This window comes from Crocodylus siamensis, chromosome 5, assembly GCF_052110815.1.
Source record: "Crocodylus siamensis isolate JL-2025a chromosome 5, ASM5211081v1, whole genome shotgun sequence".
Lineage (NCBI taxonomy): Eukaryota > Metazoa > Chordata > Crocodylia > Crocodylidae > Crocodylus > Crocodylus siamensis.
Genome location: NC_143399.1, coordinates 3,506,498 through 3,644,709, shown reverse-complemented (window position 1 = coordinate 3,644,709; position 138,212 = coordinate 3,506,498). Strand labels below are relative to the sequence as shown.

General features: G+C 50.8%; 7 protein-coding genes across 18 annotated transcripts; 4 read left to right on the top strand and 3 right to left on the bottom strand.

Moving 5' to 3' along the window:
* Window positions 1–1,302: 1,302 nt before the first annotated feature.
* Window positions 1,303–25,776, top strand: LOC149863397 (vitamin D3 hydroxylase-associated protein-like). 2 transcript variants are annotated; one of them, XM_090048255.1, is made up of 15 exons: window positions 1,341–1,711; window positions 3,206–3,319; window positions 4,506–4,649; window positions 6,674–6,807; window positions 7,177–7,383; window positions 10,474–10,514; window positions 11,235–11,359; window positions 11,652–11,777; window positions 12,470–12,567; window positions 14,591–14,690; window positions 17,437–17,480; window positions 20,557–20,596; window positions 23,931–24,039; window positions 24,962–25,107; window positions 25,551–25,776. In XM_090048255.1, the coding sequence occupies exons 1-15, from the start codon at window positions 1,502–1,504 to the stop codon at window positions 25,692–25,694; spliced, it is 1,782 nt and encodes a 593-aa protein (XP_089904381.1). In that variant the 5' UTR covers window positions 1,341–1,501; the 3' UTR covers window positions 25,695–25,776. The 2 variants fall into 2 exon arrangements, 1 of the variants encoding a protein (XP_089904381.1); XR_016442469.1 differs by lacking the exon at window positions 20,557–20,596 and having other exon boundaries at window positions 1,303–1,711.
* A 5,819-nt stretch (window positions 25,777–31,595) lies between these two features.
* Window positions 31,596–49,667, top strand: LOC149863396 (vitamin D3 hydroxylase-associated protein-like). Its single transcript, XM_090048743.1, has 15 exons — window positions 31,596–31,882; window positions 34,524–34,637; window positions 36,328–36,471; window positions 38,309–38,442; window positions 38,919–39,125; window positions 40,060–40,100; window positions 40,481–40,605; window positions 42,108–42,233; window positions 42,617–42,709; window positions 43,059–43,193; window positions 44,016–44,059; window positions 46,457–46,496; window positions 47,217–47,325; window positions 48,173–48,318; window positions 49,459–49,667. The coding sequence occupies exons 1-15, from the start codon at window positions 31,673–31,675 to the stop codon at window positions 49,588–49,590; spliced, it is 1,800 nt and encodes a 599-aa protein (XP_089904869.1). The 5' UTR covers window positions 31,596–31,672; the 3' UTR covers window positions 49,591–49,667.
* Window positions 49,668–51,466: 1,799 nt separating this feature from the next.
* Window positions 51,467–66,729, top strand: LOC149863395 (vitamin D3 hydroxylase-associated protein-like). Of its 8 annotated transcripts, none has more exons than XR_016442467.1 (15): window positions 51,467–51,830; window positions 52,057–52,170; window positions 53,841–53,984; window positions 54,252–54,385; window positions 55,050–55,256; window positions 55,783–55,823; window positions 56,362–56,486; window positions 57,994–58,119; window positions 59,161–59,258; window positions 60,289–60,414; window positions 61,464–61,507; window positions 62,158–62,330; window positions 62,950–63,136; window positions 64,748–64,787; window positions 65,315–65,414. XR_016442467.1 is itself a non-coding variant. In XM_090048217.1 (15 exons), exons 1-15 carry the CDS (start codon window positions 51,621–51,623, stop codon window positions 66,659–66,661), a joined length of 1,767 nt encoding a protein of 588 aa, XP_089904343.1. In that variant the 5' UTR covers window positions 51,467–51,620; the 3' UTR covers window positions 66,662–66,729. The 8 variants fall into 8 exon arrangements, 5 of the variants coding, with proteins under 5 accessions (XP_089904343.1, XP_089904346.1, XP_089904345.1 ...); XM_090048217.1 differs by lacking the exons at window positions 62,158–62,330; window positions 62,950–63,136 and adding exons at window positions 66,246–66,391; window positions 66,533–66,729 and having other exon boundaries at window positions 60,289–60,388; window positions 65,315–65,423; XR_016442468.1 differs by lacking the exons at window positions 62,158–62,330; window positions 62,950–63,136 and adding an exon at window positions 66,246–66,263 and having other exon boundaries at window positions 60,289–60,388; window positions 64,748–65,026; window positions 65,315–65,423.
* A 7-nt stretch (window positions 66,730–66,736) lies between these two features.
* Window positions 66,737–73,126, bottom strand: NSUN4 (NOP2/Sun RNA methyltransferase 4). The gene is made up of 6 exons (XM_090048221.1): window positions 72,982–73,126; window positions 72,436–72,812; window positions 71,468–71,622; window positions 70,710–70,864; window positions 69,896–70,020; window positions 66,737–68,221 (listed from the first exon to the last, which is right to left on the bottom strand). The coding sequence occupies exons 1-6, from the start codon at window positions 73,078–73,080 to the stop codon at window positions 67,945–67,947; spliced, it is 1,188 nt and encodes a 395-aa protein (XP_089904347.1). The 5' UTR covers window positions 73,081–73,126; the 3' UTR covers window positions 66,737–67,944.
* Window positions 73,127–76,816: 3,690 nt separating this feature from the next.
* UQCRH (ubiquinol-cytochrome c reductase hinge protein) lies at window positions 76,817–79,143 on the bottom strand. The gene is made up of 4 exons (XM_090050201.1): window positions 79,022–79,143; window positions 78,525–78,560; window positions 77,584–77,745; window positions 76,817–77,086 (listed from the first exon to the last, which is right to left on the bottom strand). The coding sequence occupies exons 1-4, from the start codon at window positions 79,070–79,072 to the stop codon at window positions 77,054–77,056; spliced, it is 282 nt and encodes a 93-aa protein (XP_089906327.1). The 5' UTR covers window positions 79,073–79,143; the 3' UTR covers window positions 76,817–77,053.
* A 568-nt stretch (window positions 79,144–79,711) lies between these two features.
* On the top strand, window positions 79,712–105,189 carry LRRC41 (leucine rich repeat containing 41). Of its 4 annotated transcripts, XM_090050198.1 has the most exons (12): window positions 79,712–79,846; window positions 79,986–80,072; window positions 81,277–81,400; window positions 82,118–82,188; window positions 82,489–83,701; window positions 85,133–85,375; window positions 86,890–87,054; window positions 87,538–87,636; window positions 88,106–88,228; window positions 89,309–89,384; window positions 90,583–90,760; window positions 92,450–93,478. In XM_090050198.1, exons 4-12 carry the CDS (start codon window positions 82,162–82,164, stop codon window positions 92,507–92,509), a joined length of 2,184 nt encoding a protein of 727 aa, XP_089906324.1. In that variant the 5' UTR covers window positions 79,712–79,846; window positions 79,986–80,072; window positions 81,277–81,400; window positions 82,118–82,161; the 3' UTR covers window positions 92,510–93,478. The 4 variants fall into 4 exon arrangements, with proteins under 4 accessions (XP_089906324.1, XP_089906323.1, XP_089906321.1 ...); XM_090050197.1 differs by lacking the exons at window positions 81,277–81,400; window positions 92,450–93,478 and adding an exon at window positions 105,035–105,189 and having other exon boundaries at window positions 79,725–79,886; XM_090050195.1 differs by lacking the exon at window positions 81,277–81,400 and having other exon boundaries at window positions 79,725–79,886.
* On the bottom strand, window positions 91,405–112,666 carry RAD54L (RAD54 like). The gene is made up of 18 exons (XM_090050199.1): window positions 112,412–112,666; window positions 112,234–112,320; window positions 110,555–110,674; window positions 109,926–109,986; window positions 108,112–108,247; window positions 106,915–106,984; window positions 105,213–105,501; window positions 103,803–103,927; window positions 102,155–102,305; window positions 99,154–99,280; window positions 97,939–98,013; window positions 97,592–97,722; window positions 97,045–97,155; window positions 96,083–96,206; window positions 95,387–95,465; window positions 95,108–95,287; window positions 94,125–94,288; window positions 91,405–92,664 (listed from the first exon to the last, which is right to left on the bottom strand). The coding sequence occupies exons 1-18, from the start codon at window positions 112,412–112,414 to the stop codon at window positions 92,463–92,465; spliced, it is 2,235 nt and encodes a 744-aa protein (XP_089906325.1). The 5' UTR covers window positions 112,415–112,666; the 3' UTR covers window positions 91,405–92,462.
* Between the last annotated feature and the right edge of the window lie 25,546 nt (window positions 112,667–138,212).

The following is a 138,212-nucleotide window of genomic DNA, read 5'->3' as shown; positions in this document are numbered from 1 at the left end:
CCTCATGACCTGGCTGGGGGTGCACCGAGCCGTGTCATTGGTGCCCACGTGAATAAGGAGCATGGGGTAGTGGTCTATGGGCTGGAGGAGCTGCGGGATCCTCTCCGCAATGTCTCGGATGCGGGCCCCCGGGAAGCAGCAGACTTCCCGGGCTAAGAGGTCGGGGCGGCAGATTGCCCCTCAGTGCCCCGCAGGATGGAGTCTCCCACAACAAACACCTTTCGCTTTGTCTTGCGGAGAGCGGGGGCAGTAGCTGCGGTCGAGCCTGGGCTGCCTGCGGGAGCCGGCAACTGCGCAGGCTCTGCCGGGGCTGCAAGAGGTGCGAACCTGTTGCTAAGCTCCGGCGGGGCAGGGGCCTTGGTGCGGCGGGCCTTGGGGCCCTTGACCACCTCGGTCCATGCCCCTGACTGGGCAGAGCGGGAGGTCCCAGAGTCCTCCTTGGTCGTGGAGGGAGACGGAGCTCTCCCCTGCGGCTCCCGGGGGAGACGGGCCTGGCAGTAGGAGTCTATCTCCCGCTCACAGTCCCTGATGGCACGCAGTCTCTGGACTGTGGCCTGGAGCTCCTCCCGCTGGCGCGCCAGAGACCCCAGTAGGGAGCAGACCCCGCACGGGGAGGGGGCCGTGCTCCCGGGCCCCATTGCCTGGAAAAAGGACAGGGAGCCCCCGCAGCCGAGATCCAGGGGCTCCATCTGTGTGGAGCCCGGGACCGTGGGCTCCATCTGGGCAGCCGTCTCTGAGGTGCCCGGGGGGGGGGGGGCCGCAGAGCCCGAGGGGACCCTCGGGGTGGGGCGCGTGCCCATCCATGTCATGCCTCTGGTAGGCTGGCTACGGCTGGGGCTGGCTAAGGCTGGGGGGGTCGCAGGCAGGGTCTTGTGCCCTCCCCTGCACGAACTCCGCGCTAACTCAAGCACCTGTTTACACAGCCTGTTCACGCGGCTCCGGTGGCTGGGCTCCCTGGGGGGCTGGTCCAAGTGGGGGCCTGGGCGGGGGCTTGACCTGGCGGGCACCAGGCGGCAGCCTCCTCCCAGCAAGCGAGGAGTTAACCCCTTCCCACCACGAGCCCGCTCACCTCTGGCTGTGCTGGGGGTCGGCAGGGGGCTCAGCGGCTGCTGAGGGGGTGTCTGGGGGGTTTCGGGGGGTGGGGGAGTCCACCATGAAGAGGGAAACTCAGAGAGAAAGGGGCTGGGGACAGCCCCAGTCACTGTGATGCTGTCACTGTTCCCATTGATACTGAATCAGTTCAAACAAGATCAACCTAGAGAGGACAAAATAAGGCCCTTGTTTGCCTCTTGCCCAGCCGGGGAAAGTCCAGCACCTAGTTAGTCTAGTCTGGTTAAATTCAGAAAATCCAGTCTTGAATTGCTGTGCTCCGCTGTTTCAGAATGGCTCTGTCTCAGACTGCCCTCTGGAGATGATTAAATGGCACTCCCCTTAATCACCTGCTTTCTACCAGTGTGCGGATGTTCGGGACACTGCCGGGTCCCAGGGAGAGCGTCTCACCATGATCCAGGAGAAGCTGAGGCAGCTGCTGCCTGAGGTTGAGGTAGATCCCCATGCCATCTCAGCCTTGCTCTGTGGTTCAGCTGCAGCCGTCCTGGTGCTGAAATGGGTGGGGAGGAGACGGATCCAGGAAAAGATGGAAGAGGCGAGGAGGACACGGGATCTGGGCCTGGAACGAATGGAGCAAGTGGCTTGGAAGTTTAAACAGAAGGTAACGCTTTACTTTTAGAGGGTGGTGGCTTCTTGTCGCCTGGAGAACGTGTGGGGAGCTTGGCCTGATCTGATCCCAAAAAGCTCCCCACGGATCTGAAAACCGTCATTCCCTCATCACCAAATTCCTGTACCCGTGGGAAGCCCTGTGGGCTGGATGACATGGCTCCAAAGGCTGGATTCAGCCTGCAAGCTGGAGGCCGAACACCATAGGGTTAGTTGGACGTTTGTGGTGGTTCAGTTCTGTATTTGTTAGCAGGAGCTTTTATGTCAGCAAATCTCTTAGTTCTGCTAAATGGTCTTTTTTTTTTAAATACTCTTTGTTGAAGTTATCATGCATCTAGTTGAAACCCATTCTGCTAATGTAGAGCTCATCATCTATCGGGAAGATGATTTCACAGGGCAATTTAAAATCATTTCCCTTATTCCAGGGCCCAGATTGGTACCATTTCCCATTTCTTTCTTGAGCTTTGTTCCTTGCTAGATTTTTGATTGACAGGTAGTTGTTTGTTTGGATTTTTTTAGGAATAATATATTTTTAAATCATTTATTGTTTCTTTGTTTTTTCTACCACAGACTTCTTGTATTGAAAGCTTATGTTTTGGGAAACAAAAAAATCAGCAATGGTTTTGATGTAAAATAATACCTAAAAGATATTGCAAAATATCTATATTTTGCAAAGTGTACACACGCACACACATATGCATGCACATGGTTAGACCAGATGGTCCTTCAGGTTCCTTCCAGCCCTGTGATTCTGTGATACTAATGCAGCTACTCCTTGCTTAACCTCACAGTTATGTTCTTGAAAAATGCAACTTCAAGTGAAACAACGTTAAGCAAATCCAATTACATCACTGTAGTTACTAATTAGCAGGCAGCAGCCAAACAACGTTATAACAAACATTGCACAACTTTAAACAAGTATGTTCCCTAAAGATCAGCAAGGTAATAATGAAACAGCGTTAACAGCAACGACATGAGGCGTCCCTATGCTATACTAGCAGTTTCCCTATCTGTAAAGTGGGAGCAATGATACCGACCACCTTTTTTTACAGCAGGTTGAGGCTTATATCAAGGATATGCTTTGTCCAAGAAAGGGCGTTATTTCTAATCAGCTGGGTGGCTGTTCATCCCCCTGAGGGCTCTTGCTTACTCAAGTACAACCATGGTGTAGTTTTCCCAATGCCTTCCGGCCCGATCCCTGACTAAAATGCCTTCCTGGGGGTGAACCTATATGGGATCCAGGAGAAGGAGTCTTCCATGTCACCCTAGGAACACACAAAGCTATTTAGGAGGAAAAGTGCATGAACAAATCATTGGCAAGGGTTTCTGAATACTCCTGGGTGTTGATTGGAAGCTTATCCAAGGAGCCAAACCCATCCACGATGAAACTCCACGTTTCCTCACTTACGCCAGAGTCGTGTGGGTGCAATATGAACACAGCCCTTTACTCGAATCCTTCCCCACAAAGTGATGTTTCTACACCTTGCAGAATCCAGGAGTTCAGACCAGTTTCATCCTCTCCCTGCCGCTTGTGGAGCTGGCTGAGAAGCTAAAGGAAGGTTCCTTGTCTCCAGAAATCGTCCTCTACACATACATAGATAAGGTGAGTTCAACCCCCCCCGTTCAGGCAGGAAGGAGAAGCCCCCAGGTTTCTGCTCAGCCTGTTGGGCCTAGTAGACTTGGGTGGGGAGCAATGGGATTTCCTCAGTGATAGGCATGAAACCCCAAGATAATGCATGTCGAGGTCTAGAATTTGCAGCAGTGGAAAATGGATCCTGCACGTGTTTGCCCAGGTGGAGGTGTGCATGGAGGATGCACAGATAGGAAAGTGAGCAGGGATAAGGCTACACCCACGGACGGCTGGTGGGGCAACAGGGACCTATCCCAAGGCCTCTAGATCTAATAGCAAATGCTTGAGATAAAAAAACCCAGCTCATTTACCAAACCCAAAGCAAGGTTACCAACCTTTGTAAGTGGTTCAGTCAGAAATGGAAGACAGCGGGTCCCACAAAGAAGTACCAGTTACACCATCCAGCTACATGCTGGGGTGTGCTGCGGTATGTGGGGGTTGGTAAGGAGATACAGCCTGTGACCTCTACCTCTCCAAGGGGACTTCAGCCTGGAGCAACCAAAACCCAGTCTTGCCAATCCTTGACCATCAGAAATTGGGAGCAAGACTCTAAAAAACAAGTTTCTGAGAAAAAAAAAACAGGTTCTTTTTTTGTGTCTTCTAATGCCTTATTTCCATGTTTTTCTTGGCCTACAAGTGGCTATAAATGCATTGCTTGTTTAGAAATGAAAGCTGGAAGTTTTATGCCCATGTAACCAGGAGTGTAACTGGGTGGGGGGTGGCAAACGGGGCATCAGCCCTCTGCACCGATTTTAGAGGGGATCCAGAATGGTGGAGTACCAGCACATGTACCATTAATCTCCTTATGCTTCCCCCACCCCACCCTTGGGCATCTCTGCCCAGGGCACCAAAACTCCTAGTTTTGCCTCTGCACGTGACTCCAGGACTCGGGCTTTGAAAGAAATGAATATATTGAGGGACTGTATCAGCCCCAAGTCTTCACCCTCATAATGGCCTATGGAAAAGGAATAGAGTTGGTCTGGAGCACAAAACTGCCCTAAAAAGAGACCCCAGTCAGTATCTTTCTTCATGGTCTCTCCAGAAAGGCTATAAGGCTGACTATAAGGTCTGGCAGGAAGGAAGCCCAGAAGTTTGCAAATGTTTCAAGCTGAAATCTATCTTTATGCCCTGCTCCTGTTCTCCATGTGTCCACCCACAGGCCTTGGCAGTGACCCAGGAGGTGAACTGTGTGACGGATTTCATCCAGGGTTGTGAGGAGCAGCTGCGGGACCTCACAAAACGGAAGGAGAAGGGTTTGCTGTACGGTGTGCCCATCAGCATCAAGGATCACATCGGCTGCAAAGTACGTCTCCCCTTCAGATAGACTCTGTTTCTCTCTCTCTCCTTCCTATAGACTGTCGAATACTTTGTCATGAGCAAAGCTGCTGCGGTGCCCATTACAACCTGGAGTTTGAAGGCTTTTAAAAGGCAAGTTTTGTGCCCCAATGAATAATGGTTAAACTTTCGCACTCAAGAAACTAATAACCGTTAAAGCTGACCTTTGGGCAGCTTTCACTGAGAATTTTTAACCACTGGTTCGTAGACCTTTACCTCTTACCTCTGCAGAAAGGACAGATCTTCTGGGCCAAATACTTAGCTGGTATTAACAAGCTAGCAGAGCTTTACAGTTTGATATCAGCTCCGTGTTTGGACCCTTCTCTAACACAGAAAAGTTTGCTTTAATAGGGTGCATCTACAGGAGACGCTTAATGCCCATGGGACTAATTCTACTGTGCATTAGCGTGTCACATAAAAACCATGCTAATGCCCTAATGCACAGTGAATTAGTCCCATGGGCATTAAACATCACCTAAAAAGTGCTCGTCTGTGCTAACGTGCTCGAATTATGGTGCTATTGGCATTAATTATGATTAATACTTATTAAGTATTAATATTATTGATATTGAGTATTAGTAAGTATTATTAATGCTTGTTATTAAGTAACAATAGGTGCTAACTTAATGCACTATAATTACACCACCATTGTGCATCAATGAACATGTAGACGCACCCGTGGTCTATTAATCTTGCTGCTGTATAGTCCAATTCCCTGCAAGAGCCAGACTAGCTGTATGTTGTGTCTGCATTAGACAGGGGAAGTGGGGATTGAATCGGCTGCTTTTAGGAGATGGTTATGGAGGCCTCATCCTCCAGCCAGAGGAGCAGAGGCCATGGTGGGATTACAGCCTAGTTCACATGGGGAAAAAGAACTTCAGCAAGAAATGGAAACTTGTGAGTACAAGAAGCCACGGAGCTGAGACTCGCATGAAATGGATGAGCAGTATCATGAAATGGATTTCACCAAACTGAAGCAAGGGGCTTTGCTGTGTATGCAGAGACATACAACGACGGAAACATCAACTGGTTCCAAGATGAGGGTGTGGAGGCTCAGCTGTAAGCAAATGAAGCAAAATGTATATGGTGCTCGATATCTCTTGAAAGTCATCTGGGAGTCTGTAAGTCTAAAGAGGCTCTATACCAACCAGCCGAAAGGTGAAGCTACCAAAATTGAGGGAGACAATGTTGTACAGCTACAACTCCAGGCTGAGACACGCCGTGCCCACTCCGTGCACACTACCTCCCAAACAGGGAGTCACAGTGCCACATTAATGTGGTGCTGCACATGTGCTGACACACTTTCAGCCCAGTCCAATCCTGGCTGCTCTGCTGAGCATCAGGACCGGAGGTTGTCTACTTCCAGCCTGCTCAGGGGCTGCAAGAACAGGAAATTAGCCTGCAGCAATCCCACAAGTCCCTGTGCCTGACTTCCAGTCCTTCTGCACCCCACTTCCTGCCTCGTGCCCAGAGGAGAGACAAGTAGTGGGCCGGCTGATTCCCGCTCAGGAAGCAGCAAGTTTCTTCAAGTAGAGCCCTACTAGGAATCAGTCTGCCCACTGCTCAGCTCTCCTTCTGTGCTTCATGCTCAGGTACTACAAGGTGTACAGATGAGGGGCCAGCTCAGAGGCGCCAGGCTTTTGGGGGGCAACCTTCAAAGTCAATCCCAAATTGCTGTATGGATAGGCTCCTGTAGAAGAAGGCTGAGCAATTGATGGCAGACATGACCAGCAAAGAAGGTGGCAATATCCACCAGTTACTTTGCATGGCTGTTTTGTTGCTTGCTGGTCATGTGGCAAGGCCACGTTCCTGCAGTTGCCCTTTTTCAGGATTAGCTTTATGACAGAGCCTCAGACTTCAGGGGGAGTGTTGGCCTACTTCCTTTCTACCAACCTGGCTGAAAACTCACGTCCTAGCAGGAAAAAAGAATTGAAGAGTTCCAAGCAAGTTGCTCTGATGTGTCTCATGAGCTTTCTTTTCCATTCCCCAAAGGGACACATCTCTACTGGCGGCTTGGTGCAATTTCTCGGCAAAGTGGAGGAAGAGGACAGCGTGATTGTCAAGGTGTTGAAGAGGCAGGGGGCAATCCCATTTGTGAAAACCAACGTCCCACAGTCCATGATAAAGTAATCACTGGCTCTTACCATGTACCACTCCTCTTTCTCAATAACAACCACCTCCTTGTCTCAACTCACTGTGCAGATCAGACATTGGCTCTACCTCCTTTTCCCTCTTGATACGATTTCCAGATATGGCTTAGCCTACCTGGTCTGTGCATATAGTACAGAAAATGGAGATACAACTTGCCTTGATTCTTAACCCCAACCACTTTCACTCCCATCCTTTAATCTAGCTTCATCACCAAATCTTTCACAGGCTGATTTGCCCTCACCACTGTTGCTCACTCTCTTGAATCTTGAGCCCTTGCTCTGACTCTTATATTTGTGCACGTTTAAATGCAAACAGCCTTAAAACCTGCTTTGGACCTCTCCCAGCTATGACTGCAGCAATGTGATCTTCGGCCAGACACTGAATCCTCTGAACCATAAGAAAAGCCCCGGCGGCTCCTCCGGAGGGGAGGGGGCACTGATCGCAGGAGGAGGGTCCCTCCTGGGCTTTGGCACAGATGTTGCCGGGAGCATCCGCCTGCCCTCCAGCTTCTGCGGGCTTTGCGGGCTCAAGCCGACGGGCAACAGGCTGAGGTAAGTCTGTTTTAGTTGCAAACGGACATCTCATGATGTCTGTTGTTTCCTCAGCTAAGGAACAGGGCATCAAACACTCCCAGGGTCACAAAGCCCAGCTTTCTTGACCATGCTATTCCTGGGAGGCGTCCATTAGAAGCTGGTGGTGATGCTGGGTGGTTAACTCGGAAATAGCTAATGATGCATAATTACACTGTGAACAGCAGATTTGTGGGCTGCAGTTGCTAGGAACTGATTCAGGACCTCCTGCTCTCAGGGCATCTCTCCAGCTTCTACTCATCAGCAAGGAAGGCTTAGAGGGCTGCTTTGGTCCTCTGACCTGGAGTGCCATTGGTCTTGGTAACAGATGCAATTGCACCCATGAAATAGAGGAGCTAATACTGAAGTCTAGCTGCTCAGTGCCTCCCGCCTTTCCAGCAAAGTCATTCCCAAGCATTTCCCATCCCCAACTCCCGTTGTAATCGAGGTTCAACAGGACAAGCTGTACTCATTGCACCCAGGCATTGCACAGTTACCCTTCTTGCAGCGCTGGTGGAAGACATGGTCTGCGTGGACTTTGGCTGCTTCCCGGGCACACGTGGGGCATTGTGCTCTAGAAATCCATCTGCGTGTACTTGATTTGCTTTAGTTCTTGTGTCAAGAAAACCTAGTGTTAGTGGAATAGACTCCCCTCAAAAGCCCCTACTCTGGATACCTTTAAGAAACGCTTGCTGAGGTGACCTGACCCCAGCTGACTTCCTGCCCCTTGAGCAGGGGGCTGGACCCAATCTTGCAAGGTCTCTTCCAGCCCTAATGTCTATGAAATCAATTAAATCTACTGGAACGGAGAGAAGATGTCTAAGGTGGAGTCATGGAATCATTTCCTTCCACCCACAATGGCATTGAGTATGACCAAGGGAAAACAAGTAACTGAGTCATTGGGTTCAAGGACTCCTGATGCACCATCCTCCTAATGGAAGCTACTCATAATGTGTTCACTTTGGCCTCTCCCAGCTACAGACAGAAAGTACCCCTAACAAATGGAGGATCTTTAGTACAAAAACCCAAAAGCAGCAACAAAGCCCCCTACGATAAAGATAAAGAAAGAGCAGAGGGGGCAGGTGGAGTGAGAGGCAAGGGCACTGCCAATGCATTGGTTACTGCTAGGGTGAGGGATTGTTAGGTTGAAATATTATGATGGTCCTGGTTGCAGAGGGCTGTGCTCTTGGCTCCGGAAATAGGCAAAAATCCCTCAAGAGTCCTTGTCATCCTAAAGGGGGAGGAAGGGGAAATCCTTCCTGACCACAAATCTGCCGATTGGTTTAATCTCTTATTCTTAGAGCAAGATCTAACCTGAGAGGTGTCTGAGTACTGTATGGAGCACCATCACATTCAAGCCACTCTCCCATCTCTAGCCATAGCCAGTGTCTAGTGGTCCAGAGGACAGCAAAAAGACCTCAAAAGTACAGAGGGAGAGAGAAATGGAGTGATGGAGAAGTGCAAAAAGTATGAGCTTTTGAAAGGGGGTAGGATGGGAGCTTTGGGCCTTAGATTAGTGCCCTGGTATAGCTACAGAGCAGCCAGCACACCCATAAATGATGACCCTAATTGCCATAAGGGATCGTCCACTGCATTCTGGAGAACCCAGTGTGATCACTGCAGGCTTACTGAAACATGAGTCATGTTGAGAAGAAAAGATATGGGGCAGCTGAGGCTAGATCTCTCTTTGTACCTGCATACCTCAGCTCCAGTCTTATCCCTGCTTCAGTGAGAAATAGGTATGTAGGACATTAGGCCTGGAAGAATTTCTGGGGTCATCGATTCCCAGCACCTTAAAACTTGGCATTGCCTGGATACATGCCCCCCATAGCTCCTGTAGTCTCTTTCCGTGACCAGGTAGTATGCATCACAGGCAGGGGTGGATTTGGGGGCAGGGGTGCACTTGTGCACTCTCATCCCCCTTTGATTTCTGGTCTAGCCAAAGTTCAAAGCCAACTGCCTGGCAGCAGCAGCAGCATTTCTATTCAGGCAGCAGCAAGGGAGTCACTTGACTTCATGATTCCTTATAACTTTCTTGATTCCTTCTAAAACCTTCATTCCACAGGTGTGAAGGACCCCCTTTCCTTTCAAATGGTCTTTAATGGTCCCACTACTCCAGCTAGCCTTCCTTCTGCAACGCGGCTATCTGTTACCTGCTCTTGGGCATGTAGCTCCCATTTCACAGCCCTGCAGGCTTCTTATTTAATTCTAGCTAAAAACATTCACTCAGGTATGGAAATATTAACTCAGGTGAGCATTGGATGTACATTGTCCAGGTACTCAAGAAGGCTTTATTTTCTTTTTATGAACCTGAAAAAAGACATATATTTAACTACAATGACTCCAGGACAAATGAAACAACTTATTTGGGTTATTTTTGCCTAGTTTCTTGTGTTTTTATATATAATATATGATCTAGCCAATTCATGCACATTCCAATAACGTTTTTTTTCTTTTTCCTTCAATCTTAAATTGAATAACCTAGCTCTAGGCCCCTATTTCTTAGTGAAGCTTCTAGTTCCTTTTTAACTGGAGAAAAATGTGTATTGTGTTTTATGTGATGATATACCACACCCTTTGTTCCCCACTCTTCAAAATCCTAAATCCACCCATGATCTACGATCACCTGAAGGGGGAAGGGGGGTTATAAAGAGGAAGAGGGGTTAGAAACCTGAAGCAGGGTTTGAAAGAGGATGGAGCACTAAGCTATTCTCAGTGGGGGCAGATCACAGAAGGAGCGATGGTCTCAAGCTGCAGCAAGGGAAGTTGAGGTTGGATATTAGGAAAAACTTTCTCACTAGGAGGATGGTGAAGCACTGGAACAAGTTACCCAGGGAGGTGGTGGCAGCTTCATCCTTGGGGGTTTTCAAAACCCGGCTGGACAAAGCCTTGGCTGGGATGATGTAGTTGGGGCTGGTCCTGCTTTGAGCAGGGGGTTGGACTAGATGTGACCTCCTGAGGTCCTGCCAATCCTAATTTTCTATAATTCTATGATGATCACAGGCAGAAGGCCTTCCTATCCAAACAAGAAGCTGCTGCTAACTTTTTTCTCCCATTTTATGTATTTCTCAGCCACGCTGGTCTTGTTTCTCCTATAGTCGGCATGAAATCAGGTGAGTCTCTCCAGAGTCGAAAACAGAGCCATGGACCACTGTGATGCTGAGTTACCTGGAGAATAGCCTTGTGCTGTATGGGTGCTATTGAAAGGGTTGGTCCAACGTTATGTTTAGTGACCAGTTCAAAACAGTGGAAAATGGGTAGACATGGTGGGCCAGATCTTGGTTTATGCTCTGGTCAATTTGTGCCAGCTGTTTCTGTTCCAAGTGGTCATTGATACTCATTTCTTGGAGTGTTGCTTTAACAGCAGCTAGGCCATGGCAGCACAAAGTGTCCTGACCAGTCCCGGGATTGCCTGCTTACTTGGGTGGCTAAACACCATGTCCTGCTACGCCAAGGGAAGGACTAGAGCACTTTGGATCGGTCCTCAGTTGTATTCAGCTGGTTCATAGGAAGAGAGCTGAAACTGGTTGCACTGGAGCTCTGCCACTCCAGGGAATGACAAGTAGGGAAGCTAGAGGCTCCTTTGCTTTGCTGAGGTCCCCTCTCTGCTAGAGGTATGACTAGCATGGAGGTTATGACCACACCTTTCTCCTTTCCTACTGGCTGAGTAATGCAAAGGACGCAGAGATGTATCAAGGGCCTGGCCTCCAAGTCCTTAGAAACCCCACTACATGTTGTTGTAACTGGGGCCTGGAGATGGATAATGGAGTCTGAAGGAATGGGACTTTCTGCCCCAGCAGTAGTGACCGGGATCCTTGCCTTTCCCATTGCAGTGATGGCAACCATTGGGCCCATGGCGCGGGACGTGGACAGCCTAGTTCTGTGCATGAGGGCGCTCCTGTGCGAGGACCTGTTCCAGCTGGACCCCACCGTGCCGCCCATCCCCTTCAACGAAGAGGTAACAATGGAAACGGAGATGCAGCCCACGGGCTTTTGTGGATCTTCATCTTTTTGCATACCCCAGAAAGTGCAATCGAAGAAGTGCCATCACTGTGGCTCTGCTGTCTCAGAGCATGCTTTACTCTTGCCTGTCTAGACAAAATCCCCACTCAACCATAGAACATGCTGATACTAAGCTGTTTGGCATTTGCCAGTATCAGAGACAGGCTACACTGGTCTTAAGTGGACCTCCATTCGTATATGCTCCATCGAATCCCCTGTTTATAAGTAAAGGCTCCTTGTCCTTCCAGGTTTACTCCAGTTCAAAACCTCTTCGCATTGGGTTTTACGATGGAGATGGCTATTTCCAGCCCTCCCCCAGCATGAAACGAGCTGTCCAGGAAACCAAACAGCTTCTCCAGAGGGCAGGGCACACGGTACGTTTTGTGACCCGAGTACCAGCATGGGGGCAGGGCTTCTTGAAGCTACACTGCCCGCAGCAGTGTTCACTCTCCAGTGGCCTTGACCAAAGCTTTCTGCTGCCCCAGACTTATTTCCCAAGCTGTGGTGAATATTAAGAAAGAGCAAATTTATTAGGAGAGTCTCAATTCCCACCCAGTGCAATCCTACAGGCTGGGTCAACCCAGCTGCTTTGAGTACTTGAGGGAGCATCAGGCCACAATCCTTTCCATACCTTACATTACAGCTTCCTAAAGCAGGAGACCATGGTTTCTCTCTAATATTTATCAGATTTTCTGATTTCTTGGTCTCCCTTTGGGGAAGGAAGAAGCTGAGGAACTTCAGGTCGTGGTTGGGCTTCGTGTCACCAGTGTAACAATATGCACGATCTGAGCTTGGACCTGGGGCAGTACCTCTGTCATTTGAACTAAATCAGTAGTTTCGTTAGCTATTAGCAGTTAGGAGTTGTTATCCTCTCCAAATCAACCACTGCAACACAGGCTTTGCAGATGTGTGCATGTTCAAATTTGAGGGGACTGGATGGGGACACCCATAGGTCATCTGAGTTTTTGGAAAGACCTAGCAAATGCCTCAGAAGTGGTTTTCTACTTCCACTGGACTTGGCCTTCCTGTCTTTGCCAACCCTTGCACAATGGTGGTTTCTGTGCAGCTCATACCCTTTTCCCCGCCTCGGATCGATTATGTGGTGGACGAGCTCTTCACCAAAGGCCTCTTCTCTGATGGAGCTGCAAACTTGTTGGACAAACTGTGAGTAAAGCCTTTCCATTTTGCAGCAGGTTGGGGGTTGATCATTGAGAGAGAAATGCTTTTCAGGGTCCAATGTATTTTTGCCCATAAGAATGTAGAAACAACAAACATCCATGTCTTAGGTTGAAGGCAATCTCTGCTTTGGTCCACCCTGGAGAACAATTGTATCTGCCAGCTTTGTCCTCCCTCTTAAAGCTGATCCAGACAGGGCTACTAAGAAACTGAGTTTGGGACTTCTTGCTCTGTACTTGCTATAAAATCATAGAATCACAGACAACAAGGGTTGGTAGGGACCTCAAGGAGGTCTCTAGTCCAGTCCTTTGCTCAAAGCAGGACCATCCCCTACTAGATCATCCCAGCCAAGGCTTTGTCAAGTCAGACCTTAAAAACCTCCAAGGATGGCGCTTCCACCACCTCTTTGGGTAGCCTCTTCTAATGCTTTACTACCTTCCTGGAGAGAGAGTTTTTCCTAATATCCAGCCTCAACTTCCCTTGCTGCAGCTTGAACCCATTGCTCCTTGCCCTGTCATCTGCCCCCACTGAGAACAGCCCAGCTCCAGCCTCTTTGCAGCCCCCCTGCAGGGAGGTGAAGGCTGCTACTAAAACCCTCCTCAATCCTCTCTTCTGCAAACTAAATAATCCCAGTTCCCTCAGCCTGTCCTCATAAACCACATGCCTCAGCCCCCCAGCCATTCTCATTGCCCTAAACATGACATGCTTGGGGCAATCCATGTGACGCTAAAGATCAAACAGGCTGTACTATTCCTACTGTAGTTGTTCTCTTCAATTAAAGCTATTCTGTTGGACCGAGATCCCCAGCCTTTGTTTCCCCCATCATCATAAGCAGTGCATAAAGTACAGCAGGCAGCCTCATTCTCTGCCATCCTTTTCCAACCTGAAGAAACATGGATCCATGCAACGCAGCATTTCCTGCTGTCATGAGCAGTGTTGGCAGCTCTCACAGGCAACGTGTTGCCATCAAGCCATGGGTCGGGGACCACTGTTTAAGACTAACCAGACTGTTTGTCTGTCATACCTGGCAGAATGCACTAGCCTGAGTAGTTATCTGCATTTCCAAAATGCCTGATGATGTACCATCAAAGCGTCATGTAGACAATCAGGATTCTCATCATTTCTTTATGGAAGGACCATCTTCCCTACTTGGCTGGCACTCACAATACCCTCCAGGTGCATCTCCAAAGCTGTTCTGCTCTTGGCTGGTAGGAGGTTCTGTACTAGAGATAAATCCTTTGCTGAAGATGTACAACCTCCATGAGTTTCTTCCTGGGTTGTGTAAGCTTCAGCTTTCCTATTAGTTAACAATTGTCAAGATAAGGTGCAGAGATTGATGTCTACGGTCCTGGTTCTGCCATAAATTCTTGGTTGGGGTGATCTCTAGTTGGCGATGGTCCTGCTTTGAGCAGGACTGTGCACCAGAGGACTATAAACTAGGACTATGGAGCAGTCCATGGACTAGATGTGACCTCCTGAGGTCCCTTCCAACCCTCATTTTCTATGATTCTTTATGTGGCCTTAGATGAGTCTCTTAAGCTCTCAGTGCCTCCACTTGTAACATGCGGAAGAGACTGCTGGAATAACTGGGAATTAGGAAGTGGTGTTCAATAATCATTATAAGGTGCCCAAAAGCTCTAGCAACTGGGAACATGTAGGTAAATGATTAGCTGCCCACAAACTAATTCCCACATAAGCAAAGTCCATGGACAAGTACAATATTCCATTAAAAATGAAAAAATATTCCATTAAACTATGAAACTGTGAAAAAATGTTGATATGAATGTGGGAAATAAAGCCTTCCTGGCCTTATACCTTTTGCAGAGAATTATCCAGGCCACAGATACTCCAGAGTAATACTTGATGCTGTGCCCAGGGGCTTGCCTTAAGTCAGTGTATGCAGAAGCCGTCTTCTTATTATTTAAAGATGCTAACATTTTGGCCAGGAGAAAAGCCTGAGTTTGAAGCTGTTGGACTGGTCTGACAGCCTCCTCTCTTCATGACCTTCCAGAAAAGGGGATATCATGGATCCAAACCTGAAGTCTCAGGTTAACACTTACAGGCTCCCTGTTGTGGTGAAGAGGATCGGGGCTCTCCTTCTGAAGCCGGTGGTAAGTCCCTCCACATTTATCCTCTTCCAGTGCTCCTCACGATGCTCACACAGTTACAGGCAGGGGAAGGCATGGTCATCCATGAAGAAGGAAGATGCTCTATTTGGTGATGCTCTCCTGCTTTATGTTGTTGGTTTTGCTGATTTGCCCAGAGAGCTGAATTTCACCCATATCATGTGCCTCTTTCATACCCCTGTGGGCAACGAATATCAGGCAACCATGGGCTCTGTGGGCAAATACATGATATTGCCATTAGGGTATAAGCAGACATCATCTTTGGAGCAGGATCAACTGTGACCTGGGGCACGGCAGCCTGATACACTGCACTGCAGTGTATGTGCTTTCAGATGCATAGCCAGCTTCTCATCAAGCAGCACAGCCACTCCAGGGTAGTAAAGCAATGCTTGCAAGCCTCGCAGCACCAGCACTAGAGGTGTGCTTCATTCATGCTGAACACCAAGAGCTCAGCTACATTCAAAATTTAGTCGCAGAAGTCAAAAGCAAGTCTCAGTGTTTCACAAGGGGCTTCTTTTCTTTGCAACTCAAGATCAAAAGCAAATATACAATACCACATCTTGACCTCAGACATCCTAAGGCCTTGAGGACACTGGTCCATACCCATGGCTAACAAAAAGGCATAGTGTTTCATCCTGATGACAGTCGCATTTCTTTCTTTGTTGAAAGCTATTTAACTAGGTGGAGAAGCATCTTGATGGCTGCAGAATAGAATATAAATAGGACCTGGGATTTACAACATGCAGGGAAGTGGGTAGATGTGGCAGGAAAGAGTTGGAGAAATGGGTATTCCTCTTGTTTAAATGGGTACTATCCATGGCATGGAGTTGATACATAGAAATCAGCATTGCTTCAGTGACTTCAATCAGCTGAAGGTTGGCTGATGGTAAGACGGGTCACTAATCAGTGGAAGGAACACATTAGAGGCCTCCATCTTGTATACATCTTCCATTATATAACATTCGGAGCAAACTTTGGGTAACCTTGCACAGAGACAGGCTTGGAAGGCCAAATTCCATGTTTTTGCTGATGTGAACAAGAAAGCACTGACTCAAGTGTTTGCCAACAGTCACACAAGCCAAGCAATTGAAATGCACAACCCTAAGGAATAGCACACATTGTCAAGACCTGGAAACTCAACTGATGACACTTGCGGCCATCCTAGTTAGACAGTTGTTACGTGCTTATCATAAACTCTTCGCTTAGCTGGGGAGGGGGGTGGGCTTCATGATCAACCCCTTTCATTAACATATACCCAGTCGGGTTGTAGATACATGCATGGTACTAAGAAGTTTGTTTGGCTTACACAGAATGGGTGCGTCCAGACAAGTGTAGATGTGTGGTATGCAGCACCGCAGGCCCATCTGCAACACTGCACATGCAAATTAGTAGCATGGGGTTGTTTATTGGGACACTGGGAGATCACGGTGTCAAAAAAACCTGAGCCTTAAAAAAGCAGAGTGGCACATGTGGTGGCAGCACGTGCTGTTGGAAACCGGAGCCATGCTCCAGCTGCCGGCCAGGCTTTAAGCTGCCAGATTGCCATGGCTGCAGCCCCCGAAGGCCCTCAGGACCCAGGTAAAGCTGCCCAAATGCTGAGTACATTGCCTCCTACCCGGGGCAATGCACCACATGCCAGGGCGAGAGTGCACAGGCATTTCCCAGGGACATCTTGTGCCGCTGCTGTTTGTCCCCAAGGAAATGCACATTCCCAATAATGGGGATGCACCCAATGATTGTAAACCTGGGACAGTGGGGAATAATGGACCTGAGCTCAGAAAAAACGCAACAAGATCTCAGGCCTACGCCCATCCTCCCAGGTGTGAGTGTGTGTTTCCATTTCCATTGCCTGATCCGGATGCGACTTAAACTTACCTTCAGTTTTCCAATAAAGTGATTCTCTTGAGAGGAGCCTGGCGAGCTTGCGCTCTATATTCCGAGGCCCTGTCCAGAAAAGCAAGCTCCCTTTGTCCCAGTTTGGGGGTAGAGGGCTTCCCTTCAGTCCGATCTGGTCCCACTGGGCCTGGATGATAAGTTTACGGTCTTTCAGCGGTCCTCGTGAACACTGCTGCTTGGACTACACGGTGACGAGTTAATTAGTTCTCTTGGAGAAAGCGACCCTGAAACGCAGCCAAATACATGAGCAGAGCGGAAACTCTGGGCATCACAGGAGTCTGTTCTGCCGTTGCCAGGCAGTTGCCCTATTCATGTTGGCTCAGTGGAAGAGTACAGAGCGTGATACAAGAGTGTACGAGAGGACTTTTCTTTGACTTAGTGCTTCTTCAAATGGACAAACGGAAGCCGTGCCTTGCTCAGGTTTGCTCAGGCCATGTCCTGTCAGGGAGGCCAGGACTGATCGTGCCTGGTCAGCCCAGGTTTACTACGGTGCTCCAGAGTCTGAAGGTTGCGTGTGAACCCCTTGCTCTGAGACCCAACATGGGGGAACAAATCCAGAACAGCCTTATGCACTCCAGCGGGTGTGGGAGTCGCACTCCCATCCTCTCTGCGACATGCCCCTGGCATGGAATAGACCAGTCCTTGGACCACCCAAGACGAGCATCGTTGGGCCCCGTCCAGCCTTGAGTTTCCTTGGAGGGGTTTTCTCTCCTATTCAGGCTACGGTTTCTTTCACTCAAGCATGCTGTTGAATGAATACCCCTGCTTAGAGGACTTTGCAGGATCTTGGCTGTTCTGCTATCGACTAATCCCGAATTTTGTTTTCCTTTCTGAGTATCCACGAATCGCCAGAGATCTGAACGCGCTGTGTGGAGTTGGGTAAGTGGCTCTGTGCAAATCTCAGCAGCAGCATACAATAAAGTTTGCTCCATATTGGGAGGGTCCTTTTGGAGCTGTATGTGCTATGGAAGGAAGACCGGGCTCTCCCAGATGTGCGTTCGAGGAATTTGGTTATCAGATTTGTAGCCGTGCTGATGTGACCTCATGGGATTTAATGCTCCATGGTTTGCACCTGAGGTCAGCCTCTCCTGCACCAGGCTAGGGTTGCTATTATCTTAGCAATGTCTGCAGATATGTTCGTACCTGGATACGCCTTTCTGTGTCTCCCCATGGTCCCTGCAAGAGATAGGACTTTTCTGTACCACAGTGGGATGCCTGATTTTCATTTGTATCCCAGGTGCTTCACATCCACTTCTTAGCGGGTGTCTAAGCAGGACATTTAAGCACTCACGCATAGTCCTTAGGGTATTATATTTCACACTCCAGTGTGTAGATTCAAAGCCCATTGAAGCTAATTAAAAGACTCCACTTAAGGTCAGCGGGCTTTAGACCAGGCTCTGGAAATATAGGGCTTCACTATAATTAAGGCTTGACCCACCTCTCTTGAAGTCAGCAAAGGTCTTTCCAGTTGAATTAAGGGGATTTTAAATTGCTTTCATGCTTTTATTCTGGCTGAATGGAACGGCCATACCAGATATTTTACATAGAAATAGGTATTCTCACACCCCTATTTAGGGCTGACCTTCAGGGTCAACCTTAAACCAGCCTGAGCTATCTGAGCTGCCCTTCCTTGTCTCTGTATCTTCCACTATGCTTCATCCAGTAGCACCTTTCTACGAATCAGCTCACCCACTGCTCATCTCTCCTATGCTTGGCTCTAATTCCAAGCAATACAGATAAGAAGTGGGGTGCAGAAGGGCTGGAAGTCAGGAACGTGGAGTTGTGGGGTTGCTGCAGGCTGACTTAATGTGTTTGGGGCTAGGTGATTTCCAGACATGTTACAGGGAGGAGATAGTTGAGAAGCAGGCTTGACTTTAGCCCCAGAAGTTCAGCAGAGCTTCAGGGCAGCAAGCCTGGAGGTGTCCCATGTAGATAGTCAGCATGTATGAACCTGCATGCTAGCAGTGTGGACATGCCCATTGCTTCTCTCTTACTCCTATCCCAAAAGCATTGCACCCATCTCACTGTAATATTTATACCTGCCTCTTATAGAGTGTGTTTAATCAGCTGATTTCGAAGTACTTCATACGGAAAATCAGTTGGAGAAACTGAGGCAACGGGAAGTGAAGGAAGAGGCGCAGAATCCCCTAGCAGCGAGCCTGAGAATAGAATCGAGTTTCCTGATTCCCCACCAGGTCTTTTTTATCTTGTTGGGCACCCTTCATATTTCAGGAGCATAAACTATGTAAACTATAGACTTTTTTTTAACCCATTCTCTTATAAAGGATAAGGAAGTTTTTTAAGTGATGGTGCCATTGAGACACTCAGCAAGTGATCAAAGTCTTTGTTTGTGCTCAGGTGACTTCTTTTTTTGAGATTTCTTTTTAATATTCCTTTAAGATAATTGCAAACTGTAGCAGTTCACGGGGTGTGTGGAGGGGGGGCGGGGAATGAAGGAAGAGGTGGGATTTTAAAATAATAATATTGAAAGCCATTTATTAATCACATTAGTTGATCTGTGCTACAGAAAACTGAGGGAGAGACCCATAAAGATGCTTAGACCAAGAGGTGTTCTAGCACAGGAGAATTATTAGCTACATGATTTTTAATCATTGATCTAACGCATTGGATGATGGTTGACTGACCTTCAACCTGTCTCTCTGGGCTAAAGGTTACCTGTCTTTCATTTTGCGTTATTTTTTCTTTTTAATCATTCCAAACAATTTGAAGGTTCCTGAGTAGGCTGGGATGTGAGAATAAAGTCCAGGAGAGATGGATCTGATAGCAGGGGTGAGAAAGATGTACAAGGTTCAGGATAATGGAGGGCTTCATTAATGGCACTGTAGGTTTCACCACACCCTGTGCATGTATCCACGTGGATACTTTCCATGAGGTAAGTATGCTGCCAGTTGCAGCAGAACGTAGAGATGCCCTGTGCCAGCACTTAACCAGCTGCTAACTTAATGGAAATGATCTTGGCAAGCAGCATAGAGAGTCATGCAAGCTAATTACCCCTGCCAAGAAGCAGAGTAAAAGCAGGTCACCAGGGGCACCTGTACATGTGATGGGGTTTAATCCTCGTTTATAAAATTTAAATTGGTTTATTTTGGAGCGTTGCATCAGTGTTTGCATGTACTAGGTTTTTGAACTAATTAAGTCTGGTCCCCGGCCAGTGCTGCAGGAGAGGAAAACAGTCCCACACTGTCCCACACCCTGTGCCCTGCCACACAGCTGTGGGAGCAGGAAGCCAGCATGTGACACAAGAAAAAAAAAACAGCAGCAATTCGAAAGCAGAAGCAATTCAAGAGGGTGAACTACAAAAAAGTTACGCTGCCATCTGGTGGACAAAGTGGTGCATTACACATCTTTGAATGCCTTTGTATTTGCACACAATGAATCCATGGATGTGATGCTTTAATTCACCAAATTAAACTATGTCCGAGGAGTTTTACTTTAATGTGCCAGAAGAACTTTTAAAATGTCCAGAAAACCCACTTGTGCAAACAGTCACACTGTTGCAATGCAAGAAAGGTCAAAAAATATGGCATGTACAAATGCCCTATGACCTTTGTCCAGCTATCTTGGACTCCTTCCAGCACTTGCATGAGCTTGCTTTGAAGCCAGCTCTGTATCTCTCCTGCAGCACAGACCTACACCGTGTGTGTGCTTGCATATGATGGAATCTAAACCTGAGAGAATGAATTTGGGGGTAACCAGTAGGAATTTTACTTTCCATGTCCACCACCTAGACAATGCAATAATATATCTTCTAAGTACACTAAATACCAAAATGCACTTTAAATGTTTGCACAGGTTGCAGGAAGGCATGATCCATAACATGGATGTAGTCGCTTGGCCTGGAATCATCATAGTCCTTTTAATAGAGCTTGTATGTGCATTTAATTAGTTTCTAGGCTGCAATGGCATCAGCTAATTAAGTCCCTGAATTTTCCAGGACAGCCAAAAATCTGTGGAAACAGCATGCTGCAGTGGAGGTAATATGCTTTTTCTCACTTAGAAGTGGCAAGTGCTCATTGAGATTTTGTATGATCTCACATCAAGGTTTTTAAGCAGCATTTTTCAGTCCTGCACCAGGTTGTGTGGAAATAAAGTAGACATTGAGAAGGAAGCCTTCTGGAGGAAACCATGAGATTACAGAGATCTAATGCATGCACAAGCCTTCAATTCACTGCAGGAAAGGGAGACATTATGTACTGTTTGGACTTTGCCCAGGCAGAAAAACACTCTGTAACATGCTTTTCTTTTCTTGTTGAAGCAGTACATAGCTTCAAGCACTGGATCCTACTGTTAAATCACATGCATATGGGAATGAGGATCGAGTCCAGGACCCACACCTTCAAGCACATGGCTTTCACCACTTGGGTGCGGTCCGATTCTGCTGGCCTTGCTTAAAATTGGGAATCAAAGATAAAAGGTCCAGGCCCCTGCTATGGCAAGTGTGGCAAAGTGGGAACTCCCTGACTAGCCACAGTGCTTTTCTCGTCTGCCACACCTTGTTGTTCAAAAATTAAGGTCTTAATTGCCCTTCGTACGCCCTGTTCTCCTGGGTCTATGTATGCAGCTCCAACCACCCCTATACTGCATCCCAAGCCTCGCAGATGTTCCTAAGAGCCTGAGGCCGGCTCAGCTCATCCCAGTGTTAGGCCTCTCGCTTTCCGCCCTATTACAGGCCACACTCATACCTCCTCCCTCTCACTGAGAACTCTCTCACTGCACCACCTCTCACATGGTCACTCTCATACTGCCCCTCCTTTTCCCTGCCCTCACCTGGAGGGTCCTGGGGTTTCTTTCCCTGTGTGACCGCCGAGTTTCCAACACCCTGTCACATGCAGCCTTAGACCAACCAATAGGTGTCATACGTCTTCCCGGTTCCCATGATTGGCAGAGTTGCTGGTCACTCCAGGAGTCATCTTCCCCTATCTCACCTGCCATGACTTTGAGTGTTCCCAGTGCAGGGGCTGACTATCCTGGGTCCCTCTGCAGCCCACAGTTTGCCTGACAGTCACCTGCAGGGCTCCGCCACCCCTACACCCCGACCTCACACCACCTTGGTGGATCCCGCCATGTTCCCGGCCGCGTCCCCTCACTCCTACGAGTATGGCGCCTCTTGGGTTTCTTCCTATCAGCATGTGATTCTTGGAGCCTGCTCGGCTCACCCTCTTCGCGGGTCCTCTGTAACTGGAGGTCCTGCACGTGGAACCTGCCCTTGACCTGAGCACTCTGGCCCTCGGATTCAAATCATCCCCTGACACCCTGTGGGCTATGCTCCCTCACCGTCTCTCTCTCTCAACCCCTTCACCTGGGGAAACAAAAATGCAGCTTAACAGAAAACACAAGACACTGCCTCTGTCGCTACCCTAGGAATCAGGAACGCTCCCTTCCTTGCTTCCCCATGGCAGAGGTCACGGTAACTTTGTTCCCCTGTAATATTGCCAGGGAAAACTTCCTCCCTACTAGACCAATCCTAGTATACCCCTGTAAGGGTTGTCCACTTTGTCATCCTAGTTCCTTTTGTGAGCTTTGTCCACCCCACTTCTTTCCCTCCTGCAACGTCCTCCCCTCCAATTGATCTGTAGTGCCCCTATGTAGGGTTGGTCACCCCTTTTATGGGCGACGTACATGCTCTGCTTGCCCAGCGCCCTCCCTGGGCTCTTGCTGAGCTCTCTCCAAAGAGGTCACCTCCTCCTCTTCCCAGCCATGCCCAATACTCCCACCTGTTGTAACGTAGGTTCTGGCACACCTTTCTCTGGTGTTCCTGTTGTTGCTGATGCTGCAGCCTCCAGGGCTGTTTCTAGCCTGCTTTGCCCGCTGGTGGCTTGTCTGCTGCTGGGCTTAAGATCAGGAGTTTGTCCTGACTCCTCGTCCGACCCTTCTTTCCTCCTAAAGGGTTCCTGGAGTGAGTCCGGAGTCCACACACTGCTCCAGTCTATTCCCTCTTTTCCACTCCTCTGTGGCAAGCACCCCCAAAGGTGCTCCACCACAGCAAGAAAACCCATTCAACCTGATCATGCTTAATCCCCAAACTAGTTAGAATTCCCCTCCAATCCCACAACTGCTATGGGAAGGCTGTCTAAGGATCTCATTCATCTGAGGGCTAGGAAAGGCTTTGCCATTTCCAAACTAAAATGTATTCATACAATGCTTCAGCCCATCTGTCCTTTTGCCAGCATTGTCCATGAGCCTAGATAGCTCTACTGCTTCCCTGGTGTGTACCACCATCGTGTATGGATAGCGAGCAATTGTGTTACCTCTCAGCTTTTTAATCTCCTCTTGTAATGGATTTTTTTCACCCCTCTGCTCCTCCTGTTGGTCCTCTTTGTGCCTGGACTAGTCTGACTCTGTCTTTCCAATTAGAGCTTCAGCCATTAGCTCATGCAATGCTAGAAAAGCCAGGCAGGCAGGACCATCACAAGGCCATCTAGTCCAGGCCCCTGCTCGAGGCAGGACCAGTCTGGTATCTGTCCAACCTGATCTTAAAAACAGCCCAGGATGGAGATTCAACAACCTCTCCAGGCAGCCTGTTCCAATGTTTGACCACCCTCATCATGTGAAAGCTCCTCCTAATCTCCCACTTACATTTGGAAATGCAGTCATGCTTCAGCAGGTCCTGACAGTCCACCTAGTAGAGGGCAGTTGGGCAGAGGCAAGCCAGTGGACCAAACTAAAACCAAAATCATTGCAATGAGGATGTTTAAATAAAGGATAAGTCCCGCATTGCTTTTCTTCAAAGGACACTTTTTCTCCAATCAGCTGGAGTTCAGAAGTGGTCCCATGCAACTGTTTGATAGAGCTGTACATGGGTGATCCACAAGCCCTTATCTTAACCCTACTTAGCTCTTACCTGGATTCTTCCGCAGGGACAGAGCTGGGAAACTCTTGAACTGCGAAGTTTTTTCCAGGTTGAAACTCGACCTTTATCAAACTTGCATTAGGACTCAAAGGCTTGTTTTGTTCCTTCTCAATATTTTCATTGAAATGATTATCAAGTTTGGTGTTACTAGGAACCGGAGCTCTTCAGGAATTATTTTTTAAAGTATTTTTCTATCAAAAAAATCCAGTGTTTTTTTTAAACCATTTTTTAAAATAAAAAACTGCCGTTTGATTAAACTGCTGTTAAGGAGGATCCTCCAGCCAAGGATGGACTTTGTGGCTGGCATTAGAGAGACTCAGGGAATAGCCCAGAATTTAGATTTGTATCAAAATTCTGGGTTTTCTTTTCCCCCTTTCTCCTTTGATATCAGAACTACTGACTCTACCATCAACTAACATGCAACAGTTGTTCCTAATGCTGTCTCCCTTCCCCTCCAGGCTTATCGTAAAGAATTCATTGCAAAATGGAGGAAGTTGCAGCTGGATGTCATTTTGTGTCCTGCATTGGGCCCGGCCTTTAACGCTGGCTATCCTGGAAAGCTCTTTGGTAATTCCTCAATATCATAAAAAAAAAACCTAGAAAAGTAGGGCTGGAAGGGACCTCCATTGAGTCCAACCCCTGCCTGAGGATCAGCCCTGTCTGAACCATCCCACACAAAACCATCATCTAACTTCTTTGTAAAACTACTGTCAGCCCTAACATGACACCAGACATCACACCCAAACCTGCCGCAGATGAAGCAGGGGGACCACAGCAGCTAACAGCAAAAGAGGTTGTTAAAAGACACTCAATCAATCCAAGGTAGAGGCCATGCTTCTGTTAGTCTGACCATGGGGTAAACTTCCTTCCTGACCCCAAGTATGGCATTGGTCTGACCCCGAATGGAGGGGCAAGACCCTCTAACTAGGACCCTCCTTTAAGGCCCAGCAGGAGCACTGGCACAGCCCAGTCAAAATCCCCAGCCTTGACTACAGCCAACACCCAATGCCTCTGAGGAAGGCATAAAACCACCCTGACCCAGCAGAAAAGGGAGAAAGGGCAACTAGCAAAGCCCAGGAGCCTGGGAAATACCAATAGCAGAACAAAGGCATTGCTACACCTAAGTTATCTCCCACCAGTGGTTGTCCAGTGTCTTCTTGAACGCCTCCTGTGATGGAGAGTACACAGCTAACCTTGGCCTCTATTCCCCTGCCTCCCACATCTATCAATGAAGAAGTTTGTTCTAATATCCAGTCTGACCCTACTTTGCTGCAACTTCAAGCTACTGGTCTTGCTCTTAACATGAAGTTATCCCAGAGGTATTGGCAGGCATGCAAGCCTTCTTTGCAAGGTGGCCTAAACAGGTCCCCCGTCATCTGTTACCAGCAGGATCCTCTCTGTTCAGAGAGTTTGGTAAACCTAGGTGGTGCCTCTAAAGTAAGTGGAGCTACGCCTGATCCGTGATTAATCTCCGTGTCATCTCTTCCAGCTGCCACTTCCTACACCAATCTGTACAACGTCCTAAACTTCCCCGCTGGAGTCGTGCCAGTCACCACCGTCACCCACATGGATGACGAAGAGCTGAAGGATTACAGGGGGCATTATGGGGACCTTTGGGACAAGCGGCTGAAAGAGGTCAGTTTGCATTGGAGGGGACAACTGTGACTTGGTGAGAGGGGTCCTGCCATGTCAGAATGATGCCCTCAGGGGTTTGGAAGGGAAAGTGGGGGTTGAATTTCCCACTGCTGGGATTGCCTGCTATGAGGGCTACAAAACGAGGCAAAGAGCTATGGAAGGGAAGTGCCTGCATGAAAAGAGATGGCAATGAATATATAATATCTCTCCATTTTCTTGCTAGAAATGGAGCAAGAGCTCATAGTCAAGTCCCCAGGCTGGTGTGACTTGCATAACTCCGTTGACAGCTACACATTCAGACGTCCCCCAGATGAGCTCCGGGCTCCTGCACCCAGCACCTGCTGGCCGTGCCTTTGCGCTTCTCAGGAGGCCACATGGCTCACATCAGGCTAGTGGTGCCTCAGCCCCCGGGTAACCTTATGCCACTCGTGTCTCTGCTGCAGGCCGTGGAAGGAGCCGTGGGGCTGCCCGTGGCCGTGCAGTGCGTGGCCCTGCCGTGGCAAGAGGAGCTATGCCTCCGGTTCATGAAAGAGGTGGAGACGCTGGCCCACGGGACAAGGCAAAGCCCGACCTACCGAGACCCGTAGCACTAAGCACCTTCCTACTCATCCATGAAACATTCATGGCAGTTGCTGCCTCTCTTAATGGCCAATAAATGCCTTGAAAGCCCTTTGTCTTCCTCAACTGGTCAGACACATCCCAGTTCTGGTCAAACACTGCTGTTTGTCTGCATCAAACTTAAGCAAGGGGTAAGAAAGGACGGATACTTGGCTGAGAGGCTGATAGCTAGCTGGGAAGCAAGGGAGTCTTTTTTTTTTTTTAGAACTGATATTTGCTAAAGAAAAACAGTCCCCCGCATCCCACTGCCCTGAGCTGGCTTTTTAATCATTCTCATTATTTGCACCGTGCAGTGTAGCTCCATCTGTGGATCTAACCCTCGCAGTCAGCCTCTTGCCAAGAGGCAGGGAGCAGGGTGTGGACACCACAGAGGAGAAGGGTTTGGGTGAAAATGTCTGGGAAATGGTTGAAAGCATCCTCAGTAATGGTTTACTTCGCTGGAAGCCTTACCTACAGTGGAAATGCACCTTCCCTGCCCCAGCTAATGTATACAGAGGGCCATACGGCAGTGGCGATCCCTCAAGGTTGAGGACAGTCACTCCCATGGGCCAGGACCAGTGAGAGAAGCCTGCACATGACTTATTTTATGTGAGGAGATGGTTGTGCATCTTGGCAAAGGACAAACCTGTGTCCAGTGGCAAGGAGATCCAAGAAAACTGGGTTCATAGATGTGGGGTCGGAAGGGACCTGAGCAGATCATCAAGTCCGACCCCCTGCCCTGGGCAGGAATGGATACAGGGCGCATATGAGCCCTGGTAAATTCAAGCTCATATGACCCCAGCTAGGTAGATATCAAGCCTCCTTTGAAAGACCCTTAAGGTGGGAGCCTGCACCACTTCCCTTGGAAGTTTGTTCCAGATCCTAGCCGCCCTGACCGTGAAGTAGCACCTCCTGATGTCTAGCCTGAATCTACTTTCCATCAACTTATGGCCGTTATTCCTCGTTACACCGGGAGGTGCTCACCCGTTCCCCACTCGTCCCCCCTGGTAAGTTTGTAGATGGCCACTAGATCCCCCTCGGCCTTCTCTTGTGGAGGCTGAACAGGTTCAGGTCCCATCGGCTCTCCTCGTGGGGCCTTCCCTGCTGTCCCCGACCATGCGAGTGGCCTCCTCTGGACCCTCTCCATGCTGTCCACATCCCTCCTGAAGTGCGGCGCCCAGACCTGGACGCAGTCCTCCAGCTGCAGCCTGACCAGTGCCGCATAGAGGGGGTGGATCACCTCCCTGGACCTGCTCGAGATGCAGCTGCGGATGCAGGACAAGGTGCGGTTGGCCTTCCTGACCGCGTCCCCACACTGCCGGCCCATGTTCATCTTGGAGTCAATGATGACCCCCAGATACTTTTCCACCTCCTTGCTGACAAGAGGGGAGTTCCCTAACCTGTAGGTGTGGTGCCAGTTCTTCCTCCCAAGGTGCATCACCTTGCACTTGTCAGTGTTGAATCCCATCCTGTTCTCATCTGCCCACCCCTGTAACCTGTCTGGGTCCAGTTGTATCCTGTCCCTATCCTCTAGCATCCCCACCTCTCCCTACATTTTAGTGTCATTTGCAAATGTGAACAGGTGCTTTTTACCCCCTCATCCAAGTCGCTAATAAAGAAGTTGAACAGCGCAGGCCCGAGGACCGAGCCCTGGGGGACCCCACTGCCCACGTCCCTCCAGGTTGAACATGACCCATCCACCACCACTCTCTGGGTGCGGCCCTCCCTCCGGTTGGCGACACATCTGACTGTGTAGGTGTTGATGCCACAGTTTCCTAATTTTTTAACAAGAATGGGGTGAGAAACAGAGTCAAAGGCCTTCCTAAAATCCAGAAAGACGACGTCCACTGCAACACCTACATCCAAGGATTTGGTGACCCGGTTGTAGAAGGCCACCAGGTTGGTCTGACAGGACCTGCCCCTAATGAACACATGTTGGTTGCCCCTGAGCATCATCCCCGCTGCTGGCCCCTCACAGATGTGCACCAGGATAATTTTCTCAAAAAGCTTCCACAGGACCAAAGTAAGACTAACAAGCCTATAGTTTCCCAGGTCCTCCCTCCTCCCTTTTTTGAAGATGGGAACCACACTGGCCCTCTTCCAGTCCTCTGGCACCACACCAGAGCACCACGAGTGCTCGTACAGCCGTGCCAGGGGCCCTATGATGACCCTGCTAATTCCCTCAGCACTCGGGGGTGGAGAGTGTCTGGACCTGCTGATTTGAACACGTCCAGCCCCTCCAGAAGCCCCCTGACTCAGTCCTTTCTGACCTTAGGCCTGGCACAGTCTCTCCTGAGTCCATCCTGTATCCCGGTGGGGAGGATGTCCTGGTCCCTCTGCAAAAAAATGCAGGCAAAGGATGTGTTAAAGAGGTCAGCTTTACCACCTGGTACAACCACGAGATTGCCAAGCGTGTCTTGCAGAGGCCCCACATTGCCTGGTGCCTCTTTTTACCCACTATGTATTTAAAAAAAGGACTTTTTGTTGTCCTTGATCTTTGTTGCTAGCCCTAGTTCTGTCTCTGCTTGGCCCTCCTAACAGCCCGCTACAGACTCGAGCGATGGAGGTATAATCCTCTTTGGTGATAGCCCCCCCTTCCACTGGATACACACCTCCTTTTTGGCTTTCAGGTGTTCCTGAATGCCTTTGGTGATCCAAGGGGGCTTTTGAGCACTCTTGCCCCCTTTGACTCACGTTGGGTTATTCTTCCACTGCTGCCTTCATCTGCCTTTGCAGACATTGAGAAGTTTGCTTTCTGCCTCCCCCTACTCTACCACTAAAGTCGTTGCGTTGCATTGCGTTGCATTGGACTACTCTTCATCTGATACCTCTCCTTTGACCTTACCGTCATGGGTGACCCTACCAAGAGTACAAGACTCCCAACAGTGTCACTGTTAGGATCCTTGGTACATGCAAGCCTCTCTGCCCTGCCAAGGTGGCAGTACATGGAGAGGAAGGAGGAGGAGGGTACAAACAGTCAGTGAATGCCAGGATTGCATTGTATTAGTTGGGACTGCATTAGGAAAAGGGCTCTTTACAGTCCTAGTGCAAGGGACAATTTGTGCTTAAAAAGAGATCTGGTGCTGGTATGAGACCGGGAGCGAGGACCTTCCAGGTCAACATTCGCTCTCCCCGGACGGCACGCGCTGTTGTCATTTGTGAAGACGAGCATCCATGCAGGTCTTCAGTTTTATTAGAGATGGAGTTGGGGCAGCTGTAGTCTGAAGGAGGGTTCGGCTGCTGGGCACTGACTCCCACTAGACCATGTTTGCATCCAACAAGAGGTTTGCCTTGGAGCCCCTTGGAAACAACCTTGCTCAAACCTTGGCCCTGGGGTTGATGCAGACATTTCAGGCTCTGGGAAAGCTGGTCTGCTCACCCAGGGCTCAGTCATCCTGATGCCTGGGGTAGAAGGAAGATTAGGACCAAGGGCAGCATTTTCCTGGGCTAGGGGTCTGCAGCGGACCTCCAGCCTCAGAGCTGCCCCTGGTGGCATTGCTCCTTGTCTGCCCCGGGGGGTCTGTGCCCTTCCAGCCAAGTTCCTCTGAAGTCCTGTTTCTTCCTAGACGTGGGTGTCCCCAAGGCAGGGTGTCCAGTGTCCTCCGGGCAACGTCTCCCATCCTCCACCACTCCTCTTTGTCTCTACTCTTCTTTCAGAGTAGCAGCTCCTGGGGTGTCTCTGGGATCTCCCCAAACTAGACACAATGCTTGTCTTTGGCTTGATCCTAGCCCGTTTTCTCCTCCCCTTATTCCTCCGTGCTCCTACGGAGCCTACCCGCCAGAACGGCCTTCCTGGAGCCCTGGGCCTGTGTCTACAGCCAGATCCCACACATGCAAGCGTCACTTCTACCACATCGTGGTTCCTGTTCCCATAAAGAAAGAGCTTCAAGCTGATATAAAAATCACGGTTCGTTTCTTTGGAGGCTCACGAATAATAATCCTTCAGGCACACATTGTTAGTAACACAAAAGGTATATTTGCAAATAGGGTCAGAGCGAAGACAAAAGACTACACTCTGCCCGCGGGGACAACTTTTCAGCAGGCTTTATCCCCTCTCTCCTGAGCACGTGTGCAGAAGCAGGAACTCTTACAACTCATTTCCGGTTCATACAAACATATATGAAATGACGTCATGTCATCCGTTGCATGTGCATTATAATTAACTACTTAAGTATGCGGGGCGGATAGGCTTATATGCATTAGCTAATTACGCCTGCTCAGAAAGTACTTTAGGTTACCAAAAGTTCAAACCTTCTCTGCCCCAAGGACAGGACCATTAAAAATTGCAATTTACTCTTATCTGCATGAGAACTAAGGAGTATATGCTTTACTGTAACAAAGAGATAGTAAATTTGCAAAACAAAGAGAGAGTGATACCTTAATACAAAGAGCACTTAGTAGCTTCTCCTCCAACCTCCTCCTCCCACCAGGGACAGCTGGCAGCTGTGCTGTTCTAACAACACTATTGATAATGCATTTTCAATAATATTTCAAACAAAGCCAAGAGACCACATGTTTTGTGGCCTCCTCAGGTCCTCTCTGTCTACTTTCCAGACCATCCTCCTTTCTGAAAGCCACCCAAATCCTCTCCATCAGCATCTGGTTCTGAACCAAGCCTGATATTCAGGTGCAGCAAGATGAGGTTGAGCCCCGGACTGGAGTATAACCCCTGTCCTTCCCTCCATTCTGGGCACACAGGTTGGATGACCCTGAGCCCTTGTGCTAGCAGCTGTGGCTAGGCAATGGTGACCCCTGCTTTCCTGCTCTATTTTGTAATCCTAGCCCAGGATCAACAGGCTGCATGATAGCATGATCCATCTTCCTGTGTTGTCAGGAAGCTCTCCTACCCCCGACGTCCTTGCCATCGCTCTCCCTAGAAGGGCTGTTGCAATGGCAGGCCCAGGAGGTGTGGGGTTATGAAGCGAAGGGCTCGTGAGGAGGGAAGAAAACGACTCGTCTATGCTCTGAGAGGGCCTGGAGCTCCCCTCGGCCGCCCCTTGTTTTTGCAGCGATAAGCTCCTGCCGCCAATAGCAGCCATGGAGCAGCTGAAAAAACTGGGCTTATTTAATCTGGAGAAGAGGAGATCGAGAGGAGATTTGATAACAGCCTTCAGGTACCTAAAGGGTGATGGCAGAGAGGATGAAGATGGGTTTTTCTTTGTAGCTGCAGGGGACAGGACTAGGAGCAATGGCCTCAAGCTGCAGCAAGGGAAACTGAGGCTGGAGATGAGGAACTTTCTGACTCGGAGAGCAGTCCCGAATTGGAGCAGGCACCCAGAGAGGTGGGGGATCTCCATCCCGGGAAGTTTTCAAGAGCAGGGTGGACAGACACTCAGCTGGGATGGGTTAGTGAAGGATGCTCCTGCCTGGAGCGGGGGCTGGACTAGATGTGACCTCCTGAGGTCCCTTCCAGTCTTACTTTCCTATGCCCCTGGGTGGTTCATATTGTGTTGCACAGGGAGGAAGAGCTAGCCTCCTTTCTGGGTAGCGGTCCTACCCCTGTGTTTCTATTTAGGGCTGATTCACTGGGGCCTGGGACAGACATTGCATAAACCGGCTTGATCCAAATCACGTAAATCTGATCCTTCATTCAACCAGGTTTATCTCAAAGCAGCTTCTGCCATTTTCAAACCAGTTTATGTGCACTGAACATCTGTTCTGTTACAGGTTTAAACCTGTTTCTGATCCCTTAAACCGGTTTATGTGTCATGTCTCTCCCCAGCCTGGAAGGAAAGCCCCACTGGGGCAAGTGGACCTGTAGGGGCCTCTTGAACAGCAGGGATTTGGTTTCCCGGAGGTCCTTTCCCCTTGTGTAAACGTTTCTGTTTTCCCATTGCTCTTTGCTCATGAGTCCCAGGCGGGACTAGAGTATCCCTGCAAATCCCGCTCCGGCCTCCCGCTCGTCAGGAGCTCTCTGGAGCCTGCAGCAGTAGCAACAGCAGGTCCTGGGCGAAGGGAAGGGCTCACCATGATCCAGGGGAAACTGAGGCAGCTGCTGCCAGAGGTGGACGCGGACCCTCGCACCATCCCCGCCCTGCTCTGCGGCTCGGCTGCAGCCGTCCTGCTGCTGAACTGGGGGAGGAGGAGACGGATCCAGGAGAAGATCGAAGAGGCGAGGAGGTGGCGGGAGAGGGGCTTGGCTCAGATGGAGACGGCTGCTCGTCTCTTCAAGCAGCAGGTAAGTCTCCCCCGAGGGGCGGGGACGAGGTTGCCCTCAGGACGTGATGGGGCCAGGTTCTTGGTAGCAAAACAGAGCAATAAATCCATGGACCAGCTGATCCAGGGCTTCTGAGCATGGCAAGGAAAAGTCCCCGTTTGACGTGTGGGGTTTGCTGCGGGTTTCTTACCTTCCAGCTTGATGCAGGGACCCCGGGAAGGACGGGGCATCTGCTCCTCTTCAACCTCAGCCTCAGCATTGCACTAAATCTTTCCGCCTGCTCGTGTCTCACCCCTCCTCATCCACTTCACCCCCATCCATCAGCTCCGACTCCCTCTGTAAAAGGACCCTGCGCTGCCTCCTAGATCCGTTTGCAACTATTTGTCTCCAGCCGAGGAGCTAAGCGCTGATCTGCTCCTTGATGTAAAACCCAGTCTAGGCAGGATTATTAGGCCAAGATACAGAGCAGAAACCTGAGACTCCAAATTGTCACTACTGTGTCCCAAGCATAACCAAGGAGCCTCGCTCACTGTGCTCGGGGCTCCAGTATGTTGCCTTGAGGTTCAATTTTATCCCTCTTTCCCGGTGCAGGTGAGCACTGAAATCTGCATTTCTGTACCCCTGGATTTCAACTGGGGGGGCACAGACACTGAGCTGTCAGACGTCACACATGGCTTTATTATGAAGCCCTTGACTTTCCCAATTGTTGATTCCCCCCACCCCCATGTTATTCCAGTTGGCAAGCTAGACGTTTTCTAATTATAACATCAGGAACAAATAAAACTGACCGAGAGAACGGAGGCTAGCCGCCTTAGCATGAGTAATCCCGCACATTATCATGCTGCAGCGCTGGGAGCACATGAAGCAGCCCCGCTCGCTTGGTCCCCATGCAAGCGGGCACCTGGGGATTTCCATTTGTCTCTTGTAGAGGCTGGTTAAAGTCCAGAGAAGTGCACATGCACACACACACGGGCACACACGGGCACACATGCACACACATACATGGGCATACATGCACACATGTGTGGGCACGCATGCACAAGCACATACGTGGGCACACATGCACACACCCAGAAATACATGCACACACCTACACATGCACACACCCAGAAATACATGCACATACATACACATGCACACACACAGAGGCACAGATGCACGCGCATCCACACACACACACACACACACACACACACACACACACATGTGCATGATGTAAAAAGATCGGTATCAATGTCCAGCCTGCTAAAATGAGGAGGTGCAACTTTTCTTCGGCCCCCTTGTGCATATTGCATTCAGACAGGGTCCATAGGCCAAGCCCCGGTCTCTCCAGACTCCTGGCCCCAGCTGACACCCATCCATCACCCAGTCCATCTTCGATCCCCTCTACATCCAAGCCGATTTCCTCCCCGCCGTCAGGAGAAGGTCACTGACACGCAGGGGAGACGCTGCCTTCTCCCGGTCCCACGGCCTGGCTCGGTGCTGGGGAGCAGTCTTGATAAGGATCGTCCCTCTGAGCTCCACCCTGGAGCGCAAGGCTGTGGGAGGCTCTAGATCAGTGTTTCTCAACCCTCAGGTCATGGCCCAAAAGCGGGTCGCAAGAATATATGAAAGGGTCGTGAACAAACTTTAAAAATGAATTCTCCTTTAAAGGAGAAAATCATGGGAAGCGGTGGGGTTTCCCTTGCAGGCTGGCAGAGATCCTGCCTGAAAGAGGCTGCTTAGGGGCCCCCCATGCTCCACATACACCCACCCCCTGCCACACACACTGGGGGGCTGGTGCCTGGGGGCAGAGGGCAATGGGTTGGGAGTGAGGGGCATCAGCAGGGCCAGGGGCTGTTTTCTACTTAAACAATTTCCCAGGTCAGGACTGGCCATCAGTGTTTACAAATGGGTCCTGGTACAGAAAAGGTTGAGAACCACTGGTCTGGTCCAGCCCCCTGCTCAAAGCAGGACCAGCCCCAGCTAGGTCATCCCAGCCAAGTTTTTGTCTACCCAGGACTTAAAAACTTCCAAGGATGGAGAACCCACAACCCTCTGGGTAACCCATTCCAGTGCTTCACCACCCTCCCCATTAAAAGGTTTTTCCTAATATCCAACCTCAACTTCTCTTGCTGCAGCCCGAGCCCATTGCTCCTTGTCCTGTCGTCTGCCCCCACTGAGAACAGCCCAGCTCCATCCTCTTTGCAGCCCCCCTGCAGGGAGGTGAAGGCTGCTGTTCAATCCCATTGCCATTGGCCTGTTTGTTCCTTGAACAGGAGACGATGGGAGTGGTGAAGCCCCGTAGGCAGGAAGTACGGGCTGGAAGGTGCTTACAGCAGGTCATCTTCTGTAACCAGCAGCACACAAGGCCGTGAGACGGCTAGCACCGCTTCTGGCCACCACTGTCTGCTTCATCCAAGGGACCTGGTGCACATTTGTAGCTGGCCCCACTGCGGGTGGCCTCTGGCACAAGCCCAGATTGAGAGTTGAGCTGAATGTTGGTAGAGCAACAGCAAGATGCCTTATCTACCCTGCCACCTGCCCCTTCCAGACATTGGGATCCCTGTGGCATTCTCCTGACTGCAGCACGACTCCACCAGGGCTAAATTCACAACACGGCTTATAAACCCAATGTAGCACCGTCTTCCTTCTGCAGTGGTAATATTTATGCTCCATGCAGAACCCAGGGGTCCAGTCCAGTCGCATCCTCTCCCTGTCGCTGGTGGAGCTGGGTGAGAAACTGAAGGAAGGTTCCCTGTCTCCAGAAAGCATCCTCTACACCTACATGGACAAGGTCAGTGCTTCAAAACACCATAGCTATTGATGCATAATAAGAGCTGTTTGCCTCTCTGCACCTCCCATCCAGAGATCTCAAAGCCTGTAGTGCTTTAAGACCCTCTGTAGCAACTCAGAATTGTTATCCCCAATTCCCAGATGGGAAAGTCGAGGTCCAGGCCATCATGGCAAGGTGCTGGATGCTCCTGCACTAAATCATAGTACAAAAGGCATGAACAGCAGGTACCCACCTCTTATGTCTCTAAACTACAAATAGCACATGATCTCTGGGAGACAGGTCAATATGTTGAATCTACATTTGTGAATCTAGGTTGGGGGGTTTTTGTTGAATCAGCTAATGCCAATGCAAGTATAGTTTTACTTTATGTTCACCATACGTTCCATACCTGCCAAACATACAGTATTGCCAACTCTCATGATTTTTGGTGTTGTTCTTAAAATCTATGCTTTGAGAATGTGAAAAACTTAGCTCTTTCTTTTGTGTGTGCATACACACACACACACACACACATATTATATAGCTATATCTATTATATATCAATATATAGATATAGATATATATGTGACAGGGGTCCATTCCTAGGCCTGTCTAATGTAGGCCCGACCCTTTGTCTCTGGGCTGCCCACCCACCTTTCTCGCCTGCCACGCGTTGATGGAACAATAATTATGAAGTTACTCAGGTGGGAGACTGCTCATTTACTACCCCAATGCTAGGGGTAGTAAATCCACAGCTCCAAACCTCCCCTGCATGGTGGCCCATGCCTCATAGATGGTATATAGATGTTGACCTAAGCCCTAGGGCACTGGGTCTGCTCACTCCCTATCACCATGCCCCCAGTGCTGGGGTCTGCCCACCTCCTGTTGCTGTGCCCCTTGGCATTGGGGTCCTCCCCCGTCTCTGCACCCCCTGGTTCTGGGGTACGATTGCCCCCTGTCATAGCACCCCCTGGCACTGGGGCTCTGCACAGTAGTGTACCCCAATGAGGCCTCTTCCTCCCCCAATAGCCTCAGCCCAGTCCACCAGATAAAACAACATCAATATGAGCCCCCTGGGCCATAACATAATACAAGTCCTACACGCCATACTCTGGCTCCTTAAAAACCCCAAACTGCTCCTCAAGTATTGAGTACCTCCCAGCTCTGGGTACCTTGTCAACTCCTGGAGCCTCGCTAGCCATAGCAGCCATGTGGCCAGCAGCCACAGCACTTCTGCCGGGCAGGAGCTCCCTTCCCCTGGCAGCTTGGCAGAGGTCTTCCCCCACCAGCCTCAGCCCTGGGGTTTATATGGGCCCAGAGCCCTCTCTCCTTCCCGCCAGCTGACTGGCCTGGGTGGTTGGGCTTTTAACCCCTACCCTCCTAGTCTTTGATGTTCCTATAGACGCGGGTCTTAAAGGGGCAGCCCTGCCTCCTCGTAACAGGGCTACGGTTCCCTGTTACTAAATATATATATATTTTTATATATATATATTTTATGTATATATTTATACATATATATATACATATATATGTGTATATATATATATATTCCTAATTTTTAAAGTTTTTTTCACATTCCTGAAGTATAGACTTTAAGAACAATGCCAAAAATCATGAGAGTTGGCAACACTGAACACACCAATTTCAATAATAATGTGATTTTCCCTACCTAATTCCACTCACCCCTATCCTTTTCTATGTCCATGAGAAGGCCTTGGCAGTGACCCGGGAGGTGAACTGCGTGACCGATTTCATATCAGAGTGCGAGGAGCAGCTGCAGGAACTGAGACGGCAGAAGGAGAAGGGCTTGCTGTATGGCATTCCTGTCAGCATCAAGGACCACATCGGCTACAAGGTGCTTCCATCTTTCCAACCCATTTTTTGTAAATATTGGGATTCTAAATGACCCTCTGTTTTCTTGTTTTGAGGACGACAGGACACTTGTAGATGAACCAACGGTACCAACAAGTGAGTGACGGCCTTAAAACAACCACTGCCTGCTAACAGCTGGAGGTGCAAATCTTCCAGTAGAGTCCCAGTCAAATTAGTGTCATTCATGAGGGTATGTAATCAGGCCAGGGGTGCATGTGCTTCCATGGAGGATCCATGGCATGAAGAATGCTAAACAAACAAATACAAAATCACATCCTTTTTAATAGTGGCAGAGCTCTCTGTTGCCTGAAATGTTTGAACTTGCAACATTGCTAACAAGAGTTTGTGTGCTGCTTAGTTCTGTGTCCATCATCATCACCATCATCATCCATCTGTGTCATGCTAGCACCTAGGAGGCCCATCATGGACCAGGACACCAGTATGGGAGGCTGTTGAACCCACTCTGGATAAGTCTTCATCATGGTCTTGGTGTGTGCTCCTGCATGTATTTTTTGTTCAACCAAGCCTAGTGGTCACACACAACTCCCTCAAGCCCATGCTTGTTTGAACTTTGAGCCTATACTTGTCTGTGTGGCTGGAGATATGGGTCAGCAGATGGACTGGAGTCAGTCCCCTTGGTAGTGACAATGCTGGCATGAGTTCTGAGTCCTTCGGGTCTCTCAGTGCTGCTCCCACAGTCCCACACAGCAGGATTTCCTGAGACGATGGAAAACCTTCAACTGACCCTCATCACCTTATATTGTAGACTCATCACAAAGAACATTTGAAAGGGGCGTTGTGTTATCAATAATCATAAAAACACAGACAATGAGGGTTGGAAAGGACGGCAGGAAGTCACATCTAGTCCAACCTCCTGATCAAAGTAGAAACAGCCCCAACTAAATCATCCCAGCCAAGACTTTGTCTAGCCTGGGCTTAAAAACCTCCAGGGATGGACACTCCACCACCTCTCTGGGTAATCTGTGCCAGTGCTTCACCATCCTCCTAATGAGACAGCTTTTCCTAATATCTAACTTAAACTTCCTTTGCTGCAACCTGAGCCCATCGCTCCTTGTTCTGTCATATGCCATCACTATCATCAACTCTCCAGCTATAGGATTCCCGTGCTTCAGGGTTTCTCTTGGGTACCTGCAGTGGATAGGAAGACATTTTTTTTCTTGAATGTCTTGGCTTCTGAGGTCTTTTTGCCTTCCTCTGAACTGCTAGACAGTGGCTATGGCTATGGAGATTGGCTTGAATGTGATGGTGCTCCAAACAGTATGAGACAACACACAGGGTAGATCGTGCTCTTATACTTAGAGATTAAACCAATCAGCAGATTTGCGGTCAGGAAGGATTTTCCCTCCCTGTCCCCTTTGGACTCTTTTGCCTACTTCAGCGGCCCAAAGCACAGCCCTCTGCAACGAGGGCCATCATCATATTTCAACCTAACAAATCCACCACCCTGGCAGTAGCCAATGCATGGGCAGTGCCCTTGCCCCCCACTCCACCTGCCCCCTCCGCTCTTTCTTTGTTTTATTGCAAGGGTTTTGTTGCTGCTCTTGGGGTTTGTACTAAAGATCCTCAGCTTGTTGGGGGTACTTTATGGCTGTAGCTGGGAGAGGCCAGAGTGAACCCTTGTGAACCCTTTTGGAGAAATGTCCCTTATATAGCTCCTGCTGTCACAGGGGATTGGACGCAATGACTCACCTGATCCATCCCAGTGCTATGCTCCTAATGGCTTGTGCTTTTAAAATGGTAAAGATGGAGCAGATCCAAAGAATGTGTGGCCCATGTCTCTATGTCCCTTGGCTTCCCAGGGCCATGTCTCCACCTGCGGCTTGATCCATTACCTCGGCTCCCCGGAGGAAGACGACAGTGTATTAGTCAAGGTTTTAAAGAGGCAGGGAGCAATTCCGTTTGTGAAGACCAACACTTCACAGTCCATGATCAAGTAAGACTTCTGCGCTCTTTATTCAGGGTTACTGAACTCTTCCAGCCCACTCATATCATTACATCATAGAGGCAGTCACCAGCCTAGCAAAAGGGGCCTCGATAAGTAAAGTCTGCACTTGTTCTCAAGTCTTCCTTAATGAGGATGAGATGATCCTCTGAGCTCAGACTGACTTTCACAACCCTGGATTTTTGACTTCTTGACCACAAGACTTATCTGTTCAGCAGCTGGACCTGGGGCAGCCCATAGTAAGTTGTAATCTGGAAGGCCCAGAGAATACTTCTTGACTGGCCTCTACCCTTTGACCTGCCCAGCATGGACAGTCTTATCAGGTCTGCATAGTTGAGCAGGTCAGAGAGGTTTACAAGCAGTCCTGGCAAGGTCTCCCCTAAGATCCAATCGCTGTTTTGCTGGGTGATTGAACAAACACCCCAATAGATGCTAATAACCAGCTTATCCCTTTGGACCTCTCCCAGCTATGACTGCAGTAACACCATCTTTGGCCAGACAGTGAATCCTCACAACCATAAGAAAAGCCCCGGCGGCTCCTCCGGAGGGGAGGGAGCACTGATCGCAGGAGGAGGGTCCGTCCTGGGCTTTGGGTCAGATGTTGCTGGGAGCATCCGCCTGCCGTCCAGCTTCTGCGGGCTCTGCGGGTTCAAACCGACGGGCAACAGGCTGAGGTACGTGCCAAGATCTGAGTCCTTCCTGGGAACAGCTAGGCATGGGTTTCCAAGCAAGCTACAAAATGATCAGCAGTGAAGTGCAAGAGGCAAGGATTTCCAGAGTAATATTTTTCATTGGACCGACTGTATAGTAGGGATTGAGTTGACAAGCTCCTGAATGCAGGGCGTTCTTCATCAAGTCACTTTAGGGTGACAGCTTTTATTGGGCCCTTTGTATAATCCTTGTCTCTCGCATAATTTCTGGGCTATCATGGCTACAACATCACTCACACGCTGCCATAACCGAGTAGTGACGTCTGATTTAAAATCTACCCATTTAAAAACAGCCTGATGCACTGGTTCACATATGCATGAGGAGGGAAGCTAAGAGAGGATAGCTTTCTCTCATTATGAGTGAGTTAAATTATTCAGCAAGCTCAATGGGAGTTCACCAGGGCTGGGATTTCACCTCCATTAACGTATGCAGCTGCAACAGAGATCTCTGGAGACAGCCTGGTCATGATTTAGGAGTCAAGGAAAGCCCTGACTCTGTTTCCATGTAGACTCCAGACAAGTACTTCTGCAGTGTTTTAAGTCAGATGCAAGTTTGATGGTGACCTGGATACATACACCTTGCTAGCTGGTTTGTAGTCAGAATGTCTAACCATGACTGACTGCATCAGATCCATCAGGAGACAGAAAATATACTGTGTGGGTAAGGTCTGGAGAGCTGCGAAGGTCTTAAAATAAGACCCAGAGGCAGTGAAGCCATTGGTATCCTTGCACAAACTGAAGGCCATCTGTACTCAAGCTAATTCCCACAGTCTTCTAGCAGTGAGCAACCTCTTTGGGATACTTCACCTGCCCTTCACAGCCTGACCTCTGGCACGTTCTTCGCATCACTGCTTGACTTCATGAATGTGCTTTGTTTTACATTTGCCTTTTTCTGTAGCATCTCAGGTCTCGCCAGTCCTATAGATGGCATGAGATCGGGTGAGTTGTTGTCTTCCTCCTAAGATAGAAAATTCACCTTCAAGCATCCTCTTATGTCCCAGGATGGAAGGGATAAGCCTCATCTTGGAGTATGGAGTGTACTCAGATGGAGTATCTTGATTTGTGTTAAGCCAGGATGTCTGCGGGGGCTGGAGCAGGGAGGGGGACAAATTATGGATGTCAGCTCCCAGCCTTGGAGTGTCCTGACTAAGCCCCTTTTTTAGACACGAACCTTGAGGTTTAATGTGCTTAGATACCAGGAATCTCACATGCACCCAGAGGAAATGGGCGGGTGTTTTCCTAATGACTTCAGTGATCCCTGAATCAGGCTCCCTATGCTTTGCTTCCTGAAATTGTGGGCTTCTACATTTCTTTTCCAGTTAGTTTCATGGTGGGGCCCATAGCGAGGGATGTGGACAGCCTCGCTCTGTGTATGAGGGCGCTTCTGTGTGATGAGTTATTCAGCTTGGACCCCACCGTGCCACCCCTGCCCTTCAATGAGGAGGTAATAGAAGCAGACTGTGCCAGTGGTACTGGGTGGGGAAAGGCTTTGGATGTCAGCTTTGAATATACCCACAATTCGAATGCATTGCAAAGGGCCTGGACAGATGACATGTTGGCACTGTTGAGTATTACAATGTTTTTTCTTCCCACATGGAAATAATGATGGGCAGGGGTGGATCTTGGGGGGGGGTGTTCAGTGGTCCCCCCAGACTTTAACCACAACTGCCTGGGAGGGGCAGTGGTATTTCTATTCAGGCAGTGCTGAGGGAGTCAATTGACTTCACGGCTCATTATCATCTACCTGATTCCTGCTAATCTCCCTCCACTCTGTAGGTGTTAATGACCCTTTCTCCTTCTTTAATGGTCTTGATGTTCCAAAAATCAGTTATCCTTTCATCTGTCATTTTGCTATTAGCCATTCCTAGTAATGCCTTTCATCTATTTCACGGCCCTGCACATTATTTTAGCTCTAGCTAAAGACTTTAACTCCTAGTCATATTAAACTCAGGTGCACATTGACTCACGTGTGCACATGACTGACAAGTGTTAGATGCAATGTCAAAAAGGTTAGTTTTTATTTTACGAATCTGAGTAAGAGATGAACATTTAACTATAATGACTACAGACTAGTAAAATAATATCTTTGGGCTATTTTGGCCTAGATTGCTGTGTTTTTTAAATTTAATGTATAACCTAGCATATTAGAGTGGATTCCGATAGAGTTATATTTGTTTCTGTTTTGATCTTAAACTGAATAATATGGCACTAGGCCATCTAGCATATTGGTATGTCTTCTAGTTTCTCTTTAACTGGAGAAAATGTTTCATGTTATATGTGACATTTATGCCAGCTTAAATTTACTGCACAGTAAGCGGGAATAGGCCAGCGTCTACATGTGCAGGCATTAAAGCGCATTACCATGGTGTGTGGACTGACTTAGTCCCAAGTCAGTCAACACACACAGTGTTACTGTGCAGTAAGGCATCTTCATGTGCGTTACTGCACAGTAACTAAAATGGGAATAAATTTGATACCTGCATGATGCAGGTACCAAATTTATGATCAAGTTAGCATAAATCACCATATTTACTGCACAGTACGGGTATGCACATACAGGCACACACCCATACTGCACAGTAAATGTGCACATGTCGATGTGCCCCCAAACTAGCTGTTCACAATACAATACCTCTCCACTAGGTGAAAGAGATGGGGACTAGCGAAATGATTCTTAACCAGGGTGTCTTGAGATCCTTACAAGGGTGTAACACAGGAATACTTTTTCAGCTTCCCACCTATCCCCTTTGCATTTCTTTTCCACAATACCTTTGAATGAGCCTCTGTTACCTATTGAATCCTTGTTGAGCCTTCCCAGTGAGACTATAGTATGATGAGCACTCCCATCACTGCATCTTTCTGCATGCTTGGGCTTCTTGGAAGAGTCTTTTAACTCAATGCACCTACAGTGGTCAAGGTACTAAGTGAAGGTATCTCTTCTTTCAGGTGTACTCCAGCTCCAGACCCCTCCGGATCGGGTATTATGATGGTGATGGCTATTTCCAGCCCTCTCCTAGCATGAGACGTGCTGTCCAGGAAACTAAAGTGCTTCTCGAACAAGCAGGGCATACGGTATGCAGCCTGACTTGGAAGGTCTTAGTAGGCTCTGTGGATAGTACCAACTCCCTGTGGCTCCTCTAGCAGACGAAAGAGCATCACTCCTTGGTTTCCATCCCATGTTCAGGACAGTGTGAGGCTGCTGAGATTTTGGAGCTCAGCAGGACATGGACCAAAACATCGATGAGTCCATGTCATTGGGACAATATGGAGGGCCCCCTCATGTGAGCTTCACGTCCTTTCATTGCCATGATTAAGAGGTGGATGTGACCACAGTCACCCAGGCTGAATTCCCAGCCTGAGCAAACTCAACAGGAATTTTGTCACTGGCTTTAGCGGGGCTGGGATTTCACCCACATCTTTGCTACCTCTTGAACTGTGCTGTTTTTGTCACACAGCTGGTCCCTTTTGCTCCCCCTCGGATCAATTATGCGGTGGATGAGCTCTTCACAAAAGGCATCTTTTCTGAGAGTCTCCACTTTGCTGGAGAAGTTGTAAGTAGACTCTGCAGTGTGTTATCAAGAGAGCTCTAAGCAACGCAGCCTTTGAGCTCCAAAATGCCTATGGAAACCTCAAGAGAGATAAGTTGCCATTTATTTTACTCATGCAAGTGGAAGATCCAACAGATGTGTTTCGGACAGGGAGTCAATTCTTTGTTGGGAGGAGTTAAGATTGACAATGAGTAGGCTATGTCAACTCATTTCATCCATCTGTCCATCCTGAGATTTACTCCAGTGTAAAGATATTGGTTTAGGGCTGAGCTGGAGATAACAACATATTTCCATATTTCACCAGGATTCATATACAATCAAACTGACATTGGTTGCAATAGGTAAGAAGTGCCTCAGCATCTTGTTTTCTCTGTTGCCTTCCAGCGAAGGAGATATTGTGGATCCCACCTTGAAGTCCCAGATTAATTGTTACAGACTGCCGATTCTAGCGAAGAAGATTCTGGCTCTCCTCTTAAAACCAGTGGTGAGTTACATCGGGCTCATTTGCTTATACAAGGAAGATATTATGGAGTAAAGTTAGTGCATCCTTCAACTGGATTAACTCCTGGTGCAGATGATCTTATTCTGGAATAAGAAAGTCTGTTCCAAATTAGTTTAATCAGACATTGCTCATTTGGGATAACTCCCCATGTAGATAAACTCTTAGGCTCTCGGGGAAGCTGTTCCAGTGTCAAAACACCCAAAAGGTCTTCCCAGTAACCAGCCTGGTTACAATTTCACCCCAGCACTTCTTGTCCTGCTTCATTTGGATGCCGAGAATAATCTATCACCATCCTTTGCACATCTGTTTGTATTCGAGGGCTGTTATCAAATCTCCCCTCAGCCCTCTCTTCTCCCCACTAAGCAATCCCAATTCTTCCAACTTTTTCTCAAAGATCCTCTGATCATTTCTGTTGTCCACTGCTGGACTGTTTCCAGTTTTCCTGTGTCTTTTCCTCGGAAGATAGTCCATGGTGATGAACCTACGTGGGCTGAATGGGAGATGAGTTAATCACGAAGGACTTGGCAAGTAGACTGCAAAACGGGTGAATTTTGCCAAATAATTCACTACCAGTTTTTTCACCCATTGAGCCAGATCTTCAGTGGTGTCAACTGACGTGGCTCTGCTAAAATCAAACCAGCTGAAGATCTGCTCTCAGTCCCTCAGACAAAGCACCCTTGAGTCCAACAGAAAAATCACGGTGACCGTGAATCAGTGGCTTTCATCTCTGATCCAGCTGGGTTATTCCTGTGCATCTCCGACTGCTGCGCTATGGAGCTAATATACCGTTTTATTTCCTTCCAGTATCCTCGAATTGCTAGACAGCTGAAAGCGCTCTGTGGAGCTGGGTAAGCAGGTTTTCTTTTAAACATCATGTTCAAATAGGCGTGTGGGGATGGGGAGCTTGCATGGAGGATAGTAAGGTTTGTAGCTCTCCTCTCTCCGACTGCAGCAGAGGAAATTTAGGCAGGAGATTAGGATGGTTAAGCTTTGGAGCAGGCTACCCAGGAATTTCCAGCCTTAGAAATTTTCAAGAGATGATTAAGCAGCGACTTGATGGGAAGGTTTAGTCAGAGATGATCCTGCCTTGAGCAGGGGGCTGGACTAGAGGACCTCATGAGGTCCCTTCCAGCCCAACTTTCCTATGATCCCATCTTAAAACAGTGTCAGCTTCACCGACCTTGGGATGGGTGGTTGATGGCTGATTACAGGATAAAACACATGCACAGCTTGAGGTATGGTCTACAGCTGTACCAGGTAAGGACTTTATTTTCGCAGCGGCTCATCGAGGAAGAGCTGGCTAAGACTGAAGCAAAGCAGAATTTGCATTGGTGCATGCCAGCGTCCAGCCTGCTGTGCAGGTGACTTATGGCTAGGGGTGTTCTTCTTAGGCTGGGATCCTACAGGTTGATTTGTGAGGCCTTTTCCTCCAGGTGTACTGATCATCTTGGCTCGGTTTTGGCCCTTATGGGCGCATCCAGACGAGCATGCATGTGTGGTATTCGGTGCCGCAAACCCATCTGCAGTGCCACACGCCACATATGCCACACCTGCAGGCATTCTCCATGCTGCTAATTTGCAGGGGGGGTTGACACTGGGAGATCCCCATGTCAAAAATCCCTACACCTAAAAAAAACAGCATGCACCATCCGAAACCAGAGCCCGGCCGGCCAAAGCCACACTCCAGGTGCCAGCCAGACTCCCTGCTCTGGGACTGCCAAAACTGCAACCCCTGGAGGTCCCCAGGATCCCAGGTAAGGCTGCTGGGGCCAGCCCAGGTGCCGATCCCAGCCTCCCCTACCCCACCGAGGACAACGTGCTGCACGCCAGAGCGTGCATGCATGGGTTTCCCAGAGACAAGTTGCACCAGCACACATTGTGCCACTGCTCTTTGTCCCTGGGGAAATGCTTGTTCCCGCTCATGCGGATGCATCCGATGTGGCTAAGTGTTCCACCCTCTTGTTAGCTATAAACCCCTATTTCCCCCCTGGGGTGTTGGTGGGATTTGTTAAATGCTTGAATTTCTCCACCCACTTAGATGCTCTGCTGGATGGCAAAGCCTTTGTGTTTCAAGCAAAGGTTAAAAACATGCCTTGTGGGTTTCTTGGTCGTGCTAAGAATGACAGTCCTCTTCCAGCTCGGATGGAAGAATATTGTGAAGCTTGCACGTACTGCCGGAGAGGAGATTAGCCCCTACCATCTCATTGCAGCACTTGGGGTTGTAGAGCAACGGCGCTCAACATTTTCAGACTCAAGGCACCTGTCATTAGGTTCAAGGCCCCTCTCAGAAAATGCCAGCTCCTGGTTTTCTGACTACGGAAAAATCCTAGAGCTATTACTTTATGGCAGAGAGCTCAGAAAACCTACCGCAGGGCAGAACAGTTGTAACACTGGGGACTCCCATTTGAAATCTCTGGGTTGGTCTTGTGAATCGCGTTAGCGCCGCTAATGGCGTTGACACTGCGTGGCACCCTTGAAAGGGTCTTAAGGCACGTTGGGGTGCTGCAGCGCCCCGGCTGGGAATCGCCACTCCAGAGAGACTGGAGTCAGGCAGAAGTGGCTCACGGGCATCAAGTAACAAACTCGATAACGCTTGTGTCTTGAGAGCCTAAGAGCTCGAAGCCAACACCTACGGTGAACAAGGTCTGCCCATTGACTTGAATGGACACTGGGTCCAGTTCAGGGATGGATTAACCCTTTAGTGGGCCATAGGCAAGCAAACTCATGGGCCCCAGGCTGGTTGAGACCCCCCTCCCCAACCTGGTGCTGCTGCCTGCGGGCAGCAGGGCTTGGAGATGCTGCTAAGAAACAGCCCCCATGGCGGTGAGGCTGGTGGGAGTGAAGGGAAGTGAAGGGAAGAAAAGGGAAGGGGCCAATGGGCCCATTCGTGCCACCGCCATGGAGGGAAGGACCAGGGCCCCCCGCATCTTAGGCATGTGCCTAATTCACCTGTGCATTAATCCGGCCCTGGTCAGGTTATGTTCAGAGCCAGAAAGACCTGGATGAATGAGCACAGAGACCCAGCTCCTGCGCTACTCCCTTGCTCTGTGACTGCAGGCCAGTTCTTCCCTTCTCCGCCTGGCCTTCCCCATCCGTGAACCAAATGGGGGGAAACATGATGTTTGCCCCATCACGTTGCAAGGATGAGGTGTGGGAAGACGAGTCAAGATCTCTACAGTGTGCTGGACCAGGACAGTGCTCTAAACACATCAAGTTTATTTATCTCAGGACTGTGCCTTTTCCAGGTCAGTGAAAAACCTGTGGAAGCAGGACGCTGCCCTGGCGGTAATTCCTTTTTTTCTTTTTCCCTCACTGTAAATAGCAAAGAGGTTTTCTGGGGGGAGAGAGTTAATGTATAAGTGCTGGTGGCTCACACAGCTGGGATGGATCATGGATTATGTTATACAAATGCGTTTTCCCCTGGGAACTAGGCCATTGCAGGAGGGCTGATGCATGGGGAGGTGTAGATTGCAGGGGAGTGTGCGCTTGGGTAGGGGTTGGACTGGGCATATCCTTGATCTTCATGGGTTTGTCTTTAAGGACTCTTCTCCTTGCCAAGCAGGGCTTCACAGTACCTTGGGCAGCAAAACCCCTGCTCTCTTCAGTGACTGTGGAGGGCGCAGTCATGAGGGCATGAAGGTTGGGGAAAACCATGCAACGCTACCTCTGCGGGGTATATAACCCTGGCTGAATATGCAGCAGGATGGACCCAGGGAGAGCAAAGCTGGGAAGTCACCATTAAGCAGATACCCACCCCATTGCCCCAGCTGCCCCTGATTTGAAACCGCTGGCACGATGCCGCAGGAGGGTGGCGTGGGAGCTGCACAATGGCTCCATGGCCTGGAGGAGAATTGCTCCCTTGTCCAGCCGTTTCTCCAAAACTTGTCCAGAGGCTTATCACAGCTCAGCTGGAACCAGTTAGGCTATGTCCTGGCCACAGGACTGAAGCTAATGGTGGTGTCCCGCAGGTCTCAGCTGGTTTACATTTGGTCTCCATCCCACTAGGTTTACTGTAAGGAATTCATTGCTAAATGGAGGAAGCTGCAACTCAGTGTCATTTTGTGTCCTGCTCTGGGCCCTGCCTTTAATGAGGGATATCCTGGGAAGCTCTTTGGTAAGCCCCCCAGCTGGGTCCACCTTTGGCAGTTCAGGGTCAGCCAAGCAGTACGAAGAAATAAATCAGGATGGTGACCTTTCAAGACGGACAGGGCTTTATCTGGCCCAAACCAACGATCCACAAGCCGTTGTGTATCAAGCAGACCTCGTTGCCTAGACCCCACTTGTCTGTCTCCAGTTCATAGCATCAAAGAAAGTAGGGATGGAAAGGACCTCGCAAGGTCACATCTAGTCCAGCCTCCTGTTCATAACAGGACCATCCCTGATTAACCCATCCCTGCCAAGTGTCTGCTCAACCTGGTCTGAAAATTTCCAAGGATGGAGATTGTACAACCTCTCTAGGCCGCCTGTTCCAATGCTTGACCACCCTCTTAGCCAGAAATCTCCAACCTAAACTTCTCCTCCTTGTCCTGTCCTCTACAGCCACCGAGAAAAGCCCCTCTCCATCCTCTCTAACATCACCCCTTAGGTATCTAAAGACTGTTGCCAAATCCCCCCTCAGTCTTCTCCTCTCCAGACTCAGTGACCCTGGTTCTTTCAACCTTTGCCCCTAAGTCTTACCTCCCAGACCCCTTATCATTTCTGTTTCTCTGTGCTGGATTCTCTAATTTGCCATGGTGTTTAGGGTGACTTTAAGGAAAATAACATAAACTTGAGTGGAAACATCTAAGGGCCAAACCCTGTTCAGTTTACTCAAATGGGAGGTCTTGCTGGCACCCTGATCAGTGGGAAAGGAGTGGAGGTGTGTGGTAGGGATCTGTCCGGGAGCTGTTACCCTTTGCGCTGGGTTGATGAGACAACCCTGCTGAGCTGCCAGGCAATGTTCTGCCATTTGTCTCTTCCAGCTGCCACGTCCTACACCAACTTATACAACGTCTTAAACTTCCCCGCTGGGGTCGTGCCAGTCACCACCGTCACGGAGGCTGATGAAGAGCAGCTGAAACAGTACCACAGGCATTACCGTGATCCCTGGGATAAAAGGCTGAAACAGGTCAGCCAATAGGAAGGAGAATAATGACCTAATAAAAGTCTCTCTGCTGAAATATTGTGAGGTTGGGGCTCCCGGAGCTTGAAGTGCTGTGTGGATGGGAGAGATCAGCCGTAGGCTCGTTCTATTGGACATTTTCCTGAAGACTCAAATGTCTTTCCCCTGGCCGTGCTGAAACTGTCCACAAGCAGTATAAGAGTGATGCTGTAGCCATGATGGTCCAGAAACGATGCAAGAGGCAAGGGTCTCTCTTATTGGACCAACTGTGTAATTGGGATGAAGTTAGACAAGCGTTCCAAGGTAAGACATTCTTCCTTAGGTCTTCTTTAACTGTATCCCAACTACAGAGTCGATCCAATAAAAGAGATCACCCTACGAAATCCTTGCCTCTTGCATAAACAGTCCTCAAGACAGTGCCCCTGGATCCAAGAGAATGAACCCAGTTTTCTCACTGGAGCTGCTTGTGGTTCAAGTCCTGTGGTCCCACCTCAACTGCAACCAGCTGTGAATCATGCCCATGAATGGCATCTTCCCTCAGGAAGCCACTGCAGTCAGATCTGCTTGGTTTTTCCCTTCCCGTCCGTGGGAAAATGGGGTGTAGGCTGGTCCATCTCCTGTGCTTTCAGGGCAGGCATCGGTGGCCTGTTCTGAAGGCTTCAGTGGGTGCATCTACATGTGCAAATTTACTGTGCAGTAACCCAAATTACTGCACAATAACCAAAAATGACTGTGCAGTATGGGCAGCGTCTACATGTGCATGCCTGTACTGCACAGTAAATATGGCAACTTATGCTGACTTTGACATAAATTTCATACCTGCATCATGCAGGTATCAAATGTAGGCCAATTAGTTACTGTGCAGTAATGCACGTGTAGACACCTTACTGCACAGTAACACTGTGTGTGTGGACTAACTTAGGACTAACTTTAGTTAGTAAGTATTACTGCACTTTAATGCCTGTACATGTAGACGCCAGCGTAAACCTGCTAACTGTGCAGTAAGTTACTGCACAGTAAATTTAATGCAAAGTAAATGCATGTGTAGACACGCCCAGTAGGACCTAACTGGTGTCTTAAATCTTGTGCAGCCCTTGGCAGCTGGGGCATCTGGGTAACATGACGCTGCTCCTGTCTCCACTGCAGGCTGTGGAAGGAGCCGTGGGGCTGCCCGTGGCCATGCAGTGTGTGGCTCTGCCGTGGCAGGAGGAGCTGTGCCTCCGCTTCATGAAGGAGGTGGAGACGCTGGCCTGTGGGAGGAAGAAGAAGTGCGTGTGACCGCTCAGAGGATGCTTGCCTAAGGGGAGCCCAGCTGTGTTTCAATAAAACCTTGCTTGCATTGCTGAGTTTGTTCCACCGCAGTGAGGCTGGTCTCTGTTAATTTTTTTCCAAAAGTCTAAAGGGCAAAATGTGAGTAGATGAGTCAATGTGTAGCCAGGAGCCACCAAGCCAAATAACCCTAGAGGAACACCAGCAAAAACAGCACGAGCACTAGGCATTCACGCCACGGTCAGTATTCACATGTCCAAGTACCATTTTCCATGAAGGGATGGGATGCATTTGGGTCCCTGGGTGCTGACCTCAGCCCATGGTAATGCTTTTGTTGCCTGGCCTTGCTATTTTAAGTAGCCAAGCCAGCTCGATACAAGCCAGCACTGGGTATGTCAAATACGGCTACAACTACACCGCTGACCACTGTGTACAGGTGTCTACATTAGTGCAGCACCCAGCACTGCAGGCCCCTGATCTTGGTGGCAGCCAAAAGACACCAACATTGTAGAAAAAATAAACCAGAAACATGCATTCCCAGATCCACGCAAGAGCGATTCTTCTATCCTCTACTACCAAGCAGTGTGCAGAAGATCACGGGTTAAAAGCCTCCCTACATGCCTGTTCTTCTGTGATGCCTCCTCCAGGTGTTGTAATTTTACATCTCACCTTAAATTCGGAGAAGAAAAAGAGGCTGGAGGTCCATCCACCCCTTTTTCCAGGATTAGCAAAAACCACTTGGAAGGCACCGTATTTTTGCAGAGTAGAAGACCCTATCCCAGTGGTTTTTTTGACTAACAGTGTTTCCCAAGGATCAGAAACAGCTTTCATGCTCCTTTTAAAAGAAGCAAGTCTGTCTGCCGTTCAGCAGGGGTGCGTGGCTACACCCGCTTGTTAGCTGCTGGGGCGAGGTGTCCACCTACCGTGGATACCGTGATGAGGAGGGTGGTAGACAGATGGAGATGGACGCAATGTCCATAGAGGCTACCAAGTCGTCCGGCCTAAGGAGAGGTTCAGGTTCAGCTGGGTCACTGTTCAGCCCAGCATGAGGTTACGCCAGCGCCCTCTCATTGACGTGTCTGCAGTTATCTCTGGCAGGATCCACCCCGGTGGAAACGAGTCTTTGGGGCACTGCCTCCCCCCGATGACTGTGGGAATTTCCCCTCCTAAGGCAGAATCGTACAATCACAGACAATGAGGGTTGAAGGGAGCTCAGGAGTCACATCCAGTCCAACCCCCTGCTCCACGCAGGACCAGCCCCAACTTCATCATCCCAGACAAGGCTTTGTCTACCCAGGGCTTCAAAACCTCCAAGGATGGAGACTGCACCGCCTCTCTGGGTAATACCAACATGCCATCATGTCATGGGCCCCTTCTCCCATGGGACTCTGTGTGCACATGTGTGGGGAACAGCATGGCCATCGCTGCCAGAGAGAGACCCTGGCGCCCCAGGAGGGGGGTCAGGCCTGGGCGTGGGGGGCATCGGCCTTACATGTGCATGGCGCTGCCTGGCGGTTGTGCTCTGTCCCCCCGCCCCGATCCACTCAGTGAAGGGCAATTCTCTGGGGCAAATCTTGCCGAGTGTCCAGGGGCCATTTGACCCCCTTTGCGGTCATCTGTCCAAGACTATGAAGAGGAGGAGAGTGCAGATCCCACAGCCTCACTCCTCCACCTCAACAGCCCCGGCTGCCCCCAGCCCAAAGCCTCGACACCCCCTCCTCAGCCCTCAGGGTCCTTGAACTTGGCCCAGGGGAAGGTTTCAGCCAAAGGCTCCATTTCCCAGTCAATCATTTCCCCACCGCACACAAGTCGACCTGCAACCTTTGAACCATCTTCAAGTTTCTCACAGATGGGCAAAAAAAGGGTCCTGCCTCTTGCAGGGCATCATCCAAGACCTGAGAAATGGGCAAGCTGGCTTCATTCCCAGCTGCTCCGGGCTGGTGGCGAGGGGTGGAGTGAAACAACCCAGCCTCCGTCTTCCCCCCGGTGCTGCGTCCCGCGAGCTCTCGCAGCTGCCCCACAGCTGAGTGTGTCTCACCATGATCCAGGAGACGCTCGGGCACCTGCTGCCCGAGTTGGAGCTCGATCCCCACACCGTCTCCGCCCTGCTCTGTGCCTCGGCAGCAGCTGTCGCAGCGCTGAACTGGATACAGAGGAGACGGATCCAGAAGAAGATGGAAGAGGCCAGGAGGATGCGGGACCTAGGCCTGCAGCGCATGGAGAAGGCCGTTCAGCGGTTCAAGCAGCAGGTAACGTTTCCCCGTAGGGACGGGGTGGCGGGTGCCCAGAAACGTGCATGGAGACGGCAGCTTTCACGGGTCGAGGTTGCAGGCATGGGGCTGTGAACTGCTTAGGGCCACCGGGTCTGTAGACGTCGTAGCTTGTACGCTGGCAGCCCGAACCTGCTGCCACGGGGTGAGACGGGGCGTGTGGGGCGGCGGGGGCACCTCTATCTGACCTGCGTCACGCGTGCAGAACCCAGGGGCCAATCCCAGTCACATCCTCTCCCTGCCGCTGGTGGAGCTGGCTGAGAAGCTGAAGGAGGGCTCCCTGTCCGCGGAGAGCGTCCTCTACACCTACGTGGACAAGGTGAGCTGCCGCCGTAAGAAAACATTCGATGCGAAATGCTTAAATTCTCCCTTCCCCTTCTCTGCCTTCCTGGGGGCTTTGCACAAGTTCGGCATTTCCGAAGTGCTCTCAGATGCCACGGTGGTGGGCTCCTTGGTCACGGGGAGATCCCGGGGGCAAAGGGCACCGTATAAACCTGCTATTCGATCGCTCGTGGATTAAGCGTCTGGGGCTGGTAAAGAGGGATTACTGAAAAAGGACTTTTGGCAGAACAGGAATCAAGGTGGAGCTGCTTGTGATGCCTCTCGTTCGAGGTGGTGTGTGCATGCGCGCGCGTGTTGAAGCCCCAGGGAATTAGGCACCATCATGCACCTACTGAGATCCAGTCTCTCCCCAAGTACTACCTCAAATGACTGAGGGTGGAAGGGGAAACCGAGGCACAGAGCATGGAAGTGGTTGCCCAAGGCTCCAGGACAACCTGCCAGCCACCGTGTCACACTGCCGTGCCCCTACAGAGGTCAGGGATAGCAGCAAGGACCTGGAGGCTCAGGGAGACACCTGATGCTCCTCCTTCCCTAAACCCAGTCTCCTGGTTTCTTGCTGCTCCCCTCCACGCGAACGCTGGAGCGGTGATCCCCAGTGAGCTGCAGCAGGGTATGCCCAGTCTGTTGTTGCCTCGGGTCTGTTGGAAGGGGCCGGGTGCCCGGGGGCGGGCAGGCAGAGGGGCTGGAGGAGGGGGTTCATCCCACCACGGGAAAAGACAAGCCGGGCTAGCTAAAGAGCAGATCCGAAGCGGGTCTGACTGGCTGCAAATGTATTGGTGTGGTATCAGCCAGCATGAAGCCAGGGCTCACACCCAGACTCTGTGCAGGGACTCAGGGGACATGTGTTTTACTCCATGTGCTGGGCAAGCCACTGTCTGCCTTTTCTGCCTCGGTTTTTCCTTCTGTGAAATGGGGACACTAAACCTTCCCATTCCCCACCCATTTGGCTTGCTTGTTCTAGCTACACCGTGAGGTTTTGCGGGAAGTTACTGTGTTTGACTCTGTGTGTGTGTGTGTTTTGCATGTGCGTGTGTGAATGTGCGTGTTGTGTGTGAATATGTGTGTGTGTAAAGGGGGTGTGCTCTGTGTGTGGTATGTTTGCAAGTGCATGTAGTGTGTGTGTGTGTGTGTGCACACGTGCTGTGTATGTGCATGTGGTATGTGTGGGAGTGCATGTGTGTGCATAGTGCATGTGTGCATGTGCACATGGTGTGTGCGTGCAATTAGTGTGCATGGTGCACGTGTATGCATGGTGCACGTGTATGCATGGTGCATATATGCATGATGCATATGGGTGCGTGCAGTGCACACGTATAAGTGCATGTGTGTATAGTGCGTGTGTGATTTGTGTGCACATCTGGTGCACCTGTGTGTGCATGTGTGCATAGTGCATGTGTGTCTGGTGCACGTGGGTCTGGTTTGTATGTGTGTCTGGTGCACGTGGGTCTGGTGCACGTGTCTATACTGTGTGTGGTTTGAGTGCGCATCCGGTGCACATGTGTGCGCATGCGTGTGTGTGGACACAGTGCACATGCTCATGGTGCTTGCATACGTGCACGCACGTGTGTATGCGTGCGGTGCACGTGTCTGCTGGGCCTCTACTCTGGCTCTCACGAACGAACGCTTCTCCCCCGCCTCCCCGGGAAGGCCTTGGCGGTGACCCGGGAGCTGAACTGCCTGCGCCACGTCATCCCCGAGTGCGAGGGGCAGCTGCGGGACCTGCAGGGGCAGAAGGAGAAGGGCTTGCTGCACGGCGTCCCCGTCAGCATCAAGGACCACATCGGCTACAAGGTGCATCCTTTGCCCCAGGGAAGCAGCTCGCAGATGTGGAGCAGCTGTAGCACTGCCCACCCCTCGCTTACCCCCAGGCAGGGGTTAGGCACAAAGCGGGGGAGCATGGAGGGGCTCCAGCAGCACAGGGCTCCAGCGCGCTCAACGGCCACACAATCTCTCCCGGGGGCTCTTGGCTTTCTATCCCCCTGTGATGAGAGGAAGCCCAGGTCTGCAGCTGGCTGGAGATGCAGCAACCCTAACCAGTGTCATTTCTCCTCCCCAAAGGGTCACCTCTCCACCTGCGGTTTCGCCCCGTTCCTCAGCCCGCCGGAGCAGGAGAACAGCGTGTTAGTCCAGGTCTTAAAGCATCAGGGGGCCATTCCCTTCGCGATCACCAACGTCCCACAGTCCCTGTTCAAGTAATGCATCGTTGCGTGTTCTCCCTTACCCATGCCCTGCAGCTCACAGTCCTGTGCCCGGATGAATCCCGTTTCAGGGTGTTGGTTGTAGCCGCGTTGGTCTAAGGAAATAGGATTTGGGTAAATCCACTATCATGGGAGTTCAATGATTGACTCTGCCTCCTGCTCCTTGAGCTTGTGTCCTGAATGATTCGCTCTTTCATGAGCTGACGAGCGTTTCTATACCCAGCAATGATTGATATCCCCTGTCTCCATTCAGTGGACACTGGGCTTTGTTTGAAGCGAAGGGAAATGGCAAGACCGGGGAGAAAGAGGGAGAGGAGAGAGCGCTGCATGTGTGTCTCCTCTCTGGGACTCTGCAGCGACCCCGGGGACAAAAGCGCTGCCATCTCCGTGCACGTAGGGCAGGGCGACACTAAGTATTTTCAGTGGTGGGGGACAGGCTTGGGTTGCATTCCTTGCTCTGCCACCGTTTCCTGGGCCTCTTCCATGTCTCTTTCTGCCTCAGTGCCCCAACAGGGGTGTGGGTCTCACAGGGATGTTGGCATATCTGGGGGTGAGGGGCTGTGCCCCTGGGGAAATGGCAGGTTCCTCGGGGTTAGGGGACACGGGGAGAAGCCAGGGCCTTTCCAGCATCGGGCTGACTCCGGCTCCTCTCTCCCAGCTACGACTGCAGCAATGCGATCTTCGGCCAGACACTGAATCCCTGGGACCATCGCAAGAGCCCCGGGGGCTCCTCCGGAGGGGAGGGAGCGCTGATCGCCGCAGGGGGGTCCATCCTGGGCTTTGGGTCCGACCTAGGAGGCAGCATCCGCCTGCCGTCCAGCTTCTGCGGCCTCTGCGGCCTCAAACCCACGGGCAAGAGGCTCAGGTAGGTGCCGAGCTCCGGCCCCAGCAGGCTGCAGGCGACCTTTGATGGGTCACCGGGGCCAGGCAGCGTCACGTTCACTGCTCCCACGCAGGGCGTGACATAGTCGGCGACGTCCTCGGGACCAGCGCTCTCAGCGCCCCGCATCCTCCGCTCCAGCCGCGGGGTGCCCGGGTCTCACCACTGCAAATCCACTGATTTCCCACCAAGCCGGTGGGAGCCCTCCAAAGCCCTTGCTGCCCACTTCGCCCCCTTATCCTCCGACGTCTCATTGAAAAGATGCGGGAAAGAGTTGGGCCGGTTCATCCAGCCCTGCAAAACCCGCCAGCTTAGACGCTGCAGCCCCTCACCCCGCTGTAAGCTGCAGCCTCCTCCTATAGCTGCCAGCGGGATGCGGTAACGGGGGCTCCACGGCCAGCGCTGTGCGGGGTCCGGGGGGGTGATCACAACACAAGCAGTGCCCTACAAAATAACGAAGGAGCCTGGCTCCCCACGCACCCTCTTCCTGCTTTGTGCCCCTCTTCTGCAGCCTCTCCGGAGTGACGGTCCCGGTCCCAGGGCTCCTATCAGGTACGTCCCCGCTCAGTGATTTTTCCTTTAAAACCGGGGACGAGGATAGGGGTGGCTCCAGAATTGCCCCAAGTGGGGCGCGGGAGCGGCAACCCATGCTGCACCCCCTGCTCCAAGCAGACCACCTGTGGGAGCCTCTGGGGAGGTCTTTAATGCCCTGAAGCAGGTGAAAATGCCCCCTGCCGTCCTCTCCCCCGCTCCCCTGCCTGCCCCTGCTGCACGCTCCCTGGCTGGGGGGCAGGGAAGGGCTGGTCGGGCTCAGCTGGGGAGGCGACATGGGGCATTGCAGACACTGGGATTTGCTTTTTATGACTCCCCGGGGAGCGCGGCTGAGTGAGAATTCAGGCCTCAGCAAAAACTGGTTCAAACCCTACGTGTTTGATCGGACGAGGGCTGAGAGGAGCTCGATAAGCCCATGCCTAGTACACGGTCTCCTCCAGGATCTTCTGCCGGGCTGGGCCCAGCCGCTCGCCCTTCCTTCCTGGCTGACCTCCAGCCCCTTCATTTCAGTGCCATGTGCGTCCTTGCCTCCTTGCAGTGACGGGAGCCATCGGGCCCATGGCGCGGGACGTGGACAGCCTGGCTCTGTGCATGAGGGCGCTGCTGGGGGACGCCCTGTTCCAGCTGGACCCCACCGTGCCGCCCATCCCCTTCAACGAGAAGGTAAGGCGCCCGGGAGCGCGCCGGCCCGGTGACGTCGAGACGGCGACCGCGAGCAGCAGGTTCCCGGGCGGACGCCAGGCTAGCGTCTCACGCCAGCGAGATCGCAGCTTGCTGCGCCATGCACCCGAAGGGGCCCTGGTAGTACGGGACAAGCCCTCTCCAGCTAGGAGATGGTGCAAGAGAGATGCGGTACGTCCCTGCAGGGAGGGGGACGCCACGAGTGCAGACAGAAAGCCAAAAAATGCTGCTTTCGGAGATCAGCGTCTGCAGGATAATTGCCGGCAGCGTTTGCCCACGTGGCCCCGGTTTAGCCTCCCTTCCTGGCTGGCAAAGCCTTTCCTGCCAGGAAGGGGGTGGGAGCGGTGGGGAATGGGCTGAAGAGGGCAGTTTCCCATGTGGGACAGTGGGCGGCCCAGGTGGGGGGAGGCGGGGCGGCGGCAGGAGGAGAGGGAAGGGGGCTGTGCCATGCCCGAGGCCCCCGGCGCCTGCCCCATGCAACGAGGGGCACGGCCCGCCTGCGCGTGGAGGTTCAGGCCCAGCAGCTTCCGGCCCCAGCAGCACACAAGGGTGCACGTGTGCCCAAGCGTGTGCATGGCGGGGCTGCATGCCCACCCAGCTCCGCCTCAGCCTGGGGGACCAGCACCCACGTGCCGCAGCAGACAGCAGCCCTGGGCGTGAGGCCAGAGCTTGAACCCGCACCTCGGGAGCTGGAGCTGGAGCTGGGCTTCCCGTTCCTCTGCCTGATCTGCTGCTCTGCGGTCTTCTCCCTGCCCGGGGTTCCCCGTCTGATCTGCTGCTCTGCTTTCTGCTGCCTGGCCTGTGTTCCTTCCTGCTCTGCTTTCTGTTCCCATGCATCGATTGATCTGCTTGCTCCCTGCCCTGTGCTCCCCATTTGATGTGCTGCTCTGATTTCTGCTCCCTATTCGATCCGCTGTTCTGCATTCAGCTTCCTGCAGTGCGCTCCCTGTTCGGTCTGCTGCCCTACTGCACGTGTCCTACTCTGTGCTCCTTGCCTGATCTGCTGCTCTGCTCTATGCTCCCTACCCTGTGCTCCCCGTTTGATCTGCTGCTCTGATTTCTGCTCCTTGCCCTGTGTTCCCTATTCAACCCACCGCTCTACTTTCTGCTCCCTAGCTGATCTGCTGCTTTGCTTTCTGCCCCCTACCCTGCACTTCCCATTCGACCTTCTGCTCTGCTTACTGCTCCTTGCCCTATTTGTCACTGTACTCCCGGTTCCCTCCCCAATCTGCCGTGTGCCATGCACAAAGGCTGCCTGTGCTGGTGCTGTTTGTAGCACGCGTGCTCCAGGACGGCCACCCCTGCCATAAACCTAGCAAGTGCCGTCAGGCTTGCAGTGGCCGCTGAACCGACCCCCTTCCTACACCTCCTGAGCCCCGGGGCATGGGCGGTGTCTGACGCCACTTCGGGGGCCGGGAACTCCGATTGCCCAGCCCCAAACTACAGTCTTGGCTTCATCCCCCTTAACCATCAATCCCTTTGCTCCAAGCTCTTCTGCGCTTCCACCCCTCTTCGGATCGGGTACTACGAGACCGACGGCTACTTCCTGCTCCCCCCTTGCATGAGACGGGCCGTGCGGGAGACCGGGGAGCTTCTGCAGGAGGCTGGGCACACGGTGAGCCCCGCTGTCCCCACCTCTTGCTCCGAGGCGGCGTCTCTCCTGTCACCCGCAGCGGCCGCCCTGCAAGGCTGCATCGTCTTTATGGTGCAAGGGATCGCCCAGCAAAGGCCGGCAGAGGGGAAGTGGAAGTGGGAGTGGGAGGAAGGACCTAAGGCTCGGCAGTGCTACGTTGGTTAGCACTATAGAAGAAAGAGACTTGGGGGTCATCATTGACCACAAGATGAACATGAGCCTCCAATGCGATGCTGCGGCTAGTAAAGCGACCAAAATGCTGGCGTGCATCCATAGATGCTTCTTGAGCAAATCCCGGGATGTCCTTCTCCCCCTGTACTCGGCCTTGGTGAGGCCGCAGCTGGAGTACTGCGTCCAGTTTTGGGCTCCACAACTCAAAAAGGATGTGGAGAAGCTTGAGAGAGCCAGAGGAGAGCCACGCGCATGATCAGACGTCAGGAAAACAGATCTTACGATGACTGGCTGAGAGCCATGGGACTCTTTAGCCTGGAAAAGCGCAGGCTCAGGGGTGATCTGATGGCCACCTATAAGTTTACCAGGGGTGACCACCAGGATCTGGGGGAACGTCTGTTCACCAGAGCGCCCCAAGGGATGACGAGGTCGAACGGTCACAAACTCCTGCAAGACCGTTTCAGGCTGGACATAAGGAAGAATTTCTTTACTGTCCGAGCCCCCAAGGTCCGGAACAGCCTGCCAGCGGAGGTGGTTCAAGCACCTACACTGAACACCTTCAAGAGTAAATTGGATGCTTATCCTGCTGGGATCCTATGACCCCAGCTGACTTCCTGCCCCTGGGGCGGGGGTCTGGACTCGATGATCTCCCGAGGTCCCTTCCAGCCCTGATGTCTATGAAATTAATGTCTATGAAACCCATAGTTACAGACCCATAACTGGTTTGCTAGTGCATAGGGAAAGATGCCCTTTAGCGGAGAAGTGGCATAACGGGGGCCTGATGGTGTCCTGTATGACGGGGGCCTGATGGTGTCCTGCTTGCCTACGGACTCTCCTTCTGCTTCGGCGCAGCTAGTGCCCTTCGCTCCCCTGCAAGTCGACTACGTGGTCAACGAACTCTTCATGAGAGGCGCTTTCGCCGATGGGTGCTCCACGCTCGTGGACCTGTTGTGAGTACGACGCCCCGGCCTTCATCTCCATGCTGGCAGCACTGGGGGTAACAGGCAGGGCAGCTGATGAAGGGTGCTGCTACGGGGCGGCAAGGCGGGATCCCGCTGGGCTAGAAAACAGCCTTGCTCAGCTTTCACTTAGGATGTGCAATGGCTGGAGGTTGATGTGCTGCCCCTAGGCCAGAAGCCAGCGGCACTAAAGGAGTTCCTCCCTTGGCTTAAATAGTAACTGCAGTGGAGATGGGGAGATGGGCAAAACAGGCAGCGGAGTATTGCCCGTGATATGCTCAGAAAAGCATATTTTTCTGACATGGCCAGCATCAGAAAAAAGGCCTGGCTAAATCTGGTGCATGCAGGAACCTTACAAGTGATAGCAGGTGGAGCAAGAAATGCTCCCTGCCTCTCTGTCCTTGCCAAGGCTGTCCCATATCGGCTCCCAGCAGCCACAGGACAGCTCGTGAGGGGCCAGCCATGCTGCATAGAGGGTGAAGCCACGCGTGCTGTAATTGCACCCCGTTGCACACCAGTGAACTCCTTGCAGCGTGCCCCGCTCCAGAGACCCTCCAGCAACCCCCATAGAGGTGGACACCCGACAGCAGACAGATGCCAATCCTGAAGCTCCCAGGCTATGATTGAAATCAAGAGGTTTGGGGCTGGATTTCTTCCTCCCTCGGTGCCTACGAGGATTTGAACAGAAGGTCGAATCCTGCTCGTGTTCACTGCTGCCCACACCCAGTGGAGCGCCCCCAAGACAATGGATTTGCACTAGCAAATTGCACCCTCTGTATTGGATTCTCCTCTCACCCCTGTTACATTGGCATCACTCCCGGCTTAGCACCATGTGAACTAAGATAGAGTCAGGCCCGGGCGTCCTGCAGTGTCCAGCAGCTCCCTGCCCTCTCTGTTGCCATAAAACGATGGCCAGAGTTCATCGCCGGGAGAGTTTGCTTCCAGCCACTAAAACAGCAAAAAACAGTGAGTGACTGGGTGCAAAACACGTGTTGTCTCCTCTCCGTCCCCTCTTTTCCAGTGCACAAGACCTTGTTGACCCATGCTTGAAGCCCCAGGTGAATTGCTATCGGATTCCAGTTTTGGTGAAGAAAATACTGGCGCTGCTGGTTAGGCCTCTGGTCAGTCCCTCTTGTATTCGCGGCAGGTGGGTGGTGTTGCAGTTCCCTGACCTTTGGACGGGTTTGCACCTCGGTAGTAAGCCCAAGAGAGGCTTTGATGGGAGGCTGGACACAAGCAATGACGACACCAAGGAATACACTGCTCAGCGTCTCTCCATCCCACCTTCCCATATACATTTGCCTCCAGCTTTCGCTGACGGACTCAAGGGGGGCTGTAGCAAAGATTACTTGGGGCCTGAAAAAACCCAGAGGCTTAAGGAGCTTGTTGTGGTTACGAAAAAGCAGGTGACTTCAGAGGTGAGCAGGTTTAGAGAGTATGGAGAGAAGGCAGGTGCAAGAAGTACATCCCACCTGGCTCGAATATCGATGGAAAGCGAAGATGAACTAAGCTAGCAAGTGGTGGATTCTCCTCCTTTCAAGCCCTTGAGCCAAGACTGGAGGCTTTTGTGAAGGTGTGGTTGAGTCAACCTGCTGAGTTTAATACAGGAGGACCCCAGCGGTGTTTATGCCAAAGGTCAGGCCCCGTGGCCTAGCGGTGCCTTCTGGCCTTCAAACACCGCAGCTGCAAATCTGCCCCGGTGACTTGCTCCTTGACCCTTGGCCCGAAGTAGCATTGTCCCGGTGAGCCCGACCACGTATCTTGCAGGCCTGTAAGACAGGGAAACACTGGCACGAGGCACGGTGGAGGCGAATCCATCCTCACGTGTGCAGCACCAACACAGTGCACGCACACGGGACCTCTTTGTAGGAGCAACGCTGGTATGCTCTGGCCTGGGTGAACCCCTTCAGCACGCCCTATCGTGCATTTCTGGATGTCGTCTTCCACCCCGGAAGCGTGTTTTGTTAGTGAAGAGCTTGGGGATCTTCCAGACTAAAAGGAGCTGAGGATGGACCCGAAGCCCACCGAAACTGTGACTCGCTGGGTTTGGATCAGGGCTTATATCCAGTAGAGCTAGGAAGTGCCAGCAGTGTAAGTTCACCAGTGACCACGTTTAGGGTTCACTGGTCCAAACCTTGGGGAGAATGGGTTGCTGCATGGTCGGGTCCTAATGGAAACTCGTTTGTCCCCTTTCAGTTCCCACGCCTGGCCAGGCATCTGGACGCGCTGTGTGGGGTCAGGTAAGAGCGTGTCGCATATACAGGACTGGGGAAAGGGCAGGTCTGCAGCCAGGGGCTTAGTGCAAAGGACAGGAAAGCCCTTTCTGGACTGACATGGAGCCCGACCCTCCGCTGGTGCCGCTCAGCTGGGTTTCTAGCCCCTCTGGGCGCTGCCCCGTTAGCTCCAGTCTCCTGTTCCATTTTGTGTTGTCGTGGGTAAATCAACATGGATTATAGCACGCACTGCTCCCCCAAGGCTGGAGAGGGATGACCCCTCCTTTTGGCGTCAGGAAGGAGTTTTATGCCATGATCAGACTGGTACAGACTGGGGGAGGAGTGCTGCCTTTCTCTGTAGAGGGGGCATGGCCTCCATGGGATGCTTGAGGGTATATTAACGTTTGAAGCAGCCGCTGCCATGATCCCCCTGCTTTCCCTGTACCAGGGTGGGGTGTCGTGGCTTGCATTGCATCAGCTGACTGTAGTTTTACAAAGTTTAGAAGGATCCGTCTGAGCTGGTTTGCACCGGGCTGATGCTGGTTCAGGCAGGGGGTTGGACTGGATGGGGGTCCCTTCCAGCCCCGTGGCTCTAGGAGCCCGATTAACCCAGATTCCCTAAGTCTTAAGCTCGTACTTCCACCCCGGATGGTCCTTTCTCTCTCTGGCTCTCTTAGGGGCTCCTCATTTGTATGTTTGGGCCATGCCGATGGAAACAACCGACAGGAATTTGAAGATTAAATTGCCACCATTGAATTACAAGGATGCGCTTATAAGCGTGCAGTGGCAGCACGTGGGCAATGCCCCTGCTTTACCTGCGAGAAGTTCAAGGGCGTTTTTGATGTTTCAGGTGCTAAGCCCAGGGTTTCATCTAGAGGGATGCTAGCAACGTGTTTAAGGACAAGGGAAGATGGGTGCTTGGCTGAGACGGTTTGAGAGCAGGGGCAGACCAGGGAGGGGGCAGACAGCAAGCAACAGGCAGGGCAGGCGGCAGAAGCCAGAGCAGCAGATGGGGCAGGGGAAAGGGGAATCAAAGTGGCTCTTGGGGAGTGTATGGGGCTAATTCACGGCACACCAGCCAAAAAGGTTGGTCCCCACTGGTCTAGGCAGGTCTGATCAAAGGGGCAGGAGGGCGCACAAGCCCCCGTGGCTCACCAAAAGCATCCGGGAAGGTCTCCTAGCTAAAAGGGAGGCGCACACCCGATGGCGGGGGGGGCCATCCCCGGGGAGGACTACACTGAGGTTGCTCGGGGATGCGGGGGGGTCAGGGAGGCCGAGGCGGAGATGGGACTGGGACGAGCTTCCCAGATCAAGGACAACAAGAAGTCCTTTTATAAATACACAGGGGGCAAAAAGAAGGTACCGGGTAACGTGGGGCCCCTGCGGGACACGCTGGGAAATGTGGTCGTCGCACGAGACAACAAAGCCAACATATTTAACAACTTCTTTGTCTCCATTTTCCTGAGCAGGGACCGGATCAGCCCCCACCGGCCCCCTCAGGCCCCAGGGGGGTGCACCCAGGCCCAGGGTCAGGGCGGATCGAGTCAGGGAGCGTCTGGCGGGACTGGACGTGCTTAAATCAGCGGGTCCGGACGATCTCCGCCCCCGAGTGCTGAGGGAATTGGCTGCGGTCATTGCGGGACCCCCGGCACGGCTGTACGAGCACTCGGGGGGCTCTGGTGTGGGGCCGGAGGACTGGAAGAGGGCCAACATGGTTCCCATCTTCAAAAAAGGAGGAAGGAGGACCCGGGGACTATAGGCCAGTTAGTCTTACCTCGATCCTGGGCAAGCTTTTTGAGAGAGTTATCCTGGCGCGTGTCCCCGAGGGGCCGGGGTGGTGGGGGAGATCATGCTTAGGGGCAACCAACACGGGTTCGTTAGCGGCAGGTCCTGTCAGACCAACCTGGCGGCCTCTACGACCAGGTCACCAAATCCTTAGACGCAGGGGTAGCAGTGGACATCGTCTTCCCGGACTTTCGGAGGCCTTCGACACTGTCTCTCACCCCGTTCTCATTAAGAAACTGGGGGCTGTGGTGTCGACACCCACACGGTCAGATGTGTCGCCAACTGGCGGGAGGGCCGCACCCAGAGGGCGGTGGTGGACGACCTGGAGGGACGTGGGCAGTGGGGCCCCCCAGGGCTCGGTCCTCGGGCCCGCACTGTTCAACATCTTCATCAGCGACTTGGACAAGGGGGTAAAAAGCACCTGCTCACATTTGCTGATGACACTAAGATGTGGGGGAACGTGGGCACACTGGAAGGAAGCAACAGGCTACAATCAGACCTAGACAGGTTACAGGGGTGGGCGGACGAGAACAGGATGGGATTCAACACTGACACGTGCAAGGTGCTGCACCTCGGGAGGAACAGCCGGCACCACACCTACAGGTTGGGGAACTCCCCTCTTGTCAGCACGGAGGCGGAAAGGGATCTGGGGGTCATCATTGACTCCAAGATGAACATGGGCCGGCAGTGTGGGGACGCGGTCAGGAAGGCCAACCGCACCTTGTCCTGCATCCACAGATGCATCTCGAGCAGGTCCAGGGAGGTGATCCTCCCCCTCCATGCGGCACTGGTCAGGCCGCAGCTGGAGCACTGCGTCCAGGTCTGGGCGCCGCACTTCAGGAGGGATGTGGACAGCATGGAGAGGGGCCAGAGGAGGCCATTCGCATGATCAGGGGGCAGCAGGGCACGCCCTACGAGGAGAGGCGACGGGACCTGAACCTGTTCAGCCTCCACAAGAGAAGGCTGAGGGGGACCTGGTGGCCTGTTACCAACTAGTCGGGGGGACCAGCAGGCATTGGGGGAGTCCCTGTGCCCCCGAGCACCGCCAGGAGTGACCAGGAATACCGGTCACAAGCTGGCAGAGGGGAGATTTAGGCTGGAGATCAGGAGGCGCAACTTCACGGTCAGGGCGGCTAGGGTCTGGAACCAACTTCCAAGAGAAGTGGTGCAGGCTCCTGCCCTGGGGGTGTTTAAGAGGAGGCTGGATGAACACCTTGCTGGGGTCATCTGACCCCACTACGCTTTCCTGCCCATGGCAGGGGGTCGGACTCAATGACCTGCTCAGGTCCCTTCCGACCCGACCAGCTATGAAACTATGAAACTGAACCTGCCTGGAGCAGGGGGTGAACCAGATGTGACCACCCCAGGGCCCTGCTGGTCAGTGATTCTCTCATCTCAAATGGACAGCGCTGCTCCCACCTCAGCTACGCTGCCTTTCCAGCTGCTTGAACCTCATCTGAATGCCTCCGTTTCAAATTCCAGGTCAGTCAAGGCAATGTGGCAGCATCAAGCCAGCATAATGGTAAATACGAGGCTCCACATGTGCAGAACACAAAGCGCGCGCCCTACCAACGAAGCACAGTCGGGATGCACTGGCACTCGCCGTGGCCAGCCCGAGACCCCAAAAGCGCGAGTCAGACCCTAGAAATCCTGATTTGTTCTGCTGTAGAAGTGTTGGGCTGTTTTACTGGCCTTTGGCATCTGGAGCCTATGAGCTGCCCTGGACTCACAGTCACTCTTTCTTCTACAGCTCAGAGCCAGGTGCTGATCCCCCGAGTTAATTCTCCCATACCCGGGGAGGGGCTGAAGACCCCTGGGCTTAAGGCTGCTGAGCTTTTCTATTCACTGAGCTGCTCCTCACTTCAGCTAGGGACACATTGCTCAGCACATCGCTGTTGTCAGCGTGGTTCGGTCCCATCCCCAGGGCTCTGTAGGGCGGGCGTATCTCCCCGCTGCGCTCCAAACAGCCCTATGCCATAGTATCACCCCCATACCACAGCTGGGCAGCTCCAGGTATTTTATGGCTCCCTTCCCACACTCTCCCCCCAGGCCTACCGCACAGAGTTCATTGCCAAATGGAAGAAACTCCAGCTGGACGTGGTGCTGTGTCCAGTCCTGGGTCCAGCCTTCACCCTTGGCTATCCAGGGAAGCTCCTGGGTAAGGGGGCAAATGGTGCTTCTAGGATGTGGGAGTGATCCTGCCAAAGAGGGCTGCTGGCTGCCAGTGCGATGACCACCTCCAGGTCTAGTGGGTAGGACCCCAGGCAAGGGGATAGGAAGCCAGAGGCCTGGTCCTGGTTCAGCTATTTAACCCTGTGTATCAATCTGGACGTACCAATTGGCATCATGTGCCCTCACAACCTCATCTCTCTGCCTTGTAAGGTCCTTGGGGCAGAGACTAGCTGTGGGCGAGACCTATACAAGGCAAAGGGTGGTGTGAGTAGCAAAACTACTGCTTCTTAATAACACAGCTGTTTCACCCGGCGCTGACACCACGCTGCTTTGTGCAGCACAGCAGAGAGGTTGAACATTCACTGCAAAAAGGAAAAGGAATCTCTCCCGCACACTTCAGAGGTATTAGGCAGATATAATGCTTCATCTGACACAGGAAGAAACCTAGGCACAAAAGTTAAATGCTTTGCCCAGGGCCTTTGAGGGAGTCAGTGTCAGAGGTGGGATTAGCACCCATGAATTCCCATCCAGCCTGCAGGACATGAGCACACTCTCTACCCATACGACTGAAGGCACTTTATGCTGACACCATCATGTTGCACACGTGCTGTGCTTGCAGGGTCCGTGGTGACCATCCATGACTTGCTTGGGGAGGGGTTGAGCTATGGCAGGTTTCCTACTAGGGTGACACACGGCATGTGTTTGAAGGAGATGTACTCAGCAGCTTTCGTGCACTCTTGGGGTCCAAAACCCTGCACTGCCTTGCTGGCCTCCCTGCGACTGATCTTCTGCATATTGCTCCTCCCAGCGGCTGTTTCCTCCACCATGTTGTACAACGTCTTAGACTTCCCCGCTGGGGTTGTGCCGGTCACCACAGTTACGGAGGCTGATGAAGAAGAGCTGCTACATTACAGAGGGCACTACGATGATGCATGGGACAGGAGGCTGAGAAAGGTCAGCCAGCAAGTGGGGTGTGGGGTGGGGGCTGAAGACACACGAGGGTCCACTCCTGCAGCTGAAGAACTTATTAGATGGGAGGTGCCTGATCTGCAGAGTCCCCTGGATAACATCACATTGCTCCTGTCTCCACTGCAGGCTGTGGAAGGAGCCGTGGGGCTGCCCGTGGCTGTGCAGTGCGTGGCCCTGCCATGGCAAGAGGAGCTGTGCCTTCGCTTCATGAAGGAGGTGGAGACGCTGGCCTGCGAGAGGAAGAAATGCACGTGACCTGGGGGTCTGCGACTGTAAGAAAGCCAGCTGGGTTCCTCAATGGTCAATAAAAGAATTACAAAGCACACCCGCCTTCCTTTGCCTTCACCGGAGCATTCAGATTGTTCCAACACCTTCACACACATCTCTGTTGCGACTGTCCGTGTGGAGTAAAAGTGAACGAGTCAATGGAGCACAGCCAATAACACATCTGGAATAGTCCCAGCAAAAACCAAGTAAGCAAAAATAATCCATTCCCCTAGCAGGTCCGTACCAGCACAGACTCTTTGCACCAAAATCTAGAGATCAGTCAGTCTAAAAGACCACCTGCATCAGATAAAGGAAGCAGCCAATTCCTCTAAACACTGTTTAAAGGCTTGAGCATGAGCCAAGCCCAGAAAGATGGATGTGGGGAGGTGTTTGTTCGCATGTGCAAGGTTACATCCAAGAAGATGAAAGCAGAGAGAGAGGAAATGCCTTCATCCAAGCTCAGATCATCCTCTGAACACCTGGAGAACAGGTTCCTTAGTGAGAAGAGAGACAAGAGAAAAGGTGACAGCAATAAGCTGCTCCAAAACCCTGTATTTGAAAGGCAGCTCTTCTGAAGGATCCAGCTGGCAGGGCACTGAGCTGGGACTCAGGAGACCTTGGTTCTATCCCCAGCTCCTCCGGTGACCTGCTGTGTGAGCTGAGGCACGTCACTTGTGTATGCTCTGTGACTCAGGTTTCCTCCCTGTAAAAACAGGGCTGAGGATGTATCCCTTCTCTGTGAGATCCTTGGGGATTTCTGGCTAAGCAGTGCCTGGTAAGAGTTGAGCATTGTTAGCACTCAGCAAATCCTCTGAAGAATCTGAATGGGCAGGAGACTAGACCCGATGATCTTGCAAGGTCCCTTCCAGCCGTAATGTCTAGGAAATCTATGAATTCAGAGCATTTGGAGAGACCAAACTACTTGTTTCCTACTCAAAAGCACTAGTCCCCACTCTCTTTCTTCAGCCATAGCTGCTTTTTAAAATCAGCAGAAGGTTGAGAAAAGAGGAGTTACAAACTAGCGAGATAAAAGAGTCCAGTGCCCAGAAAGAGGCACAATACATTTCTCAAAGATTATATTTGCATCATTTATTCTCAGTGATCGGAGCCGAGTGCCGACTTCCTTCAGGGGGTTACATAGCAGTTCCTCCTTCCTTGGAAACTTTAGGTATTGCATTAGTGCCTGTAAAACAGCAAGATCATCTCTACTCAGTTGTCACTAGGTAAACCAATGCCCCGATCTTAACTCCCCCTGGGAGGAGCTGTCATGCTCACTGGGTCCGGCGTAATTTACAGAAGTACATGGGGCCAAAGTTGGCCGTGAGGTGAGGAAGGACAAGCTCCCCAACCCTGCATTCAGCATAGAAAGAAAATGTGTCCTGGAAAAGTCTCCGGAAACAGCTCAAGTCTTCGACGTGGACGCCAATGCCGAACTGGGTTTCTGCCACGTTGATGGCGCTCTCAACGACATACTCGTTCTGCAGCTGAGAGAGGGAGCACGTGGAGTACACGACTTCCCCTCCTGGCTTGACAGCAAGGATTCCAGCACTAGACATGAGAAGAGCAAGAACAGGGTGACTGGACGTAAAGGACTGAGCCCACACTGTGACTGCATGTGCACGGGACATGAACGTGCAGCTAACAAGGGCTGCCAACATGACAGGAAGGGCTTCAGGCTAGATGGTCCTGCCAGCACTGCAGCTGCAGGAGAATTTAACACTGTAGTGTTACTAGTGCTTCACCAGATGAGAAACTGGAGCAGGACAGTTTATTCTACTAGCCTAGTTTACATCTTGCATCACCAATGTACTCCAGGCATGTGGGACAGGCCAAGAGTATGCACAGAGGAAGACAGTTATGTGGGTAAGACCGTAGGTTGGGAATCCAAATTTTGGCTTTATCTTTGTCACAGGCTTCAGGTGTGGCCCGGACAATTCATATAGGCCCCAGTTCCGCATCTGAAAAAAGTAGGTAATAATATTCCTGCTCCCACCAAAGGGTTGCCCTGTAGTTACAGGAAATTGTGTGAATTCTCTGAACAAGGTATAATTTGAGTAATGGTTCCTCTAGGCTATGAACAGACTTTGTGTTTGTCCCTGGACAAGCTGTGCCTGTGTTTGTCCCAGAACAAAAATATCCCAGGATCGGTCTGTACACACATCGCCCTTCTAAATAGGGTTTAGTGAGCAACTGAAGGCACTGCTGCTTTTCTACCATTGATTCAATAATGCAGTCCTGGGATAACTGTACAGACAACTTTGCAGTACCCCAGAATACTGTTACTGCCTCTTATGAGGTAAACTTCCTCAGGACTTTGCAATATCCCGGCACAAGGAACATAGACATCTGTATAACTGCACTTTGTCCCAAGATGGAATGAATTTATCCCAGGATAAATGTGACGTCCGTTTGCAGAACCAGACACAATCCCATGCACTAAGGACCTGGGGGTTACAATGGAAAATAAGATGAACATGAACCAACAATGTGCCCTTATTGCCAAGAAGGGTAACGGCATCCTGGGCTGCATTGGTAGGAGCGTTGCCAGCAGATCGAGGGAAGCAATTATTCCCCTCTGCTCAGCACTGGGCAGGCCACATCTGGAGTCCTGTGTTGAGTTTTGGGCTGAGCACTACAAAAAGGACATGGAAAAGGGAGTCCAGTGGAGGGCAACAAAAATGGTTGTGGGCTGGGGGACAGGACTGGTGAGGAGAGGCTGAGGGAACTGGGCTGATTTGGTTCGGACAAAAGAAGACCGAGGGGGATTGAACAGCAGCCATCACCTCCCTGCAGGGGGGCTGCAAAGAGGATGGAGCTGGGCTGTTCTCCGTGGGGGCAGACGACAGGACAAGGAGCAATGGGCTCAAGACAGGACAAGGAGCAATGGGCTCAAGTTGCAGCAAGGGAAGTTGAGGTTGGATATTAGGAAAAACTCTCTCATGAGGAGGGTGGTGAAGCACTGGAACAGGTTACCCAGAGAGGTTGTGGACTCTCCATCCTTGGAGATTTTTAAGGCCCAGGTAGGCAAAGCCTTGGTTGGGATGAGCTAGTGGGGCTGGTCCTGCTTGGAGCAGGGGGTTGGACTAGATGCGACCCCTGAGCTCCCTTCCAGCCCTCAATGTCTAGGATTCGAAGAAACACCTTGTTCCGCTGAGCTCGAAGGTCCCTTTCATAAACCAGAAGCACTGACTGATCGCATGAATCGTGCGGAAGGTCACTCACACCAACAACTGCATCTGCAGCACCGGCAACTGCTTACGCTCCTTCATCCTCGCCCGGGTGAACAGGTTGTTGTCATCCTCCACGACCGAGTGCCTGTCTGTTGTGCAGGGAACATCCACAAGCACCTGCATGACCAAGAACTGGGAACTTAAATCAATTCTCCACCCCATTAAGGCTTGGAGAGTTGCAGTCCTTTCCCCACTTCCCCTCTCCCCACACATTTCCTCTGCTATTCCACTCTTTAAGCAGTGTCCTTGGCCACAGCCTTAGAGGGCAGGTACACACACACTCTGCACTGTTACTGATGGGTTGCTTGTGATGGCTGGAAACCCTATGGAAAAGAATTTCAAGTTTTGGGTAACTTCATACATGCCCCTTTATCTCCATCTTCATGCATTCCCCTTCATCTCTAAGGCCAAGATTATACTGACAGCACTTCACTGGTACAGAGTACCAGCAAAGGGCTCGCATGTCATTCTAGATATGCTTTTAAAAAAGCATATCGGCCCCACATAGTGGAACCACCTCCCAATGAGCAAAACAAACTGTGGCAACAAAACCAGACTTATAAAACCGACTGCAGTTGGCAGTACAGATGCAGGCTAAAAGAAGAGAGAGTAAACCTCGGGCTTCAGGGCATTGCCTTCATTATGTGATCAGTTAGAGAGAAAATCCCCTTCCCCTGCCATGCAGAAGCCTGTACAGCTGGATAAATGGCTGCCTCTCTCTGAAGCATCCTGTATTTTCCCTCTACCAAGGGCAAAAAATTAAATCAGATAGTTACACCATTTTGGCTGCATTTCCAGTCACTCACCCTATCGAACGTGTCTTTCTCCACTTGCTCCCAGTCCCTTCCATCCCACATGCTGACTAACACATTGTTCCTAACGGTCTTGGGGAGGTAACTGTGGAGAATCTGATGCAGCCGTTTAATTCGGGAAGCAGAGATGTCGTTGGCTGTCAGGTGCCCTGTGGTGAGGAATAGCACATCACACAGACACTGAGAAAGACAAAATGTAAAGTCAGCTCCATAACCCTAAGGGAGGGGTGTCTATGATATGGAGTTCAGCCCACAAGGTCAAATGAGATCAATACCCCTGCCCCAGGAGATTAACAACAAATGGGTATTTTCCTAGTGTGGCCTTCTGCTTGGCCCATCAAGAGGAAGGCTCGTGTCAATACATCTGAGTGACCTCCATTTAGCCACCACTTCAGAGCTACGATAGCTAGAGAGAATCATCAGATAAAGATCTTAAGTTGCAGCAAGGGAAGTTGAGGTTAGATAGCAGGAAAAACTTGCTCACGAGGAGGGTAGTGTAAAGCACTGGAACAGGTTACCCAAAGAGGTGGTGGGGTCTCCATCCTTGGAGGTGTTTAAGACCCAGCTAGACAAAGTCTTGGCTGGGACAATCTAGTTGGGGATGGTCCAGCTCTGAGCAGGGGGATGGACTAGATGTGACCTCCTGAGCTCCCTTCCAGCCTTCATTTTCTACGATCCTACAACTAAGATGATCCTAGTTGTTTTCCAAAGCACCAGTTGTAGACAGAAAAGGAAAGCCAGGGGATACTTACTGCAGCATCCGGTTTGTAAAAGAGCCAGGGTCTTGCCACCTGGTGCTGCGCACAGGTCAAGGACAAGGTGCCCAGGCTGTACGTTGAGAGCCAGGACAGGCAAGAGAGATGCTGCATCCATCAGATAGTAGCCAAGAATCCCCACAGTGTCCGGTCTAGAGATTGCAAGACAGTGAGGGGAAGGGAAAAACCCAAGCTGAGGCAAAGCATGCCGATTTAAAAGCAGCTAATACTAACACACGTTCATGGCACCCTGCCCACACTAATTACACCTGTCCTACACTTCAGATAAAAGACAGTCTGGAGGGATACAACCATATTTCACACTGGGTCAAAAAGTGCAGGGAGTTTTCGTTTTAGACTTTGTACTAGTCTAATTTTGTGAAGCCTCGGTTCTGTCTGGTGAGAGACAGCAAATAATAATTCCCGGTTTGCTTTCTCTTTGCCATTCGGTATTGTGTAAACCCTTCTCAAGCCCCCCCAACATCTTTCTCTAACTTGACCAATCAGGTAATGATCACGCTCATTTCCCAGTCAAAGAATGGCTCCTTAAATACCATTTCCCTGACTCCAGGCCCGTCAGCTTATAAACAGCCCAATGCAGTCTAGACTAAAATGCTGCCTGCCCTCTTGCTCCCCTCTCCCTAGATTAACAGCATATCTACAACACGTCCCACAAGCTCTGAAGAGAGCGGCGCAAAAATCAACTGCCGAGCCATCAAAGCAACCCACGAAAACAACATTCCAACACAGCTGAGCAAATCCACCGTATGTCGTGGCCGGTCCGGGGCCAGGAGGGGAAGCGTGACTTCGGATTCTCCTCTTAAATAGTCCTAGTTGCTACTCGAACGCAAAGACCGAACCTCCGCATTCAAGAAAAGACAGCTGAAGCAGCCCCGCGGGTTCGGCGCGAAACCCCTCTCTTTGCAATCGGAGTCACAGCACCAGGAGGGCGCCGTTGTGCCCACCTGGCGGGAGAAAAGCGGCTGATATCTCCTTTGGAGAAGGTGTAACACTTGATGTTGGGGCTCACGGATAGAGACGGCACGACGGGCGCTTCCGTCGGCTCGCTCGGGGGTGCCGGCCCCTCGCCCCCTGCTTGCTCAGCAGGGGAATCCCGCCGCCCGTTTTGCGCTGCATAAATAAAGTCCGTGGTGCACAGACCCTCCAGGTCCCGGACAACGCTGTCAACTTGGGAGAAGTTGTTGATGAGGGCGCCATATTTCGGCGCCGAGAGCAGGCTGACACGGATCGAGGGCCAAAGGGGGCCAAACTGCATGCCGTAGTTCATGTCGAAGACCTGCAGGGCCTGCTGGGTGGCCGGGATGCGGGGCAGCGTGGTCGCCTGCGGAGGAAGGCAAAGAGCAGGCGTGAGAAAGCCCCAGCCAGCCCCGCGGGTGCCCGCTCCCCCGTGGGAAAGATGCCGGCGGGCCGGGGAAGCCTTTAGGCGAGGGACCGGGCCTGGCGGAAGCCGGGCAGCGCGGCTGCGGGGCTCCCCGGCCCCCCGCACTCACCCACTTCTCCTTGTAGCGGTAGCGGCGGGGGGCGCTGCCCAGGCCCGGCTGGGCCCGCCGCGCCAGCCCCCGCGCCAGCCCCGCGCCGAGCGCCGCCATCGCTGTGCGCCGCCCGCCCGGCCCGGCCGGCCCCCGCAGCCGCCGACGCAGGTTCCGGAAGCGGAAATACCCCCCCTCCCCCGCGCCCACGTGCCCGCCCGCGGGCGGGGAACAGCCCTGCCGAAACCCGCGGTTGTGCCCCAAAACCTCGCGGAGAACCAGGGCCCCGGGACGGTGAAAGAGACCCCCGTCCCCGACAGACTAAACACAGGAGCGGTGTCTAGATACGGAGAGATTTGTCAGATTTTCTTATCGATTTATTAGGATATGGGATATGGCTTCTCCCCAGGATAAGTGCACGTGGTATATCTGCTTCTTTATGCACTCCTGGATCGTCCTAGATATATGATAGATTATATACAGATACACCCTCTACCCAATATAAATACATAGAGGATAGATTTCTAAATATATACTTCTAGGTGTCTAGATACATCATAATACATGTATTATGGATTATATAAAGATATCCCATCTTCCCTGATATACATACAAATATTACAGATTTTTAGCTCTATCAATATATTTCTAGATGTCTAGATATATCATGATAAATATATGATCGATTATATAAAAGACACACATCTACCCAGTATAAATCAATATTTGATAGATTTGTAGATAGATATATTTCTAAATATAGCATAATAAATATGATAGATTATATAAAGATATCACATCTTCCCCAATATACAGACATATATTATAGATTTGTAGATATATATATTTCTAGGTATAGATTATATAAAGATACACCTCTATCCAATATAAACACATATATAATAGATTTTTAGATATATACTTCTAGATATATAATAAATATATTATAGATTATATAGATATCCCATCTGTCCAATATATATTATTTTAGATAGTTTATATTTAATATCTATACATGTTATATTGTATATTTTATTATAATATAGCCCAATATAATAAAGATAGGTTTATATTATATATTTAAATATAATACATATTATAATAAACATCTACCTACATGTCTCTTGGAGGCATCAGCTGGCATTTGGCAGGCATCGGGCTGAGTTTTGCAATTTACTCCAAGACAGCTGGGAAGCCCAGAGTTCAGTTGTGCCCCGATGCCAGCTTTTGAGTATTAGGAAGATAAAAACCAGAGCTCGGTTGTGCCCCGATGCTGCCTTTTGTGTCTTAAGTATTTCAAAGCCAAAGCTGAGCTGTTTTCCTGATGCCACTAGTGTCGCCCACCCTCCAGGAGTCTGCAGGAATTAGAGATAAGTCTCCAGGGGACTGCTGAGGGTCACTTGGGAGATAAATGATCAGGCATTCATTAAAATAAACATTCAGTATTGAATCAGATTCACGCAGGAGTCCAGCAGGTTTTTAAAATGTCTGAAGCACCAGGGTTGCACCTCAGGTGGGTTTGGTGGCTAAACTCGCAGGACCAAGACCCTGGGAAACAACCGTCACACGGGGTAGAGAGCAGATGCTGAAAGCAAGAGTGAATAGGGCGTGAGTTTTCTTCCTTTGTTCCTTTCCCGCTTGCGGCCTCCAGCATTGAAGGTGGAGGAATTTCTAATGCCCCTCACTCCTGCGCTCAATAACGAGCGATGCCCCTTTCCTCTGAGCACACGTCCAATCCATTTCTGAATCCAGCTTGCACCACATCTGGTGCAAACAAGTCCCCCTGCCCCCCCAACCCTCGAATGACACGCTGGGTGGAAAAAGAGCGGGGAGTTTTTGTTTTAGACTTTGTACTAGTTTCATTTTGTGAAGCCTCGGTTCCGTCTGGTGAGAGAATTTGCTTTCTCCTATTTCGTTCTCTTCACCATTCAGTATTTTGTAAACCCTTCTCATGTCCCCCCTTACCCCTCAAGCATCTCTTTTCTAACTTGACCATGTCTGGCATCTCTAGCGTCTCCTCCTGGAGAAGCCCCTCCACACCACTCATCATCCTTGCTGCCCTTCTCTATTTCATTTTGGAGGCATGAAGACCAGTCTTAATACATTTCATTCTCACACCCTCAAATAGCGTTTGCCCTTTAGTATTCACACCTTCCTTCTCAAATGAGGCTGCCCCCCTCAAATGCTATATGAATGCCACGGTTATGAGTCAGGGCCATAGGTTGCCGCCGTGTTGGTCTAAGGACATTGACAGACCAGGTTCTTTAAGTAAATCTGGTATCTTTTATTAGACCAAATCAAATAGTTGGGGGGAAAAAAATCTTTGCAAGCTTTTGGGCACAAACACCCTGACAAAGGACCGGTCAATTTAGAAGAGAGATGCTTGAGGCAGGGATATGAGAAGGGTTTACAAAATACCGAATGGCAAAGAGAAAGCAAATAGGGATTTAACCCCCCGAGGAAGGGTGCTTGTGCCCAAAAGCTTGCAAAGAATTTTTTCCCCCAACTATTTGAGTTGGTCTAATAAAAGATACCAGGTTTACCTAAATAACCTTGTCTGCCAAGGTTATAAGTGAGGTTTCACTTATTTAATACATCTTCTCTGCTATTATGGATAGAATTAGGGAATATGACTGCGATAGACAGACTATAGCAGTTAAGCTTTAGAATGAGATATGTCCAATTGCAGCTGCTTTGAAGTTTCAGAGCAGCCAAAAATCCTGAATGAGTCAAGTCCCAGTGGATTCCTGACAACATCAATATGAATATTAACTGGATGTTACAAACAAACAAAAAATACCCTCACTCCTGCAGTTTAAAAGTGAAACCACAGGTACTGGGGAAATCAAGCCAAACAGCTTCCTGGGCACAGATTCCCAAGCATCTAGAAACAGTCAGTGCTTCTGGGTACCCTGGCCTGACACCCTAGAGACATCCCAGCTTTTCCAGAAGTGTTGAACATCAGCCTACAGATAAAACACCCCCCTCCCTCCCTCCACAGGTGTCAAAGTGTGCATCCAAAATAAGGCAGTATCTTAACCCTGTCTGCAAGTAGGGCACCAGGATAATGGTCAGATCATAAACTGGTGAGTAAGTGGGAACAACGCAGAGAGGTCTTGGATGCAGCAACTTGTCTTTAAAAGACACCCCCCCCCATTAAAAAAAAAAGACGCACCATTCTGCACAAGATTACAGCCAGATTTGCATTGCAGCATACAAAACGGTCACAGCCCCTTGCATTACCTGCTGATCCAATACATCGCTGCCAGGCTCTTTCCCTACAGCGCAATTGCCTGTACATTTTTGCAAAGCCAACAAGGTTTTGCTGGGGAAGCTGCAGCGAAGCCGGGCTAGAATCATTTCTCATTAAATATGCAGTTGAACAGGCCACTCTTGGCTACAGCTTTAGTGTGGGGCTGTGCTACCCTTTGCTTACAAGCATAAGGCTCATTATGTAAAAACAAAAACCAGTGTTCTAGTCCTGTACTCAGGTAGGTTACGAAGGTAGCACAAGCATCTTTGGTAAAGAAGGGGCTTTTAAAAGCTACCTTGAGTCTTGCTTCCAATTAACAGACAGCAGCAGGTTAAAAACGGAGCCCCATCTGGCCCCAAGTTACTCAAAGAATGGAAACTATGTAACGGGACCTAGAAAGATCTTCACAGCTGCAATGGACACAAAGGATGTATAACCATATGATTCTGGCCAGCTGTTAAGTAAGAGCGTGTACAAGGAAATTCCCACTAGGGGAGATGTCTCTGGGGTGCAGAGAACTCCCAGCTTCCCTAAAAAATAATCAGTTAAGAATCAGTCTAAAGATAAAAGGTCCTCCTCTATAAATCATGAAATTAAAGATGCTTCTACAGGAACCTTGAATGTTTATTATGGCAAACCACAGAACAAGATGGTGTCGCTAGAGCTGTACAGTCAGATACAGATGAAGCGTCAAGATCAGTGCACAAGTGTCGGAGTGCCGTTGCACACGCACATCACACGTTCAGTGACGGGCAGCAAGCAGCACCTTGAATCCAAACAGAACCTGCACAGATTTTCAGCTGAGCCACTGAGTCGGATGGCAAGACACGTTCCCAACATTTACTTCAGACTGTTGAAGAGTTTGTGAGCCACCTGGAAGAGACAATGGTGAAGAAAGTATTCAGTAACAAAAACAGATGCTCAGCACACAGACAGACAACACAATCTTGCTTTTGTGGTTTGGGACCCCTGGATTGAAGCAGAGGAAACAGAACCGTAGCCACAATGGTCTCTTGGCCATAAATAAGAGTTTCCCCAACTTAATTTGGGCAGAGGGCTGGACCTGATGATCTTGAAAGGTCCCTTCCAGCTCTAAAAAAAACACACACACACCCCAATATATCTCCATCTCAATATCAATATATTATATGATATTAATATTGAATATTAACATAATGTGAGAGGAAAAGTGAAGGTAACAAGGAGTCAACGGTGTTTCAAACAAGTTGCTGCAGGTGAACAGACTAGCAGGACTTCATTTTATATTTTTAACAGCCTAATTTTCCTACAGACCCTGATCTGTCAATGAACCAGTCTCTTCAGGTAGCTCTAAGGGGCAGCAACACCCCCGAGTACAACTTGGGCCTTACGCAGTGGTCCCTGGCATGCAGGAAGTCAAAGAGCTCCTCCGTGCACTCCTCTTCCGTACGAGTCCTTGAGGACACCCGAGAGTTGCACTGATCCAGGAGTTCCTTGGTCTTCACGCATTTCTCCAGCTTCTCGCACTGCTCCCGTATCTTAGTCAGGGGGTCCTGAAGGCAAAATTAAAGACAGAGTCTCTCATCTCTTGCAGAGTATTTTACACAGTCAGATGAAGAACCGGCCGTGGGAATCCTGATCTCATTCCCCAGCAGACTTCCAGGGTTACCCACATGATTACACACCCATCAAATAGGGTCATAAAGTTGCACCTGCAAGCACGTGCCTACCGAGTTCCTGAAGACCAGGTTACATTCAACTCATGGCCAAAATATCTCTTACTGCGCAGCAAATATTAGCTCCCTCAATATTCTTCTCCCCTACCATGCACCTTGCTTTTAGCTCAGTATTGGTTTAGAGTGAGTTGCCAATTAAGATAAAAACCAGTTTAACTCAGAGTCATCATGTGAAATAAGGTGCGAGCACAAACTTAAATGTACTTTAAATTTAGAGACACCAGCATGGACCCAAAGGGACCAGACTTCCACCCTCAACTCCCTCTGTGCAAAAAATAAGAGTTAACTGCCTAGCTAGGGGGACTTTTTACCATCTTTAAAAATTTTCCCTGAGCCAGATGAAGGTCACATAAGCCCAAAAGCTTGCAGAAAGAGACTTTTATTTCAGCTATTGTAAGAGGCATCCTCTCTCCAGAGCACCAGTTCTAGATTTTTGCATTTTGATTTAAATACGTGGCACCTATCACATATAGGAATTAAGTCGTAATTAAAACTTTCGGAGTAGACTGTGACAAAGCACAGTATGATGGAAACAGGGCCTACTCCTTGTGTCCCCTCCACCCAAGGATGGGTATTTCCAAACTTTTATTTCTTACCACTAGCTCTTCCTCCTCCTCCTCTTCCTCCTCCTCCTGGGGAAAGATGGGAAAGGATACAACTTACAAAAATTCCTCGTGTGCATTTCAATGTCGTAGATGATGTGGGGGGGTGGAAGGGACTACACAAGAGGATCCGGCCAAATTTTACAGACCCACTTCGGGATGAACCAGCTGCCCGCACACCCCAGGCAGCACCACTTTCATAATCTCACCCTTAAAATACCATCACAACAATTAAATCCACCAGTGGATAACACCTCCCAACCGGGTCTCGCATGCCCCCAGGGCTGGGGTTGAAGGGGCTCCGCTATATCTGACATCCCCCTGACACGTGACATGTATCGCGTTAAGTAGGAGCGATTCGCGCGGAGGTCGCGCCGCCTGCTGGGGGCGCCAGAAGCGCGCAGCACGGGGAGCGGCAGGCAGTACGGGGGCCGGCAGGGGTCACCCCGCGGCGCTCCGGGGAAGGGGTGGAGCAGGAGAGGGGGCATCACCTGGGGGTCCCCGCGGCGGCCCTCGAGCTCCTCCTCGTCGCGCAGCCCCATATCCGCCACAGAAGGACTCTGCAGGGTCAGTCACCGGAAGGAGCCACCTTCCCCTCCTCCTGGAAGCGGAAACCCAGCCACGCTAAGACGGGGTCAAGATGGCGCCTTTTTATGACGCAAACAAGATGGCGGCTCGCATAGGCCGGACTCTTGACCTGCCCAAGATGGCGGCAAAAATAAGCGGTGCCTCGAACCTTCTCAAGATGGCGCCCCATAGGTGTTCTCTGACCTTCTCAAGATGGCGGTTCACATTGGCCGTGCCCCTGAGCTGCCCAAGATGGCGTCTTCGTAGACGCTGTATTCCTGACTTGACTCAAACGGCTTCTCCTGTAGGCCGCTCTTCTGATCTACCCAAAAGGATGCCTCTCTTAAACCAAGCCCGAGACCTGGCCAAAACTAATGACTCCCTTACACTGCACCCTGACCTGCCCCAGATGGTGGTTGCTCTAGGCAGCACCTTGACCCTCCCAAGATGGCGGCTGCCCGAGACACCCGCGCATAGGCTGTCTCCAACAATCCCAAAATAGCAACTCTCCAAAACGGCCACTCATAGGCTGTCCCGCCCCTCCCAAGATGGCGGCTCCCCAAGGCGGCCGCTCATAGGCTGCCGCCAACCCTCCCAAGATGGCGCCTGTTCCACGCCATTTCCTACCTCTGCCCAAGATGGCGGCGCTGCTGAGTGCCCTCCGCCTGGCCTAGTCCCGTCTCCGAGGCGCCGCCATGGAGGAGCCGGGGAGCGGCCCCCCCAGCCTCTTCGCGCTGAGCGGGGCGGCGGTGAGCTCCAGCATGGGGGCCCTGGAGAGCGAGGTCTGGGGTAAGGGGGTGCCCGGGGGATGCGTTTACACGGGACCACCCTGCTCCAGATTAACCCCCCTTGTCCTGACTGCGCCTCACGCCTGTTTCTCCCCCCCAGCGCTGCCTGCCCACATCCTGCACGGCCTCCTGCCCCTGCTCAACGTCTACTACCTGGAGCGCGCCGAGGACGCCGCCGCGAGCAAAGGTTGGCACAGCCGGGGCCTTCGTGGCTGCTTGGCCATTTCTGTGGCTGCTCAACCGTTTTCAACTCATTTTCGTGGCTGCTCGGCTATTTTCGACCCATTTTCATAGCTACCCGACACACATCAGGCGCGCCCGTGGCTTCGCACAGGGATCACACTGTTTAGGCGTGGAGTGACACAATATATGTAACGGGTGCTGGCGTTTGCCCGCCGCAGGCTGGCTTCTCAAACAGAGGCCCACTAACAGGAAGATGTTTGTCTCTCAGCTCCCCGCACCCCATTACGTGTTACATATAGACTGGCTACGCGTAGGGTTGCCGACACTCTGGGAATTGGGTATAAACCTGTGGGAGAGTCACCAAGGAGATAAATGAGAGGGCATTCATTAAAAGAAAAATGTCGAATCTGATTCATGCGGCGGGTTTTTAAAATGTCCAAGTCGTGGGCGTTGGCCTTCCTGACATCACGTCTACTCGCTGTAATCTAAAACGTTGTGGAAACCTCCTGGGATCGATTTGAACAGTCAGCAACCCTACGTGTGCAAAGTCCTGAGCATGCCATGCGCGAATGGATCACATGATCGGCCGAAGACCGAGTCATGCTCATGCAGTTGACTGGTCGGTCACGCGATCTATTTGAGTACAGAAAGTAACGATTGCACCCCCTTCAAAACGACCATCCGGCTAGGAAAAGAGCAGACGAGTGTCGATACGGGTGCTTGAAAACATGTAACGAGCCTCTAGCTGGTTTCTCTCCAGCTTCAATTATCTGAATCTGTGGTAGGACGCGTAGGATTACATGTTCAGATTAAAGCTAGAGAATCTAGTTTGCTCTTGAGCAATGGCACTCAGACTCCTTGCCTGGTAGGCCGGTGCGTGGTCCATCAGGGCGGGGCGGGCTGGATGTGGCCCGCTAGGCCATTCTATCTGGTCTACGGGGCCCCTAAAATATGTAGAAAATTAATATCAAGAATGGGTTGAGCATCGCTGCTCTGGAGCTGTAGAGCTGTTACACATTTTAAAGCACTGACTTTATAGCTGTTGGCTCTTTTTTTAATAGCTGGATAGTTGTTTTTGTCATGTAATAATTATTTTGAACTTGTGGACGGTCTATATTTATTGCATGATTCGCCAGTTAATTATGTCACAAGTAACTGGGACTAAAGCGCTCAAAGTATTTTGTGCATCTTTTCTCTTTTTAAATAAGAGCTCAGAAGTCTGCAAATGGCAGGTGATGTGGTGATACAGAACAGATGTGCAGCTTTATATGCTAACAATAAGACCAAGAGAGAGAACATAAGTTTTTTCTGAACCCACATTCACTTCATCAGGTACTGTGAAAGGACAGCAGAGTGTAACGTGGAGGGAGTGAGATGGTTGTGCTCACAGAGGAACAGGACTTGTGCCCCAAGGAAATTTCCCCCTATATCTTGGTTTTGTAGAAATGAAATGTTGACATACAAAAAAAATTCTTACTCGCCTACATGCAAGTAGAAGTTTTGGTAACCGTCGATATTACTTGCAGCAGTTGCAATCCAGGCGGTCCATTCCTAGCCTCTGCCAAAGTAAGTTGTTGCCTGAAAAAACTAACCAGTTCTGACAAGCACGAGCCTTCAACGTGCCACCCCGCCTTATCTTCCGCCTGACTTCATACTAATGCAGCTGTTTCTGCCACCCAAATTTTGTCTTTTTCTAGTATATGAGAATCTAACAGTGAAAATAAATGTTGTCCAGAATAAATTTTTTAAAAAGCTAAGTGGATAAAGGTGGCATTACTGCTGAGAAATGGATTAGATCACTGTTGGTTTTAGTTTTGCTAGTATATGATATATACAGGTAACATCCAAAAATGTTGGATGGTAAACATTCTTTAAAAGACGTGTACTTTTTTCCTGCCCCTTTAAAAAAGGCAGAATTTAGTGCTCTGAATTTTATCCCCCTAAAGAGGTAACATTTTGCGGCTCTGCTTTTGAATCTCATTTGGTACAAAAAGGTTGTGAAACTTGAAGAGGGAGCTTTAGAAATGGAGGATTTGGTTTGTTTTTCAGGACTCTCAACTCAGCCAATATGGCGCAAACTCTGGAACGATGTAATGAAAACCAGGCCACCCAAGTCGGAGGTGAGTTGGAAATCTGTTGATGAGCTGTGTTTGGGGTGTCAGCTTTGTGTCCTATTTCATATTTCATTGATACCTCACTTGCTTAATAAGATTATGCATAATGTTGTTCCTGGGACTTTTGATGTGTGTAAGCATTTGCGAGGTGAGGAACCAAAGTATTATCAGGGTCTTCAAGACTTGCTGGAAATCACTTTATGTTGTATTTATACAGCCTCTTCCAACAAGAAGGGCTACTACACTTTATACATTCTGTGCCCTTCTTTAAATGGAAATCAATTAACTGTGATAATTTTATTGCAGCACATAACCTGCTGGAGGAAGAAGTTCCTTGAAACTTTCTTCTCGAACATCCTTCATGGAGTCTTGGATGTTTCTTCAGATCAGCGCCTGAACGACGATCGTTTTTCACCCTTGCTCCACAGCTCACAACACGTGACCCAGCTCACCATCCTCAACATGCTGCAGGGGGTGACAGAGCTCACTGCTGAGCGCAACCGGAGAGTTGTAGAAAACCTGGCCGGCTGCTTGAAAACCTTGAAGTTTCGTCACCTGCTGTCCTCCGACTTGTCCATTAGACACTCGTTGAGCTTGCTGCTTCATCGCCTGATCCACCACGGGGCTGTCAACCAGGTGTCCGTGTATTCCTGGCCTGTTCCTGACACGGTGCTCTTGGTCCTCATTCTGAGCATGAGCGCTGGGTTTTGGCATCCAAGTAAGACACTTATGCACCATTGTGGCCCATGCAGCCTTTGCAGAAAGGAACCTGATTCCCAGACCCAAAAGTCAACTCAAGATGACCTGGTAGACTCAAAGCATCTGTGCCATGGACATACTGAGAAACTAGAGATGGGCCAACATGGCAGTCATGAGTCCAGTAGCATAAAGATCCAAAATGCTTCCACCAAAGTCCCTGCAGAAGCCAATCCAGACCCAAAAGCTTCAACAGAGCTCAAAGGAAGCAGTGGCTCTAAAACCCCGATGCTCTATGGCTTGAGGAACCATCCTTTGCGGAACCGAGTGTGTCATGATGTGAGCTGCACAATGCCCCCCGAGCAGTACAATGCTGAAAGGGAGTCGTCTTCCCCATCAGAAAGGTCTTCAGCTGGCCCTGCTCTCCGAACGCCTCACAAAAAGCTTAAGTGTTCATCAAGGAGGAAGCGCCGCAGCCCCAGGAGAAATTGGGGATTGTGTGCAGATCCAGAAGACCTTTATGACTTTGTCTTCACTGTTGCTAGAGAGGCAGCAACAGAGACACTCAATGAAAGTGTCCACGAAAGAGAAAACCTTGATAGTTTGGCCAGTACCCCAGCAGACCGTCTTAGCTGTGAGAGTTTGGGCTGCATGGGAAGAGGAGGCTCTTCTGGGATTCTCTCTCTGAAAGCTGCAGCTCCCTTCCGAAGCATAGCCACGTTGGAGTTGTTCTCCGTCCCTCTGACTGGGGACGCATGTCGGACTCTGGGTAACCTGCTGAGCTCTTGGACCTCTTTAGAAAGCCTAGTTCTCTCCTACAATGGTTAGTAAAAGCAGAATGTTTAATTCCAGGTGTACAACAATTTGGTTTTCAACCTAAGAAAAGTTCTAACAGCTGCTGGCATCTACACTGAAATGATAGTTGGGTGCAACAGGTATTACTGGCACTTTAATTAACCTCACCCTAAAGAAAGAATTATCAAAGGTATTTCAAACCAGAAAAAACTTGATTAAGTAGGAAACACAGCAGAGAAACCGTGGTCAGTAGCATCAGGATTTATGCCCAGTTCAGGGTTCCCCACTCCTCTTATGTCAGAGGAAAAAGATGCTAAGATGCCAGTACATAATTGGGAAGAAAAGGGACTGATTTTCAATAGTGGGAATTGCTTACAGCACATTAAAAATATCCCATGGTAGCTTCAGTTTTGAGGAAGGAACCAGACTGTGTAAACCTGCTGGCTTACAGAACAGTTCAGTATAGCTAGGAGTGGCATAAATGAAACGGAAGAGGACAGTTAGGCTGAGCATTGAGTCAGCTTTCCTGTTTGCAAAGTCTGATCAGCCCTGACCTGGCAAAAAAAAAAATGCTGTGAATCCCTGGCCTAGTGGTGAGTGTGCCCAGCTTGCCAGAGGACTTCCCGTCTTACTCCAGGGAAAGCCCACCTCCCTGCGCCTGACCACCTTCCAGGCTCCGAATGCCTCCCTAGGGGCGCCTTACATCCGGCTGACCCCCTTCCTGGAGCACACTCGCTAGCCTAGGGGTAATGTAGCCGCTGCCACCCAGGGGTCTGGACTGTTTCTAAACCCTGTCCCCCCGGGATACGCAGGACTTGTAGTCCTTGAGGGTGCTTGACCCACTGCAAAAGCTTGGGGTGTTTCCTCTAGCCTGAAGCACAAAAAGTAGCCTCCCTTAGTCAGCCGGACCAAGGGGGCACAGAGGCATGCCTTTCCCAACAAGTCCACCACGTTTGGTACCGTGAAGAACTTTATTGGTTACAGAGGGAAGGCTTGGGGAAGAGTACAGGATAGAGAAGTATTACAGGATAACTCTAGAGCAAACAGGGTGGTAAGGTGCCCCTAGGGAGGCATTTGGAGCCTGGAAGGTGGGCGGGCGCAGGGAGGTGGGCGGCTCAATGCAGGAGCATCTCCTACTGGTCCGCCACAGCTTATATAAAGTAGGATGGTGAGAGATGGCTTGTCCCATCCCAGAACAGCCAGCAGTCTCATGGATGGGGCACATTCCTGGGAGGAGGGATTTGTAGGTTCAAGACTATTAGCCAGAGGGAGGGATTGAACCTGTCTTATGTGTCATGGTTTGTGAATAAAGCCCTTTTTCCCCAGTTACTCAGTTGAGTAGCCAGACTAAACCATCAGTGACTTGCATAGCCTCTGCCATGCATTGGTGTTGGCCATACTGAATCTACACACGTGCATCTGATGCTCCTCTCGCTTTCTCTTGAATTGTCGGTTTCAGGCCTAGGTGCTAATATCTTCTGCATCCTGTCTGGGCTCCGGGCCCTGTCTCACCACAACGACCGCCGCCTTCGCGTGGTGCGTGTGAGCGATGTCTTCTCGCATGTCCCTTCAGTGGAGCTTGTTCACTGCATCCTGAGCGCCTTCCCCTGGCTCCGCACACTCTCCGTCAGCTTCGATCTCAAACACCACCTTGAGGGGAGTAGGCCAGAAGGCAGTCTGAGCTCCTTGGAGGAGATCCCAGGTAGAGAACTAGCTCCAAATAACAGAGATTTTGCTCTCTATAGAAAGTAGGAGACTCCACTTGCTGTGCATACAGCGAGGTGTCCAGCTGCTGGCTCCGCTTGCATTTAGCTAGTGGTGACCATTCCTTTCCAATTTAGGCCCGTGTCACAGGGCACAAAATTCAGTCACAGAATTGCAGATTCACAGAAGTTTGGGGCTAGAAGGGACCTCATGGGATTGTCAGGTCCAGCCCTGCTGCTCTGGGCAGGAAAGACTGCTTGGGTCAAATAACCCCAGGAAGGTGTGTATTCAGTCTCCTTTTGAATCAGAAGAGCAGTGCTAGAAAAGCTGTTAGGAAATCTTAGGATCAGCCCTGTCTAAACCGGTGGCACCCGATCTTCTGGCCCCATGGGCTAGATGAGTAGCGTGGAGTCCGTCTGCACAGGGCCAGCGTGTGAGGTCAGTCCATGGGTGGCATCGGGCTTGCTGGTTCAACCCTGTGTGTCCAGGTCTGGATGCACACTGTTGTGATCAGAGGCACAGGGCCACATTAACCAGCCTGCAGGGCTCCCATGAGTCTGGATACTTGGCACCAGGGAAATAGTGATTATTGCTGCCACCACTCTCCCCCTCCCGCTGCATCAAATGTCTGGACCCTTGGAGACCCTAGTGGGCTGGATGACATGGCTCTGAGCCAGACCTGGCCCACGGGAAGGGAGGTGAATATGTCTGATCTAAATCGTTCCCAAGGAGTGTCTGTATTTGACACGTAAAATATCAACAGAGCACGATGGCAGCGTTTGCAAGGCCAGACAGAGCCTACAGCGAGTGTAGAAAGTGCCTGCCATCCCACTTCCCCATGCGTTGCATGAGCAGCCAGCATGTCACCAAGGCTGGCACTGGCCTTCTCTTCACACTCGCTTTGGTACATGTTATTGACTGAGCTGTTAAACCCTGGAGAGTAGAAGGAAAACTCCACTTGCTGCCATGATAGTGGAGACTAAGAGGTTATTGTTCAGAACGGGAGTTTGGCACTTACGAAGCATGTCTGCGGCAGGGCAGTAGAAGGTTTGGATGCTCCATTGAGGGAATAAGCCCCAGCCTTCCACTCCTGCTCCCAGACCATAAACCCTGGGAAAAAGGTAGGGAGGACACCCTGAGGAGTGGCCGCTAGTACCATGCTGGTGAGTGACAACCTGGAGTGCCCCTGCCACGTTGCTTCTGCACACCAAGGGAGAAGCTGGGTGGGGGTGGTTCCTTCAGCCACAGCATAGACATAGCATCAGGCTTTTGTGTCCTATTGAAGTGGCTGGTACGTGGGCCTCCAAACACTTTTGGAACGGGACTTCAGGAGATTTTTCTCCTGGGATGCTTATACTCATTACGGTCCTGTAGGCCCAGATGCCTGGCAATAGGCGTAGGCTGCACATCTGAATGACAAGCCTGTGCTGGCAGAGGACAGTTTCTCTGAGATTCAGGTGTTTTTTGCAGGAACGTGTTGACAAGCAGAACCTTTTTCTCCCTGCTCCGCAGAGAGCTGCCTGGAACAGCTGGAGATCCGGTTCCCCAGAGAACCACTGCAGACTGCGCTCCTGCTGCCTGTCTTGAAAGCCTCGAGATCTCTCCAGCAGCTGTCCCTAGATAGCGCAGCACTACCATGTCCCCAGGAGTTCGGGCTGCTTCTGCAGGCACTCAAAGGTACCCTGCTAAAAACCATCAAAGGAGCATCTCGTGCTGAAAGTATAATAGTCCTCAACAAGCAGCCTCTTCTGTGTGCGCCCATCAGTCCCGTTCCTCCCCTTACAGTTCTAGTGTGTGCTTTTCTGTGGCCTGGAGCTGCAAGCTCTGGGTTCAGCTTTCACAAGCGCCTCACTTTGGCACCTAGCGTAGGAGGCTGAAAACTTGATTTCTGGGTTTTTCTCTGGGCTGTGCACATGCCTGGTCCCACAGCGATGCAGAATCACAAAACCAGTAGGAATTTTCTTCCCTGTCTTGGTTTAGCCAAAAGTGATGGGGATGTGTTGCTGCCCTGCATGAATCTGACAGCAGAATTTGTTGCTGAGAAGTGCCCCCTTACTCCTCACGACATCCAGCTGTGTGAGCATTAGGCAGCAGGCAGCCCCAGGTTTTTTTAACACACAGGAGGCATAGGATCCTTTACTGATCCACTCTTCCTGGCAGAGCGCAACCCAGACCTGAAGAAGCTGAGCTTCCATGATGTCAACCTGGCTGACCATCAGGAAGAAGTCCTCCTCCTGCTTCAGGACCCCATCCTCCAAGGTAAACTCTTGTCTGGAAGGACTACTTTGAATGCAGAGGTTGATGATGTGGCTGCCTGAGATTTTTCCAAGAGAGGGCCCCAGTTTTCTTTGTGTCTAAGGTGGGAAAACAAAATTGTAATTTTCAGAGGAATGAGAAAGCACAAGCTTTGATGTATCCGCTAATGCAAGGGGTGGGTCCGTAGCCAGTTCACATAACAGAGACAACAGTGTCTTGCTTTTGGTACATCAGCCATGTAACAATCACATGACCCAATTCAAATCTGCTTTTCCTAGGACTTTATCTGTGTCTTGTAGCCCTACCTACAGCATCCCCTTTAAACTTGTCCCTGGGCACTCAGCCAGGATTTTTTGTTCTTCTACATTAAATAGGGTACTTAAGGATGTCTGCAGTAGTAACTGAAGTATTAAATAATGTCCCGTAACTACACGTATAGTACAAAGGTATTGAACGGTCTGTGTTTTGGCAGAAATCACATTCTCCTTTTGCCGGCTGTTTGAAAGCTCCACTGCCGAGTTCCTCTCTGAAATAATCAACGTAGTGAAGAGAAATTCATCTCTGAAGAGCCTCAAACTACCTGGAAACAGACTCGGTACGTACCAAGAGCGCAATGAAATGGGTGGCTACATTAGACAAGCTCCCTGCTAGCTGCCTTCCAGGGTGGCTCAGACCCATTGCTCAACACATACTGGGGGGAGGAAACACAGTACCCACTGTCTGATGACTTCTGTTTTCTGTGGCATTGGGAAGTAGGTGGGTAATTTCAGCCTAGTGCAGCAGCAGTTCTGTCGATAACACCCCTACGTGTAGTCTCTGAAAATGCTGCTGTTGAAAACTGACACGGGCAGGAGGCCAAACGTGACTGAACATTTGTCTGGTGGGCACTAGGGAGAAATGAAGCTGAAACCATTTGCTTTTAGGCAAGTGAACCGTAGAGACCCTTTCCCTCAGCACCAGTTTAACCAGCAGGACTTGGCTCTTCCTAAAATACCTTTCTGGGGTTATGATTCCTAGCGAGTTTGTTCTGGCACCTGGCTCTGCTAATGCTTTGACCATTGTTTTGGGAGCAGGTAAAGGTGCAGGGGAGATAAAGACTTGGATAGCACAAGAAATCTTATGGGCCTGGACTAGCTTAAACAAGGTCTTCGGTTTCCTGGCCAAATTCAAGGAGAGAGACATGGACAGGAATTCCCCTGTCAGTCCAAAATAAAAGGCGTGGCTTTGGGTCAACTGAAATATGTTCTTTCCTGGATTCACCTTGACCATTGGCAGTATTGAAAACAAAACCTTTTGCTCAGTAAAGGCAGCAAACAAAACAAAAAAAAAACGTGACTCTTTCCAGTTTTGTGTTTGACTTTTCTTGGATGAAAAATGATGTCAAATTGACAAAGAGTTCTGCCAAATGATGTTTTTGGCAAGCAGACTTATTTGCTGAAAAACCCCGGTCCAGCTGGCCACAGAACCTGTTGGCCTCCAATCTGAACAAGCCCAAAATTCAGGGATTCACAACTTTCCTTTTTCCATGTGCTCTTAACCTAGTTTCCACAGCAGTTTGCCAGCAGTGACAGTGCTTAAAAGCTGGCTCCGTGCTGCAGCAGGCACACCTTCCTCCCTCCCTGGGTGCCTGCCACAAGTGTTCACTGCTCACGTCACTCTGTTTCTCTACTGTTAGGGAATCACCGGCTGGTTGCTCTAGCAGATATTTTCTCTGAAGATTCATCCTCTTCCATCTGCCAGCTGGATGTCAGGTATTCTGTTGCCTTTGATCCTATCCCTTCAGTTACCCTTCCTGCTTCGTTGGGGCTAGTTGTCCTGAGGCTTGATACAGATCAGTTGTATCCGGTGTCATCCTTCCCAGCTGCATTGCTGCTGCTCAGCCAGCAAGTGGACGCAGCCTGACTGGCTTGTCTATGGCATGAACTGCAGTAATGGTACAAACATACAGAACCGTGTCCTAGGGCAAAATGTTAGTAGAGAGCTGTCCAGCTTCTCAGCAGCCAGGGACTGTATCTGTAGGGGCCACAGGCCCCCTGCACTGCACAGTGCATGGGTGTCTGCAGTCACTGCATGCACCTCCCCTGTTGCGTGTGGGTCTTATCTGCACCTCCTCCCCATGCTTAATGCACTTGGAGCTCTCCCTCACAAGGTCACTTGGATGCCAGAGCCCCTGGCTCCCCAGATGTGCTCTCCTACCTCTGGAGGCAGGAACAGGAAGGGAAGGGAAGCCCACCTCTGGCAGCAGCTGGAGCAGTGGCACCTGGGAGGAATCTGGGGGTTGCAGTTTACCCAAGGTACTTCATAGGAAGTTACAGTGGATGTCTGTGGGCATTTTTACATGTGTGCCCAGCACTGCATTGGAAGCAGGCGGTGAGCTTTGAACTAAAGCATGTCAAATGGGTTTTAGCTAAAAGCGTGCCACCGCCATTTTCTCAGCACTGACACTTGCCATGCCACTGATGCATATGACACGCAAGGCTGCCAGCATCCATGTATTTATATGCTCAAGCAGACCTCCCCACGTGTGTGTAAGTGCCCTTTTATAATCCCAGGGCAAAAGGCTTTCTCCCAGGATGAACAGAGAAAGACTTGGAGAGAACACTTGGCTGTTGTCACTTCCTGGAGATGCCTAAGATTTTAAATTTCTTCCTAAGGTGCCTCTGCAGATTATCCGAACAGACACAAAGAATGAACCAGAGGGACCAGCTTTAGAGGGCTTAAGCAACAGGACCACCCCTTAAGTGAGAGCTGGTGGGAGAACAGAAACATCTCAACTGTTTGCAAGGGCTCAGCTAGAGTGGCCTGTATCCACTGGATACACACACAGACCTTAACAACCTAATGTAGGCAGCGGATAATAGATGCAAAAGGGCAAACACTTGCCTGATCTCAAGCAACTCCCAATTTGCAGGCAGATATTTCACCCTGGATTTTCTTCCCCTCTGACAGCTCCAACTGCATTAAGCCTGATGGACTCCTGGAGTTCACCAAGAAGCTGGAGAGCCACCTGCTGCAGCGAGGCGAGCGGGCCAAATTCACCCACCTTCGCCTCTTCCAGAATTGGCTGGACCAGGATGTTGCAACAGCACAGGAGGCGCTCCAGCGCCTCAGAGCAGTGTGCAGTGTGGTCAGTGACACATGGGACTCCTCCCAGGCCTTTGCCGATTACATCAGTGTGATGTGATGGGCAGGACCTGCCAAGCAGCCTCCTCCCTTAATTTCAAATTCCACAGAGACATTGCCCCCAGGGCTCCTTATCCACTGTATTTCAGAGGGGAGGGAAGCATTAGGCAGGCTCAGATGACACTAGGCTGAGAAAAAAAGCAAGCAGGTCTTGCTTGCATTGTGCAGAATTGATCATGTAACTCATGGTGCAGCTGGAGAAGCAGAAGTGTGATTAGGGGAGGGGAAGAAACTCAGCAGTAAAGAACTGATCAGAGCGGAGGGGACCTGAGGATTAGGGACAGGAATAAGGTGATTCTGCCAGATGTATTTGACCTAACCTCCAGCAGGAGTCTGATGCTCTGAGCTATTACTGAATGGTCAATTAGTGTCCCAACACACTTTCTTTCCTTGTGGTAGTTTGGAACATAACATCCCTCTGTCAAATTTGCAAATAGAAAAATAATCAAAGCCCTTTTCCTCAGCAGAATGAGATGGTCTTATAAATGCCCATTAGCAGAACAAAAAGCAGCCTCAGCATTGCTTACAAACTTTTACCAGCACCTGTGGCAGGAATTTCTCCTCCCCGAGTTCATATGATTCTGGCAAGTGTCATACACACACACACTTTACAAAGAGGTTTTAAACAAAAGTGAGTTTTCTTTATCCTTCAGCAACTTTATTTTATAATAAAAATGCAGTTCAGTGGCTACAGGCTCTTTTGACTGTATGGTAAGGGAAAATTTTACTAAAAAGCCTGCCACTGCAAATCAGATCAGGTGGATTTTTCCTCCTAAAAATAAACTGAAGACCAGTGTTTTCTGAAGTTACAATTAAACTGGGTGTAATCCAAGTTTAAAAAAAAAAAAGTCAGAAGTTAAGATGTCTCAAAGTGGATGCCCAGTTGACCAGCTGTTTGGGAAAGTCATAGTTTAAATGACTTCACAACCTGGACTGATCTTTGGTGGAGATCTTATTTTCAGAATAACCTGCGAAACACAGGTTTCATAATACAGCTGCACCTTATCAGCCACTAGTTATGGCTTCTAGAGCATGGGCAGGGGGTCAAGCAGGTTTGGCCTCAGGCTGGATCTGGATCCACCTCTGGCTGTCAGGGACCTGTAGGGGTTAATACAGCCATGACTGCCCCTCTGCTGCCAGAGCATTGAGCAACGTACCCCAGATCTCAGCAGTGAGCCCCAGCCCCACAGCCTTGTGGCATGGCTCTGCAGGATGGATCTGACCCACAGGGACATATGCTTGACACCCCAGATCTAATGCACGTAGAAGTGGCAACTAGCTATTACCATCACCATCAATCCGAAGAGGGCACTTTGCTGCCTGCAATGGGGCTCTCCTGTATAAAAGGCACCCGTGCCAACTGTGTGGTACCAGCATCCTGCTAGCATAGAGACAGGATCTGATGCTGTTCAGATGTCCCGAGTGAACAAAGTACACTGTAGCTAAGTCAAAGAGCAGCACCACAAATACTGCCAGGTGCTTCCCGCTGCTCCAGGCAGGCTAGAAAGCTCTTCCTGCTCAGAAACCAGACCATTGTGGTCCCATTATAGATCCAGCATGTGCTGCTGTGGGGCTCTCTCAGAAAGCTGCTGAAACAGGCTCGACTTCCATAGAAGCTTTCCCTCCTCCCTAGGGCAGGCGGCCTGCTAAGGAATCCCTCGCTGCTCCTCGTGGGAATGGTGGTGGAACGTGAAGGTGATGGCAGCGTCCCAGGCAGCCTTCAGCACTGAGTCCTGGAGCCCGCGCTTGTCGGCGCAGTGGTTCCACTGGGAGAGGTCAGACGTGCAGTCAGATGCCTCCGGAGGGGACCTTACCTGGTGGCCGTTCACACAGCGCCGGCACTTGATCCTGCAACAGCAAGGACATTATATTGGCAAGGGTCGGGGGCTCGCTCTAGACCTCCCGTGCTGGGCACAGACGGCCTGGTTCAGATCCATGCTAGGGGAGCTGCAACGGAGATGATGTAAGCTCCCAGAGGGCAGCCTGGCGGCCTTGGGTTAGCTTGCCACACACCAAGCACTGTCAGTCCTGTTTGCAAGGGACTGCGAACGTGTAACAGGTCATTTGTGCGATTCTTCACATGCCCGAAAAACCTCTCAGCTCTGCAGCATTCACACGTTTCACGAATGCCTGACCCGCATTCAAAGCGCAGCAGAGGAGAGAATCAATACAGAACTAGCAGTGGCTCCAGCACAGTCCCAAAAAACATTTCATTTCCCACATAAATAGCACTGCTGGGGAAGCCAGAAGGCCCATGCCCTAAGCAGCTGTGATTTGCCAAATCAAAGCCCATCATAATGTGGGCACATCAGTCAAAAACCAGCGCTATTAGAAAAGACTTTTCCCTTCCAGGAGCCTTTTTCTTCCCTTGCACAGAAGCTAAGCCCTTCATTAACTCTGAGGATCTACTGTCCTGTCCTCTGTTTTGGGCAGCTGATACCACTGACTTTAAACACGGAAGCTCGAAGTCAGGGCACGATCCCATATAAAACTGCTCTGAGCCCTGTGCAAAATGAAGTTTCTTTTCTACCTAGAACTTTTACAATCTGAATTCTGCGCAGCCTGACAAAGGGTGTTTGGACCTGAAAGCTTGCAAAGAAAGGATTTTTTTTGGTTGCTACTATTTAGTTGGTCTAATAAAAGCTATTGCCTCTAAGCCGAAGAGTTTTGTTTGTCTCCATTTCTTACACCAACCTGGCTACAACATAGATCCCTGAATTTTGTTCAGTGCCGTAATGCCAGCTGAGAACATAACGCACCTTTTAGCCAGGAAGCTCTCAAGACCACATATCATAGGGGTGAGCCACCTAGGTGAGCACCATTCAGAGGTCAAGCAGGGAATAATCCTCCAGCGAGGGAGGTGTGTGGACCAGATGGCCCGACAGAGAAGGGTGCATTCAAGTAACTTCTATTCCCCTCAAGATCTTACCCTGAATCCTCCCTGAGGGAGTTACCGCTTGCTGCAAGCGGACAGGCCTATGGAGATGGCTGTCCAAGAATAATCACCTGGGACAGAAGAGCTTTTGAAATCAGAAGGTGGCTAGGAAGTGTTAATCCCTCTGTTACTAGACATGGATTAATTTGCCCATCTACCTACAGACTTGAGACCTTTCTACTCTAATCACTCTTTCAACCCAAGGGAATTTTGAATCAGCTGATCGATAGTTACATGAGTCCAAATGGCTTTGCAAGCAGCATTCAGCAACCAGGAGGTCTGGCGACTTGACTTGCAGCCTCTGCGCTCATCAGCTGCTGCTTAGAGCCCAGCCACTAGCTAACCCAGCCCCTCGCAGCAGTTCCAGCCATACTTGTCGTGGGTATCGCTGGCTGTGGTCTCGCTGAGTGTGAACAGCTCTCTCAGCTCCCCCAGCGAGAAGTGCCTCTCCACATCCTGCTCCTCATCCACCACGCAGCTGCTGAGTGCTTTCTTGTGGGTCTGCCGCTGGAAGATCTTCTCTTCTATCGTCCCCGTCTATGAGAGAACAGATGAGAGTGGGAACGAAGCCAGGATACCAGCATAGACACTCATCTTTATGAAGAGCTCCACAGGGATCTGATGGCTTCTTCTATCACCTGCTGCCCAGAGTCACTGAATGCTCGGCTGGGAGGACACGAGAGGCATCACTAACACCACTCCATGCTGCACCCTTGGCCAGCTCCCATCTCTACCTGCTTACGGCAAGATACAGGAGGGCTGCCAGACAAGGCGGGAGTAGCAAGGCAGCCAAATTCCAACCGCAGACTCACCCTGTGGCTACACCAGCCTGATAATTATTGCGAGCGATTTCCCCATGCCGAGCTTGGCCTGGAAACACTTATGGTGCTGGTGCAAATGCCAGCATGAACGCTGCACCGTGAGACATGGGCATGGGAGTCACCGGTTCTCATTGCCCTGGTAGTTTACAGCCTCATGGGCTGCAGCATCACCCGTTGCACGGGCACCCTCAGGCAGACACACATGGGGGACTTCCAGGAGTGCAGCTCGTCCCTGGGGACGAAGAATCCTCTCTCAGGGCCTGCCACAAATTCTCCCAGCTTCAAGACCCATTTGCCACCAGACAGATCTTTACACAGCTCTGTGGCCTCTCCACCACCCAACATCCGATGCTGAATTTCTCATCCCTAAAGCTTCAGTCACTTCTCTGCCCCGAGACCCAGAAGCAACTCCACCAAACCCAGTAGCGACTCCACTCTTACTGGCTTCACCAGCTTGAAAGCTCCCACACCGTCCCTGCTGCCCAGCTACAAAATGTACTTCAGGATCCTGCAGCCTGGGGGTAGGCAGACTTACTGAGAGCAGCCTGTAGATATAGCAGGTCTTTTTTTGGCCGTCCCTCCAGACCCGAGCCATGGCTTGCTCATCGTTGGCTGGATTCCAGTCCGGGTCGAACATGACGAGTCTGTTTGCTCCAATCAGATTTAAGCCGCAGCCGCCAGCTTTGCTGCTGAGCATAAAGATGAACTCGGGGCTCTGCAGGTCGTGAGACACTTGGATTAAATAAAACCTGCCGCTTCTCAATCATTTGCATCTCCCACGAGACGGGTGTGGGGTCAGGGAAGCTCTACTTACTGAGGGGCTGTTAAACCGCTCCACAATCTTCGCTCTCTTTTTAATAGACATGGTGCCGTCCAGTCGGACATATAAATACCTGGGACAGTATACAATATTTCATGGGTTCACAACACCACCCCCATCTAACATGCCTTAAAAAGGGAAGGAAAAACTCTAGGAGGGAAAACCGCAGCTCCAGTGAATGGCCTCGTGACTGGAGGCCAGGCTTGGAAACTTTACACAGAAGAGCAGAGCTTTCCCCTGGAAGCCAAGACCAGGTTGGTCACATCAGCTTCAGAGGGAGGCTCCTGAACTACAGTTTAAGACAAGAGGCTCTGCAAGAAGCCATCTCAACAGATAATTCAACGTATGGATCTAAAAGGTGGCTCTCAAGGTTTGTAGACTCGTGGCACCACTTAGAAAATGCCAGCTCTCAATTTTCATTTGTTGACTAGAGAAGCACGAGAGCAATTCTGTTGCTGCAAAGACACTGGACTGCAACAGGATGTTTCTAACACTCTGAATTCCCACTAGAAAACTCTGGGTTTATTTTGTGAATCATGTTTGCATACCTACTTGTGCTAGTGTTGCATGGCACCTCTAATACCCTGGGAAGGGTCTTGAGGCACCCAAGTGTACCCCAACACCCTGGTTAAGAATCACTAGTTCAGACTTTACGTAAAAGAGCTTCATAAAGCAAGCCTAGAGGCAAACCTCCTACTCCGGCAGAGCTTCTCAAACAGGTCCAGCGTTTGGGTGTAATTGGAGACCAGCACGACCTTGTCATTGCTGGTGCTTCTAGTGACTGCCAGGATGTAATCCAGAACCAGCATCTTCCCTGGGGAAAAAATATTTGCCTGTCATTAAATGTACCAGGGAGGGAGGCAGCAGGGTACAACACACCAGGCACAGGACTGGCAGCCAAGTGCCTGGGTTTTGTCCTCAGGTCAGTGAAAGGAAGCCACGTTCTCTTTGCCTCGCTTTCTCCAGAATCGTAGAAAATGGGGGCTGGAAAGGACCTCAGGAGGTCATGTCTAGTCCAACCCCCTGCTTGACATGGGACCAGCCCCAACTACATCATCCCAGACAAGGCTTGGTCTACCCGGATCTTCAAAACCTCCAAGGATGGATACTCCACCACCTCTCTGGGTAACCTCTTCCAGTGCTTTGCTGCCCTCCTAGTGAGAACACTTTTCCTAATATCCAACCTCACTTCCCTTGCTGCAACTTGAGCCCATTGCTCCTTGTTCTGTCATCTGCCACACAGCTGCTGAGTGCTTTCTTGTGGGTCTGCCGCTGGAAGATCTTCTCTTCTATCATCCAGCTCCATCCTCTTTGCAACCCCCAGCAGGGAGTTGAAAACTATTAAATCCCCACTCAGCCTTCTCTTCTCCAGACTAAATCAGCCCAGTTCCCTCAGCCTCTCTTCACAAGTCATGTTCCCCAGCCCCACAACCATTTTCATTGCCCTCTACTGAACTCTCTCCAATTTGTCCACATCCTTTCTGTAGTAGGGGATCTGTGTAATGGAGCCAACAGTAACCCACATTTGAGATCTAGAGTAGTGATGGGATTAGAGAAGGACAAGGAGACGCACCTCCTCTCTTTGGAGAAGCCACCCTGAAGCATCAGCCCCGTGTCCCCTTCCAGTGGAAATCGCGTTGCTGCGCAGGTACCTGAGAGCTGGGGCTCCAGTGACTTGGTGCTGTAGCCAGCAGGGAACAAGTCCATCGCTCCAACAAAGCCGTCCTCCTCCTCCATGCACTTCTCATAGATCAGGGCAGGGTCTGAAGAATAAAAACCAGGCTTGGAAACCACCACAGCTGCCTGGGCAGGGACAGGTCTCCCTCAGACAGCAGCAGCACGGTTGCTGTATCCTCACAGTACAGCTGCATCTCAGGTGTGTATGAAGCATAATTTGCTTCACTCAGTGACAGGTCCTCAGGGAGGAGGGTCCTGTGACTGCTGCAAGCTGCAGGAAACCTGCAGAGGCCCAGGGTTGGCAGTGAACAGGTCCAAGGCTCTAGTCCCCGCCTCCAGAAGTCTGGCTGATTTGCACTGCAACAGTGTCACTGGTGTTTAGCCCATGGGACTAGATGTGACCTCTGCAGGTCACACCATATTATGAGCTCTTGCAGAGTTCAAGGGAACACCGTGTGGCTTTTCAGCAATGCAGATAATGCAACAGCCAAAATGGTGTTGTCCTGCCCAGCCCCAACTCACGGTTGCAGAGCTTCTTCAAGGAGGTGATGGAGGAGAGGGAGGAGACGCTGATCTTCCCACCCTTCAGCTCTTCCACCGGCTTCGCTTGCTTCAGGAAGTTCTTGTACAGCTCAGCCTGGAGGGGTGTCAGCCTGGGACACGAGGACATGAGTTGAGCCTGCTACACATAAGCCATGACTCCAACACCATCTCCCTCCTCCACCTGCACTTCAGGTCAAGGAGACGTGCTCCTAACTGGTGGGATCTTTCCCACAGAGACTGGATAATGAGGGGGACTTTGACATCCCAGGCCCTGAAGGCAATGCTGTGGTGACTTTCTCCCCGCAGGGGACGAGGGGCGTACGTACCTGCAGCACACCACCTGCTCGATCTTCACAGGCAGGTACTTGGAGAGAATGTCTGACGTCCTCCTGATTAAACATCTGCAAAGGAGACAGAGATGAGACGCATGAAAACTGGAGCCCACCCCCAGCTTCTCAGTGTGATCCCCGTGGAGATCGTGAAGAGGTCTGGGGATTTGGGAAGAGTTGTCAACCACAAAACAGTGCCTAGTAAGAGGATGGCAATCAACTGTTTTACGTGTCCACAAGTGCCAGGACAAAACGGGCTGGTTTCCAGTGTCTTAGGAAGATATCTGATGTTCGATCTCAGGAAGGATAGGGAGAAGAGCTCTAGGGGTGGATTAGCACTGGAACAGACTGCCCAAAGAGGCTTTGGCATCTCTCCGTCACAGGAAGCCTTAAGAGCAGGTTTGGCTAAGTTAGGCTAAGAGTTGAGCCCGCCCCGAGCAGAGGATGGACTAGACGCGAGAGCCCCGCTGAGCCTGCTGCACGAGTCCCTAAGGGCATGAGAAGCTGCCACTTTGATCCACCGCAGAGGTCCTGGTTTTGGACCCTGTGCTGAGGCAGGAGCAGGTCGTGCTTGTCCAAGGGGTGTGGAGGGGTCACGAGAAGGGTCCTATCAGAGACTCCCAATTGCTGCCCTGAACTCCCCAGCACCACATGGATCCTAGATGATTCACCTGCTCCTCGTGGCCTTTCCCTCACAAGTGCATTGCAAGGGCCAGCTGGGCAAGAGTTTATGGCTGCACAGCCCAAAGCCGCACATACAGTCTGCAAGGGCTTAACTTGTAGCCCCTGGGCTCCCATCCAGCTGCCACTTCCCCCCACATCTCTCTGGCTGTGACAGGAGCTGGGGTCTCTGGGTTTCCCTCCAGCTTTGGCTTCCTGCATCTCCCCAGAGGGATTTTGGGAGCCATCGATGCACACAAAAATCCTAAAGCAACGAGGCTGGAAGGGATCTGCAGAGGCCACATCTAGCCCAACCCCCTGCCTTGTATCAGCCCCCTCCAAACCCTCCTACATGCATTGGGGGCCACTCAGACACGTGGCAAGGAGCAAGGGGCTGTAGGGAGCTGCCCACAGCCACCGTGCAGGTTGTGGGGGGTGCTGGGTCACACTACTGCAGCCCGTGGCTGTGTGGCCGGCTTCCAAGAGGAACCACAGCCTTCAAAACCATGGGCTTAAAGGAGGGGGGGAGGGTGCCAGCAGGGGACCACACACCTGTTCACGATGCCGATCAGCTCCTTCAGCCGCTCTTCCCCTTTATGTCTCTCCCCCTCGCTGGCGGCAGCATCCCTGCCTTTCAGGATGGGGATTTCGAAATGCCTCTTGAACTCTTGTGCCGTCCCTAGGAGGAACAGAGGGAAAGCAATAGCAATTTCAGCCCTTCTTGGTCTCCTCTGCGTCAGTGGGGAATGCACAGCCTCCTTCCCTACCCCACACCTCGCCAGGTCTCTAGGTGCCTGCTCCAGTGCATGACCCCCACCTCACAAACAGACCATTCCTCCCCATCTCCAACCTAAAGTTTCCCCTGCTGCAGCTTGAGGCCGTTGCTCCTAATCCTGTCCCCCGCGGCCACAGAGAAAAGCCCATCTCTATCCTCTGTCATCACCCTTCAGGGATCTGAAGACTGATCAAATCCCCCCTCAATCTTCTCTTCTCCAGACTAAGTAACACCAGTTCTTTCAGCCTGTCCCCATCAGTCTTGCCTCCCAGGCCCCTAATCTATTGCTGCTCTGTGCCAGACTTGCACCAAATTGTGCACATCCTTATTGAAGTGCGGGGCCCAAAACTAGACACAGGGCTCCAGGGGCGGCCTCATCAATGCTCAATTGGGTAGAAGAATCACTTCCCTTGATTTGCAAGTGATTGCAGTTTCTGCTGTGCATCTCACCAGCTTGTAGCAACTGAACACAGCAAGCAAATGCGAGTGACAGAAAATGACTGAATGTTGGTACACTTTCCTCTCCAAGGGGCCTGCAATCATAATTACCCTTGCCTCCTTGGCATATTAGCCCCATTTTATACAGGGAAAGAGAAGTGCAGAGAGGTGCCCGAGGCACAGATGGATCAATACAGCCAAGCCACCTTCCTGGAAGAGCGTCAGACTGAACTGAAACTCATAGGGAGAACGTGACGGGGATATAAAACACCCAATGGCACTTGGGTGGCAGAGAAGCTGTGCAGAAGCCAACGATACCCAGATACTGCTCTCGCAGTCAGGATGTGATGACTGGTGTCTGGTCAGAGAGACTTCCATGCAGGGACTATTTCAATGACAGGCTGGTTGGGTTTACCCCAAAAAGGCCAGAGCCCTCGCAAACGGCAAGAAGATGAAGGACCGACTCAGGGGTTGGTCTATTTTTAAATCCTGAAGAGAATGGTGAAAACTTTGGCCCTTCCTGCCAGCAAGTCTGAAGGCCAAATTTGAACTCTCAGGAGGCAGCAGAGAATGCAAAGCACCAACAGATCAGCCCCATTCCTTCCCTCCACACCAGGGCTTATCTGTGTGCACAAGCTGGAGCCCAGAGGTGAAATATTAAGGGCTTACAAATTACTGAATGGCGAAGAAAAAGTGCAGAGGGATTTATTATCGACTGTCTCTCACCAGATAAGAACGAGGGCTCACAACATGAGACTACCAGATAGGAAGTTTAACACTAATGCGCGTTCTTTTTCACCCAGCCTGTCATTAAAGTGTGGGAATCATTGCCACCAGACATGGTGGAAACAGAAAAAATGAGGCTTGGAAGGGACCCCAGGAGGTCACATCTAGTCCAAGCAAGACCAGCCCCAACTACATCATCCCAGACGAGGCTTTGTTGAGCTGGACTTTAAAAACCTCCAGGGATGAAGAGTCCACAAGCTCTCTGGATAACTTGTTCCAGTGCTTCACCACCCTCCCAGCGAGAAAGTTTTTCCTAATATCCAACCTCAACTTCCCTTGCTGCAGCCTGAGCCCATTGCTCCTTGTCCTGTCATCTGCCCCCACTGAAAACAGTCCAGCTCCGTCCTCTTCGCAGCCCCCTGGCAGGGAGCTGAAGGCTGCTATTCAATCCCCTCTTGGTCTTCTCTTCTCCAGAATAAAATCAGCCCAGTTCCCTCAGCCTCTCCTCACCAGTCCTGTCCCCCAGCCCCCAAACCATTTTCATTACCCTCCGCTGGACTCTCTCCAATTCGTCCACATCCCTCCTGTACTGGGGGGCCCAAAACTGGACCCAGGACTCTAGATGTGGCCTCCCCAGTGCTGAATAGAGCTGAAGAATCACTGCCCTCAATCTGCTGGCACCGCTCCTCCCAATGCAGCCCAGGATGCCATTAGCCTTTTTGGCAACAAGGGCACACTGCCGGCTGCTGTTCAGGGTATCATCCACTGTCACCCCCTGGTCCTTTTCTGCAGAGCTGCTAGCTTTGGTCCCCAGCCTATAGTGGAAGCAGATGGTTTAACCAAATGCACAAAGGGACAGGACACGTTCTTGGAGAAAAGGGGCATCAGCCGCTATTGAGCATGTGAGTTAAGATTTACAGTCCCCGACTCCTGGACCGTCAATGCTGGATGCCACAAGGGAGAGAGGAACAAGGGAAAAGTCCTGCTCAGACCCAGTCACTCTCCCTTCCAGCCTCCGCTCTCTGCCCATATGACACAGGAGACTGGGCAAGACGAACCTCGAGTCTGACCCAGTAAATAGCAATTCTTACATTCTTAAGGTTTGAATTGGCAAACATCAGCTGCAGGAGGTATTTGATTCCCCAGCGAGGGGGGAAATTCAAGTCCCACAAACCCTCCCTCTAGTTAAAAAGTCATCCTCCTTTCCCTATCCAGGGGGTGTCGTGGCTAAACTGAGATTCACTGCCCCCTCCCCACAATCACTGTGACATGCAAAGTAAGGATGGGCCACTGGCTGAAACACTGGTCTAGGATTCAGGAGACTGGCCTTCCACATCTGTAAAACAGAAGGGAGCATCCTTCTTCCTGCCCTCTGCCTGCCTTGCATGTTCGGAATGCAAAGTCCTGTCTCCAACTATGAATACATACAGCGCCTAGCACGGCGAGGCTCTCTTCTTGTTTATTTGCATTACAGTCTATCCTAAAATCCCCCGTACAGAAACTCTGTAGCACGGGTCCCTCACTCAATGCTGCTAGCTCTTCCAACAGCGGAAGCTGGGGGGTAGGAGCCCTGCAAGCTACCTCCTCCATGCAAGCCGCCTTTGTGCTCCTTACCAAGGATTCCCGAGTTGACGAAGTGCACCAGGCTGAAATACTCCAGCAGGTCGTTCTGAATGGGGGTCCCCGAGATGAGGACACGCCGGGGGGTGTTCAGGCTGTTGAGGGCCTGGTAGGTTTGGTTCTCAGAGTTCTTTAGCCTGTGACCCTAAGGAAGAAAAAGAGCAAGATGTGAATCCAATGATGCTGGGAGATAAGGCACTGGAAAGATCAGAACCAGGCGGGACTCACTAGAGCATCAATGCCTGGGGACGGAGTCTGCATTTGGACCAATGCAGAGAGGGACCCTACCTCTCTGATAATGTGGCTTGAACCGAGGCTGTCCAATGTCTGAGCAGACGGGGCTGTACATCACACAGACTCACTGGTACTCCTCTGTGAAGCCCTTCCCACACCTGCACGGACTCCCTAGTTCCCGCCACCCTGCTCTGAGTGGTGGGCGAAGGAGGCAGAAGCCAGAGGAGAGAGAGGGGGAGCCCGGAGACCCCAGATGCAGCGGCGATTAGAAGGGGGAAGCTGCAAGCTTGACATCCCCGACCTAAACAAAGCAATCTCCTTGCATGAAAATGGAGACATCCTAGAAGCAACAGAGAAGGCAAAATCTTGTCTCAAGGGCTCCAAGACCCCTGGGTGAAAGGGGGCAAAGCAGATTAGGGTGCCCAGATCCCACGATGAGGGGCCCAATGTAAGTGCATACGGGGGAAAGGTGCCTCTCCCTGTTTCCAGCCTATCTGTGCTCTCGCCAATATGAATTCATGCCACCAGATGCCGCTGGTGTGGAATAAATCTCTAGACTAGACACGGCAGAGGGAACTTCATGCAGCGTTTGGGAAGGAAGAGCTGTGCCCCTAACTCTTCCAGCCCCCGAGAGAGCCCTGAACAGGGGCCTTGCTTGCTTGCTTCCTCATCAGAATAAAGGAGTCGCAGCAGCGTTTGGAAAAGAGTCCCTGTTCCTAGATGCTGACGAATGAGAAGGATCGAGGGAAAGGTTTGGAAGTAAGAGCACTTGCTCATGCAGAGGGAGTTACTCTGGCCCAGCCCTGGCAAAGACAGTCCAGTGGCTGCCAGGAGAGGAAACCAGTGTACAAAGGCACTAGAGATGGGATCACCTACTCTGCCAGTTCCCATGTTCTCCCCACCCAGCCCCAGCCCCCGCCAGCGGCACCCAGGTCTATACAGAGAGGCCCATCAGGCTGGGAAAGCCTCCCCGGAGCTCCCCTCCCCTCCACACACAGCCTGGGAAAGCGCTCTACTAGCGTGCCTGTGCTCAGCTGCACAGATCAGCCACCTCCGGCCAGCCCAATCCCTTCAGTGACATGAGGCCCTGAAGGTGATCTTTGGTCCCAATTTAACTTCCAGGAATGCTGCCCAGACTTCAACAGATTTCCCCTTCAATCCCTACACTGTGCTGTGAGCCATCTGCAGGGGAGGGGGTCCCTGCTGATGCCACGGCTACCACGTAGTCTCAAGATGTAGGCACAAGCCAAGGCAAGTCACGCACGCAAGGCCAAGGCTGCTGGCTGCCCTTCTCAGAGCACCTTCCTATCACTGGATAGAAGAGTCAAGGACTGGGTATCAGTACTGGTGGGCCAGCTACAAGAAGTACTGGCCAGCCATAAGGGAGCGTCAGCCCCCGTACCCCTACCTCGTCACATATGACCAGCCCGACACTGCCCCTCTGAAGGACTTCGGCATGGAGGCGGAAGGTCTCGTAGGAGATGATCAGGATGGGGGAAGGCACCCGCAAGCCGCGCTGATTCATGAATCCAGCTACAGGGAGAAAGGGATACAGGGAAGAGGGAATCACAGACAGAAGAGCCCTGGGAATCCAGGAAAGAGGTAACCATCTGCACCTGAGCTAGGGCTGGGCAGCCATGGGGTGGGGATGATCTAGGCATAGTGATGCCTGCGTTCTGCTACGGGGATCTCCCAGGGCTGTCCCTTGCTTGTTGCTGCCCCCACTACCCTTTCTGCTCCATGTGTCAGGGAGTTTTTAAGCCTCCCTCAGAGGCACCAGGTGCTGCTGCAACCCAGGCTGGGGATAGGGACTGGGCTGTGCCAATGCTCCTACTGGGACCAAACCTGGAGGGTCCTGGCTAGAGGGTCTTCCCCCTCCACTCAGGCTCAGGCCAATGCCAGATTTGGGGTCAGGAAGGAATCTTACCCCATGTTCACACTGATACAGACTCCCCTTGCCTTCCTCTATAGCAGGGGCACAGCCTCTGCCCGGGATCTCTTGAGCGTCTATTAACAACCTTTTAAAGCAGCAGGACGTTGGCAGCTGCTGTCCCCCTGCTTTCCCTGCAGCAGGTTCAGGTGTGATGTCTGGTGTTACGTCAGGGCTGACTATGGTTTTACGAAGTTGTTAGATCATGGATGTGTCTGGGCTGGTTTGCACAGGGCTAACCCTTACTGAGGCAGGGGCTGGACTAGATGTGACCTCTGCAGCTCCCTTCCAGCCCCACGGCTCTAGGACGCTAGTCTCCTCTAAATCAAGGGAGGGTTTCTGCACTGACTTGTTTTTGATGAGGCCCCAGCTCCTTTCCTGGCATCCTCCCATCTCTTCCCATCAACCCGCCTTACTGTTTTGCTTTCACTGACCCTACCCCTTCACCTCCCACACAGTGCCCTTTTACTTCCTGCTTTGTCCTCCCATCTGGCTCCCTTGCCCTTTCCTATCTTGACTCCCATCCACAGTGGGCACGGGGTGGGGGGGAGGACCTCAGACCTGTCCCCAGACAGAGCCTGCCACCTGAGTCTCATCATATGATTGCCATGTCCTGGGTCAGACCGTGGCAGAGAGTACATGCTGGAAGGGAGAGTAAACAGGGCCTGACCAGGGTTTTTTTTCCCCTACTATTCCTCTCCCATGTGCAGCCTCCAGCATTTAGAGCACAAGACCAGCCACAGAATGAACAAGGAAGGATGCACTGAAGGCAATGGAAAGACGCGTGCTCTCTTCAGCAGGCTGTGACCCAGGCCCCAAGAACATCAGCAGCTAAAACATCTATAGCAGAGGACATGAAAAGCCACCTTCATGAACCACTCTCCATACCTAGCTTATTGTCGATCTCATTCTTGGAGCCTCCATCAATGGCCAAAGGCTGGATCCGTCCTCCCAGCCATTTCTCTACTTCGTTATACCAGTTCTTCACCAAGCTGGACGGGGCCACCACCATGGCTTTGTCAATCTCTGGCTTGCAGTCGGGGCTCTGCCGAAGCAGCGTCCACATGAGCGTGATGCACTGCAGGGTCTTGCCCAGCCCCATCTCATCAGCCATGATGCAGCCGTGGCTGCCAGAGATCCGTCGGCTGGTTACACAGTCCCACAGGAACTTCACCCCCTGAGGGAAGAGCCCTGGCCTTAGCACGGAGCTGTGGGTGCCAGATAAAGGCTGCAAGGTTTCTCTTTGCAGCTTGGCACCAGCAAAAACTGACACTGCACAACTCGGGGAATCTAAAGCCCAAAGGAAAGACCAGAGATGCTGTTGAAATGCAGCCACCTCTGCTGTGGGATAAGGCAGCTAGTGAACACCACCCAGCAGCCAGAGACAGGAAGTGTCCAGAGTAAATTAAAGAAGGAATATCAGACAGGCAGAATCTGATTAGTCACACTAATGTATTGATGGGCATAGCAGAAAGACCTACATGGGAAGGTATAATTTACCCTGGGTGCTACAGCTAGGAAAAACGCCATGAGATCTTCACTGCTGGCAAGTAGCCAGGTTCTCATCCAAGAGGACATGTACCTACAAGGGCACCGCTACAGACTAGAGTCATGCTGCACTGCTGATCCTGTAGCGAGCCTGCAGTGCTCCTTGCAGCAATGGAAATACTCCTTTCTCCCATCGAGATACTCAACAAGCCCGACCCCACTTAGCTTGAGAGCCAAATGAAAGCTTCTACCCACCCCACCTCTGGTTCTAAGGGATTAGAGCCTGTATCCGCAATAAACCTCAATAGCTTATTAGGTACTCGGCCCATATGTATGTAATTCCCATTATCCTGGGGTTTTTGGGAAACAGATATATAGGCCAGGAGAGGTTTTTCACTGAAAGACACAGGCATAGCTACCCTGGCTAGCTCCAAATCCAAAGCTATTATTGACAGCTGACACAACAAGTGATTTGCAAATAGCTTATATGCACTGATTGCTAGGCATAAGTTACCAGGCCTTGAAAGCATGGCTCTGTCCTGTGTAGCAAGTGGCACGGAGAGCGGGGAAGGCAGAATGCTCCTGACTTGTCAGCTTAATGACTCTAGATCTGATGGGTTTCGTTTCCTAGAGAAAATATTTCAACACAAATATTCCAGATACATCTGGAATCCTACTGTCAACCTGGGTCGGTCTGACTAATGCACCCTGCCAGGAATATGTACCCGCCCCAGGCATGCCAGAGGAACACTGGAGACAATACCTCTGTATGCATGCAGGTAATTAGAAATCAGGACGGGGGTGGGCTGTGGGGTCAGACCGTACAACCTTCAGCAAGGCTCTGCGCAGTATTTCATTCACAACCTAACTTCTGGATAACATCCTGTATTGACACCGCTTAAGTCGTTCTCCCAGAGCCAAGCTGGCTCTATACTGCTCAACAGATGCAATAAAGCTTAATAGTTGAAATAAAACACTGATCACTACAGCAAGCAGTCAGCTGTGAGTATTCCCAGGAAGCAGCTCTTCAGCCCCCTCCACCTGCCTGATCAAGACTCCCTGGAAAGACCAGGACCCTCTGGCTGTACCCTGCAAAACTTACTTCTCTCTGATGGGGCCGTAAGACGCGGCTGAGAACAGGATCCACCACCACGTGGACTGGCACTTTGTCCCTATAAGGCATGTGAGAAGAGAGAAAAAAAGCACTGAATACACCGCTCCAGGTTGGGGTTGTTTTTTTGTTCGCTGTCATTCGAACAACCCTTGGACGTGGGCAACTGCCCAGAAGCCAATCCACACTGCCAGAACCAACAACCGTGCTGGGGGCACAGTCGCATGGTTGCAATCTAACACTGCAGCACAGATGGGGCAGGGGGCTGGACTCGATGGTCTTTCGAGGTCCCTTCCAGCCCTAATGTCTATGAAATCTATGAAGAGCTGAAACATAGCTCAGAGGCTCAGTTAAATCAGCATCAGATTTCCTCCCACAACCATAACACAGACATGTGCTAGAACCATATCGGAGCAGGAGAGACCACTTTCTCGTGCCTACCATCCTGGAATCTGATGTAATGGGTTTGCCAGCGGCCACCCAGGCTAAAAGCATCCCACAACTCTCAAACAGCCGCTATCACTGCAGCAGCCAAGCACCTCAATCTTTTAACACATTTATCCTCAGGCCACCCCTGCAAGGCAGGGACATGCTATCTTCACAGCACAGATGAAACACTGAGGCACAGAGGGGACAGACAACTTGCCTACAATGTCACATAAGAGGCCAAGACTTGAACCTCCGCCTCTCAAGCCCTAAGTTAGTACCTACCACCAACCTTGCCATATGGCAAACCCTCCAAGTTATAAAAAGGGTGGAGAAGTGACTGCTCTGGGTGAGGGTGTCTAAAAGTTCCCATTCAAATCCCCTGTTTTCAGTCAGCTGTGTCCTTTGGCTTGTACCTTCCTGCTGGTACTTCCTGACTGAGCACTGGACCAGTCAAGCTTTAATATTCTCTGAACAACTTTCCTCCATGGAGCACAGACTCTCAGAGAAGCAGACTTAAAGGTCTGACAGGCCACTGAGTAATGGGAAATCCAAGAGCCCATTCCCTGGACAAAACACAAAACAACTGATTGTAGATCTGGTTCCATCCTTTACTATTTCTACAAGGAGAAGCAGCCCAGAGCCCCTCCAAATTTCACAGGCTACATTTGGCTCAAAGCCACAGGGGAACGGAAGAAATAAATATAGGAGGAGGTTGGAGTTAAAATTAGCACTGATGATTTCCCTCTGGGGGTAACTCACTTGTCTATTTTCAGCTGGTCGTGCGCGCTCAGTGGAGGGGGCTCATAGAGAACCAGAGCTCCTTCTTCAAAAGGGTCGTGGAGAGAGTTCCTCACCCCTGCCCGCTTGATGCCCAGTGCCCTCAAGCCCAGAGGCCCTAAAAACAACCATAGACAAAGTTCAAAGGGTCACCCGAGAAAACCAAGCCTTACCATAGACCAGGGGTCTAGAAACAAGGTGTTGCCTGGCTGGAGGAAGCTGAACAAGCAATGTGCAGTGCTGGGGATGCAGGCAAAATACAGATGCTCTCTGAAGCCAGGCTGTAGCTTGGATGGATGGCTTGCTTGCTGATAGCAGGGAACACAGAGCACTTCCACCCACCAGACCCACACAGACCTAGCAACTCTCCCTCTGCAAAGCAGCACGATGCCTTCCACCACAGCACACAGGGGCTGCTGCTGTTTCCTGATTCTCAAGGGCCATAATTTCACTCTACTTAAAGAGAAGCCTGGCCATTCTCTGAGCACTGTACTTTAGAAAGCCACTGTGCCAAGGCCTCCTCTCGGATACCTGCACACACTGGGCAGAAGGGGACTTTTGGCAGCTGTCTACCTTTACAACACCCTATTTTGTACGGCACTAGCACGTCTTGTAACGGCAACATATAATCTACTGCATTATCATCCTTCTGCTGTGCAGTAGATGTTGAGGCCTTTCAGGTCAACAGCCAGCTAGAACAGTAGAAGACAGGGATGCAGAATCTGGCCATTGCCCTAGCATCATCTGTTATATGTAGAAACACACATGCCCTGGAACAGAGATGGTCACAAACATCAAGCAGGCCCAAACCCTTCTTCCGAAATCTCAGTGCAAACACAAATAACAGTGCCTAGTACCCAGCAAGTAACTCTATCCTAAGGCCTGACTCTTGTCAGAGACGACTGCAGCTGGCACGCAGCTCCCTAAGGACCATATTCATCACAAAACCAATAACATGCTTCTCGTCAAAGGTCTGCATGCTACTCACGCTCAAAAGAGAGATCATAAGATCGTACATGCAGGTGTGGTCTGCCAAATCTCACCACAAAAACACGCAGTTGCCATTACAGATGGCACCTTTCATAGTAAATGCCGAGGAATTCAAACTTCTTTTCAAACCTACTTTTTCAGCTCCTACGAACTTTGTCAAACCAGTTCCTTTTGGGCTGGTTATTAAATGCTTGACTTGGCCCAAAGTCTCCAAGGCATCTTTTTGTTTTGTTTTTAATCAATACAGTTGAAGCAAAATTGGCTGACCTGTTTTGGAATTATTCAGTCAGGGGGAAAAATGGCCCCATTTGTTCCCATCAGCAAGTCTGTGCTTTGCTGATTTGAAAATAGCTGAAGCCACAAACTTCAGAACAATTCTTGCTTTAAATAGCACCTTCAGACTCCCGAGCACCCCACTGAACATAAAGAAAACTGGCATGCGTTATCGGTCTCCCGCACATTCTGTCTTGTTAGCAATCTTAGGGTTTTGCAGGTTAAATAATACCCTTGGAGCCAAGAAACTGTCTTGCACTTGTATCCGGTAATGCGGCGTACAATTTTACAGCATTACATAAACTACTTAACAGCAACAACATGGAAACCAGTGCAGGATAATCCTAACTAAACGCTGCTAAGAAAGAGATCAATTCACTAATGTGCTAGTTTTTTTGTTTCCCAAATTAACTCTGAACTTCTCAAGTGCGCCCCAGTAGAAAGGATATTTCATAAACCCAAGCACCATCTATTTTATGAAGTTAGATTTTGTCCAAATCATTATTATTCGGGGAAAGAAAGAGTCATCTTACCTTTATAATTTGGAATGGGGACTTTGAAGGGTTTTGACAAAATGCTGCGGATAAACGCCTCCTACGGATTGAGAAAGGAAATTTATGTTAGAGCCATTTGCTATCAAAGGTAGCAATAAAACAGAACAAGATGCATACTAAGGGCCCCAGTCTACCAGCAGCTGTATGCTCTCCAGTGTCCACTGAGGCTTGTATCCCAGATATTTTTAAGTTACATCCAGCACAGAGAAAAAAAAAAAAATCACGATCAGCAAAAGCTCCCCTCTGGACTTTTCCTATCCCACTCTCAAATGCATGAAACTAACTGATACCATCTCTCTTCAACACCATCTGCCTCTTGCTTAAGTGCATTTTTAATCCCCCAGGTGCCAAGGTGTAATGTTACCATCCATAAAGGACCTGGTTATACAGCTAAAGTGATCTCAGCAAGGTGTCTAGGTGCTACAATGATACAAATCAATAAGGTAGTCCCGCAAGACCTTTGCTATGGAGTCCCCATGAGACAAGGCAAGCCTTTACAAGACCTTAGTCCTGATCCATTCATGCTTTTGAAGTTAAGCAACAGATATTTAGTGCAAAACCGCCCCAGCCTTGTGCTGACAACAGATCCTCTCAAGAAACCCACGTACATGTTTGCTGCTATCAAGGCAATGAGGCCGATTGGTAAGCTGAGCCAGGGGTTTCCGGAAAGGCGACATGTAGCATTGCCCACTCTCTGTGTCACTGCCAGGTTTCTGTCTCTTCGGCGTCTGGAAAAGAGAATCAGGACAGAACACGTGGGTATGCAGACACCCAAATAGGATAAAGGTATCACTATCGTGCTCAATAAGTGTCTAACTGCACAGACCATCCAAGCGAAATGGAAAACAGCAGATCGCTACTCCCTGCCCTTGTCCTACAACAAAGCCAGGTTCAGAAGGGACGCTACCAAGGTCAACGGGCCTCACACTTAACCTGTCCAGAAGCTAAAATGTTTAAAATATTCATATTTAGAAGATATCAATGAAAATGGTTGGGGGGCGGGGGCACAGGACTTGTGAGGAGAGGCTGAGGGAAATGGGCTGATTTAATCTACAGAAGAGAAGACTGAGGGGGATTGAATAGCAGCCTTCACCTCCCTGCAGGGGGGTTCAAAGAGGATCGAGCTGGACTGGTCTCAGTGGGAACAGATGGCAGGACAAATGGACTCAAGCTGCAGCAAGGGAAGTTGAGGTTGGATATTAGGAAAAACGCTCTCACAAGGCAGGTGGTGAAGTGCTAGAACAGGCTCCCCAGAGCCGTGGTGCACTCTCCATCCTTGGAGGCTTTTAAGGCTTGGGTAGACAAAGCCTTAGCCGGGATGATGTAGTTGGGGCTAGTCCTGCTTGGAGCAGGGGGTTGGACTAGATGCGACTCCTGAGCTCCCTTCCAGCCCTCATCTTCTATGAATCTATATCCCTCAACTCCTTGCCAAACCACAGTGGTTCTGCTGCTAAAATACGAGGGTTTAAACGTCATGGAGCAGAAGACTGGATCAGCAAAAAATAGATTAGCTTTGTTTTCACTTTGCATCCTTCCTTCACTGGGAAAAGGAAACCCTGGGTGCTGGCACTCAGATCACAACATTCAATTCTTCCTGGAAGCAGGTGCATGTTGGGAGCCCTTATTATGCAGATGAAGAGACCATGCGTTTAAAAGCCAATTTTTAGACACTCAAAGTCACAAGCCAAAAGGAGATGGATGGCTTATGATGATCTCGCTGCAATTGTTTCTTTCACCCGCCCAGGTACCTCCCTAATGATTTCAGCACAAACTGGAATGACGGGTTGGACAAAGAAATCACTGGTTGAGGTTCCTGGCCTATAATATACTGCAAATCAGGCCGGGCTATCAGAATGCCCCTTTCTGCCTTAAAAAAAAATTTAACCAGCAGTGATGCCCAGCAATTTATCCCCCCGCAGCACAGCCAGGAGGAATCATGCGTGTCAGCGAGAGGCACCCGCTCTACCAAGCACACTCTGATTTTTGGTCTTGATGCAAATGCTCCTAAACACGTACAAAGTTTGGAGTTACACTTCAGTCCCAATCCCAGGAGACCGTGTCAAAAAAAGCAATGAGGTGCCAGCAGCCAGGGGGACCGAGTGTGAGGCAAGAAATCCTTGCCTAAATGAGAGACTTGCAGCTCGCTCTTGTAGCCGGGGGGACCCTGGGGGGGATGGGGGGTGCAGCCGTGGAAGCAGGGCATGGGGGGTTGCCAAAGGGGAAGGGAGCCCCGATGCCCCGGGGGAGGCTCGGTGGGGTGCAGGACATGAGGGGGGTTGGAGCTCACGGCGGGCGGGCGCCAGTCCTCGTCCTCGTCCTCGCAGGCACCGTCCGGCTTGCGCTTGGCCAGCTGGCTGGGCGCCAGGCTCCTCCGCTGCAGGGAGAGGGGGACGGTCAGGGGGAGCCCGTGGGGCGCAACCCCCCCAAACAGGGGCAGGGCACGTGGGGAGCACCCAGCCCCTCACCATCTCCTCCCAGGGGATGTAGCCCCATGCGGGGCACTGGGCTGCAGCACGGGCTCGGGTGGGGGGGCTGACAATGAGGGGCAATGGTCACGGTTTGGGGGGCAAGGGAGCAACGTAGGGCAGGCGGGGCAGTCCTGGAGGCGGGGAGGGGAGTAGGGGGTGGTTGGGGGGGAGGAGCAAGAGGGGTACAAGGGGTTGGGGGAGGGGTAAGGGAGTTAGGCTTGGGGTGTGGGAAGCCCTGGAGAAGGGGAGGGCAGTATGGCAGTTTGGGGGGTGTGGAGGATGGATACAGGGGGTTGGGGGAGGGGCGGGGATTCCTGGAGGGGAGTATGGGGGGTTGGGGGGGAAGGGGTAAGAGGGGTACAGGGGGTTGGGGGAGGGGCAGGGACTCCTGGAGGGGGAGAGGGGCGTATGGGGGGTTGGGGGGGAGGGGTAAGAGGGGTACAAGGGGTTGGGGGAGGGGCGCGGGGAGCCCTAGGGGGAGGGTCCCGGAGCAGGCCCAGCGGACGGCCCCGATCCCGATGCCGCTAAGCGCCGGCGGGTTGGGGGCGGGGCCTAGGCGCGCGGGCTCCTATAGCCCCACCCCCGGCGCGCAGGCGCGACGAAGCGAGCTCCGAGCGCCTCCCCTCGCTCCCCCGCCCCGCCCCTTCCATCGATGCGCTCGGCGCTCTGGCCGGGGGGCAGGCGGGGCAGGGCCGCGGGGCGCCGCCGCTTGCAGACGCCAGCTCTCTGTTTTGCCAAACTCGAGGCCTCTTGGTGGATGGTGGCTGTTATGAGACCCGCTAAGAAGTCACCACAAAAAAAAGATCTTTTTCTGCAAGCTGTCATCGGCCCAGAGACCCTCGTCTGCCTGTTCCCGCCCCGGTCACTCGCACCCACCGCCGCTGCGCCCGCTCGGCGTGTAACGGACGCGGATGTGGAAGCGCACTTCTGCTGCGCCCCTGAACGCCCGCCACTGCCCCGACTTCGGTACCGCAGCCGCGGCTCGCGCTTGAACCCGCGTTGCACGAAACCAGCACGGAGCAAGAGGAGCCGCTCGCTTTTCACAGATTTCTAGAGTCAGAAGAGACCGGGAAGATCATTGGGTCCAACCCGCCGCTCCAGGCAGCAGAGAGCACTGGGGTCGGGGAACCCCGGCCTGGTGCCAACACCGCGGGGGAGGGCAGAGCACCGCCTCCCTTGGCAGCCCGTTCCAGATTTTGGCAACCCTCACCGTAGAGAATTTCTTCCGTACACACATGGGCGACGCACAGGGGGTGCACGCAGGGGCACGTGCATCCCCGAGCATGGCAGCGCACTCCCTATGAAAAGGCCGCGCTCCCGCCGCCACCGCGCTCCGCTCCCGCCACTGCCACGGGTTGGAAGGGACCTCAGGAGGCCATCTAGTCCAACCGATACTAGATTATAGATGCATTTCATATCTTAAGATGCACAAAAATGTGTACGTAATGGTTTGTTCTTCAGAGTGGAGTTGAATCACATTTAGGTGCGTAAGTGCACGGACGTGGCTAATAGCAGGATACATCTTGGACCCTCACAGGCTCTTCAAAGATGCTGGCAGCCTTCTCCACCACAGCAGCCCTCAAAAATTGCACCTTTGGGGCTTTTGTACATGCCACGTTTTTTGCCTTTTCTTGCACTGCAGCAGCTTGTAACCAGGATTTTTTATGCCTCTTCCCAAGTCAACAGGCAGACTCTCCTCATCTGGTTTCCTCTCTGATTTGCTGCATGCACCGACCAAAAAAAACCACCTCTCTCTGCTGAAGCAGCAGCCAGGGAGACGCATCAATCTAAAGAGCCACCTTAATGTGCTGTGTCATATGTAATTACGTGCGACTCGTAAACTCAGTCAAAACCTAGAAGCAGGTGCCAGCAGGCAAATCAATGTGATGTGGCCAGCCGTGCAGCCTGGAGCTTCCCACTCAAACCCACAAGTACAAGTTCATTAGGTCTCCAGGGCCGTATAATCCTTTAAACCAGTGGTTCTCAACCTGGATAGACTCGAGGTCCCCCTTGCAAAATGTCAGCTTCTAGTTTTTGCTCATGTTGTAGCTGCAGAAAAATACCAGGGCGTGCTTCTGATGCAGGCTGGGGGTGACTGCTTGGGCAGCAGCTCTGCAAGAACGGACCTGGGGGTGACAAGGGACAGGAAGCTGGATAGGAGCCAGCAGTGTGCCCTTGTTGCCAGGAAGCCTAATGGCATCCTGGGCTGCACTGGGAGGAGCGCTGCCAGCAGATCGAGAGAAGTGATTCTTCCCTTCTATTCAGCACTGGAGAGGCCACATATGGAGTCTTGGGTCCAGTTTTAGGCCCACCACTACAGAAAGGATGTGGACACATTGGAGAGAGTCCAATGGAGGGCAATGAAAATGGTTGGGGGCTGGGGGATATGACTGGTGAGGAGAGGCTGAGGGAACTGGGCTGATTTGGTCTGGAGAAGAGAAGACTGAGGGGGATTGAATAGCAGCCTTCACCTCCCTGCCGGGGGGATGCAAAGAGGCTGGAGCTGGGCTGTTCTCAGTGGGGGCAGATGACAGGACAAGGAGCAATGGGCTCAAGCTGCAGCAAGGGAAGTTGAGGTTGGGTATTAGGAAAAGCTTTCTCGCTAGGAGGGTAGTAAAACACTGGGACAGGCTCCCCAGAGAGGTGGTGGAGTCTCCATCCTTGGAGGTTTTAAAGACCTGGGTAGACAAAGCCTTGGGTGGGATGATGTAGTTGGGGCTGATCCTGCTTGGAGCGGGGGGTTGGACTAGGTGTGACCTCCTGAGCTCCCTTCAACCCTCATTTTCTATAATTCTATGACTGAAGTAAAGTGACTCCCTCATTGCTGCCTGAATAGAAATGCTGCTGCCACTGCCAGGCAGTTGGTTTTAAACTTCAGAGAAGTCAGGAATCAAAGGAGGGGATGCAGCCGTACCACTGTGCCCTCCCTCTATCCACCTTTGTCTGTACCTTCTCAAGGGCATTTCTTAGATAGAAAAAAAATCCTGATAGCATTAGGAATTCAGGAGCAAATGCATTTCACTTGCAAGCAGTGGTCTGAGTATTCCTTAGAAAAGCAGGACAATGGTGTACTCATCCCATGGATCACAGCCTTCAAGTGATAAATTATAACTGCTAAATGCTACACTGAGCCATTGCAGACTTCCTTGCAAAACCGCAGCATCTCTGAGCTACCAGAAAAATTCCACTCCTGTCTACCCTGGCGAAATGCTAACAGAGCAAAGTTATTTTTTGTAGTGAAACAGGAGCAAAATTTGGCCCCTGTGTGACTAGATCAAGGAGGGCATCATTTTATGTACAGCTTACAAGCCACCAGACCAGCTTTGTCTGGCTGCAGCCTTTCAACACAAGGTCTTCCAACCCTCGTCAAGCCCTCGCAGCTATCACAGCCATGTTTTTCTATGACTGTCTTTAGGTAGTCGGCTTCCATTGTTTTGATACTCCACAGTTCTTTTCAAGGGAGAAGCGCCGTGATTCTTGCAAGTGCTGCTGTCTTACCTGAAGAGTGGACTGCTAGCAACTCCCCAGCCCCCAAAGTGCAAAGTTTCTTGTAAGCCACTATTTGTGTCATAATAACTGGTTTGTTCTTTTAAGAAGCTTTCTATAGAGGCAACGGAGGGGGATTCTCCTTTGCTTCCTCCTTTCACAGAATCATAGACAATGAGGGTTGAAGGGAGCTCAGGAGGTCACATCTAGTCCAGTCCCCTGCTCCAAGCAGGACCAGCCCCAACTACACCATCCCAGACAAGGTTTTGTCCAGCCGGGTCTTAAAAACCTCCAAGTGTGGAGAGTCCACCACCTCTCTGGGTAACCTGTTCCAGTGCTTCACCACCTTCCCAGTGAGAAAGTTTTTCCTAATATCCAACCTCAACTTCCCTTGCTGCAACTTGAGCCCTGTTAAGCATGGCCTCCTTGATCATCTTTTCCAAGACTTTCCCCAGGATCAAGGTCAGGCTGATGGGCCTGTAGTTTGCCGGATCTACTTTCCTCCCTTTCTTGAAGATCGGCACCACATTGGCCCTCTTCCAATCCTCAGGCACTTCACCAGAGCACCAAGAGCTCTCAAAGATCTGTGCCAAGGGCTGAGCTATGATGCTCGCCAGCTCCCCGAGTACCCTCGGGTGTAACTCATCAGGGCCGGCTGACTTGAAGGTATCCAGCCTGTCGAGGTGTTCCTTCACGAGGTCAGCTTTGATGAAGGGCGAGGAATCTCCCTCACCCGGGCCTCCCTGACCCACAGTGGGCAGGGCTGTCCCATGGGGCTGATGGAAAACTGATGCCAAGCACCCATTTAGCAAATTGGCTTTTTCCTGTGCGTCAGTTGTCAGCTGCCCCATCTGGTCTAGCAGGGGTGCAATGTTGCCCTTGCTTTTCCTCCGGCTCCCCACATATCTGAAAAAGGACTTTTAATTTTCCTTGATATTTGTAGCTAGCTGGAGTTCAGTCGCAGCCTTGGCTTTCCTGATTTGCTCTCTGCAAGTCCGGACTAATGCAGAGTATTCCTCCTTGGTGGCGGTCCCAGTCCTCCATCCTTTATAGGTCTTCCTTTTAAGATGCAGGAGGTCTGCCAGTTCCCTGGAGAGCCAAGGGGGCTGCCGTGCCCTCCTGCTGCCTTTCCTCGAAGACGGGATGGACTTTGCTTGTGCTTCCAGGATTGCTCCCTTGAGGAGCTTCCACACATCCTGAACTCCCCTCTCCATCAGGTTGTGGCCTTTTAGGGCCTCTCTGACAAGCCTCCTTAGCTTGTCAAAGTCAGCTTTCCTGAAGTCGAGGACTTCTGTACAACTGACTGACTTGCCAACTTTATGGCAGATGGTGAAGGTGATCAGTTCATGATCACTGTCACCCAGCTTCCCTTCGATTGTTAGGCTGCCAGTTGGGTCATCCCCGGTTGCCAGTACGAGGTTGAGTAGTGCTTTACCTCGTCGGCCCGTAGACTTCCTGCGTCAGATAGAGGTCGTCCACACATGAGAGACAGCTTTGTGACTGCTGGGATTTGGCTGAGTGCTCCTCAAACGAGATGTCTGGGTAGTTAAAGTCTCCCATGACAACCATACACTGGAATCGTACAGCCTCAGCCAATTCCCTGGTGAACTCCTGGTCAAGGTCTTGACTCTGGGTAAGGGGTCTGTAGTAGGTCCCCACCATAGTATCCCCTGCACTGTGTTCCCCACGGATTTTAACCCAGAGGGTCTCAAGTCGTCTACCGTGGGTGCCAATGTTTGCTTGCAGGGACACAAAATCAGCCCAGTTCCCTCAGCCTCGCCTCACCAGTCATGTCCCCCAGCCCCAACAATCTTCACTGCCCTGCGCTGGAGTCTCTGCAATGTGTCCACATCCTTTCTGTAGTGGGGGCCCAAAACTGGACTCAGATGTGGCCTCACCAGTGCAGAATAGAGGGGAATAATCACTGGCCTCCATCTGCTGGCAACGCTCCTACCAATGCAGCCCAGGATGCCAGTAGCCTTCTTGGCAACATGGGCACACCGCTGGCTCCTGTTCAGCTTATTGTCCACTGTCACCCCCACATCCTTTTTTGCAGAGCTGCTGCCCAGCCCATCACCCCCAGGCTGCCCCGGTGCAGGGGATCGCTCCCTCCTAAGTGCAGGACTTTGCACTTGTCCTTGTTGAACCTCATAAGATTTCTTTTCGCCCATTCCTCCAGTGTGTCAAGGCCTCTCTGAATCCCAGGCCTACCCTCCAGCATATCTACTACTCCCCCCAGCTTGGTGTCATCTGCAGACTTGCTGAGGGTGCTTCCATCCCATCATCCAGGTCGTTGATGAAGACATTGAACAAAACCGGCCCCAGGACTGACCCCTGGGGCACTCCACTTGATAACGGCTGCCAACTAGACATCGAGCCATTGATAGCTGCTTTCTGAGCCTGATGCTCCAGCCAGTTTGCTATTCACTTTACACCCCATTTATCCAGCCTGTACTTCCTTAGCTTGCCTGCGAGAACATTGTGGGAGACCGTATCAAAAGCTTTGCTAAAATCAAGGTCCACCACATCCGTGGGTCTCCCCGCATGCACAGAGTCAGTCACCTCGTCATAGAGAGCAATCAGGTTGGTTGGGCATGACTTGCCCCTGGTGAACCCATGCTGACTGTTCCCAATCACCTTTTTTTTACTTTGGCCTTTCTTAACCCTGGGAATACAAAAATAAATCATTATGGTTGCAGAGTCAACATTTTTAAATCATCAGGAGACAAACAATGCAGATCCCTTTAACAACACAAATTTGCTGGCTTTTGCTATCAGCACCATTTTCCATTAGTCTTTTTTTTGTTAAATCTATGCCTGAGGACTCTACAAACAAATACTCTACTCCTAAGTATGTGCCATAACAGAGGCAAGCCAAATGCACATAGCTGAAAGAAATGTGGGGTCTAAATTGGACTAGGTTCATTTATAAGCTATGTCCATTTACATCCACGGAGGTCTTACCCCCCTTCCGATGGTGTATTTAAGTCAGAACTTATTTTTCAGCATATTATTTCAGAAGTGCTTCCAGAGCCCGGCGAGAATGTTAGTTCTTGCAATTACTGGCACAACAGGCAGAAAGTGGCTCTCTGTGAAGATAATTGGCTATTTTTCCTGGCTTGAATAACATTCACATTAATAGTTTACACACCACTGAGGGTAATTTGCTTGAGGTCTTTTTGAACGCCCAAGTCCTGCGGTCCAGCAGGCCCAGACAACGGCACAGGAAAGCGCATGGGGGGAAACGCTCGTTCTGTCATTTTCTTGCTCAGGGTATAGCAGCATATGGGCTCCCTGCCACCTCCATGATCTAGATGCCAGGCACTTTGATGCCTCAAAAAAAATCTGAACGCCCTGGTTTGTGGGATGGGGGTGTCTAGGAGGCCTCATGCAGGCAAGTCCTTCAAAGCCTCAGCATCCTCAGCTCCATTAGGACGGCAGACAGAGGCGCTGCCCCAGGGAAGGAAGGGGCTTGCTGCTTGTTATAGCTGCTGACACGATGGCTTCCAGCAGCCACAGGTTAGGATGGTTCAGGACCCCACTTGACTCAATTCATGCAGACAAGTACTGAGCTCCCAGCGCTGTTCTAGAGAGCGTGCCATGCAGGTACCAAGCCAGCCCGCAATGTAACCCCCTGCCCATCCATGCCCCTTGATGCAAGAGGCCTCTTGATACTTGGCTGGGATGATGTAGACAGGGCTGATTGGGCCTTGAGCAGGGGGGTTGGAGCAGATGTAACCTCCTGAGAGCCCTTTCAGCTGTGCTTGTCTGGGAGTCTGTGCTGGACCTCCAACTTGCTTAACAGTATTATCAGTTCCGTGTGTGTGTATCAGTGGTTCTCAACCATTATAGCGTGCGTGCGTGTGCTGGTGTGCATGTGTATCTGTGGTCCTTAGCCAGTATAGTGTCTCTGTGTGTATATCAGTGGTCCTCAACCATTATTGTGTCTGTGCATGCACGTGCCCATGTGCACGTCTGTGTGTATCAGTGGGTCTTAACCACTATAGTGTATGTGTGCATGTGCACATGCCCATGTGAACATCTGTGTGTATCAGTGGTCCTCAACCATTATTGTGTGTGTGTGTGTGTGCGTGTGTGTGCATATGTGTGTGCATGCACGTGCCCAAGTGCACGTCTGTGTGTATCAGTGGTCCTCAACCATTTTTGGATTCAAAATTCAAATTTGCAATGAAAAATCCCAGTTCTTTCACTCTCTTTTTAACTACAAAAAATAGACTACAGAAACACACACACACACACACACACACACAGAGTGATTTGCAGCCTGGGTTGCGGTGAGTTCCTTCCAAAGGAAGGAAGGTGCCACGCAATGCTAGATGCGCAAACACCTGCATGTGATTCACAAGATAAACCTGGAGATTTCAAGTAGGAATCCACAGGGCCCAAACCATTCTGCCTTGCTGGGGTCTTTCGGAGTTCTTTGCAACAGAGAAATAGCTCTATTTTTCTGTAGTCAAAAAAAACAATTGAGACGAATATATTTAAACAGATATATTCTTTCTTCTGATGCCCCAATCTTGTCATTGAATCCATCCCAGCAAATCTCTGTGAGAATGGTGACTGCAGGACCCAGGCCTAAGCATGAGCACAGCTCAGATGTATTCAGATACTGAAGTAATTACACATCTATCCTTACCAGTTAATTCCTTTGCAAACCGCAAGAGGGAATCTAAGTCCAATCACATTGCACTGGTGTCAGCCGGAGTGGTAATACCCTTTCAACGCTGTCAGAGAGGGCTTAAATGCCCTTCCATCGAAGCCACTTATAGGGAGAGATAAATCATTAGCTGCTGGGGAAAAAAAGCTGGCATTTTAAGTTAAAAAAAGAAAAACACTTTACTTTAACAGGGTCGACTGTCACTCAGCACCCGGGGAAGCTGCGCACTGAATGTTAAGCAGACCCTCTAAAGAGAGGGAAGCACAGCTGTACAGCTGCTGCCGGGCAGGGTGGCTTTTCAAGAATACAGGGGTTACTTGTGCTAACAAATGCAGAAGCTGTAGCTGTCTCACAGCTTTATAAGAACAGGTTAGACCCTTTGTGGACCCCTAAAATATTTTGAATTCATGTGCAGACTGCTTTGGAAATGTCAAATGAAGGTGTGTGAACCCCTTTGGACTGTAAGTGTGGGTATTCACATTCTTTGGATTGATCTTAGTCATTTTTCACGGACCCCTTTGACAGACTCTGTGGACCCCCAGGGGTCTGTGGACCACAGGTTAAAAACCCCTGGGTTAGACAAACTCCTATCAGGACTGGTGTAGGTAAAGCTGACCCTGATAATGGGTGGGAGGATGGACTAGAGCCAGGAAGCTCACCCCCCAGTCTGTGGTCCAGATCTGGCCTCTGGAGCCACATCATCTGGACAATGAGGATCCCCTCAAATCTGCAGATTTGGCAGTGGCGGGGTAGTGGCAACATTAATTGCTGGTGGTATGGGGCCTGATCCAGGAGCATGGGGCTAAGTGGAGGCAGTGGCACAGGAACTGACCCAGAAGTGCGGGGCTGGACCAAGGCTGCATGGGGCTTGATCCGGGCGTGGGAGGTGGCACAGGGCCTGATCCAGGCACACGAGGGCTGGTCCAGGTGCACGGGGCCAAGGCACCATGGAGCCCAATCTGGGTGTGTGGGGTCTGATCTGGCCTGTGAACTGACCCTGTGCCACCCACCCAGCCTCTGGGGCCAAAAAGTGGCTTCCCAATGTCCCTTCCAGCTTTATACTGCATAGTTGTGTGTAAAAAGAAGGAGCTGGTTCGGTCAGAGTGGTAGGTGAGGGAAAACTCCTGGGAGAAAACTCCGGCAAAAGAAAAAACTCCAGCATTCAGGACTGTTCAACCCACCCCATCCACCAAACTGTTCAAATGTTTTCTAAGCGGAAAAAGGAACATGTATTAACATTTGGATTTGGATGCTGGCACAGAAAGCTTCTCGAGCGAGTTTGCAAAGGCACGCAACTGGGAAGGACTGCGAGCACAGTGGAGGATGTGAGTGCAATTCAGAAGGACCTTGACAGATTGGGAAGTTGGGCCAGAGCTAACAGGATGAAGTTCAGTGTGGAAAAATGCAAGGCACTGCACCTCAGGAGGAATAATCGAAAACACGAGACAAAATGAAGGAACCCCAGATGCCAGATTTGGGGTCAGGAAGGAATTTTACCCCATGGTCAGATGGGTGCAGACTGGGGGGGGGGGGTGCTTTCCCCTGCAGCAGGGGCACGGCCTCCACCTCGGATCTCTTGAGAGACTGACAACTTTTCATAGAAGCAGGACGTTGGCTGCCGTGGTTCCCCTGCTTTACCTGTGGCAGGGTATGGTGTTAGGTCAGGCTTGACGGTAGTTTTATAGAGTTTAGACTGTGGATTGTCTGGGATGGCTTGGATAGGGATGATCCTGCCTCGGGCAGGGGGCTGGACTGGATGTGACCTGTGGAGGTCCCTTCCAGCCCCACTTCTCTAGGTGTCTGTGATTTCCTACGAGATGTCTAGCCATTGCACTGGAACAGCCTCAGGCTACAGGGACAGTCTGATGATCTCTTCCGTTTTCTCGGGTTGCCGAAACCCTAAACCGGGGAAGTACAGACCAGCTGGACATCTGCCTTCTGCGATCACTCCTTCCCAAGGGTGCTCAGCTAAGGGTGCAGCCAAGAGAAGTCAGTATTGGCCACATAACCTTGAAGCTACGGAGGGTTGGGCTGGGTTTTTTTATCTTCCCCCTGTTTGAGGAGCATAAAAAGTGAAAGCGAGAGAGAAAAAGGGAAAAATATATTTTGATGCTCTCAAAAGGAGAAGAAAAAAACCCTGAGCTAAACTGAGAGACACAGATATGTCCGTATGAAGAAGTATTGCCAAACAGAGCTGTCTCCACCTCGAGCGCAGCTGTCAACTATCACTAATGTCAGGCAAATGCATTGTATGGCGACTTGGATAACAGAGAGCAGCCGCCTGACTGCCTCCCTTCTCTTCCTGTCTCACAAAAGCAGCTAAGACCTGATGAACTAACTCAGCACAACACTTCCCCCCTTGCTAACTCTGAACTAGCTTCCTACTGGAGCCCCCCCTTTCCTGGCTCATGCCAAGGCCCCCATCTCGATGAATGGGGGTGTATCAGGGAACCTGGCTTCAGTTTGGACTGCGGGTGGCATTTTCACTGCATTGTACAACCCATCTAAAGCCCAGGGATGCCTCGGAGGTGTGCTGTGGTAAGTGGGCACAGATAGACCTCCACCTGTGCTGGGGTAATTTATATTGGTTTGTACACTTGTGTAAATTATACCAGGTCCAAGAATAGCCAGGCACGCAGCTCTCCTGGGCTAGCTCATTCAGTGCCTATTTAGTGCTTCACCCTTGGACAGATAGCTTTGAGCCGTTACCCTGGGATGGAGGCAAACACATGAATGATACCTCGTAAGTGAGGGTGGAGACCTGCCCCCTGCATTGGGGTCAGGCTGACCCCTGTGAGAGTCTACAAATGCCTCCCGACGGGAGGATCTCACTACACAATCGATGGTGATGGGGATTGCTCTCAGCTTTCCCTCTAGTTTACTCCTTCAGACTTGTGGCAAGTAGACGAGGGGGCATCTGAACTCCAGGGAGCCCGGACTGGGTGCATGTTAATGAAAGGGGCATGCCCATAGAGCCCCCATGGGCCCCCTCTCTGTATCTATGGCCCCGGGGCCTGCAGATGCCTGGGTGAGAATGACCGGGGCTCTGAACATGGCCCTCAGCTAGTAGCAGTGCCTGTGGGCAGGGGTAGCACAGCCCGATTGCACGGGTAGTGGCAGTAGCAAGGCAATATAAGCATGGCCCCTGGGAGCATCGCAGAGTGGAGGATGAGCAAGAGGCTGCACCTGCTGCAAAGGTTTCTGGTTCCTGGTGACAGCAGGCAGGGAACAAGGCCTGTCTCTGTGAAGCCAGAAGCAGGTGGAGACAGAAGCAGGCAGAACTTGGGCAGCAGATCTGTTGTCAGCTCCAGGTGGGGACCCTGACACACACGGAAACCCCCTCACCAGCCATCCAGGTACCCACCCCTGGGCAATCCTGACCCCTTTGAATGCATAGGTTAGGGTACCACAGGCACCCTGCAGGGTGTCGAACCAGCAGACTGTACCTTCGGAGAACCTGGAATCGCAGTTCTTGTGATGGACAGAGCTGGACTGGTCTCAGAGGTGGCAGACGACAGGACAAGGAGCAATGGGCTCAAGCTGCAGCAAGGGATGCTGAGGTTAGATATTAGGAAAAATTTTCTCAGCAATCTCCCGAGGCCATGGCAAAGGGACGAGGAGGAAGGGAAGAGGGAGAAGAGAGTGGATAAAAGACACAGAGGAATGGATAGCATCGGGAATCAATTGGGTACCAAAATTGGTGACGAGATGGAGTGATCTAGTTTATCCTGTCACCGAGCCATGAATCAAGGGTGACTGAATACTATCAAGCTTTATACATAAAATATCTAAGCTATTTAACCTCCTTTGCCCTGGACATCAAGCTCTGCCTGTGCTCCCAGCTCTTCAGCTCTTCTGCAATTGGTGCATAAATAATAATCCCATAGAGAAGCAGCCTGGTTTGTTTGTCCCTTGTGGATCTGGGTCGGGCGCTGCTGGGTGCATGCGTCAGGGCTCGTTCCTGTTGGATGGATGCAGGATTTACAGCAGTTGGGGGTCTCTGGATTATAGCTTTCAAGCTCTGTGCAATGCCCCACTGCTCTGATCTCCATTCAGGGATGGTCTGGGGACATAGCGACCACCCAGAAAAGACAGCATTTGCTCAGGCCTCTCTGGGAGGTGGAAGATGAAGGTGGAGATGCTACTCCAGATCCTGCATCCTGGTTCTCAGGGGCCTCAGGGCTCCCAAGAGAAATAGCTCATTTCAGCTCCGTGGCTCTTCCCCAGTCACAACATGATCAAATTATCCCCTGCCCCAGCAAGTAGACAGAAGTGGCTCTGATCTCAGCAAGCTGGCTGAGACTGACTGTCAATACAAAGACAGGCTGACAGCGAAAGACAGGGGAAGCATTCTGCAGGGGCTATTAGCACAGTCTAATTAAACTCTTGCCTTGTGTGCAGGCTGCGCTGATGAAGTAGGCTGCACACCCTCTGGATGATATGGAAGAAATGAATCAGTTAATTACATGACAATCAATAAGCCCTGAAATGTAGGGCAAACAATTTGTCTGTAAACGGCCACCTAAGTCCATCAACACCATACGAGTTGGTAAATTGGAAGGGAGGGGGCTGAGACAACAGGTCTCGGATGCACTAGGGTAATTGCCTCGGATGGGTAAAACTGATGAAGCACAGAGAAGCTGCACCCTCCTTTAGTATCTGGATCGTTAAGGAATGGAGAAGGGCAGCGGATGGCAGAGCTACTGGAAATCAGCGGTCAGCACTGCTGCATCTTCCTGAATGGCAGATCTTAGCTCAGGGGTCTTGGTTAGAAACGAACATCTCCAAACGGGTGACACTTTGATCTTGGATTGGCATGGCAGTGGCGAGGCCCTGGCACTGCCCTCATCATCCCTGCTTTCCCCCCTGGTTTCTTAAAGGGTGCCTTGAATTATGTTCTGTGTAGTCAGAGGTGAAGGACTGAAGAGGCAGTTTGTGGGATTACGTCGGTTAATGGGTGCTGGTGAACCCAGGATGTCGAACTGTGGACTTACTGAGTCTAGAGAGGAGCAGACTAGGAGGGCATTGAATAGCAGCCTTCACCTCCCTGCAGGGGGGCTGCAAAGAGGATGGAGCTGGACTGTTTTCAGTGGGGCAGATGACAGGACAAGGAGCAATGGGCTCAAGCTGCAGCAAGGGAAGTTGAGGTTGGATATTAGGAAAAACTCTCTCTAGGACGGTGGTAAAGCACTGGAAGCACTATGCAGAGAGGTGGTGGAGTCTCCATGTTTGGAGGTTTTCAAGCCCCAGGTAGACAAAGCCTTGGCTGGGATGATGGAGTTGGGGCTGGTCCTGCTTGGAGCAGGGGGTTGGACTGGATGTGACCTCCCGAGGTCCCTTCAACCCCCATTTCCCAGGACTCCTCTATGACTGTGACCCAGAGGCCCCTTCCAGTGCTATACACCGATCTAGAAATCCTCTTCAAAGCAAATGCCAGTTTATGAGGGATGTTGTAAGAACAAACCATCAAACACAGTCCATGCTTTGAAAGGATTGCAGTCACCATGGCAGAACTGGTCCAAAACACTCTGCAAAACAGTGAGATTGAAACGGTCCTTCTACATTTTTTTCCATTCTTCAGGATTCAAAACTGACCCCTGGGAGGGTCCCAGTATATTTTTCATGGCATTTGATCAGCAATTTTTTTTACTGAAATCTTCAACACTGTTATTAGCATTTTCACTTGCTGAAACCTGGTTTGGAGGAGAGGGGGTGTGAAAATTTGAAAATGGTTAAAAAAAACCCCAACACATTTTAAAGGCCCATTAAAAATAGTATATTTTTAAACACCCATTGTGGCATGTAGTCATCCAGGCTGGGGAGGTGGGGGTCCTAGACATGATGCTCGTCAGCTCTGGTAGCAAGTCTTCAATTGCTGGATGGTCTCTACCATGGCTCCTTGATCCATCTTGAGGGGACATGAGTCCAGTCCTCTGTGACATGAGTCACAGACCTGTTTGCAGAAGTTGCAGGCTGGGATTCCTCTCCTTTTCCTTCCTCCGCCCTCTCTTCTCTGCTTTGAGGGTGAGATGCTTTACCTCGAAGCAGGCTGCCGCTTGGTTGAGGTTGCGGTGCCATTGGAGTCGGTCGGCAGCCAGCTCCTCCTGGATGTCGGCATCCGTTTTCTTGAGGCCTGCCTTCAATGTGTCCTTGTGGCGCTTCCTCTGGACACCACATGACCTCAGGCCACAACTAAACGGGGAGTAGAGCATTTTGGGGGCGGCGTTGAGAGTCATGCATCTGCACGCAATTTCCAGTCCAGCAAAGTTGGTGCTTGAGAAGACATCATCCACTTGTATACTCTGACACCGGCAGCTCTTCACGGCATAGGCCCAAAGGGCCATTTGACCTTTGAGATTTTGCAAGAAGGTCTTTTTGGTTGCACAGCTTGGACCCCTTTTGTCTAAGCGGACCGAAGAAAGATGCTTCTGTGTTATAGATGGGAGATGAACTGACCTTCTCAGGGTCACTGTGACTGCTTGTGGCAAAGCGAGGAATCTCACCCAGGTGCCTCGACCTCCACTTCAGTGCCTTAACCACGGGATTTCCCTGCCTCTTCCAGCTGCTGTGTGATCCTGGGGGTGAAAAAAGCAGCCAGGTGCTGCCAAGGTCAATGCTTTTGTATCCAATGAGTCATTGTTGAATGCAACCTTTTTGGCAGATGTGCTACAAATCAGCCCTGCACCCTCCTCGAGTGCCACCCCAATTTCCTTCCCCTGCCTGATCAGCTGCTGTGCTATCTGCTCTCTGCCTTGTGCTCCCTGCCTAATGTGCTGCTCTGCTTTCTGCTTCCTCCCTCATCTGCTGCGTGCCACACACAGAGGCTGCCCACGCCTCTCGTGGCACCTGTGATGCAGGTTGGCCATGCCTAGTCCAATGCCAGCCTAAGCCTAAGGAAGACTAATGCCAGCCTAAAGAAACCCACACTATACGGGCCAATTCCAAAATCCTTGAAAGGCAATAGGGCTCTTTCCATTGACTTCAGTGAACCCTCTTCAGCAGAAAACTGTCCTACTTCTTTCCTCAGCAACTCAATTTGTAGGGGTAGAAAAATTATTTTAGAGCCAATTGTAAAAATAACCCAGTGGAAGTGCACGGCCACTGACTGCCCTGCCACATCGAGGAGTAATTTGTCATTCCTCCTGGCATTTGCAGGTCTGCTGGAGTGTGGAGCTCAACCCACCTGGCCAACAGCACGGCACACACTTCTGGTGGCATCTTTAAGCCTTCCTCATCTCTTGTAATATGGGATGAAAGTCCTGAGCTGGAGAGAGGAGTGTAGTCCAGCAGAGCAACTGTGCTCTTGGCTAACTGGGTGCTGCATCAGGCTGCTGGCATTTCCTTTTCAAAGTCTCCCTGACTGTCTGCCTAAGTTTGCACAAGGAGTATAATGCTGCCTCCTGCTTGGATAGAAAACTGTGGCAGCAATGCGACGTATACTGTGAAATGCCCAGCTTTGCTTCTGCTCCAGTGGGAATAAGCAGCTACAAAGGTAAGAGCTGGATGTTCCAAAAACCATCTGAGACCTGAGCTCCTAGCCAACAAGTCAGGGCTAGGAGGAGAAGGTGATGCTAGAGGAAACCCCCAGGTACAAAATGCTCTTTCCTGAGTACAGGAGGGATTAGAGAAGAGGAGGAGTCTTCATTGTTCATGCATGTTGCCAGCACGCTCTCTGTTTCTGGGTGCTTGTTAGTCCTGTGTCACCCAGGTACATCAGTCGGTGTGGTAGAGGCGATCTCTTTTACTAGACCACTAGACAGTTGCAAAAAAATGGGTACATCTGCACATCTACCTAAACCGTGGTCCAGAAGAGCCCCTCTGCCTACCTGCCTCCTATTCCTGGACTGACTTGTGGATGCCTTCGTCTTTGGTCATGACATATTTCATTGTCTCTCCCAGCGATCTTAAATGACAGGCAGCAGCCACTCATTTCAGGGATGTCTCATGTAACCCATAGACATCACAAATGAAGTCTCTGGCTGAATATAAATGGCAAAATGCGTCATGATGCATTATTCTGGCTGCTGGGGTCTAGAGGTGATGGCAGCAATTTGCAAGCTCCTCTGTCCCTTGCTATTACTGTGTTATATCAGACATGCACACCCTGCCTGGTCGATTCAGGCAGTAGGTCTGCTGGGAATTCGAACGTCCACCTTGTCTAGCTCCCATGTAAGTCTCAAGCCAAACCCTTGGGGCAAACTGATGACTTTCAGATCCAGATCGGAAGGCTAGGACTAGTTATTTCAGTACTGGGCCAACCCACACCCTTGAGACTTTGGAAGAGTTTGGGCAGGGACCCAAACATTGCAGCTGTCAATTTGCATGTCTCTAGCAAAACAACCTCCAGATGCATAAAGGGATCATCACAGCAGAGCCAAGTACTGCCCCAACTCCATGCACATTGAGATTCATGCCTATGCCTACCTACGAGTTGTGCTGTACGACCCCAGACACCAAGACTTCACGGTCAGGCGGCTAGGATCTGGAACCAACTTCCAAGAGAAGTGGTGCAGGCTCCTACCCTGGGGGCTTTAAAAGGAGGCTGGATGAACACCTTGCTGGGGTCATTTGACCCCACTACTCTTTCCTGCCATGGCGGGGGGTCGGACTCGATGATCTGCTCAGGTCCCTTCCGACCCGACTAACTATGAAACTAAGACTTGAGCACCTCAGACTGGGGGAAGATTTATCCCCTCTTTCAGTGTCGTCTTGGCAGCACGGATTGCAACTCAGGCAGCAAACCCTGCCTAAGCAGCACTGCATATGGGCCCACGCTGAGCTCCCAGCTGCTGTGGTCCCCAGTCTAGTAAATTTAAATCCAATTTAGGTACATCCAGGGTTCAAATTATTCTGGGGGGGGAGGGGTCTGCAAATAAAATTAAACTGGTTCATTGATTAACGAGTCCACCTAAGTGAAGGAGCAATCCGAGCAGAGACTCCCCCCAGGTTATGATTTTCAAATCTTACGGAGGGCTCTCCTCTCTTACGGGGGGGCTCAGCCCCCACCAAACTCCCCCTTAATTCACACCCGGGGTATGTCTCCATTACACCGCAATGACTGCACTGATGAAAATACCCTCAGTGTGGAAAGGTCCTGCCACTGAGGAAGGCCTCGAGTAGAATACAGAAAAATGCCTTGCGCAGGGTTTAAAAGGGAAATTCCCCATGAGCTTCAGTTCTGCTATTACTTCCCACGGAGATCCTCTGCTCTCTGAAGCCCATGGAAACAATTCTACGGTTGGAGCAGGACTACAGAGGGCTGCATCAAAGCCGGGCTGTGGAGCTGTGATCTTCCCATTTCAGCAGACATATCAGCGACACCTCATTTGGCAGTACAAAAGGGCTTATGTGTTTTCCCTCTGCTTAATTGCACACCTGATTTGTGAGCAGACAAGGTTCTTTGGGTAAATGCGATTTCTTTTATTAGACCGACTATATAGCTTGGGTCGCACACACGTGTTTTAGAGGCAACTTGCAAAAGAGCTCCGCAACCTCAAGAGAAACCCCCAGACACACGTCTGCTTTGCATTTCTTGGGACTCTTATATTCGAAAACCAATGGCCCTATCTGGGGCATCGGCACGACGCAGAAGTTAATTAGCAAGGCTGGTCCATCCTATGCGCAGAAAGAAAAAAAGCATTCGCTTGCCGCTTCCTTTAACCAAGATGGGTTTAATCTCATGAAACCTGTGGTGACACTTGTGAATGAGCGAGATGGAGTTCAAAGAGATCAGCGGGGAGTTAATCTTGAGCTGAGCATGCCATCCAGGAGGACAGGGGAAAGTAATTAAAAGCAATCCTGTTCCACAGCTTCAAACTAAAGGGCATCAAATTGCCCATTATGCACTCACGAAGGTGAGCATCTCCTTAGCATACTTAGCTCTCATTAAGCAGCCAGCCAGGGAAGGGCTTGCGTTACTCAGGCAATGGGTGCGTGAGTTGGATGTGTTCCTCCTTAATTCTCATGACAGAAACCAGGTGACAAGAAACAACCCAGCCCAGAAAGCCTATGGTGCTGGGTTTGGCTTTTGTTTTGTTCAGCTCTCTCTATCTCACTTCTATTTTGCTGCAAGTACATGAAGGCTCCCACCCGCTCCCAGGCACATGGGTGTAGAGCTGAGAACAGGTATCCAGGTTGCAGCTGTATTGGTCTAAACAGAAAAGCGATCAGGACTCATGGCAGAGGCGATATCCTTTATTAGATCAACTTGATTTTTTTGCAAAAAAAAAGGTCTTTAATTGCAAGCTTTAAGTTAATTCATTTTTTCTTTAATTTACCACACCTTCAACTCTCCTATGAAATATGAACTTTCATTTCTACCCAGGAGAACTTTTACAGTCTTTTCTCTGATACCTGAAGCAGGGTGTTTGTGCCTGAAAGCTTGCAATTAAAGAATTTTTTTTGCAAAAATCTAGTTAGTTTAATACAAGATATACCATGAGTCCTGATTGCTTTAGAACGCAGCAGCTTTTTACTGATTAAAGGTATATTTGCCAAAAACGGGAGGGTTTTGTGCCGGGTGGGAACAAAAGGATTAGCAAATTTGAGTCCAATGTGATGACTTGTGGCTGGGACATTAGTTGTAGCCATGTTGGTCTAACAGCATAGGCAGACAAAACTCTTGGGGTAGAGGCAACATCTTTTATTAGACCAGCTGGGTATCGCCCCTACCCCAAGAGTTTTGCCTGCCTATGACCTGTGGCTGATATTTCAGAAATGGTCAGACATTTAATTTAGACATTACATTTTTCCCTGTACATTCTCTCGGTCTCAGCCCCTTCGGGAGTGGGGCACGGTGCCCACCAGACGTAAGTCACCTGTCCTGCTCATCCCGTCTTGACACTCCCACAGCATGTGGCACCATCATGATGCACCTTCAAAAGGGCTTCTCAAACCTCCTCCGGAAATGAGGTTACCGGCACGTCTCAAGCTTTCTCTCCCACGACGAATACCTTTGCCGCTGAAGTGACTGCATTAATTAGGCTGCTTCAGACTAGGCCACGCTGGATGACTTTGAGCCAGGACTCCTAAATGAGGAGAGGAAAAGTGCAAGGAGATTATAAAAAAAATCACACTTAATTTGGTAATGTCTCTGAAGATTCAACCAAATAGCATGAAAGCCGTGAAGAATGCTCCTGCCTGGAGATTAAAGATGCTCTGAGTCACTGCTCAGCGGCCTGACAATAGCATTTTCAGGAGCGCTGCCTGCAAAGATGAGGTGTTTGAGACATGATTTCTTTTCCCCAAGGCCAGTGAAACTTTAGAAAAATCGAGGCTGTATTCACTTAACCACATAACAAGACATATGGCCTGTCAGATTGGCCTGACGGAGTCTATCGGGGCCTGCTGGGTTGGCAGCCGGGTCGTGGCACTCTAGATATATACATGGGGGCAACTTGTGGGCCTGCACTTTTCTCTCAGATATGGATCATTATTGCTGCCTGCTCCTAGATACTGGTGGCGCTACCAAGCATTTGTGATAGGCTGCTAAGGGAAGGCCCAGTTGTGGATGGATCTAGGATTTTGAGAAGGGGGATGCAGAGGGCATGGGGTATTCATCACATACAACACAACACATGCTTTTCTCCAAAGAAAGAGAAACTAGAAGCTAGGGGGTCAGTGCTCTGTTATTCAGCTTAAGATCAAAGCAAAACCAAATATAACTATAGGAATGCACACTGATTTGCTAGTTTATATATATAGTTTCATAGTTGGTCGAGTTGGAAGGGACCTGAGCAGACCATCTAGTCCGACCCCTGCCATGGCAGGAAAGAGTACTGGGGTCAAACGACCCCAGCAAGGTGATTGTCAAGCCTTGTCTTAAAGCCCCCCAGGGTAGGAGCCAGCACCACTTCACTTGGAAGTTGGTCCCAGATCCTAGCCGCCCTGACCGGGAAGTCGCGCCTCCTGATATCTAGTCTGAATCTCCCCTCTGCCACCTTGTGACCGTTATTCCTGGTCACTCCTGGAGCAGGGACTCCCCCAATGCCTGCTGGCCCCCCTGACTAGTTTGTAACAGGCCACTAGATCCCCCTCAGCTTCTCTTGTGGAGGCTGAACAGGTTCAGGTCCCGTAGCCTCTCCCGTAGCCTCTCCTTGTGTTTAAAAGAGCACAAAAAACTAGACAAAAATAACGGAGAAAAATGTCCCTTTATACATCTCTTATTTAGATTTGTCAAAAAAAATCTGGCCTTCTTGCAGCCTGGATGGGTATTTGTGATGTCCCCAGTTGGTGGTGTGAGTATCTCCCACTCCCTGAATCAGGCACCCCAAGTCTCCTGCCACGACTTGATGGAAACATACTTGAAGAAGGGGTTCAGTGGTGTTCCTGCACTGTCCTGGGGACAGTAATACTTACTGGGTCAGTGCAGCTGGTCCTGGGGCTTTGCCTCCTCTACATGCACGGGCTGTCATGCCTCAGTTGGCAATTACTGGCTCCATCCCCTTATGGCCTCTCGTCAGGCATCACCCCCATTGGTCTCAGTGGAGCGTGCAGGCTTGTGGCTTCAGCCTAGCACTCACCCCTACTTCTCAACCCTGCTTCATCCCTTCGTCGGGCCTGGAGCTGCACCCTCTGCAGAGTCAAGGATGGCTACAATTCAGAACCCCAATGCAGGGACTGAGCCCCGAGACCTCCAGAGGGTGCTCTGCATGGGGGAAGCCCGTTCTGTCTTCCCCATGCTTATCCTGCCGAATTCCAGCAGGTCAGCATTATGGGGAACCCACACTGGCTGGGATACACTCCGATGAGCTTGGTGTCTCGCCCCGCTTGTGGCCCCCGTACCCAGCTTCCACTGGGGTTTTTTAATCTCATGTGGTCGTGGTCGCAGCTCGCCGCCCAGCCTGATTGCCAGATGGTTGGAAAGCTAGTGCAGCACCAGCTCATGTGGCTCCAGTCCCAGCTCCAGCTCCCTCCTGGGTATGTTCCTTGCAGCACTGGGGTCCCCAGGGCTACCGTCAGGAGCGTCAGGGTATGTTCCTGATGCCTCTGACACCTGTGAGGGGCCCCAGCTGCCACAGTATTTATACCCGAAAGCTTGCTAAGAAGAATTTTTCCAGCTATTTGAGTTGGTTTAATAAAAGATACCAGGTTTACCCAAAGAACCTTGTTGTGGCGAAATGCCGGGCTAGCGGCTCCGGCACCGCTTAGGGGAGCCGCGGGCTTTGCGGAGTTGTGCGAGCGCGCGGCTTGTGGGGCGGAATTGAGGTAGCTCTTAGCCGCCCTCGAGGTTCGCCGAGTTGGCACAAGTAGACGACTTAGAGTAAGTAGTTAGTGTCTCTTAATCTATAGGGTGTCCGTTGGTTCACGAGGTTCCAGAGCCAGCCCTTGCGTTCCAACAGGGGAACTAGTCCAAAGCTAGGTGCGGCTGCCGACTCCTTAAGTCCCAGAATTGGTCAACAGCTCATTGATATGGAATGTTAGTAATAAAAGTTATTACGGAGCAGATATAGAGTAAAATAAAAAGATTTATTCACTCACCTGGCCTCACCCTCTTACAAGTAAGAGGGGAGGCCGGTTGGAACGAAGTTGCAGTAAATACAAGTATAGCGAGCGTAGATATGCTGTCTAAGCTACGATGAGAGGCAGTCGAGAAGCGGAGTCTCCGATGTTTCTTCAGTTACAGTATGCCGGATACTAAAGGGGTCTGTTGGTTCACGGGGTTCCAGAGCCAGCAGCTGCCGACTCCGTAGTCCCAGAACTGGTCAACAGCTCATGAATGGGATAGTCTATAGGGCGTCCGTTGGTTCACGAGGTTCCAGAGCCAGCCCTTGCGTTCCAACAGTGGAACAAGTCCAAAGCTCGGTGCGGCTGCCGGCTCCTTAAGTCCCAGAACTGGTCAACGGCTCATAATTGGGAAACACAAAGCAATACTGTAACACAGTGAATCGTTGTCAGTTGTCGGATTTTTGAGGCCTTTATCTTTGCTGGGATACGCCCAGGCGGGGAGGCTGAGAACCGGTCTGCGGGGTGATCAGGCCCACAGAGTTTTCCAGTTGTCGTCTCTGCTGCTTCCTGCTTTTTGCCTCTTTTATAAATGTTTGTTGGACTGCCTCTATGACACTAACTATAGTATACAGATAGGATAATTTTCTTTTACATAATTATTGCTAGGCAGATTTTCTACATAAGTTTCATTTCTGCAAAAATGACACTTTTAGATAAGAAATGAAATTTACAGAATGCGCATGTGTAGCTTAATGCCAGTGGAGAGAAGTACAAAGCGTTCATTTTGATTAACAGTCTACTTCAAGGTTACATAAATGTGAGAGTGCCGCGCGGCAGTTACACAAAAAAAAGAGAAAATAATATAAAGTCTTTGCTAAAAACTATAAGACAGTTACACTTGTCTGCTTCTGGCCTTCTTGAGCATCTTGACACTTCACTGGCAGTCCTTTTGGCACCTGAGTTAATAGCATCGCACCTGAGTTAAAGTGTTTAGCTAGAGCTAAAAGCAGTCGGCAGGGCTGTGAAATGAAAAGGGGACATGCCCAGGAATGGCTAACAGGCCTTTCAAAAGAAAGGGCAGCTTGATTAATGGAACAACAAGACCATTAAATAGGAGAGAGGGTTGTCAACACCTGTTGAGTGAAGAGATTAGCAGGAATCAAGGAGGTGATAATGAGCCAACTGATTTTCTCACCCCTACCTGAACAGAAATGCTGTTCCCCCTTCCAGGCAGTTGCTTTTCAGATTGGGTGGAGCAGGAATCAAAGGTGGGGGGTTGCGACTGCACCACTGAACCCCACCTGGATGCACCCCTAGAGCCAACCTTTCCTATCTCTCTGTGCTCCCTGAGCTAGGCAGCTTTCACATCCCCTTGCTCAGAAGGCAGAGATCACTGGCTAGCAAGCAAAACTGAATGGCTTAGATTTAGGCACCTCTTTCTTGGCTAGAGCAGGGGGTCAGACTTGATGATCTACAAGGTCCCTTCTGGCCCTAGAAATCTATGAAATATATGAAATCTAGATTTCCCCTTTATCATGTAGTCCCAGGCACCACCCAGCATTGCCAAACCCCCACCCCTCTCTCCCTGCATCCAAAAAAATCCTGTGCCATTATTGTGGGATTTTTTTTCAGCATTGTAGCTTTTTAAGGGCAGATGGAAAAACATACAGATGTAACCAGCCCCTTTGTGTCCGCTGGGCCAGACAGCAGTTCGACCGTCGGGGAGTCATTGATTCTTGTGCAGGTGTACCTGAGGTATTTATATAGTGGTGTTTCATTTTAATCATAGAAAAATGCGGATTTCGGGTGACTTTTTTAAATCCTAAAATTAGAGATTTTTTTTCTTTTTATCAGAGGATCTCTGCTGATCACAGTGGAGCTTTACAATGAGAGGTCCATAAACGGATCAAAGGCCTTTCTCTGTGTGTCTCCTGCAGCTGCATGAGCTTATCGACCTGAGCTATAATCTGGAGAGCGGTGCAGACAGACCCGGGGAAAGCTAGCCTGCTGTGTTGTTCCCCTAGGCAGCGGGGAGAGACGGACCAGCCCTGCTTTCCAGGAGCGGCCCGTCCGTACGCTTGCTGCTCATGGGGAAGGATGGTCTGTGCTCGCCGACGGGAAAAAGCCAACACACAATCTCTCAGTGTCCAGGTAATTGTACCGATCCCTCATCCATCATCCGAGAAACAGCAGGCTCTGGTTCCGGCAGACCTCTTTCCAGCACCCTTTATGCTTTCTCTTTTGTGGAGCAGGCTTCAAATTGATTTAGAAAAAGACGTGGGAGCCTGTCTCAATTTTCCCTTTGGAGGTGTTCATCTGATCACATTAGCTGCTTGCTACCAAGTTAGCCAATTTTCATTTTTGTATGGTGTTTCATTGGGTCTTTTTGTTGGGGTTTTTTTTTTTTTTTTGCCTTCTCTATTCACTAAGACAAGCTAAAAGGTATCAGATAGTTTCTTCTCTGTGTTGAGAAAATGAATGATAATGTGGCAGCAGAATTAATGTCCATCCTCTGCAGCCTTCCCATTTAATATGTCATCACCATCACCATCATCATGCCTCCACTCAATGTATAATGAAATAAAGGGCTCAAAGTGGAGACCTTGTGCAAAACTGCCGTGCCCGATATCTTTCAGGCTTTTACTGTGAAAGCAGAGCAGGCCCTCCAAAATCATGAGATTGTCTTAACACTTGTTGGGAGGTTGCCTGGCCTAGTGGGCAACAGGCCCTGCCAGAACTGGGGAATGTGGGATCTAGTTGTGGGGCTGTCATTGGCCTGCTGGGTGACCTCAGATGAGTCTCCTCTTTTGTGTGCCTCAGTTTCCCCTTCTGCAATGCTAGGGTAATGATGCTGACCTCCCCTTGGACAGCACATTGTAACGGCTGCAGCCAAGCCTAAGTCATGTCATGATTTTGAGCATCAAGATTGCAAACTTTGCTTCACAGTTTTGGTTAGAAACACAAATACCTCTTGTTTTCATTTCAGAGTTGAGCTTGTCGAGCATTACCTGTTTCCCAGGAAGGGAGCACTAACAAAACCCCCGGGGATCTCAAGTCACAGGAGTGAATCACCAGCCCTTGCAGCGCTGCGTATGCTCCGCTCATCGCCTCCAGCTGGACCACATCAACGCGGCCGCTCGCATGAAAATTAAAATGTTTCCTGCTTCATAGTGCTCCGCAAGGAGGCTGTGTACGCACTGCTGTCTGTATAACCCAGAGCTGACCTTGCTCACGGGGGGAAATCCAGCTGCCTCTAACAACACACAACAGCTCAGAGCAGGAAACGAAGGGCGATTTGGTGAGACCGGGTGTCTTTTGAAAAGGTCTGCTCTCTTCCATCCACTAGTGATTGAGCTCAATAGCCACCACTTACATAGCAGGGAAGGACAATTTGTACACGCGGTGAGACTGGCAAGGGGAGATGCAATGGCTTGTCTGATGTCAAGCAGACGTGATGATTAGAGCAGCCCCGTCTGGCCATTGAACTTGGCAACAGGAGGTGTCTTTTTACTTCCCAGTGACTTCAGGATGGCCAAGGTTTCACCCCCTGGCTCCGAAAAATGCTGCGGCCAATGGAAGTGGCAGGAAGACATCATAGCCGGGCACTGGATGAGCTCATTTTGGCCCCCCTGCTGAAACAAATACACACGGATGCTTTAACAGCAAACAGCCACCTGTTCTTCCCGTCCAGGAGAAGGCACCCGGTGCACCCAGGACTCGGAGGGAAGGAGCCTGCTGCCCCCCCCCCCCCGCCCCTATTTTGTGTCCCGTGAGCAACCTGCGGTTATGCAGCAAAAAGCTCCCAGGCTGCTGCCACCGTTCGTGCAGACATGGCAGTGTCATGGCAAGTCAGGAGAACGGATGACCTCTCCCATCATAGATATCTTTGTGCTGCTTGAGCAAACAGGGCTCAAGTTTGCAAACTTGGCTCCACAATTTTGGGGTCTAGAAACTCAAATATCTATTGCTTTCAGGTACAGGGTCATGCAGGGTTTTCTACATTACTGCTTAGGAGATCTTGGTTAAGATCCTGGCTCCGCCACAGGCTCCCTTTGGGACCTCAGGCCACTCACTGGACCAGTTTCCATTCTGTAATGCTAGAGTTGGCAGCCCATTCGTTCCTCGATCCTTTGCTCTTCTTTCCTAAAGAGACTAGACATTTCCCCCCGTACCTGGCGCAATAGCTCT

What these genes read in the sequence shown, in the direction of transcription:
- LOC149863397 (XM_090048255.1), top strand. Translation starts at nt 1,502, where the DNA reads ATGATCCAGGAGAAGCTGAGGCAGCTGCTGCCTGAGGTTGAGGTAGAT. An exon ending in CTATCCTGGAAAGCTCTTTG is followed by an intron (nt 24,040 to 24,961) that starts GTAATTCCTCAA and finishes CATCTCTTCCAG; the next exon opens with CTGCCACTTCCTACACCAAT. An exon ending in GGGACAAGCGGCTGAAAGAG is followed by an intron (nt 25,108 to 25,550) that starts GTCAGTTTGCAT and finishes TCTCTGCTGCAG; the next exon opens with GCCGTGGAAGGAGCCGTGGG.
- LOC149863396 (XM_090048743.1), top strand. Translation starts at nt 31,673, where the DNA reads ATGATCCAGGGGAAACTGAGGCAGCTGCTGCCAGAGGTGGACGCGGAC. An exon ending in CCGACGGGCAACAGGCTGAG is followed by an intron (nt 39,126 to 40,059) that starts GTACGTGCCAAG and finishes CTTTTTCTGTAG; the next exon opens with CATCTCAGGTCTCGCCAGTC. An exon ending in CCCTGCCCTTCAATGAGGAG is followed by an intron (nt 40,606 to 42,107) that starts GTAATAGAAGCA and finishes CTCTTCTTTCAG; the next exon opens with GTGTACTCCAGCTCCAGACC.
- LOC149863395 (XM_090048216.1), top strand. Translation starts at nt 51,621, where the DNA reads ATGATCCAGGAGACGCTCGGGCACCTGCTGCCCGAGTTGGAGCTCGAT. An exon ending in CCATCCCCTTCAACGAGAAG is followed by an intron (nt 56,487 to 57,993) that starts GTAAGGCGCCCG and finishes CTTTGCTCCAAG; the next exon opens with CTCTTCTGCGCTTCCACCCC. An exon ending in TGCAGGAGGCTGGGCACACG is followed by an intron (nt 58,120 to 59,160) that starts GTGAGCCCCGCT and finishes GCTTCGGCGCAG; the next exon opens with CTAGTGCCCTTCGCTCCCCT.
- NSUN4 (XM_090048221.1), bottom strand. Translation starts at nt 73,080, where the DNA reads ATGGCGGCGCTCGGCGCGGGGCTGGCGCGGGGGCTGGCGCGGCGGGCC. An exon ending in AGCCGCTTTTCTCCCGCCAG is followed by an intron (nt 71,623 to 72,435) that starts GTGGGCACAACG and finishes TGCAATCTCTAG; the next exon opens with ACCGGACACTGTGGGGATTC. An exon ending in TTTACAAACCGGATGCTGCA is followed by an intron (nt 70,865 to 71,467) that starts GTAAGTATCCCC and finishes TCCTCACCACAG; the next exon opens with GGCACCTGACAGCCAACGAC.
- UQCRH (XM_090050201.1), bottom strand. Translation starts at nt 79,072, where the DNA reads ATGGGGCTGCGCGACGAGGAGGAGCTCGAGGGCCGCCGCGGGGACCCC. An exon ending in GCCGCCGCGGGGACCCCCAG is followed by an intron (nt 78,561 to 79,021) that starts GTGATGCCCCCT and finishes ATCTTTCCCCAG; the next exon opens with GAGGAGGAGGAAGAGGAGGA. An exon ending in AGGAGGAGGAAGAGCTAGTG is followed by an intron (nt 77,746 to 78,524) that starts GTAAGAAATAAA and finishes TTTTGCCTTCAG; the next exon opens with GACCCCCTGACTAAGATACG.
- LRRC41 (XM_090050195.1), top strand. Translation starts at nt 79,793, where the DNA reads ATGGAGGAGCCGGGGAGCGGCCCCCCCAGCCTCTTCGCGCTGAGCGGG. An exon ending in CCTGGAGAGCGAGGTCTGGG is followed by an intron (nt 79,887 to 79,985) that starts GTAAGGGGGTGC and finishes TCTCCCCCCCAG; the next exon opens with CGCTGCCTGCCCACATCCTG. An exon ending in GCTTCTGCAGGCACTCAAAG is followed by an intron (nt 87,055 to 87,537) that starts GTACCCTGCTAA and finishes TCTTCCTGGCAG; the next exon opens with AGCGCAACCCAGACCTGAAG.
- RAD54L (XM_090050199.1), bottom strand. An exon ending in CTTGAAGAAGCTCTGCAACC is followed by an intron (nt 97,156 to 97,591) that starts GTGAGTTGGGGC and finishes TTTATTCTTCAG; the next exon opens with ACCCTGCCCTGATCTATGAG. An exon ending in AAGCTCTGCCGGAGTAGGAG is followed by an intron (nt 95,466 to 96,082) that starts GTTTGCCTCTAG and finishes ATACTGTCCCAG; the next exon opens with GTATTTATATGTCCGACTGG.